A 127189-nucleotide genomic window follows, 5' to 3' on the forward strand; every position below is an offset into this window, starting at 1 on the left:
CTGCAATACCATTTTAAAGTTTGTTGCTTAAGTCATTCGTATGTTTTTACGTTCGGCAGAGGTGAATATTTGAGATGGTAAAGAGAATCACTTGTTGATCTCTGCTCTCTCTGTCTCTCCTTATTTGGCTGCCACTTAAAGAGGTCTCAAAATATTGACCACCAAACCAGCTCAGTTGCCATTTATCTGTTGTCGTACGCTGTTACAAATTCACACAAAGTCTTGTGAGCGGATGAAATTAAATCTTTAAGGGGCAGCATTGCGTGCTTGCTTGCCTCTGCATCAGTTCGTATATCTGTGTGTGCGTGTGCTATAGTGTGTGTATGGATTGAAGTGAGCGAAAAAAGATAACACAAAGCAAAGTAAAAGAGGCACAAGTGAAAGATGAAAAGTAGAGAAAAAGTTCGTGTATAGAAGAGAAATAAAAAATTAATTAAATGAAGCTGCTGCAGAAACGACCAAATAGACAACATGATAGGAGCCAAAAGGAATCCAAGTGTATGATAAGCCAAGGTAGAAAACGAGAGAAATAAATATTGCTATGATTCTTCCAAATAAGTGTTGGATAAAACTTAGTATATGTATGTGTACGAGTGTTGAATTATGAACATACTTACGACTCCATAGAGAAGCTTTTGTTTTGTATGGAACTGAGCTCGATCGCGTTCACCTCGAACCAGTTGCAAAAGTTGTCACATTAAAATCACACCTTTGAGCGAAAATATTTATTGGTGTTGTAAACTCGTTAGCTCTCTCTGTCTCTCCTTTGCCCTGTTTCTCTCTCGGTCTCTCTTACAGACACACACATACATTTGTATACTCAGCAAGTAAAACGCCCTCTTCGAATGCAAATTATATGCCATGAAGAGGTGAAGAAAGATATATATACATACCTACATATGTATGTATGTATGTATATACAGACGCAAAGAGAGGATTCCTTTCATGTAGTTACTCTCATGAGCCATTCAAACGAGCAAGAAATGGCCAACGGATATGATTGTGGCCAATTGATTGAATTTTATCGTATATAAAAATCATGGAAAATCATGGACACTATTTCCCTTTTTACTTCGTGTTGTTTTTTCCTAAATCTAAATTTCCTAGCACACATGTTGACCACATGATTCTCATATTTATTCTATTACCTAGGCCAATGTTACCTGGATCTATTACAGCTAATTAACCATTTATTAAAATCACAATTTCTTCGCATGGGATCGTATGGGCTATTATATTGCACTTTCCAAGATGTTTAAAAATGTGTACACAAAAATATCAACATTTGTTTAATTTTCATTGTTTCCTCGGTCTTAACCAATAAAAGTTACATCGCAATAAATTGCGCATAAGGAAGGTTACTAATACAAAATTGACCACATCAGATATCATGCGAGTACCAATTTTTAGTTATTTTTATAGCCTGAACTCACATTGATATATTTTGAATTTAAGATTCGGAAATTCCAACAACTTTTGTTGAGTTGATTTCATTTCATTTAATTACTTGTTACTTAAACTATTCAACTGGTCTTGCAAACAACTTAGCACGCTAAATGGAAACTGCATTTCCAAATGTATCTTTGTTTATTATTTTAATGTATGTGTATATATACTTTATCCATATATACATATAAATATGTACATTGCACATGCACATACATATACAACATGACTCGCAAAGAGAGTTTGTTTTTGCAGTCTCTCACGCCACGAGCGACAGTTTTATATTAGAAGAAACGGCAACATGTGGCTGCAGCTAGTTACGGGCTTAACGTTGAAAGAGAGGATAGATGGTTTGGGGGAGCTGAAAGGTGGGCCAAAAGGAATGTTGTTGCAGCTAGTTGGCAATGTTGGCAAGAGACTGACATAGTTGTAGTCAGTGGTTATTGCTGTGCTTGTCGTGGCTTTTACAGGGCAAATGCAGACTGAACTTTTTAAAAATAAAATTAGTTAAGCAACTTATTAAATGAAAAAGAAAAAACCAAGAAAAATGAGTTGAATGTCATTTTCTGAATTCTTAAGGTTGTTGTTACCTATGCGGGCGTCGTTTTAAGTAAATGCGGGTTAGGAGATAACCTGTTGTTAGTCCATCTTTTTCTCTTTTCTTTCTTTCTCTGCCTTCTGTGACAAAGACAAATCGGTGCCTTACATTCATTTGCAAGTTGCTTTCTTATCATTGACGATGTTACATAGAGGGAATAGTTATAAGTACGCTAAGATCGTACATTGAAAAGCAAATTGTTGACTTCTTGTTTGCTACTTATCAACTCCCTTTCCCTGCCTAACTGTTTTTTTTTAAATACGAATTTTAAATACGTCGTCTTGATAAAAATTCTTCATTTTTTTTAGTCTCTCTTTCGATCTAACTATGATTCCTTCTCTGTTTGCCGCAAAAGCATTTTGGATAAATTAACTCTGACATTTTGTCCATCAAGCTGGGGTCTTTTTCTCTTCTTTTTCTTTTTGCATTCAGTTGGCAGTTTTATTGGGCCTAGACATGGCCTGGTTTAAAGCCATCATTCACGTTCTCAATTGTAGCATGAACCTGTGTAATTTAAAAAAAAGCAAATGCAACTCGATTGTTGTTGCTGATAAGTGGAGTATAAAACATTTCAGTATTTTGATTAAAAGTTTAAAAAATTGGGCATAGTTATTAATAGTTATATCAAACTGACATTTATTAACTTCTATGGCAATCGCGTCAAAAGTAACGAAGTTACTGATAATGTCACGCTATCCGACCGATCCACCCGATCTTGAACAATAATAGAAAACAACAAAGTTATTGAGAAAAATCACAGTTTGTTATTTTGCCATTTGTATGGAAACTATATGATATAGTGATCCTATTCGGCTGAATACGAGATATTCAACCCCCGCAGTATATAAAGAATCTCATGCAAAGTTTTGTCAAAAAATTGAAGTTATTAAAACAAATTTTGTAATATAACAAAACTGAGGGCCTATTGAAAAAGACTCTGAAATCGATTAATACTAATACATTTACATATTGAAAAAGAATTGAATGAAGAAATAATAGCAGTTAGAATATTGTTTCACTGTTATTGTTTTTAATTAATATTTTATTTAATGTGTAAATAAATAAATTTCAACACACGTTACACATGTACAATTTAATTAGTTATATGAGGTTGTTTAACTTTTGCTTAAATTGACATTAATTTAATGGACACTTCGAAATCCTCTTAATTAAAAGGGTCTTTATTTGATAAACTGAGAAACAGCTGAATATATATATATGTATATACATATATAATTAGGTATAAAAAGCATGAGTACCATATATTTAAGTTATATTCACGATCGTCGTCTACGAAATGTCAAGAAAGTGCTCCTTTCTTATTGCTCTAGTCATTGTCATACACTTTTGTCAATGCAAAACATTTTCCCGTGAGTGAAATCAATATTTAAAAAGAATTTTAATAAAAGACTTTATTTTTAAGCAGATCGTTCTTTATGCCTGCTGCCAAAAAAAAATGGGTTTGGACGACAGTATATCACAAAATGGTATTACAAGCTATCAAGCAACCGATGTGAGAAATTCAGATACAGAGGCCAAGGCGGCAATAGAAATAAATTTGAAACTTTAGCACAGTGCACAAAAACTTGCATTTCGAAATGAAATGTTAAAATCAATATATTTTAGTTAACTTCATTTTATGGGAAATTTTTTTGGAAATCACATGTTGAAGCTGCAACCAGACATATTTCTGGTTTTCTGTGAGCCACCCACTTTCTATGTCCAGGGGCGAAGAAGTAGCTGTGGGGCTTGTATGCAACCAGCAACCACAAGAAACAGCCAAAGCAACTTTTGCTAAATTTAAATTGACACTATGCAAAAAGCCAACCCACGGACAATTTACTTGGAAAACGGTAGCTGTATGGCTACTCTCACACGCGCAAATGGATGTTTGTCTGCGTGTATTCGTTCATAGTTAATACTCCAGGCCCGACTTGGGGCCAGGCCAACTGCTCAGCATGCCATGAAGACGAAGGCCAAGAGGTGCCTCAAGTGTGGGTCTGTGTTTCTTTTATTGTTAGGCGCGTTGCTGGTGTGGCGCCAAGCGTTAGGTCTCGAGCATGTGCATACACTAAACACCACACATACGAATACAACTACAAATTGCACTGCAGTCGAAGGCTTGAAAAAGTCTCTATGACCATTAGTTGAAATGAATTTATATCAAAAATTTGATAAACTTAAATCAATCCTTGATCGCTTTGGCATTTTTGTGATTTTGTTCTAGTTTCTTGTTCCCTATTCGGCCTTTTGATCTTGCTTTTGTCGTCAAAACTAAAATGTCATTGCAAATTCAATATAGTGTAAGTAGATTTCTAAAGTTAATTTCCCATATGACAAAGGTCTATATTGATATGCAATAAACTAATAATAATTTTTAACTGAGTTCCATTTGCTTAGATAGTATATGTAAATTCCGCACACAATAGACCGTTTGACACTTTTGTCCATTCACCATGGTTTGTTCAGCTCTTTGTGTGTTGCTTTACAGGTGTGTGTGTGTGTGTGCGTATTTATTATTATTTATTTATTGTCTAACTTTCGTAAATTATACCAACGTTAAGCGTTTAAGTGGCCCAAGCTCTCCAAGCTGGCTCGAAGCATTTTCCTTTTCTCTGGCTTTTTTTTTTTTTTTTTGTTTTTGGCTAAGAACCAGTTGAACGACATTCCATGTGAGGCGCGACAGCAGTGGAGGAGATGCCTAAGATTAATCAGCTGCCATGAGCCAAATGACAAGTCATATTTATACCTTAAGTCAACAGAGTATATATGTATGTACATAAGATCAAATAAACATAATAATAATTGCGTGAATGGTTTTGTCCCTCTAATTTATTTATTCTATTGGAAATTCGGTTTTTTGATATATACGCCATTCAGTGTAACTGACAGTCAACTTGTTGTTTTCCTCGTAACTTTGGATGGATGGATCTCCATCTCTATCTGATTTCGAAGTGTAGGTGTGGTGACCAAGGCCAAGCCTAACCCGAATTCCATTGGTAACAACAAATATTCTAAAGATGATTTTACCAAAAATCAAAGTTATATTTTCATGCTTTGAGGAAGACAATCTCTGGAAAAATGTAGTTTGCTTACCTCTGACTTTATGTTTTCGGGCTATTCCGACATTGCAAATGAATAAGCTAGTTAAAATAAGTAAAACACAAGAAATAAAATCACCTACGTCTTTTACCCTAAAAAAAAAAAATTAAATAAAACCGGTTCCTCTAACACGATCTACCATCAGAGAAGTTGAATGGAAATGACAGCATACGTGTGCCGAAAATACGAAGCATTAAGTCAAACTGAAAACAAATATGAAATCGAAATAATTTAGCCTATGAGTGGGCGATCCAACATATTATTTTAAAATATGGAGGAAAAATTGGTTAGGCGCCGCAGCAAATTTTACAGCTGAAGCGGTTTTCAAAGGTTAACTCTTTTTTGAAAGATGTGGCCGATCCATCTGCAATGTATCTTTGTATGTAGCTACACTCAACAAGTAGATCAGCTAGAGTAGTATAAAGTAAATCATTTTTAAAACCAAAATCTTATTAACAATTGTTGATAATCGTCTCTCCCCGTCCTTGCAGACCTCAGCGCCATTGATAAAAATTACCAGATGTAAAAGTAGATATAACGTTAAAATTCACACACATCATGTCGCACAAAACGCAGCAGCGGCGCAGCACCACAACGGATTTGGAGTGCCCACTGGCATCACTTGGTCGCAACAGCAATGCGGTGCGAGATCAGCTGGCGACGGCTCATTATCATCCCCATCCACTAAGCTCTAGCCCTTTAGATCCACAGGCTTATAAAATGTCACGAAAATCGCCATCCATAGAACCCTTGCCATCGCGGAGTTCTACTCCGCAACCAAGTGAAACTGCTAATGGCATTTGCCATTTGGTGCAGCAGAAGGCAGCTACATTTGAGCTACGTGGCCGAGGGCACACTCGCTCTGAGCAAAGCACAATATATGGAGCAACACATTCCACAGCCTCGGTGGGTAGGCAGGCGAAGCACAAATCCATGGACAATGCTCCGGCTCCAGCACCAGCCATTAGAAGCACAGTTCCTGTGCCTCAACCTCGAAATTTCCTCACACTTGAACATGTGCTACAGTATGGAGCTCAGCGTTCCTCATGGTTACATGGGAATAACGCCGACACAGAGGATTCTAGCGATAACAATACGGGGGTACCAAGTGGAAGTGGGACTGCTGCGGGCAGGCGTCGGCCTCAAGGTGGACGTTGCAGTGTTCCCGCTGTGCTCACTAATAGCAGGACAGCTAGTAATGACTATCTATTGGATAAGAAAATGGAATCTTTGTTTTTGGGAAACGCGTTGCGGACTTTACCGCTGGGAGCCGAGGCGAGTCAGTACCAAAACGAATGTTACTATCTGGAGGACTACAGCAGTGGAGGAAGTGGCAATGAGAGATTGGCTGGTAAGGAATTTCTACCATTACCTTTTTACATATAATAGAGATTAATTACTTTTACCTAAACTTTTAGAGCGACTACACCATCCACGCACTTCCAGTCCCAGCGAGACAAGCGGATCAGATCGTTACCTTTTAAATCGTAGTACCAATTCCCCAGCTAATGGCTTCCAGTTGGATCATTCCCCACACAAAAGTTGGGCATGGCCTGTGCAATTTAAGCTTGGATCAGGGTTACGCCACGTTAGTATCACCCTCTCCCCATTCGAGCAGTGGAGGAGGTGGCGGCAGTGCCGGTAACGGTACTTGCATAGGCGTCACAAACATGACAAAAACGCAAAATACTGACCCACACAGAGCAACAACTGGCACAACTGTGGCAAGCGGAGACATTGGTCCGCCTCCGTGGAATCGCAAGGGACCATTTCGAAGTGGTCCCTACTTCGAACGACTGCCAGACGAGGCAGTTGTACGTATTTTTAGTTGGTTAGACAGCTGTGAACTATGTAATGTGGCTCGTGTCTGCCGAAGATTCGAACAACTAGCCTGGCGTCCCATCCTCTGGAAATGCATTTCCCTGAGGGGAGAACACCTTAATGGGGATAAAGCATTAAAGATGATTTTTCGACAATTGTGCGGACAAAGTTGTAACGGTTCTTGCCCGGAGGTGGAACGGGTGATGCTCGCTGACGGTTGTCGCATCTCGGATAAAGGCTTGCAAATGTTAGCGCGACGGTGTCCAGAGCTTACACACCTTCAGCTGCAAACATGTGTATCAGTGACCAATCAAGTCCTAGCTGAGGTCCTAAACAAATGCACTAATCTGCAGCATTTGGATGTAACGGGTAAGTAGAATACTGCGAGGTAAAATTAATGTTGAAACTTACTTTTTTTTTGTTATACTAGGATGCAGTCAAGTGAGTAGTATCAGTAGTCCCCATGTGGAACCACCGCGACGTCTGCTACTGCAGTATCTGGATTTAACGGATTGTATGGAAATCGATGACATAGGCCTTAAAATTGTTGTCAAAAATTGTCCCCAACTTGTCTATCTCTACTTAAGACGCTGCATACAAATTACGGGTAAGAATATTTATTTTTATTTGAGAATATATTTATTTTTTTCTTTTGACTCTCTTGTCTTTTCAGATGCTGGTCTTAAATTTGTCCCCAGTTTTTGCGTTTCGCTAAAAGAGTTAAGTGTTTCGGATTGTCTAAATATTACTGATTTTGGATTGTACGAATTGGCGAAATTGGGGGCCGCATTACGGTATCTGTCAGTAGCCAAATGCGAACGGGTGTCAGATGCAGGATTGAAGGTCATAGCTAGGCGTTGCTATAAGCTACGTTATTTGAATTCTCGTGGCTGCGAGGCAGTAAGCGATGATTCCATAACAGTTTTGGCTAGATCCTGCCCACGGCTCCGAGCCTTAGACATCGGTAAATGCGATGTGAGCGACGCCGGACTGCGAGCTCTTGCCGAAAGCTGTCCGAATTTGAAGAAACTGAGCTTAAGAAATTGTGATATGATCACGGATCGTGGAGTCCAGTGCATAGCATATTATTGTCGGGGACTACAGCAGCTTAACATACAAGATTGCCAGATATCCATTGAGGGCTATAGAGCAGTGAAAAAATACTGCAAGCGTTGCATTATCGAGCACACAAATCCAGGATTCTGTTGAGAGTAGAAGATGCGCATAAAAGCTAAGAGGCAGGCCATATGCAACAAAGATTGTTGGTTATTTGTAAACTGTATTGTATGTATATATGACTGTAAGGAAGCGGTGGAGCTGGACAGGATTAGACTTAGGCTTAGGTAGACTAATTCTGGCTTAATAAATTATTATTCAAATTCTTTAACTTATTTCCCTTTCCGGCTTGTTAAGGTAATGATACCTATCTGGCATTAGTTCAGGTATGTTCTTAAGTATAAATGGTGGTCGAACATCAAGAATTTCCCTACTAACGATGTTTTTGTTCTTTCTTTTTGTTTTCTGGAAACAGTCCAATGCGATGGTGGCACTGATATTCTTGGCTTCCGATTTCGCTGTCATTTCTAGCCAATTGGTTCGATCAATGTACAGATTTATCTTTAATTTGCTGCACTGCAGTTGTCGAATATCATTCATGGCCACAAAAGTTCTGTGGTTGATCCTTACTAATGCCTTTCTGTCAGCTTCTATTCTGGCTAAACGTTTTCCAACTACCGGCTTTATCTTTACCTGGGCCAATTTTTTAATTTTTTCGCGCTTAGTTCGCGATAATTTTCTTTTTTTGCGTTCCACATAGTTGTCTAATTCGGTAAGCAAACTGTTATTGCCGTAATTGGAACTTTATTAACTTTTACATCATAATATTAACCTACTATTATGCATTCAGTTAACGATTTCCATTCGAAAATCACAAAATCTATAGAAATTTTTCTATATTTGTATGGCAATTCCATTGACAAGTCAAATTTTTTTTTTAAAACAACAAAAAAATAATAGTTCAAATTAAATTAAGAAGTAGCACAAAATTAATAAATTATTATCCAGCATAATTTGAAAAGGGGAAACCAAAATTCGGATTCCAATAAAGATTCCTGCCTTAAAACAAATTCACATAGTCAGTACATAAAGCTCTCTCCAAAATCTTGAACAAAGTCAAAGAGGTTTTCAAATTACGTTTTAAATGTTATCTATTCTATATGAATTAAGTTTTCTAAAATGGTCTTTCGATTCGATGGCTTAGCCGCCGGTGGTGCCAGCCAAATATAAGTCCAAATGTGGTCCAGTTAACTGGATCTGTCGTCGCTTTGGAATAGGCTGAATGTGAGGTAATCTGGTTCCATTAACAGCGTTTAAACTCAATAAAGGTTCGTCGTCGTCCGTGTCAGTGACACTAGATTGGCTCATTAATTCAGCTACAGTAGGAGGCGGACGTTGTTGTTGTTGCTGCTGGCCAGCAGCTTTTAATGATGCCAAAGCCAAGGCTGCTGCACTTGTTGAGGCTGTATGTCCCCTGGGATCTATTGTCGTAGTAGTTGTGCTCGAGGGCTCCTCATCCACACGACGCTTTCGCATATTCACATTGCTCTCAGGCCCTGGGGGGCGCATAAGGGATTGACTCTGAGACGTTTCCGAAGATGTCCCTGCCTTTTGACTGGAGCTAACATCTGAGATACTATTGCCGCTTGTTTTTTTCCGCTGTTCAAGATGGCGGATGGCGTTTCGGACTTTTGTTTTGTACACTTTCTTCAATGCTTCCAAACAGTTGCTGCAGATTAAAGTGCTGGGCCGCATTTCCACATTGAACCGTTTGGCAAATTTTAACGTTGAGCTATCCTCTATCGTTGTGTATGGCGCAGTAAGTTCATGATTGCCCAGGCCACAATACCTTTTAGCTTGCACTGGTTGGTCCATCTTTTTAGGAAATTGTTTTGTATCGTTAAATTTAAATTTAACTCCAATAAACTGGCGGCGTTGTCTCTCCCGCCTAATAATTTTAGATATTCGATAAAAAGACGCGACTCAACAGCTGGTCTAGTGAGAGATACGTTCATACTGATAGTCATAAACCTCATTGTCGATATTCTGCTGAATGTGCTTGTTTTTTTTTTCAAAGCGCTGAAGCTCATGCTGCAAGCGCTGAATTTTAACTTTGTTCTTAAAATAGTCTCGTACCAGACGTTTCCAAGTTCGATTCCAATTACCGTTCATTTTATAAATTTTGATTTAAAAAAAAATGTGGGTTTGATGAATCGTTTCAAATTCGATAACGATATAAATGGTGTTGGCAAACCTTTCGATATTTCGATTATTTTTTAACAGCTGATTGACGTTGCCAGAATGAGAAAATACAATGAATGTCATCTCTACACAAAACGTGTTGTATAATTGTAGTTTTTTTTTTTTTTTTAAGATTTGTCAATTGTTTAAAACAGCAATATATGTACAAAAACTAAAGCGGTTGTCGAACGAAATTCATAACAAGGACATGGCTAAATATATTGCACAGATAATCGTCATGGGCGGCCAGGCCATTGGACGAGCTTTTACAAAAGCTTTAAAACAAGAAATTGCGGCTTCGCAAGAAGCGGCTAAACGTGCAGGAGGTGGACGACAAGGAGATAAAAGCGCCGAGTCGAATTTGCGAACAGGTATAGTTGAATTGTGTACAGTATCCCACAAAGTTTGTTAACCTCCCTCATCTAGGAATGACTTTAGAAGAGGCCAAACAAATTCTCAACATTGATGATTTGAAGAATGTTGACACAATCGTCAAGAACTACGAGCACCTGTTCAGTGTTAACGATCGATCTAAGGGCGGCTCCTTCTATCTGCAATCAAAGGTTTTCCGAGCCAAAGAACGTCTTGATCACGAAATAAAAAGCCACCAAGAACAATCCAAGCCTGCCGAAGAGGAGCCTCAGAGTAGGACGCGGCAGCGTCGTTGACTTCCAGGTCTAGTTCGGTGCAAAGAACTAATTAGCTAATTACTCATATAAAGCAAAAGAAAAATTATGTGTTAGGTATCAATAATGCTGGTGTAAATAGACTGTTACGAACTTAATAGCAGCTTTAAGAGCAGTGTCATATATTGGAATGATGAAATTAAATTTGGTTTTTTGTGGGTGAGCTAGAATTCTGATTTAGTTTGAGTATGACCCATGTTGACGAAAACCTATTGTATTCTAGCACTAAATTTAATTGGAACTAGATGGGGTTACATTTATTTAGAAGATCAAGTTCGAAATTTTCTTTAATTTAAACCTATCGCCAATTTTATCTTTGTGTCTTTTTTTCTGGTATTTTTTCTACTTTTAGTATTTTGCGTCTCGGTATGTTCGCTTGGTGTTCTTTTTCTACGTTCTCAACACTAAGTGTTTTTGCTTTTAAAGTTTAAGAATTCGAAGGTTTGTTTGTTTTTAACAGTGAAATAAATTGTTGTGCATAAGTTTCCAATTTGTAAGATGACAGCTACAAATTTGTAATTGCGAACTATCGAGGTTTCTAAAGCATACATCTAAAAGCCAAATGTTCTGCAGAAGCAGAAGGCATTACAGTATTGCTGGTTTAGATTAATAAAAGACGTGTCAAGTTTACGTATGTTACGTTTATTTTGATTATCAAAAGTCTAGCCACATATTAAAAAGAGAAAGAAATTTGTTGGTGCGCAAAATCAGAAAATAGACATTCCAGCACACAAAGGGAACATTGTCATAGTGACTTTTCCAGACAGCCCACTGCGAGAGATTTCCAGTCAAACGAAAAGAAAAGGAGGGACGCGGAGCACGAAAGCGTACGCCAACGCCATGTAAGGATGTGCAATTTTCAATTTTCAGAGGACCTTCGCATAGACAAGACGAAAATCGCTTCGATTTCTTATAGAAGAAACACTTTGGAAATACTGTAAAATATTGTTAACAAATATTATATAGTGATAATTTTTAAAGGCCATTTAAACTCAAGTGCTATAAATTTGCGTGTATAAGTTACAAATCAATGAAAATAAAATTGTGTAAAAGAAAGGAAAAGAAAAGCGAAACAAATCTCAGAATCATTACACAATTTATAAATTTGTTTTTTATTGATTTTTCCTAGTGCACAATTATTTACTGTTTTCCTCCTTACAGCGTGACAAATTAAACAAATTAAAGAAAAATAATTTTACATAACACGACGGCCTTCCCAAAAAAAGTGAAAAAAATTTTAAAAACGTATTATACAAACTCTGAAAGTTTAAGAAACCCTTCTCAGGGAAGAAAGAGAAGGCAAGAAACAAAAGCCAGAGAGGCAACTGGAACTGAACTGGAACTAAAACTAAACTAAAACCCTTCGAGCTTCAGCAATCCAAATGTTTTCAGGACTAACAAATCAATTCACCTCATTGGTGGGTGCTGTCAAGGGCGGAGCAGGCGACGAAGATGTACCAGCTCCAACTGGAGATGCTGCCACATCTGCTGCCGCCTCTACATCAGCCGAGACTGCACCAACGGCAATAGAACAGGACTCAGCTACAGTTGCAGCTGGTGGTGAAGGTCTAGAGGGCGAAGAAGCTGGCAAGAGGTGAGTCCTATTTAATTAAAATGCAAAAAAAATAAGGATTTTACAAAAATACCGAATTTATAAACATGCACTTATTTTCAGAATTTGTCTCTACAAGTCAAATAAGTTGAATGTTTTTTGATCTCTGCTTTGTAAAAAACCCTTTTCTTCAATTTAAAAATTAGGAATCCATTTTTAAATGTCATCTAAAAAAATTTGTTACACTCTTGACGTTTTTCGATCGCCCATAGCGTGACGATTTGTCCTTGTTCCGTCACTGTTTAAAGTTATTTCTTTTAGATCCGTAGACTTTTCTGGCCATTTCTCATTGCATTTCACACGCGCTCTCGTGACTAAACATAATTGCTGTGAAATTGAAGGCAAACAGAAATACATGGGCAATTCTTAACAAAATGTTGAAGTGTGCCAAGAAACTGATCTTTTGCCATTAACAATAATAAATAGCATATGAATTTTATATATGTATATTTAATGATGACAAGGTCGGCACTATATCTAAATTCACATAGTCTCTGATTCCTTTACTTCATACTTATAAAGCCCTAGCATTTTTTATTATTTTTAAAACAATATTTGATAAATGATTTCTATTTGTGTTGTTAAACTTTAATCTAAAAATAATGTATGTTCATAACCACTGGCCTCTTGATGCCTCAACTTGTTGCCATTAGACAAGAAAGGAAAACTGGCACCATGACATTTTTTCCCGAACTGAAATGTCACTTTTCCCTTAATATTCCTGTATTCATATTTAACTGCCCTTCGTTTTCTCCTTTCACACTGTTTCCGGTAATTCTGCTCTTGGGCTGTTAAGGAGAACTTTTCATTCTGTATTTGAAGCTCTCCACTATTGCTTTCACATCTAATATTTTTCCTGATCGTTTACCATTAAGTGTAATCGACAAGTTTTGTACGTAAGCTGGAACGTTGCCTTTAAACTAATAAACCAACTATTTTGCACGTGGCTAATGCATAACCACAAAATGTTGAGTCATGCCACGAAACGAATCCTCCTCATGCCGTATATCCCCAGTTTCGCATGCTTTGCTTTTTGCTAAAACAACTTTTTGAACAGCTTTTTTCATTCTTGTCACCCAATGTCACGGGGAGAGACAGAGAAAAAGAGCGAAAGAGGCCGAGAAAAAGTCGGAGTGCTCTTGGGTGGTTTCTTTCCAGTTTCCAATTGACTTTTGCCCATGGATCGATATGGCAGAGAGAATATGTGAGAAAGAAGGAGAACAGACGAAAACATTTGCTCTCTTTACACATGTGATTTGCACTCAGTATATATAGCTAAAAAGGACCTTTTTTTCCTTCACTCTTGTTGTGATTTTACATTTAATCATTGTGCATTCAGAAAACGTGGCGAATCACACTGGAGCTGCGAAGACGTTGATAAATTCGACCAAAAGTCAACGTGGAAGTGCCCATAACTTTTCATTCAATTATTATATTGGATTTTGCGTTACCATGGATAATGTGAAGCTCAATATGGTGATTGAGAATGTCAATTAGAAAACTTTTAAAAGCATATGGTAGTGGGGATAAACCTTCAAGCGGGCTAGTCTGTTGTATCAGCTATTTAAACTTAAATATAGTTTCATGTTATTAGGTGTCTGACAGACAGATGGCCGAAAATGTTCAAGATTTTTGCAAAAAAAAAACTCAACTCTCACTTTTATCTCCAAATAACTTTTCATTTTTGCAATCGAGGTTTGTTTTACATCTCTTTGACATTTTTTCTAACCTGGCTGTGTGTTTTTGCAACGTCATGGCCAATATTGTTGTTAGTACTTTCAAGGACATCGTCACTATTTGCAGTATTTTCTCACTCTCTCTCCCATACTTTCACTTTTCAACCATTTTCTCTCCCTCTCTGTCTCCCTCCGCCTCTATTTTGCTTTCTATGTCACGCACATAGCTTTGCGTATGCCTAAATGATGCACCAAGAAAGAATGAGAAAAAAGGAAATGCGGCGTGAAAATGTTTTTTCCACTCGTAAATTGCTTGGCAAATAAGGTGGACAAACGAGTTTGTATTTTTAATGCCACTTGACACAATTGCAATTTCTCTGAAACTATGAAGTCAGAAAAATTAAGTAGAAATTATATAAAATGGACATTGATTTTACCCTAGGATCAGGATATATTTAAAATCTTATTTTCAAGTCGCCATATTATTTGAAAGTTGTAAAAAAGCTTTAAAGGAAGTGCCGTGTTCTTTTGAATGTATCTTGGACAGCATTAGGTATAGAAACACAAAGGATAAGTTGACACTCTTTCTATCCAACCTAAAATAACGAAAAGTTGATCAAAATATGCCCAACTATTTTTATAAATACAAAAAAAGTTGTTTCGTCTGCAGAAAGATATTTAATGGATGTCCTGACAATTTTGGATTTACTTTGATATATTTTGAGCATACCTTCAAAACACCTTAGGTGTTTTGGAAATTGTAATTAGTTTGTTTCTAGTCTCTTGTTTAGTTTCCGTGGCATACAAAAATAGGCACAAATAATGAAACTTACATTAAAGAATGATTGTAATTTGAAACACCATTCAATCAGGGCCAATAACCTTGGAAGTGTAATGAGTCAACTTGTAGGATCTTACTTAAATGAATCGTACCTGTTTTTGCCTTAGTTAAGGACCAGGTCTGACCGACATACCTACAAATGTATGTATCTGTAAACGTGTGTTTTTGCCAATAATTGAAACTGAAAGCACTAGCTCATGCTTGCCCTTTACCCGGTGATGACAGTTGGCCTGTTATGCGGTTGCTTTTTAATTGAGAAATGTAATATGTGAGGTCAAATACGTTTCAATATGCACAAGGGTCACAGGAACAAAGAAACACATTGTTGCATATTGTATGCATACCAATCAAGATAATAAATCGACTGCAAAACTTTGATGAAAGTGTTAGAGGTAACGTTGCCGTTTGACGGCGCAAGCCTTTGATAGTTGGTCCTTGTTCATTGGTTCATTATGTTTAATGGTGCCACTAAGCTAATAAAAGAATTGACTATCTATAATACCTAAACAGAAAATGCTAACTGTTTAGTTATGTATATGTACATGCATTATAAGATTAATTTACTATAACCTTTTCAACCGTAAAAATCAAAACAAATTGTTTTTCTGTTCTATATTTTGTTTTGTAGGTAACTGTAATTGTAAAATATAAGGTGGACAAAATTCAAGTAAATGGAATCGATACATATTGGAAATTTTATTTTTTGTTGACAATTGTTGCCCGTTTTTTAATTATGCTCGTACTTTTATTTATTGTTTTCATTTTCTTTTTCTTTTTTTTTTTTATTTGGGCTTAGAATTCCAAAATCATCATCGCTGGTAGATTCATTAGTAAGTGAAGCCAAGTAAGTTTTTATTTTGAATTTGTTTTTATTTTAAACATTTATTTATGTAAGTTTCTTTGTATCATTAAAAATGAATGGGGCTCTTATATCGTTCACTGCTGTATGCGTATATTTAACATAATAATAATTAACCAAAGGATAAAACAAAAAACGAACTTAACATTTGCAGAATAATTTGTTTTGGTATGCAAGTAATTGATTTTTCTTAGGCCTAAGAAAAAAATACAATCTTAACTCCTGATCGACGTTGGCGCTAAAAAATACAAATTTTAATTAGTTATTGCTGTATCAATTAAAGCCGTCATGAGAGTCATCATCCTTACAATATAGTATTCCAGTGGAGCACGGCACAGCGGACACACCTTGAATAAAATTTAAGTTTTAGTTCTTGGTTTTTTAAGATTTTTATGGAACCCATTACTATATTTTTACTACTTAAGATTTTAAAATGTTTGGAAAAGCCGTTTTCAATATTTTTACTACTTAAGATTTACAGCGAACCCAATTCTAAGATTTTAACTATTCAATTAGGATTTGTAGGGAACCGAGAAAAATGTATCCCGATTTCAATTTCATTAAATTTCAATACATATACATACTCTGGCTGGACACACATTGTAGACCTCCTTGATGCACTGTTTACAAAACGAATGTCGACAAGCTGTGCTCACTCTATGCCGCTGCAGAGACAGGCATACAGCGCAATATTCTCGATTTTCATTCATTTTCTTAATATGGGAACAATAAATTCAATTTTTCTTTCTATTGACACATGCCTGATTTGTATGGAGAGAAGGGGAAAAGCCACCTACATATATCCCAATTGAAAAATTTTAGTTGTGTTTGTTGATATTAGTGACAAATTGAAACAAAAATGAATTATCATTTTCTATATAATGCAAACGTTTCTATAAAAAATCTTCATTTTTGTTTCCTTTTTTCCACAGTGGTTGGTTGGGCAGTGCTAAGGGCTGGCTAGGAAATGCCTCAATTCCTTCAATGCCAGCAATGCCGGCCATGCCATCAATGCCCTCAATGCCAGCAATGCCATCGATTCCATCAATACCTGGTCTGCGCAAAACTGGAGCTGCTGAGGGAGCCGTTGAAGGAGCTGAAGGAACTGGTGAAAGTTTAGCCGCCGGAGGCGGAGCTGTGAGTGGTGGCGAGGATGATGACAAATCGAGGTATATTAGGTATGGGTGCCAGCTTAAGAATGACGGAATTTTTTATACTAAAACTTATCGAAGTTATAGCTGATCATTATGATTGAGTGCGCGTTTGGTATTTATGTTTAATTTCTTTAGTTTTTGTTTGTCTAAACTTTAAAGAAAGGCTCAGCAGACCTGTTTACTTTTAAAAACGGAGTTGACACTTTGGCTGACTTTTGTTTTTCAAGTTTTTTGTTTACTAGGATTGTTGATATTATTGTCACATAAAATTTTCAAAAAAATGTTATGGTTAAAATACCCGTAAATAAGTCGGTTAAAGCAAAGAATGTGAAATACATACATTCTAAAGTGATCATTTTTGTATTTAAGACAACGACCGATTTAATCTGATTAATCAGTATATTCATAACTATCAGCAATCCACTAAGCACAAATAATACTTTTGTAACGTTAGTTCAACTTTCTTCACACAATATTAATATAAAGTTGTTACCTATATACTCACACACATTTTTCCTATCTATACAAATTTTTGCTCTTCTTATTGAAAAACAATTAACTATTATTTGTTAACACAAAATTAATGATTTGATTTTATTAACACATAACTCTTCTTTCGAATTGAAGTTACATTTAATTACTAATACTACTGAATACTTTTTTTTTATTTTTTGTTGTACGAGCTCCATGAACGCTTTTTTATGTTTCAATTGAAATGATCATGCTTCAAAGAATTGGCTTAGCAAATCTAACACAAAATTTTGTCCATTTGCCAACTTAAATTAAAAAAAAAAAAAACACAGGTGGCAAAAAATTCGAGACATGAATTGATTGTCGTTTGATTCTGATCTTATGCCTTTTTTAAATAACAATTTGAATGTGTTAATTTATAGCTTTACCTTCACATTCTATTGAATCTATCAAATAAATTAGTGGCGTTAAATGAAGTCAAGTCAAAGGACCCGAAAGTTCAAACAATCATTTAGTTGAGGTCTTAAAATGAAAAGTTGTGTATACAGTTATAAAAATTGTAAAAATCATGTCTCCCCTTTTTTGCTGCCACTGTACACTGTAATGTTTTGGTCAGAAAGTTGCTTTCTATCGTGCTTAGTTGGAGACTTGAAATACATACATACATATATTACATAGTAGTTAGTTGGAGTCAAAATAGTTCCACCTATCATTTTTTGTCTGCTGTCCGCATTAACTATGGAAACCATGTAACTTAACAGTCTACTATCAAGCACAGTTGTGCCGTTAAGCATCAGCATAACTTTTTCATTCGCATTAAAAACATAAACAATGCCAATGAAAAATTTTTGATTAGAATAATAAATATTAATTCTAATGAAATCTGTTTTCATTAGCATTAAAAATAAAAAGTAATGAAAAATTATTCTTTGGCGTTTAATAAGGCAAATGAAAACACAATTTTATTAGTACTTTAAAGTCAAGAAAAATTAATTTTGTTTTAATAGACAAAATTACGATAAATTAACATCAAATTAAAAAACATAAAAAATTTCTTAAATTTTTATAATATTCTAAATTTTTTCCTAATTTTTGTTAATTTTTTTTGCTAATTTTTGTTAATTTTTTAAATTGTTCTAAATTTTTTGTTAATTTTTTGCTAATTTTTGTTAATTTTTTGCTAATTTTTTTTTAAATTTTCTAATTTATTCTAAATTTTTTAAAGTTTTTCTAAATTTTTGTTAATTTTTTTAATTATTCCTAATTTTTGTTAATTTGTTCCAAATTTTTTGCTTATTTTTTTAATTATTTTAAATTTTTTCCTAATTTTTTAAGAAATTTTCATAATTTTAAAAAAATGTTCCTAATTTTTGTTAATTTTTTTTAATTGTTCCAATTTTTTCCTAATTTTTAAAAGTTTTTCTAAATTTTTGTTAATTTTTTGCTTATTTTTTTAATTATTCTAAATTTTTTGAAATTTTTCCCTAATTTTTAAAAATTTTTCCTAATTTTTTAAAAACTTTCCTAATTTTTGTTAATTTTTTTTAATTATTCTTAATTTTTTGGATTTTTCCTAACTTTTGTTAATTTTTCGAATTTTTTTAAAGTTTTCTTAATTTTTTCCATCTTTTAAAAAATTATAATCACTCACTTGATGACCTCACTGAGCAATGCAGCTCCAACAACTGAGGCGCACCCCTCAATTGCAGATTCTTATATAGGCCTAGCGATTGCAAAGAGCGAGAAAAGTGGTCTCCCACAGAACTGCACTGTCACTCCCAGACTAGTTGCTGATCGGGAGAACTGCTCTCGCTCACTTTTCTCGCTCTTTGCAATCGCTAGGCCTATATAAGAATCTGCAATTGAGGGGTGCGCCTCAGTTGTTGGAGCTGCATTGCTCAGTGAGGTCATCAAGTGAGTGATTATAATTTTTTAAAAGATGGAAAAAATTAAGAAAACTTTAAAAAAATTCGAAAAATTAACAAAAATTAGGAAAAAATCCAAAAAATTAAGAATAATTAAAAAAATTAACAAAAATTAGGAAAGTTTTTAAAAATTAGGAAAAAATTTTAAAAATTAGGGAAAAATTTTAGAATAATTTAAAAAATTAACAAAAATTAACAAAAATTAGGAAAAATTTACAATAATTAAAAGATTAAGCAAAAATGGGAGTAATATAAAAAAAATTCGTAATTTTGTGTTAAATTTTCTTAAATTGTTGTTAATTTTGTAAAATTTAATTTCATTTTATGTAAATTTATCGTAATTTTGGCTATTAAAATAAATTAACTTTTCTTGATTTAAAAGTTAATTATAATACTAACAAAATTGTAATTGTAAAGTAATTTTTCATTACTTCTTATTTTCAATCCTAATGAAAACAGATTTCATTAGAATTGATTTTTTTTATGCTAATGAAAAATTTTTCATTGGCATTGTTTTTGTTTTAAATGCCAATGAAAAAGTTATGCTGATGCTTAACGGCACAACTCTGATATCTAGCACAATGTTCATAGAACTCATAAAATTTAACTCAAATTTGACATCCGAAAATGTGTCGTTAAGATTTAAGTCAAAAACGTTCGACAAAAACGTAAGGTAAGTGTTGCAAAGGGACACAATTTTGAGTACAAATTTACAAAATTAACAAAAGTAGCTCCCATGTCAACGCATATCATAAAAAATCATTTGCTATTACACATTTATACATTGTTATTATTTTAATTTGTATCATTTCATTTCGATTAAGTTTACCGTATTTAATTTGATGGTTCGTAACGCGTAACTAAAATCATTTACTGACCCAAAGTATCAGAGATTCCATCATTATTTGGCGGCCCATCACAAACCAAAACCGAATAATAAATAGTAATCGGAGGATTAAAGTTATCTGGAAGAAAAGTCAAAAAAATAATTCAGTAGCTACAAAAAAAAAACCTTTTAATTAAGGTTCTATTCTAATTGTTGGTAGTTGTTTATTTTTCTTTTCGCAATGTTGTCTAGCTTTTTTTATTTTTCCTATATATGGTTTTCATTTATCTGTGTGTAGCAGCCGTTTGGGTTTGGTCAGCTGGCCAATCACTTTCTCTGTCCTTTGTTCCCCTTTGTCTTTATCTTTCCTTTTCAAGTGATGTGTCTTAAAGTCAAAAATGACACAATGTAGTCTCACAGCATGTGCCCTGTCTTAATCTGCTCTAGAGTCCTGGCCGTAACATTATCCTTCTCTTTTGTTTTATCGTGCTAATTTTTATGATTTCTTCACACGTACGAATTTGGTATTTGTCAATCATTTCACACATATACATTACTCACATACATACATATATCAACAAATGCAGTTATTTAATAATAGCAAATTAACACACAAAACTACGTGTAAATATTTACGAATACCTTGCAAAATGTTAATTTTTATTACTAGTTACATCCAATCCCCCCGTTATTTACAAGTATTAATAAAAATATCGAGTAGAAAATTGATTTTTAATTAAATTTCTCAAATCATGTAGTTAGATCAAATTTATTTAGTAGAATGCATTAATCTGTATATGTATATCATTTTTAAGAACGTGAAATGCGGTATGAATCTTGTACTGAAATCTGTATATAACAGTTAAATAAGCATGGCGACATCTGCATGACTAAAAGCGAACTCAAATCATCTTCCCAGACAACTGAAAGTCTTAAATTCAATTTTTGTTTTTCTCTTTCTGCTTTCCCTTTACATATAATTTCATTTTTGTTTATTGCGTGCACCGTGGATCTCAAATGTGCTTATTACAGTGCTACAGAGGGCGCTGATTCGCATCCAGCATCGGGCGGCGGTACACCCACCGGCGAGGAGGGTCAAATCGGACATGGTAAGGGCGATAAAACGTAAAGAACGTTTTTCTGCTTAAATCAGTAAAATCAACGGAAAAAATTTTCAAATTTTTTCACAATTCACCAAAATCTAAATCGTCGTTTTGCCTTTGCTCTTTTTTTTTACATTTAACAAACGTATTAAAAATGGATTAGACTGAGTGACAAAATTACCAAAATTCTTCTAGCTTAAAACTAAAAAAAAAACAGCATGAATGAAATTTTGATAGTTTTTCTTAGTCCCAAAGATTGTCCATATAACTTTTCACAAACCCACACTGACAGTTCTGCTTTAAATAGAGCAGTCTAAGTTAACTGCAATCGTTAATCTACATATTTATAATAAATATTACCTGGAATCTTCACAGTTACAACCAAAGTAACACAACAGGCCAAGCATTTTGGTTCGTTCTTGTCATCGGCTATTAGCAAAGCTGGCACTAAAATCAAGGAAACAGTTAAGGACAATGTGAGTAATAAACTATTGTTGAACCCGATAAACAAATTAATATTTTAACCCACGCTTTCCTTTGCAACTCTTACAGACCATACTGGATTCGTTCAATAAGGAGCAAGAAGCATTTATTAAAGGTCAAGGTGGTGCTGGCAATGGTGCAGCTCCATGGATAGGCCATGCCAATGAATCCAAAATTAAGGAAGAGATTTTGGGCTTATCGCAAGATCGCCGTAATTTTGTTCGTGCACCGCCAGCTGGCGTGGACTTTGAGTTTAGTTATGATTCTGCTTACCCAACAGCCATAGCTATTATGGCCGAGGACAAGGCGCTTGAAACAATGCGTTTCGAGTTAGTGCCCAAAATGTAAGTAAATCAGAAATAAAAAAGCCAAATAGTGTTTATTTTAACAATAAATATTTTTCAAGTATTACTGAGGAGAACTTTTGGCGAAACTATTTCTATCGCGTCTCACTGATCATTCAGGCTGCCGAGTTGGGCACTCTAGGAGCTGATGGAGTTGGCCAGGCCTCCAGTGGTGAAGATGGTAAGTCTTAAGTGACTAGAAGAGGTTGATCCGGCAAATGAAGTCCACACATTTTCTCTTTAAAACCGGTGCCCGCGTCTATCGAAACAACCAACCAACTAACCTCGACCACATGAAACACACACTCGTTACTCGCGCGTTTTTCTCTCTCGGCTTCAACTTATCGCTATCTTGCTATCACCTACCTATCTCTGTCTATTTCTATCTTTAAGTCAAGATTCTGTTGTCATTTTTATTTTTAAACACACGCGCCAGTTTTCCTTTTTTGTTTTTAGCTCCTTTTTTTCCCTTTCTCTGTTTTTTTTTTTGTTGTGTCTCGCTGTATTTACTACACCGCCAAAAAGTATGCTCAACTCGTTATTTTTATTCATGGTTTTGTGAAAACATCGATTTCCAACTTAAATTTAACCTAAAAATATGTCACAAAGGTGGTGAGGGGGGTCAAATTTACCGATAATTGCCGTCACGTGATGGATGGCCCCTAATGACTTTTTTTATTGCCTATTAAATTATTTTAATTTCGTTTAATTTTATTTCTTTTTAATTTCAAATTTTTATTTCTTTTTAAAAATGGTTCCAAAAAATTTAATTGAATCTAAAAAATACTCAACTAAAACCCAGAAACGAAAAATCAAAATTCCGAAAGTCCAGATATGAAGAAAAATTCGGCGGGCTTATCTCCGGTTGATCATGTCGATCCGTTAAAATCAGACTTAACAGCAGCAGTAGCAGTTATAAAAGACGGTGATTCTGCCGATCAGGCAAAAACAGAAAATAAATCAAAAGATCTCAGTGCAAAAATCTCAGAGTCTGAATTTGTTTCGGATGAGTTTCAGTCCACCAATGAAACCGATTTGGCCGAAATTAAAGATGGCATGCGTAAACTGGGCATAGACAGCATGATTCAGCCTCAAGTAGTCCCTATGTCGAATGATGGTAAGCTAATTTTAACCCTTTATTATTATTTTTAAATTTCTGAAAGTTATTTTTAAGTTTGATTTACCATTTCTAATTGTTTTATTTATTGTTTTATTAATACAATACAATTACTAATGCCCTTAAATCACATTAAGATTATAATCTTCCGAAGACTTTTGCCTAACAGATACTCTTTCTTAATTAAATTCTATCAGACCTTTTGATTACTATAACATACATACATATGTGTAGGCATCCCAATAAAATATGAGATTAGTTGAAAACTAACAATTTGCTAAGGCATTGAATAACAGATACCACAAGTAATGAATCAGTAAAGAAACCTACAGTGACACAGCATCCGATCAATAAAAAAGGACAATACATAGTTGAAAATTTTAATATTTTAGATTTTATGTGTGATTTTTGGGTTAAAGTCCAGTTTCTCGATTTCCTACAAACATTATTCCCATGCATTTCTTATGAACTCATAAGAGTAACATTTAAAGCTGGTTCATTTAAACAAGCACACATTGTATAGCTTCATACACATCTGTATACATTAACCTTCATATACCGAATTTCCATGCTTTTTTTTTGCGGTGCATTTATAAAACAGAAAAATAGACTAGATCTAGACCGATATCTATCTGAAGCAGAATCAAGAACACTTTCTACAATATCAAATATGCACTCAATCAGCACAATTAACAATTGCTCATCGGCATGTGTCTTTTGCCTATAAATTAGCCACAAACCAATTGCTACCAGTTTTGGGTCATCAAATAGACGATATTATTCGAGTGTTCTTTAATAATTTCAATAACAAGAAATATTAAGAGAAAACAAAAATTCTGTACAAATTCAAACAAACAATTCTCTTTTTCTCCTCTGCTCTCTGTTTCTTTCTTTTTATGTAAATTATATTACTTTATTACTTATCATCAAATTAATATACCTACAGCTCTGGCATTTAATTATTAAATAAATAATATTTATACCAATAATAATTGATGAATCAAACCAATAAACGATTATAGAAACCGAAAGGTAACTAATGAAACTAAATAACAAAAGTATTATTGCATCAAAATACAAAAATTACACTCTAGGATGAAGCTGAACTCTAGTCTAATGTTTCGTAGCCTATTAACAAAGAAAAAAATAAACAAGTAAACCAAGCAAACAAACAATTTAATCAATTAAAAATTTCAATTAAAACATTGTTATCTACTACAAATTCTCGAAAAAGTTGAGTATAACCAAATCAATCTCCAAGAAACATTTTTATTTACTAATTACATGCATATATACTTATATATTGATAATCCTTCTATTTTCAACTTTGAATACTTCTTCAATACTTATTAGATTAATTTTTTAAATAATTCGTCAATTAATCATTTATTTATTTGTTAACTTAGTTTGGTTTCCAAAACATTCCCCTTCCGAAACTGAACACTCAAAATTCGATTTGATCGCGAAACACACACTATAAATCTTTTTCCCAATCTTACACGTTAATTAAATAGAGTCAACGGTCACCTGAAATATTTGTTGTTAACAAAATCATTTCTGTTTTTCATGTATGTATTTCTTTTTTTGGTTTTTTTCAAATCATCTTGCAGAAGATTGAATGGATTAAAAATGCTAAACAAAGTCTAAATTCAAAATGCAACAACCAAAAACAAACCAAAATAAAACCAACTAACATCCCACAAGAAGAAGAAAACAACAAAAAATGCATATATATATATATAGATATATATATTTATATATATATATATAGTATGAAAACAAACTTATATATATGACAACAAAGTATTCACGCATTATTTAAATAAAAACCGAAGACAAAAAGAAAAAAGAACAAAAACCCCTCTAAAATGTTACAAAAACTGAAACCAAATTTTGTGTGGTAAGTTAGAAATTGTTGGTTAAACAAAAAACAAAACAAAAATATTAAAAATATGTAACATTTCTTTATAAACATCTTGCAAAATTTTCAGTTAAGTTTCGTTTTTGATTTTCAATTGCATTTGAATATCGATCTATTGATTAGATGCAAAAAAATGTTTTCAATCATTTCCCAATCGATGTTGTTTGTTGCCGTTGTCTCGATTTTCACTGCCTTTCTTTGTCTTAGTTCCTGTTTCAATTTCAATATTTATATTGTCTGTGTGTGTGTGTCTGTTGATAATTTTCCTTTTTTACTGTATAATTGTACAGTGTATTCGAGCATTTAAATGCCAAAATATTTTAAAAATAGTTGTCAATAATCGATGTTGTGCATTACCACTATTGTTAAGAAAAAACTGTCTGTTTGAGCCTATATTGAAATTTAAGCCGGGATCCGAAAAACAGCTTTAGATTTAGCCAAAATTTCGGATTTGCGGATTCTTTAGTTAATATTGTGTAGAGTTTTTCTTCTCATCCGTTTTGTTTTAACTTCTTAATCAGGCTTTAAAAAAATTTACCATTTACAACCAACTCATCACACAAAATCGAAATATTGAAATAACCCACCTCGGTAGCATACAATTTCGCAGTCCAGAATAGGGAACCTTTGCCGATCCCTACCTATTTCTAATCGTCTCACGTCTGCCTCTGGCTTTCTGATTGACCCCGACATCTTATTAAGTTTTAGAATAATTATTTAAATAAATATTCTGTATTACGCTAGCTTTTTTATATTTGACTTGCTTTTTTCCATGGTATACTAGAATTGTTGCTTGCATTTTTGTTATTTAGAAAAATGCTGTAAATACACATGATTATTTATTTACATTTGAAAATATACATATATAATTTGATATATTTAGGAATATGTATGTATGTATGTACAGGAATACAAAACTATTGGTTGTGGACTGCAAGCAAGTCTATTTTCATTTTGGTGACTAGTTAAGGTTTCGAATTGATGAATCGTATTTTTTTTTTTTCACATATTTTGGGTACATACTTGAAAGCACCGTTATCACTGCGAAAGAGCAGACAAAAACAAAAGAAGCAACGCTGGGGTCGAAAGGGTTAAGGAAACTTAAAGAAACGATTACATTGATATCACCTGTATTCGATTGAAATAAAATTGTTCCAACTTCTTGTAGACGATTACTTCACAGTTGCTGTGCGCATACCCAAACGTATTACAGTATGTGAAACTCTGTGTCTTGGTTATATGCCAACAGATTAGGCCAAGTAAAAGGTAAAATTGAGTCCCATAGACTTGCTTGGGAAGGTCACTAAAATCACATACTATGTAATCAGCAGATTCACTTCAATGTATAATATCTAATAGTTGTAATTGCTTGCTCTGTGACACTTACGATACTAATAAATACAATTAACAATATGTATGGCTCCAACTATATAACTATACACTCAAAATATAAAGGAATATATCAAATATATTATATCTGGATACATGTAAGCCACGCATTTACTAATTTCTTGTATATTTCGGAACAAATTATCTACAGAAGAACAATGGGAAAAGGATTTGGAAGCTGAACTCAAAGACTATGAAGTGGTCGACGAAGGAGGAACTGACGGTGGCCGCAGAAAACGAGAAGGTAAAGATGATGCGGATGTTGATGAGGATGAACCGACAATATCAAATTTGCGCACACGTTCGACTAACAACGATTGGGAGGAATATGCCGATTTAATTGAGGATACCGATGATTTAAAGTAATTAAGAGCTTATATCGTAGTTTCTTCTAAGTTGGCCTCTAAGTTTTTATAACAATCTTTACTTTATTCTTTCTTTTCCATTCCTTTCTAATCTCTATGTTTATCCCCATTTACTTAACAATGTATTAATATTTGTTTGAAACAACAAAACTGAACCCTCAACATTAAAAGAACTTTAAAATGCCTTAAGCGCACCATGTTGGGCTATCCATGAGAAAATCGGCCTAGTTTAAAATGTGTTGAAGGGGTGTTATATTTAGTTACCTTAAAACATGATATAAGACACTAAAGCAAAATCCTTACCTGAATTTTATACCGCAATCGGAGAAATCTGAAGAATATCGTTAACCTTGTCCTTTTCTAGTTTGTTATTGTGGGTAGTCGGGATTACTCGCCAATTGTTCAGCACACGAAATTAACATACAATATATATATTTGGCAGTCAGTGAAGTCTACAACAAAAAAAAATGTATTAAGAATAACATGACATAGCTTGAAAGGGATACATTTTGTTATTTATATATATATATATATACATATAAATTAATGCATTTATATATATATATATATATATATATATATATATATATAATGCATAAATATATATATATATATATATATATATATATATATATATATATATATATTGTGCATAAAAATAAATCTTAAAAACAACGTAAATAAAAGTTAATCATTTTGATTTATAAATAACAAAAATAAACATAATATCTCTGTTAATGGTTTAAAAAAAAAAAAAAAAAGAAAACAAAAACTAGGAAACTAGGACATAACAAGTATTATTTGCCCAATTTTTTAAATTAGTGCTTAAATAAAATACAAATTTATGTTTATCCAACAACAGTCTAAATTTCCCCACAATTGCAACTTCCTTAAAAAAATGCCAAAAAATGAAAAAACTAACACAATAATATTGGTTAAAATGCAATTAAATAAATAAAAACCACAAAATGCAATTATAAACAATAAGCAGTTCAAATGACAAACAAAAAGAAATTTCTTAAGATAACAAATATATATAAATATATATATTTCACTAGACAAATTTTTATGCATTACAAACAAAAATTCTATATTATCCATGTTTTTGCTCTAAATGTCTAACTAATTGTTATATGAGAAAAGCGAAATACAAAGTTCAAGAAGGGTCAAACATTATTTTCTACAGTTGAGAAGGAAAAAAGGCTATAAATGTGTAAAGCAAAGATTATAAATTATTATACTTATAAACGTAAACATTAAACTGTATATTAAACATACAAAAATATTTTAAATTTCAATTTGCTTTACGCGTTTTTAAATCAGTTGGCAACGTAAACTAAACAGACTAACTAAAAAAACGTTGGTGCGAAAATACAAATATTTATTAAATATAATGTTGAAATTTATTATGTATTTTACAAAAATATCAAACCAAAAGCCGACAACCCACAAACCCCTCCTACACAAGCATGATCACGTTTTACTACGGTAAAAACAACAAAAATGAAAAGTTTATTGAGCAAAGTTCGTTGACACATGCAAATTCCATGATGAGTCTAATATAATAATATATATGTACATGTACTAATTAGTATATCACTTAAAAATATATGTATATTTTAGTTGTTTAATCATTAAAACCAGCAAAAAAAAAAAAAAGAAACGAAATTGACAGCTACAAGGCGAAAAATTTGGAAAGAGATTTTCAAATTCCACAAAAAAATCTTCAAATGAAAGTATCCACAAATCAATAAAAAGACAACTGTTCATTTGTGTAAAGTTTAGCGACACAGACAACACATATAAGAATATATATATATGAAACAAAATTTAATGAGAAAATAACATCAACTAAAATAATAAAGGGAAAAGTGTATAACTATTAAAACTAAACCAACAGTAAGGATAGTGTTTTTTTCCTGAATTTTTATATATTTTAGACGTCGTCGTTACTTCACTCGTCTACAAATCTATTTAATATTTTTAAATTCACTTGCCTATTTATATATCTGATATACGGCACTGAGCGCTGGTAACACTGTCGCTGAGATATGGTGTTTTCACGCTTTCAAAATCTGGCCACACTACTGTTTTTCAGTGTTGTTTTCATTTCTAAAGTGAGGGGTTCTTGCCCAGCACTGAAAGCTGGTAACACTGTAGCTGAGATATGGTGTTTTCACTCTTTCAAAATCTTGTCACACTACTATTTTTCAGTGTTGTTTTCATTTTTAAAGTGAGTGGTTGTGCCGCGGTTATTCTGTTGTTAAATACGCTTTTTAAATAGGCAAGTGCTCATTAAAAATATTAAATAAATTATTAGCCAAGTGAAATAACGACGACGACCAAATTGAAACGTGAAGTGGTTGCTGACTAGCAACAATTTGGTGGAGATTTAAATTGTAAATAATTTTTCGCCTTGTCTGTTTTTTGTTAACAGTTATAGTCCGACAAAGCCAGAACGGGGTGCAATTGCGAAAATGTGTAACAAATCAAAATAAACATCAAATTTGTAAAAAATCATTGAAAAATTGAACGAAACACGAAATAGCTATAAACAAAGCTGAGCAAAAGAGACAACTACAGCAACCACCACAACTACATCGACACCTGTTTGATTACATTCCTCTTTTCCTCGCTTTTCTTTTGCTTTGCTGGAGTTTTTTTTTAGTGTTTAAAGTTTCGACCAACTTCAACAAATTTAAACATTGGTTTTTGGTGAAACAGTTTACTTTTCGAAGGCCTTAAAAACGCAAACAAACAAACATCGAATGGGGTTCAGATGAAAACCTGTTGAAACGAATTCGAAAATAAACCATAGCCTCTAAGAAGAGCAAACAAGGCAAACGAATGAAAACAAGAAAGAGTGAATCTCAAAAAGATTGTGTGCTTTTTTAAGTTTAATGTAAACTAGGCTAATCAAATTCAAAACTGCACAAGCAATTTGCCGACGCTTTGAGGACCTTCTTATCAAAACATCTCGAGGTAAGTCAACTTTAAATTCAAACAATTTTGGGTTTTTTTTTTTTTTTTGTTAAGAGAACCAAATAAAATCGTAAAAACTAGGTAGATAAGAAAGATAAGGTCGTTTTCCTCCTCCTCCTATATGGCACATTCCTTAGTCCCTTGGTTCATTGACAGAAGCATCTGTAATTTGCAACTTTCACTGAGAGTTGGTTTGTTAAAAATTTATATAAATCAAAGACCATACTGGGAACCCAATTTTTTATTTTTTGCTTTGTCTTTTATGTAATTTTGGTTCAAATTTGGCTTCCAAGCTTCATTAAAGATTAAAGAAGCTGATTATGAGATAATCACACAAATTGCTTAACAAAACGAACAACGAATGAGTTGTGAAGTCATAAAAGTTGGAGCTAATGCAACTCAAATAAAGTTGATTTAATTAATTAAACGGGGAGTAAAAAAACAAACAAAGGTATTAAAAACAAAACTTGTTGCTCATACTGGATTGTTAGACATCTTGTTAAGACCTTAAAATTAACAATTATTTGTCTTATCGTTATATTCGATGATTCCATAAGTTTGCCTTGTTCTTTTCTTCGTTTGTTGCATTTGCAGTTTTTTATATGGTACGATATGCGATTGACCATTTTCGAGCTCTATGTTCTGCTCTAGTTAACATCTCCGTTCACTATCCACTGTTCCTATCGCACAATTGGCCCACTCCACTCAATTCCTTTTGTTAGTGACTCTATGAGTCATGCCCCATACTTTTCCATTTTCCAGTTATTCGTCCTGTCCTGCTCTTTACCAAAGCCGTAACCAAAAAATTCCAACCCAAATGCCAAATATTCCCGCCACATACAAAAATATGCAGAAATCAACCAAAAACCACTTTATACTATGCATGGAAATCCAAAAACAAGAAAATACCAAAACAAGCTGCGCTCACAAAACTATTATATAAAAACACGTTCAAACAAGCCAGAAAGAGATGCAGCCATGTGAACAAGGGTAAGCGGTGTGAAGGGGGGAGCCATGTGTGCTCACTCTAAGCTACGCTTCAATTGCTGCGGCGTAGACAGAGACAGACGCTGACGCTGAGATACAACGCTACCAGTCCCTGTGGTTGTTGTTGTTATTATAGTAATTGTAAATTCTACAGGTTTTTTTAAATGTGTATGTGCAGGTTTCTGTGTGTATGTATAAGTTGCTCTGATCGAAGAAAAGGCAGAAGGACGGAGTGGTGTGGTGTGGGTCACAGTTTTTTATAACTCATGGAATAATGTACATATAATTTCATAAAGTTCGATTAATTCAAATATGTATGTAACTCTTATACGGCTGACATTGCACTGCTGGGGGTACCCCAGATACCAATATTGAAGTACCGACATACACATGTAAATACAAAATGAGTTCCTACAGTTCCAAGTTGCCAGTTAATCAGCTAACCAAAAGAATGCTCAAAATTAATGTTATATGTAGTTTTGTTGCCCAGTTATTGGTCGTTTTTCTTTATTTGAATTTTGTCATAAATTTAACCACTGTGCAATTGGAAATCCTAAGGTGCTTTGCCTATACTTCGACCGGGCCGGCCATTCGGCGGTCTCCTGGTTTTGTTTTTTTCTGTATTCGTAATTGTTTCATAAAACGCAAAAACTGCCCCCCGTCCAACAACACAAAAAAGAAACAAAAATACAGGTGCGCGAGCAATTTTCTGGTTTCGATTTCTGACTTCGACTTTACCTTATTTCTTGGTGAACAATTTTGATTTTAATTGTGGCTAAAACAGCAATCGTTGTATCTCCTTTTATTGAAAGTGTATTTTAAAATGCTGCACAAGGTTGTTGAATTGCTAAGCCAGCAATCGTAGATAGGTAGTAAATAATGGAAAGGAGACTGAGTGGCCGGTTCGCTTAGTCTTGGAATTTATGTATCAGAGTGGATTAGTACTCTGGTGTGTAGAACTATAACTAATGCGGAACGTAACTTTTTATAAGGGCGTTTAAATAAAAAAACAAAAGATTGCGAATTTAAACATTTATCATAGTCGTCTGCCTTACTGCAGTTGTGATATTCTCTCCAGAAAGACTTTTAACTCAGAATGAGTTACGCGTTTGTTGGTAACACCTGTCTAGCGTATCGAACTAATACGTGTCTTTTCCGCAGACTACTTAGGGCAATTTATAGTTGCAACTGCATTTAGTCCATCTAATTTCGCGAATTCATGTGTGCTACGCCATGCAATGTGAGTACACACTTCATTTATCTTAGGCCCTAAATCAGCTTTGGGCAGCCGTTGCCAGTTAATGAAGGCTCGAAAGTAATTATTAATGCTTAATAAGGTCAAATTAGCAATTAAAAGCAAAATGCCTTCAATCAGCAGAATTCCAAGTCACGAGCTGAATAAAGTAAAAGAATAAACAATAATAAAAATTCAACGTTATTTGTTTTTGGTTTATGCAAATGAAGCGCCAAAATGTTGTCGCACAACAAGTTAAGTAACAAAATTTATTAAATATTAACAAAGCCAAAACATTTGCTTGTATGTATGTACCCGTTCCCCCCAACTTGCTTTGGTATCTGATTCTCTTAGTTTCTGTGTAGACAGAGGTGTATTTCCAAATCTTCAAGATCTTCAAGACTCATACATACGTAAAGTTTGATGATAAATGATAAAATGGCTATTAGAAATCTGCACAGAGAAATATATAGTATAAGAAAATTAAAGGGATTTATCCGATATATGTATTACGACAAATCAAACTTATAAATAATTAGCAAAATGTAAATATATTAAATTGTTGATCTATTTAATGAAATCTTTATCCACATAGTTCATTGCCTTTTAATTGTGGCTAATAATGGTTCGATAATACCGATCAAGTTCCCTCTCCACAACGCCAATGAAAATATTTATACTTGTTTGAAGCAATATCAACCGCACAATGACTTTTTGTTATTGCTGTTAGTGTATTAGATTTCCTTTTTCAATTAAATGGCAAACTAACTGCCATGTTAGGTATTTTATTGACAAACGCACTGATTTTATCTTCGTGAAGTTGGGATGCGAGTCTTTAACCTTTTGAGCAGGCACAGGAAATTGTAATGTTAAAACTTGAATTGATCTTCGCTCTACTTTTAATATCGCTACTAGTCTTTTGGTGTTGAAACCCAGTTAAATTCGTTGTACTTGCCCAGTGCCCACTTTTCACTTCTCTTCTGATACACGATGATAAAAATTCCAAAATATTTTACTATCTTACAAAAGATTCTTTTGAAAATAAAAACAAGGCAAGAAAGAGGCAGAAACCCAAACTGGATCCAACTTGATGCGGGGGACTCAACTTCACGCGTAAACTTTATTTGAATCCTTTATTATCCATTGTGGTACAAGTCTACAAAGCCTGCTCTTGTTGCCATCCCCTTATTTTACGACCATGTAAACAGACGCAATTGCTAACCAGTTCGAGACGTTCAACTTTCTGTGCTCACCACGTGCCTGTGTGTGTGTATCAGGTGCCAATTGCCTCTTTACAGCCTAGCTTAGCTGATTATATAATCGAAATAATTATATTTCGAATTTAACCATTAAATCTAATCATGCAACTCTATAAACAATCACTGACGTTTCTGTAGTAGAGCAGCTTTTACAATTTCAATCAACCGGTCTTTGCTTCTTTTCCCTCCCAAATATTCAGATATAACGAAACAAACGTTGTTCCTTGATTACTTTGTGTATCTCTTTGGGCAGAAGAGAAGTATCCAATACATGCCAGATACAATACAAAGTCATGTAAAATTAAATAAAACCATTCAATCAACATTCAAACTATAGATACATACGTACTGCAGGGAAAATATTTATACCATGGAAGAGGAAAAACAATGACTGCTTTGTCATTCATTTTCTTTATAATCGTATAGAGTCAACTTCCTCACCTCTTGCATTTGTGTGGTGGGAAGACTGAAGATTTAAAAAAATATTCATCCACCCTAAAAAGGTACATACATATTCTTTTATCGTATATCATAGATCAAGTTTGTGACATATTGTTCACTCTATCTCTCTACATGTTTACATGGTTAGGAGTTCGTCTGGCTTTGTAGAGGAAGTTTATTAGTAATTAAAATTAGTTATTTTGATTACCTATATATTTAAGAGTATCCCAAAGTCGACGCTCCGTCCTGGTCTGTTTTATAAACATCGATTTTGCTTTCTGGTGTTCTCTTTATGTGGGTTAGTATGGGAACCTTGAAAATATGTGTTTCGCAGTGAGTTGGGTTGAATTTTTTGCACTTACAAATTAATGTTTTAATTTATTTGTTGTGTTTTTCTGTCGGTTTTGTTTTTATTAAGAAAGAAATCTTGCTTAAAAGGTGTTAAAAGAGGATGAATTTCGTTACTATGTACACACACACTGAAAAAATATGAGATATAATTACCTAAAATATTGGCATTAAGCCAAAAAAAAAAAACTTGTGGCTTAATATTAAGTTTGGTTCAATCCGCCATTGCTGTAGACAGGTGTAAGCGATAAACTCCATAAAGAAGACTATAATTGAAAGAATTCAGATGTGTTATGAGTTGAAAAACGAGTGGACCAGAGATATTTTGAAGACTCAGACGATTTAAGGTGCGTCTCCTCATTGATTTAGAAGACCAAATATTGAATGTCGTTTTAGCAATTTTGTCTATTGTTTTTTGTGGACAACCGCCATGATTGCGCTGATTACGTGACGCTGTCAATCGGTTTGTGTGCAAAATACACAAAAAACGAAAAAAACATTAAGACATTTGCCTGGCCATATGAATGAAATGTGGCCCAAAAGCAACAGCAGAAACCACAATTGATGGGTACTTTTGATTTAGTCGTGGCTAATTTTTCATGAAGGTTTCTCGGTTGCTGTTGCCGGCCAAAGGCCTCAATTTGTTTTTTGTTTTGTGATAGGTATGTATGTGTTTGGAATTTTTAATTTTTCATGTTGCTTTTTATCGTTGCTTTGTGTTTTTTGTTTTGACAAAGTAGCCATGTTGAAAATTGTTTTTGCTTTCTGAATTACATTTGGATTTCATTAGCTCATTTATTTCAATCGAATAAACAACAACATAAAAAAGTAAAGTTCGAATAAAGGAATTTTTAAGAGTTATTATTGTTAAACTATCACTAACATTGCGATCCAGTAAGTGAAGCATGCTCCTTTAAGAGAGCTTTCCCTATATACAGTGTGTTTCTCTTTGTCAATATGTCACACCTATCTAGATAGTCCGGCTCTTTATATTATATCATCAGCTTCATGTGACATGTGGCATTTTTAAAACAGAAAAAAAAAAAACTTGAAACTGGTAGAAATGGACAACAAAATATTTTGTATCTATTAGAATTTATTATAAATGTTATTGAATGATAAATTACCAATTTACCAGCCAAACGGATTTCCATATTTTAAGTACTTTCCGAGCTAGGCATCTGCTGTATTTATAATTACTTTAAAAACCACGTTATTTTTCATACATATTCATCTCTTCACATATTCAAGCCATTCGTCCCCATATAGAACCAATATTAGTATCACGTAAACGTCAAATGATAAGATACCTACATATGTATGTACCTATGTACTTATTTAGATTTCACTTCAAACATGTGAAACGGACCGGACAATTAGAGAGTTTTATTTTTAGTAACTACGAAATCATGCATCGTCACTTACATGCATATGTGTGTTAGTGTGAGTATATATTTTTGGACCCATCTTAAGTGGACAATAAAACGTCACGACAGTCATCCAAAAGGGGGCGGTGGGTGGTACAAGCTTCCGCACAAAAGCAGTTGGATCTGGCCTCAAGCAATTATTTGCAATTTTAATTAACACCCACCCGTACGGGGTCTTCAATTTTAATTGTCACTTGCTCTCTGACGGTCGAGGTTCGCTGGGTCTTAACCTTATCCACAGCGTCACCCCGTCTTCCATTGCCTGAGCACCAAGCAGCACAAAATATTGTATGTCAATCAATGGCATATACTTATGTACACACATATGTAATTTATTGATTATGTTTACCGCTTGTTAGTAATACCTATTCCAATAGGTATAATGATCAATTTTTTAAAGGAAAATTTTCTATTTCAAAATACCAGCTCATGAGAGTTTCTCTTAAAATTAACTGAAGCAATGCATTTTTATAAGTGTGTCGCCAGCACGGCAGACCTCCAATACACTCTTGCAGTGTCCTCTCTGCTTAAGCAGAACAAGTTTTAGATCAGTTTGAATACACATCCATCGTCTATAACAAAGTCAGCAATTTTGTAAGATCTCGCAGATCTCGTGGATGTCATCACGGGCAGTTGTGCCCGTGACCTTTATTTGCCTTTTAGTGTTGCTTATTGCTGCTGTTTTTTGCTTGTTTGTATTTAGTAAAGCGCCACCCACGAGCAATCCGATCTGTGAAGTTAACAATTGGAGTCTTTTACCGATTTTAGTTTCATGTTTATTTTCATCTGGACGTGCATATGTTTTCGTTTAATTCTTTTTAAATACTTGTATGTTTATTTTTGTTTCTAATAAGTAACGACATTACTCATTAAGAATGACTGTTGGTATTAGTTAATCAAAAAACTTGGCATAAATCATACAAGCAAAAAGTCATAGGGCGTGTCCACACTTGTTTGTCTCTCCAATATGAAATATAGATTCACACATATGTATGTATGTATATATCAATGTTTTCACATATGCATATGTACATACATACATATAAATTTAATACTAAGTGGAAAAGATTTAAAAAATTTTGTGATTCCACCAACTATTGGAAGTGAGAACATTTTTTCTTTGTTTAGGTTTTAAAAATTAACATAACACATGGAATTTTTCTACCACTTTAATATACAAAAAATAATAAATTATAAGTTTTCCAACTAAAATTCTTTAGTCTAGACTCTAGACAAAAAGGTTCCTTAAACCAGTTTTCGTTTTCGATTCATTTTATTAGATTCAATCTTTATAGTTTTTTTTGTGTTTCCAAAATTAACACCAGGAGAGGCAAGGGAAAAAAATTGAATGGGAGATGGTGAGGTCAGAAAGAATGGTATTTTTTTAAATGGAAAACTAAACCTTATTCGGTTTTTCATTTCGGTCTTTTTGACCTTTGATGTCTACTGGAATGAGCTACAAAAACTGATTCGTTTCTTCTTGTTTCAAGTTTTCTTATAATAGAATTCATGGAATTTTTGTAGTCTATGGGAGAGGCTTTTGATTTTAATTTTGTTGAATGATCAAGTGCAGTTGTTGGCAGATGAATACTGAATGCGTATAACTTGACTTAAACACACACACAGCGAGGCAACCAAAACGGGTTTAATTGATTCAAATGAAGATGACGATGTTGCTGCCGATGACGTTTGTTTGTCTCTAAGCTTTTGTCTACTTTTTTGTTATTGTTGTCGAGATAAATATTTCGTGATCCATTGTAACATAACTGCAGTGACTATTTATTCGCATGCAGTTGCTGTTTCCATTTTTGTTTGTTTGTGTATATAATTGTTGGATGCCCCACCCTTAAAATTCGTTGCCCACTTACTGCAAGTCAGTCATGGGCGAGCGTGCACTGAACTTTACAACTTTGTAAACAGATTTTGTTCTTATTTTATTTGCGGTCAAAGTTGAATGACAGTTAATACAGGTGTAGTGATTCACAAATAGTTGACAATTATAATTGTAAATGCCAATAAAACATAGATCTGATCATGGAAATGTTTAAAAAATGTTAAATAGAAGTTATCAACGCATAAAATAGAAAAAAAAAACATTAAAATGCCTTTCAAGAGAAATGCCATTCCCACCAAGGACACGGTCAGTCTAGCAGGTAGAAAATACTCTCAAATAAAATCATTAAAAGTAATGAACATTTCCGCTCAAGTTACGGGAAAACCGTGGTAAGGGGATGTATGTAGCTCGTCTTAGAACTTAACACACCATTAAAACCATGCGGAACATGGAAAAGGGAATACCAGCGGGCCCAACGTTTATCCCCGTTTCGTTGTTCAAATCGAAATGCTGTTGTTATTCGTGAGGTGATCAAGCAATTGCAATTACACATGTAAGATTGTTAGTTCTTGTAAGGCCAAAAATGAGAAGATGTGGGCAATGCCAACGAACGGAAATAAAGCCAGCTGCCAACCAAGACCCAGCCTTAATATCCCCTACACTTCCATCGAGGTTTCCCCCGTCTCCCTCGTTGTTGAAATGCGCGTAGAAACAAAAGAAAAACAACTGCTAACTTGATTGTGGGGGCTGGACGATACATATAAATTATGAACGAGACTGCCCGTGCACCTCAGCCACCCCTTATGCCAGTGAAAAGATATCGTTGTTACTCAGGTCTTTCAGTAGTTATGCCCAGACATAGAGATATCACATGGAGAATAGGTAGGTGCAGCTGGTGTAGCCCACAATCCCAAACGTATCTAGAATTAAACATTGTATTAATTATTATATTTAACACAAAGTTCCAAGGCAACCAATCCACTGTATATAACATGATTAACCCTGCTTTGTGGTCAGCTAACTTCAAAGAATTAAATTATTAAAAACCTACCACAAAACACTTTCGACTACCGAATTTGTTCATCTGCACAGAAAGTGCCAAATTTCGAAATCATATTCACGATATTTTATTAATGTTGCAGTGGTAAAGTCTTGTAAAGGCTGCGGGCCTTATTAGTCACATTTCGGTAATGACTCTAGGCGCCAGAAGGGAAACAAGGTCAGGCCCAGAATTAGCTTTCCAACAGAAAAAGAAACAGAGAAAAAGTGATACAGACAAACTTGAGAGCTTAAGATGGAGAACAAACATTTAGTCAGGTTTTTTTCGGTGCTATGACATTCTTTATTTTATGTTTTTGTATTTCTTGCTGGTCTGGGAGGGGGAGGGGATAACCCGTTTTCCAAGTCAATTACCTACCAAGCCCATCTTAGTAAGAACAACAACAACAACATCAGCAGCATGAATCCGAGTATCTGAATTTACAGAGCGCCAAGAGAATCGTGCGAGGCAATAAACGCTTAAACACAATTGCTTGAATCATGGCAAAAAGAAGACACATGAAAGAAAACATCAACCTACATAAATCTGTATGTACATATGTAAGTGTAAAAGAGTTTGTTTGTACATTTGTATCTCCCATATTTTGCGTTTTTCTCTTAACTCTTATCAGTGACGCACCTATGTAGTGGCAGCTTTAGTCCAAGTCTCAGCGGCTTGTTCGTTGCTTTTGATTTATTATTATTATTTTTTTCATACCAAAGAAAATATTTCACCATTTTTTAATTCTTTACTTTTAATTGTGAAAGTTGCCGCCTAAAAGGCAAGTAAAATTAATTTCACTTAATTTTGTATTTATATTTAATGTAAATATCAAAAAGACGCAAGCCTCAAGGAAATAATTATCAAAAATATTAGAAATACTACGAGTAAATAAAACCATATATTGTCGTTAAAATAAAAAATAATGTTTAAATGGTACAAAACGTTAGGAATACTCTCTTAAATGCATGTCTGGCATGAGTCTTACACGAGGGTCAGTTGCCTCTGTCAGCAGCAAAAAATGTGTTATATTTTCTTGCATATGTAACTGTGGAAGTCCAGGTCCAGGCCTAATGATGATCGAGATTTAGGTTCCGTCTAAGCGTGCTCGGGCATAGTTTTAATTGCGAAATGGCTATAATTCTAGCGGCATCTAAATGCTGATTTCCCCTGATACTTACTTCAACGCGTTGCTTAATTGCACTCTCCCAGGCAGATCCGTTACATTTTGACAAACTAAATGTTTTAACCCTTTTAGCTGGTTTTTCTGTATCGATGACTTGGCGGAAAGCGCAAAAAAAATTAAGGTCGCGACCCAAGCGAATAAAGGCAAGCAGTCGAGTTGATTCGTTTTTATGCAAATGTTTATCATTAACCTGTCTCTCCGATAAATGAATAATTTTCTTAATATTTATAAAGTTCGTTCAATAACTTTTGAAATACAATATTGAGATCCTAATTGTTTCAATCATTAGCACAGTTAGTGAAATGGAAATCATACCACTATGTTTAAAAATGTGCCTAAAGGTATGTATTATCTACATACATACCAGTCTGTGATATGTGTCTTACAACAAGTTTTCGTTATCGAAATTTTACCGGTTAAAAGTTTAAAGTTTTTTTTTTAAATAGTTGAAACATACAGAAAGTGCAAGTTTTTCTGTTATTCTTTTCTTTAATGCAACAAAATGGTATAATAATCACTTAGACGGATTGGTTAAGAAAATTATCATTAAACTGGTTCTGAGGATTAACTTTGATAATTTTGCTAGAGTTGACAACTGATGACATGTGTTACAGACTCAATGCGGAAATAATTAGATAACATTACAATTGACAAGCTTTGCGTGTGCTTCTGCTGTATCTACATTGCCAATAAATACCTCTCTGATTGCGGTCCGCAGTATTCAAAATGCAATCTAATGCAAAATAATCCAGTCCGATCCTACAAAAACCGAACTGGCAAATTGCCAGTCATGTTAGACCTTTTATTCTGTTTAATGTTTGGAACGACAAAATGTTAAAAAGTTATGCCACTTTTGTTATATGACAATTCACTGCATCTGTTCAGGAATCAAAAGTTAGATATTTTATTTAGTCTTATCGCTGGAGCGTGTGGCTAATTTATGTGCTTTAGCTTTGTATTTATACACTCGACAAAAATTGTGTCTAGTTGTGTTGTGTCATTTTTTATTTTACTTAGTTGTTATCTCAACCCATTTACTTATCGCTCTTGAAGTGATATTAGCTTAACATACTGAGACTTATTTTTCCAAGTGTAAGAAATAGTTCTCAAGATGTACTTAAAAAACGAATTGCCCGTTTTTGTTTAGAATGTTACTTTGATTGTCAATGTGGCCAATTGCCACGCTTTATTGCCTGGGTCATGCATGATACATATTTGTGTATTATAAAGTAACCTTAGCCTTTTTTTTCGTACTGGATAACATGACTCCACATTGGAGTCATCTAGTTCTCAATCATACGTACATACATGTAATTCTAATTGAAGTAAAAGTTATAACTTTATGGCTATGATGATTTCACTTGAACTAAATTTCACTTTTACAAATGTTAAAGAATCGTAGATGGACAGCCCCGCACGTACCACAAAATGATCGTTTGACATGGCACTGGCACAAGCTACAGTGAGACAGTGAGAGTAAAGCGAAAATTCTCAAAGTAAAAGTGTTCACCAGCCACAGCACAATATAAACCCGAATAAAATCAGCTCAAGTTTAGGCCAACCTAACACTCCAAAATTATGAAGGAGCTAAATTACCTTGGCACATGCCAACAGTACAACAAATGAAGACCAACAAGACAGCTGGCTAATTTCGAGCTATTGTTAGACCTGTCTATCTGCAAAACCAAAACAAACTTTGACAATAAAATGAGAATAAATGAAAAAAAAAATATTTCAAAAAAAATAATTAAAAGTCAGCTGCTGCTTTTGCGATAGTCAAAAGCGTTTTTTTCTAAATTAAGTTACTTACTTCAGGTTCACCTAAATCTAATGGTGTATGCATAGAGTATCTGTATGTCGGCAAAACAATGGTCAAACTTTAGCTTGATTGGACGCGTGCGTCTTTTTTGTATTAGCTCTGTGTTAATTTATAAAATTAATTTAAATGTGCCATAGAAGTTTATGAATTATTTATAATTTGCGTTAGAAAGGTTGCTTGTACAAATTCAAATCAATATCTAATAATGAATATTATATTTCGTTGATATCATTGACGAGGTAGAAGAGATTATAAAAATGTATGCTGTGTTTCGGATTATTTGCAGCTTATACTAAGTGTTTGCCTTGTTGTAATTATAAACTATATTCTAAGGTGGTTTATTCCCCAATTGAATCTAAATATTATTTGGTCAATCTGCTAATATGGATCTCATGCTTGCTTTATGTATTTGTCTTTGAACTTTATGAATTAAACGAAATGCGGCTCACACGTTTTTGCTACAAACAAAGCAAACAATTAGCATCGTTACACTGAAAAATTAAACCGTTTAATTATATTTTCTGTGTGGCTTTCTTTTAAATTTGGTTTATTTGGTAATTTGGGCGCCTACATACATATGTATCAAATATATCATATCAAATCACGTCGATTTGATTACATACTCTTTTTTTTAATTCAGTTGAGAGGAGCCCTCGCAGTGCGAAAAGTTTACCTGTCGCGGTATAAAGCGGCACAGCAATAGTAACACTAAGCAAAATAAATCAACAGTTGAGAGATGCATACAAATAATAAAAATAAATATTAATGGAAAAACAATTTAAGACAATAAACTATAAATAGTTTAATTTATTGTTTGAAAACATTGCAAATGATATATACACCCAGCGACAAAAAAAAAGCCGCACAAGGCCGTTTGGCAAATTGGTGCGTTCTTTGCTCAGAGATTCATCTAAATTTCAATGCATTGATTAATTTAAAATTTTTTTGGATTAATCAATCAATTCCACATACATTTTTAAAAATTTAATTTTTATACGTCTTTTATCCAATGAAAAAAAACAATTTTTCTGAAATCACACAAATTAATTGATTTTTCACTAAGTTGGTCCTCTTAAGTAAAAAAATTATTAAGTAAAAAAACAAAGAATTTTCAACAAAAACAAAATTTTTTCATATTAATTAAACTATTTGCTGTTAATATAAATTATAATATAGTCCAAAATATTTCGTTCTGAATTTTTAAATTAAATTATAAAGTTATCAATATTTGGTAGTGCCACCTTTGGCCTTTATAACACATTTGACCCTATTCGGCATGGACTCGTACAAAGTCTCCAGATACTCCGCCGTTATATCCTCGAACCACACTTTTTCAATCGTTTTCATTAATTCCTGTAATGATTTTGGCTTTTCCTTTCGTATTTTGGCACTCATAAGGGCCCAGACATTTTCAATAGGATTGAGGTCAGGACTGTTCCCTGGCCAATCTAAGGACTCAATACCAAGTTCTGACTTCAAAATTGATATCTGTGGTTAGCGGATAGTTAAAGTTTATTAAAAAATGATCGGAATGACTAATTCTTGAAAATCCACTTACAGAGCGCGCCCGATGACAAGGTGCAGAATCGTCCTGGAATATGGGCTCTTTTTCTCTTTCAGTAATCGACTCAATGCTAGGCACAAGTCCACTGAGAATGATTTCTTTGTACTTCTCTGCATTCACCATCCCTTGAAGCATAATAAGTGATTCTGTTTTGTATTTGGAAATGCATCCCCATATCATAACATAAGGCGAATGCTTAACAGTGGCAACACAGCAGTTTTCCGAATATCGCTCTCCGTTTCTGCGCCGAACTTTCAAGCAGCCATCGGGTCCAATAAGATTAAATTTGGACTCATCAGAAAATATGATCCGTGACCATTCAAATTGACCCCAATTTTGCTTATTTTTCGCCCAGTTTAAGCGAGCTGTCTTCATTTTCTGGTTGAGAAGAGGTTTTTTGGCTGGTGTCCTTGCTATCAAACCCATCTCCTTGAGCCGACGTTGAATAGTCCGAGCCGAAATTTCTTTCGTAAATCGTTGCTGCACTTCAGATGCAATTTCGACGGCATTTTTGAAGCGATTCTGGAGGCTCGTTCTCATAATAACGCGATTCTCCCGTTCATTTGTGCACTTTTTTTCTGCCTGATCCTTTCGTCCTCCCCAATTCCTCCGTCTCACGATATTTTTTCAAAAAGCGTCGAACTGAACTTTCATTAAAATTAGTTTTATTAGCTATTTCACGATTCGACACGTTTTGCTGAGCCAAAGCAATAATTTTGGCCTTTTCAGTGAGGGTCATCTGTTTTCCTTTAACCATAATGTTTAATGTTCACCAAATTGAATCTCCGCAAAATGAAATTTTATCAACCGACAAGTCGAAAATTTAGCAAAAAGTGAAGAAAACAATCGAGGGGATTCCCCAAAATAAAAGTTAAGCGACTAGAATACAATTTGGGGAAACCCCGAGCTAGAGAAGGCAAAAGTTGCAATAACCTTAAAGTGCGGCTTTTTTTTTGTCGCTGGGTGTACGTATGTATAAGGCATAATACTAAAATAAAAATGGCAATTAAAAGATTGCTGCCTTTGTGGCCCACGAAATCTCAGCACAGTGGCTACAAAAAAACTAGCTTCAAACTGCAGTAACAACGTTTGCAAATTTTTCAGCATATAGCCAAGCAAAACAGAAGTTTTTGGATTTTTAACAAAAATTTTCTCACGTAACAAGTACACACACTCAAACAGGGCAGCGGGCAATAGAGACGGAGCCACCGTACAAGCAGGCTAGGTAATTTACTTACTTGTTTGTTGGCTAACTGAAACTTCATAAGAGGGCATTAAAAATGGCTGCTGTCGCTGCTGCTGCTGGCTCGATTCTAAATATCAAGCGCGAATACCTTGGCTAATGGCCAACTGGCATGTCCAAAGATAGGGAAATAGCTTGCTTGGCTCGACCTGACTTAGGTTGGCTGAAGTTTGGTCAAAGTGTGTCTTATTGTTAGTCCTGCTTATCTTGCACACGAATTTGATTCTTGATCTCACCACCGAAGTGAGTAAATTCAATAGTGGAATATTTTCAAACAAAAAGTCAACAAATAAGCGTTAATTGGTTGACTAAATATAAAGAATGTGGCGAAAATTCAAATACAAACAAAGTAAAGGTAAACCAGAGGGCCAACTCAACTTCGTCAGTGCCGAAGTTTGATTACCCTTGCAAGTTAGTGTTTTATTTTCCATCAACCTACCCTACCCCAAAATCAATTTTAAACAACTTAAGCAATTGCAATGCAGTTAGGCAAAACACCAGGCAAAAAGCCATATGCCAAATGGTTAGCAAATACTCTATCCGAATACAGTGGGCTTATTTCGTTTAAATTAAAATTGCCTAATGGCTAGAATTTAACAAAAACGTTATGATCGAAACAACAATTTTTATTGGAACCAAGTTCTTTATATTATAATTTCGACATATTGTTGTATTAAATACCTTGTGGCGCATTGTTAACTTAAAAGCTGGAGTGTTTGGCCGTAAAAATTGCAAAACTTTTTTGATTGTTGTAGCTGTTGTTGTGCAAAGACGCATACAAAGCACACTTAATGCATGTTTTGCATTTTTCGCTTTGTTTTGTTATTGCTCAATTAACCCGTTTAGTGGCAGCATTTTTCTCCCTTTTAAACCTTTTGTGTACATCGCTAATAAATTTTATCAGCTTGTGAATGTCAAAGAGGGGCATGGGACTCTAGAGGGACCCTTAGGCACTCAGGCTGATGACAAACTATTTGACCGAATGTGTTGTTGCGGTGAAATCCATGATTTGTCATGCCCGGTGTAAGTAACTTGCTTGTTAGTTTTCATGTATAGCAACTTACAAATACCCCATCCATTATAGCTTTAATGGACAATCCTGTCTTGTAGTTCACTTCAAAAGAGGAACGCCGGAGTTGACACATACGTGTCTGTACATTCATGTTGTATGTCCTTAATACGTAATACAATAATGATTAGACGCTTGTCTATAATATAGACAACATTTCTAATTGTGGGAAGCACTTCTAATCTCACAAATAACAATTAATTTTGTTTTATCTTTTACAAAAACGTACCGACCGTATTGAGATAAACAAAGACAACAAATGCTGCTTATAATTAGCCAAATGCAAAATGGCAAAATGGCAAACATTTAGGGTTTAACTTTCTCTTAACAAAACTAATAATTGCTTGATTATAGCATGTGGAATTTTTTGTTGCTAGATTTTGGATTTGTCTATTTGTTGAGTCTTTTCTTAAATCACTTTAATTAAATCATTATTATGTATAAATATTTATTTTTGATAGGTTGCCAAACTCAATGTTAATGAAATACAAATTCCGAAAACAAAACAAAACATTTCTATATCAAACAAAGGGACCTAGATTGCAAAGCTCATTCGCTTCCAGAATACAAGCATTTACTGCATAACAGCAATAAAAACAAATTACGCCTATTAACCCGAGGCACTCCAAGAAAGTTATTATAAAGAACCAAAAACAATCAAGAGTTGAACCTTTTCTGGATTTGTAATTGCCACGACAAACGAGATTGTGAACTTGACTGTATCAAGATTAAGAGTAGGTAATTACAAAAACATTTGTTGCCCTTTGCCCAATTGACACTCAATTTTCATATGTTTTTATTATCCTCTACCTGCGTAAATGGATAAACCAAACCTTTGAACCCTCTCTCAACCCAAATTCATTGTCGTATTATATTTACACATATATATGTATATAGCCATCAGACAAGAAAATTCATACGTCCCTAAGTGATTGCCACGGGGATTATTAATATGTTTCTTTCCTTTTGGGTAAATTATATATGCATTTATAATATGCATTGCTAATGTATGTAAAGGTTTAAAAAAAAATCACAATAAAAGTTGAAGTCGTCACCAATAATAGAAAACGAATGAAAAGTGAAATATGAATACTGAGACAAAATCACTCTTAACTAGAAATAAAGTACTTTTATCTTACACCTGTATCCCAAAAACTATAGCTCAGTCTGTTGAAAATTAAAAATCATTCAATCAACACATTCCGATGCGTTCACGCGTTCCAAAGGTGGATACTTCCTTACCTTTTTTCTCTCTGACTCGGACCATAATATGATCGCCTGCATTGTCAATTCTCGTTTTGTCGCCTGACACACATGCCCAAAATGAAATACAATAAACTAGCAACAAAAAATAACAGATTGAGTTGCGAAACTGATTAAATTAGTTATTTGTGATATTTCCTCTTCCTTCCTCTTTTCCCTTCTCTTTCTGGCATTCTTGATGCTCAGGGGTATGGACAAATAGCATACAGCATTTATTAAACCTGACGCAGGTTTCAAGTCTCAAAACCACACGCAGATCCAAATTGAATTAGCCTATGCCAATGTAAACTTTTTATGTTTCATACAATAAATACTCAAGTACATACATACATACATATGTATATACATACATATATACACATACGTACACATTTCTTAAATCAACTTTTCAATTTACTGTTGACACAGTTTTCAGGTGTCTCCAGCAGAAAATACTGCACCTGAGCATAGAAAAAAAATACATGCGGGTCTTTATAAATTGCATTCGCTTTCGGCCCATTGAGAAGACTCGAGTGTTTAAACAAATTTGTGTCTGTGGTTTCTGAATCTTAAGCAGCCTGGGAACTAACTAACTAACTCTCTTTAGACAGCTTCCTGAGCACTGTTCAGCGGTAAATTTAGCTGTTTCAAGTGTTGATTCGAGTGCATATTTCGATGCAAGTGTGCATGCAAACATACCTGGATATTTTGGTGCACATTTTTCTTAAAATTGATTATTATTGAACAAGTAACAAGCAATGTTAGGAAAATACCCATAAAAAGCAATGAATAACAAAATACACAATATTATTACGTAGTTCGTCTAACTGAGGTAAATGTATGTATATATTCAACGTATGAATATACATATGTATGAATATATTATTTTATGATGAAGTATCATGGTTGTTGTGTCATGATTCAGTCTCGAACTTTTTAAAAAATTATAATAAAAATAAATGTCCCTTAGATAAAATAGAGATTGATACGCTCCTGTTTGCCTTTTCCATTTAAATTGATTTCCTACATTAAAAAATTAAAATTTTGCACAGCACAAGCTGTTGGCAATTTCCTTCACTTCCTCGTTACGTTTTTTGAATTTGATTTATTTTTTGTCATACAATTTATATCACTAAGTAAAGTATTTTTTTTTTTATTTTTAATTGGGCTTTTTGTTTAAAATGCGTAGTCAGGCACCGAAGGCACAAAAGCAACAAAAATAAATTGCAGATTGGCAATTATGGGCAAAAAGGAAATACATTTAACAAATGGGGAAGATAATCATAATGGTAAGGAAACAAGAGAGGTTGAAAGAGAGGGGCGTGTAACAAAAAGCATAACAAAATAATTAGTTATGTATGTTTTTCGTATTTCTATTTTGTTTATCTTTTGCTTTTGCACTTTCTTCGTCTATACCTACTTTTATATGCCATGATTATCATCATCCTCATAATGATAATAGTGTTTGTGGAGAAAACGCGAATGTCAATGCCCTAGGGGAGGTATTGGTGAAGGATGAGTTCAACTTCGATGACTACTGGGCTTTCTCATACATAATACCAACAAAGAGATTCGAATGAATGGGACGTGCCGCCCGCATGGGTGAATGCTTCAAATAGCTGACACCGGAAAAGTGAAAGCCCTAACCTGAAAAAACCAATAAAAAGTCTATTTTGATACGATCATAAGAAAATTCAACAAAGAAATCTTTAAAACACCTGCAAGGTCATTGGAATGGGCACATTTGAGTATGTGAATTTCAAACTTCCTTTGTCTGGGCCACATCTACAACTCATATACATACATACATACATATGTATAAACGTATCACATGTACAACTTCCTCTCGATTACTCCGTAATTGATTTTAAAACCATAAATTAACATAAATTCCATTAAAAGCAAGAACAGCAATAGCTGAATCACGAGTTCTCGATTAGAGTCAGGTAATACTTGCTACTTTATAGTCGAGGCCCCATAAAAATCAAAGTAAGAAGTCTACATTAGATTAGATTGTACAGTTTTAGGTGGCCTGACTATCAGTTAGATTAGCAAAAGACGTAGTCATTCAACCAGATTCTTAAATTAAATTCGTAAATACTTACTCCATACTTACCATAGCGCTAGTTGCAATACATATCCTTAGTTGTGGTTCGAACCAGGATTGTTTGATAAGGGACAAGCCCACTTTTAATAACCAACAATATAATTTTGGACTTATTTATTTAATCTTTGTTATTCAGTAGTTTAAGTGTATAAAGTTGACTCATAAGAGACACACTACTACTCTTGCATTAACGCGATCTGTGTGGATGGAAGAGTGGTGTATCCTTGTTGAGATCAAACAGGTTTAACGACTAAATTCCATTTCACAATACTAATGATATATCATTTTCTCTAGTTGAAAACATGTTTGGAACAAAAGGACTTTGATCTGTCACAATAACAACAAAAACAACCCGAAAATGGCCAGCAACAATTACAATAACAAAGATAATTTAAAAATGGACCTAAAAATATTAGACAGCTGCGATGAAGTGGATTTTGTACGTGTTACACACAACAACAATAACGATTATGAAGAATTGAGTAGCACCCAAGTTGCAGAGGTTACCGACAGCAACATCAAAGCTACAACATCACCGACAACTACAACACCAGCAGCAATTGCCGAACCAAGTAGCACCAACACATTTAAAAAGTCAAAGGAACGTCGCACCCTGTTCAATTTTGGCAGCACCAAAAAATTTGCACAACAACCATACCAGGAACAGCAAGTGGATGTTGCCGCGACCAGCGACTCTTTTGAAGTGACGCCCGCACCGACAGTGCCAATTGGTACACCACCTCGCCAACACAAATTTGTCAAGAGTCACAGTTTAGCTCGGCTTCTGGGCAACACTTACAATGCCAAGAAATTTGAAAAAGAAGAGCAAAAACGTAAAGCCAATGAGGTAGGCAACTGGAGTGGAAATTGTAAATTTAACACCTTTAGTGGGCGACGTGGTAGGGCTGGTCCTTATCTAGAACGTTTTACACGGGTTTCTAAAGAGGATGGCGATATTACCTACGACGATTCGAAAGTGACAAATATCATGACACTCACCACAGATTCGCGTGACTTGCTTTATGGATCAAGACAAGAGCATAGGGGAGAGCAGGAGTGTCAGTCACGCGAAGAGTCTTATGTCCCCCATCATCACCAGCGGCAACAGGATCATCAACACAATTTAAGCTCCAGGACAATGAAAACACTGACACGCAGTTTAGGCAAACTCTGGTGGAAGCGTACACACAGTGTGGAGATAAGCACACCAGATCCTGAATTTAAAGTTTCATATCTAGGCAATGTCCTAACTGGATGGGCCAAGGGTAAGTTTAACAAAGAACAGAAAGCCCGAATCGCGGGCCCAACTTCGGCTGGTCCGAAGTTTGTATACCCTTGAAGTTTTTTTTTTTATTACTTATATCTTTACCTAACGCGGCGCATGTATCGGGCATGCTTTTTTATCGTATGTGTATACATATATAACAGCACTATAATAAAGCTTTCCGACTTTGATTAAATTTGACTCAGTTGTTAATAGATATATCAAACATTAACTTCTATTACGATAGCTTAATAAGTAGCAAAGTTATTGACAAAAGTCACAGCTTTCCACCTTTCTTTTCTATGGGAGATACATATATGATATTGTAATCCGATGTCAATTAAATTTGGCACAGTCATTTATACACAGCGACAACTCAGAAGATATCGACGTTATAAAGAATAGTCACTGTTTGTGACTTGCCGCTTGTATGGGGGCTGTATGAACTAATGACCCGATCCTGTTGAATCCGAGATATACAAACCATACAGTAAATAGATAGAACTCGTCGTATTTTAACTCGTCTCGTCGTGCCGATCAATAATATATGTATATACTTTATATGCGTGAAGATGCACTTCTTCTGACTAAAATGAATATACCCTTATTACATTGTGAATGTGAAAATGCCTGTATTTAATATGGTATCCATTTTCTGATGTCATTCTTTTGTGTTTTATTTTTAATAGCTGGAGAGGGTTGTGTGGAGAAACAATTGAACACACTGTGGCGCAATTATACACAGCACTCCAAGCCCGACGTTATTATGCGTATTAAGGTCTGTGCCTCAGGATTGAAAGCAACTACCAGACAACACGGACTAACCGAATACTGGAGTAACCGAATAACATATTGCTGCGCCCCCAAAAATTATCCAAGGGTTTTTTGCTGGATTTATCGTCATGAGGGTAGAAAGTTGAAGCATGAACTACGTTGCCATGCAGTTCTGTGCAGTAAGGAGAAAATTGCCCAGGATATATGCGAGACTTTGAAAGTAAGTAATCGTCCGTTTGTTCTTCTATATTTCCCGTCTTTATGACTATGTTTGAAGGCAATCTTAGTTTTAAAAAAAATTTATAAAATTTAATCTAAAAATCTCTTTTTTTTTTAGGAGAATCTTGAAAGTGCTTTGCGTGAATTTAAACGTGAGAAAATTCTAAAACAAAACGCTCGTCTCAGTTTAGCCAACGCGGTATACGATAATCCAAGTTTACCACGTCGCAAGATTATGTTGAGCGTCGGCGGCAACAATTATCGCCCACCTTTGGAACGCTCTAAGTCAGCACCAAAGCTAATGGCCATCGAAGAGGCTATTGGCGAGGAGGAGGGTGATGAAATCGAAGATACAAACGAACCAGAAATGAAGCCATGCTGTCAGAAGGATTCCCTCTATCCAGCAATGACTTTGGGACGCCGTCGTTGTCGCCGAGGACACTCGATAAGGCGCACAGGAAAGATAAAAATTTCAGCAACATGCTGTTCCACACATGAGCAGGAGCCAAAGGTGCAGATGGAGACGAAGCAGGAGAACAAAGCTAGAGATATTCAAAGCAACGATAGCTCCGACTCCGATGACTTTGAAAAGCTCTTGAAATTTGACACTACTTTAAGTAACGAATTATTGCCTTATTTTGATATGCAACTTAATAAGAGTAGCAGCCGAAGCATGACTAGTTTGATTGAATATCAAGACGCGGAGGCACCAGGAGTCGGCGACAAGAATGTCCTTGAAGAGGAACCACTTAGTCTGCTACCTGTCATCAATAGTGATCCAAGTGCCGATCCTGAAGCAGACTATCAAACTAAAAGTACCCCAAGACTGGGTAGTGATGGCGATGATGATGTGGAAATCGTTGGGGTAGAAGAGGAGGATTATATAGATGATGCTGATGACCATTATTTCCGTCAAGCGGCTATGTTAACCATGCTCCATCGCAGTTCCATGCGTAAGATTCGAGCCAGTCACGAAGCGCCTAGCCTTCAATTTCGACATCAGGCTCAATCTTCTATTTCGTCGAATGCCTCTAGCTCTACAACAGCCAGCTCCACGGCCGCTCGGGCCAGCTGCGGATCATCTTCTCAACGGGGTCTTTTACAAAGTCCAGACAGTGATGAAGGTTCCATTTCAAGTGGCTGTGAAACAGCCAGCACAGTTACAAATGTGAATCCTGAACATGAACAGGAGCAAGTACTGGAGCAAATGATGATGTACCAAAGATTGGAGCCGCAGTTGAGATTCAGCGATACAAGCACCACCTATAGCAGCTCTAGTAGCATTACGCTCAAAATGAGTGAAGAGGATGCACCTGACCAGCCAGATGATGGCTCTGATAGTGATGAAAGCGGCTATGTTGAGTTTCAAGAAAAGGATAAGGGTAATGTTGTTGGTGCTGTAACTAATGACCGTTCTGCTCGTGTAAAGCCCCAGTTGCCACCAAAGCCGGCGCCAAGGCGCTCGATCAGTCAAGTTGCTGTTGGTGCTGCAGAAAGTATGCTTTAAATTTTGTTATTTCTACGCAAGGGAAATTGAATTCTTAATTGTAGCAATTAATTAACTAGTAGTAAACATGCATTATTTGTTGTTGGTTCATCATTCTTAACAAAATATATATTAAATAAATATGATATTATACCTCTATTCCTTCCTCTTGTTAATGGAAATAAATTTTATGAATATATATAATATTAATACGATTTGTAAATATACTAAGCAGTCTTAAGAATACCACTTACCCGCATATACAAAATTGTATCAATTTAAATTATTAATTAAAACGGTAAAAACTTAAAGACAGTTTTAAAGGAAATACATCCTGATAATGAGAAAGTAAAGGACATTTGCTAAGTCAACAAAATGTTATTCCCCTAATATTTTAATCGATTCTTACTCTACATTTCGTCTAAAAAACAAAAATAATGCTTTGGAAGATGAACTTTGTAATTTTTGACTATGTGTACATATCCTTTTTTTTTTATTTTACTGTGTTTTTTCAATAAATTGTGTGGCAGTTAGTTGTATATACATCGTTGTCCGAAGTAGTTCGAGTTTCCGGAGATAACCCAGTTTCCATAAAGTAGTCTCACTGGCACACACTTTCATCCGCGGCCAGCAGATTTAGTTGGCGTAACATATAGCAAACAGTAGCACGGAAGTTCCGGAGTGAATGTTCCTGCAGTTGCGCATTAAATACCTGAATCGAAAATAAAAATAACTAAAGTCAAATGGGAAACCAGTTTTGGTGGGATACTTACGCCATTATACACGATTGTTGGAATAAACGTCGGCTGGTATAATTTGGTCACTAGCTCCGCCTGCAATTGGAGTTTATTGCCTGTTTCTGAGTTGACACAATCGTCTACATCGGTTAAGATATTCGCCTCGCGTGCACACTGCAGGTTGTTTTTAAGTGTTAATTCTCTTAACAAATTTAGTCTCTAAGTAGCAACTTTCACCTGATCCACACTGGAGTAGTCAAGGGCCAGCATTTGGCATATTACGAATTTCACTTTAGCTGCTTGATTGTTGGTAGAGTTGAGCACGCAGCTTTGCAGACGATTGCCCTGACACTCAGGGGGGACCATGTTGGCAACGGAATGTTATTTCATTTGAGTTCTGGTCTACCCTTGATTCGCTCTTGCCAAATGGTACCAAATCAATATTTAGAAACTGATGGAGCTCTTCATAAACCGGTCCCAATTGGTGCATAAAATTTCGACTGTCAGGACACAGTGACTCATACAGCAAGGTTATATGAAGCTGAAGGTGTAACGTTAAAAAAGATAATTTAAATATCTGTGGTAGAAAAATAACATTAAGAGTTTTTCTTATTTACCTTGTTGGCCTGACGTTTTTCGCGAAGCATTTTCTCTGATTTGGTCAGACAAAAACTCAGACCTATCAGCAGAAAGCTGAGAGTCGTAAGAAACTTAAACATAATTCTAGCAAAATCGGCGTTTTTTCATTTGTTCTTTTTTCAGCCTTTTACTAAATCAATCGACCTTCGATTGAGTTTTCGGAATGCCAATACAAAAGTTAACACGAACTGTTGAATTCGATTTTAGCTCAGCAACTGAACGTTTTTGGTATCTTAATTCACAATGGGACCCCCAAAGCGCAATGTGCTATATCAGAGAGCACAAAAATGCCTCTCTTATAAGCCGGTTTTATTTCGGGTAATTTTTTCATTTCTGTCTCTTTTCGCCTTTCTGTCTTTCGCACCTCTACGTGAATTATAAATACCGACGTTAATAGTGTTTCGGGTTTAACAAAAGATAATGTTTGTATGAATATTGCTTGTCGAATAAGAGGAAGTTATATCAGCTAAAGCCGATATTTCGAAAAGTCCATCAAATTAATTCGAGTCAACTTTCAGAAAAACTAATTTTTAATAATAATATATGTACATACATGTATGTGTATATACATGTAAAACAAGACAATTCAAGCTCCTGATCGTTACTACCATGAAAACCGACAAAATCTTATTTTAGAGATATGTGTAAGCGCTGTAGTTATCGAATCTTTTTTAAAACAGAATTAATTTGGTAAAGCAATTTCGAATCAATATTTGAACGATATTTTTAAATTGACCAACTCCATCTCAACAGCAAAATGAAGTATTCAAAACTTGATTTATTGCGCCACCCAAAAATACCAAAAATCGAAAAGTATCCAGCACTAAAAATATATCCAGTGTTGCTAAACTACTGCATGCGTTGTTTTTGTTTTATACGCTTAGAAAAATTTGGTAATAAATAAACATATTAATTCTTTTAAGCAGAAGCTCCTTGACCACCGGAAGTGGATTCGATAGGAACTAACGAACGTTTTTATTTAGTAACTGTTTTTAATGGCTCCATTTAAATAAGAATCACAGCATGTTAACTTTGTATTATGCGAGCGCCACTTTTTTGCAATCGTTCAGGATTCAAAAAGTTTGTAATAAAATTGCTGAGCACTTAGCCCAGCCGTCGAGCATTTCGTTTTATACATTACAACCGGGCAGCGACGATGGTTTCGGTAAGTCCGCCAAACCAGTTTATAAAGACCTGCATGTACTCCATGTACTCTAATAGATCCCACCTACGCCAGCTCAGAGCTGTGCGGCAATCGAAATGAGGCCAAGGTCACGGATATACTATGGCTAATGCGTAATCAACGGGGTTGCTGCTTACGCCCCATTCAAACTTTGGAAATCACTCCCTGGATTAGTTTCCCAGCAGCCCCAAGTTGGCTGCCATTTGATTACGCTGCCGATACTCTAACACCAGGTATTTCAAAATAAAAGGCGACGACCCATTTTTAAATGTGATAATGTTATATGATAATGTCAACTTTCTTTGCAATAAATTAGTGGCCAGTCCAACTGCGGAGTCGACGACACCAGTAAGGCCGAGAATTCTATTGTCTCAGGACAAATCTAAGCACATTCAATTGCTATTAGAGGCCAAAGTACAACAAACAATAAGCGAGGAAGATCCAAGCGCCACTGAAGCGTTGCCCGTTCGTGTAAGTTTTGTATTTAAATAAAACAAGAATATAATTAGGATCACATTAGAATAAGTTTCCATTATGAGTAAGTTTATATGTCAGTTCACCCCGCATTTCCTGTTTAATGAATATTGATTTATTGCAAGAGATTTGTCGAATTCATAATTCTATTGCCCCGCACATGTTCTGTTTCTACTTGCATGTCTGTTCTCCATTCCAATGTGGAATCTAATGTTAGTTGGAAGACTTTGGTAAGCTAATTGCATGGAAAATAGATTCTCACCTGGCGGTGCTCATTGAGACTGATCTGGAGCACTTTACGCAGTTGTTGATTACAACATTTTTAAAAAATAACTTGTGCATTAATGATCAACTGCCACTGATGAGGATTGAATGTAAGCTGAATCCTAATTAAACAATTAGAAAAACAAATTGTTAACAACACTTCTTTTCATTTGTGGCTTTGCAGCGGTCCAATTAAAGGGGCAACCTCAACCTTTTGAATTGTTGGCGAATCATCTCAAACGGCAATCCCGTAATTCAGCCAAACTCACTGAAGACAAATGGAAGAAGCATCTAGAGGATTTACGAGGCCTTAGTGTGCTGGCCCATCAGGCTACCGAATTTGAACAACAAAAAAACCGCACGGAAACCAAGCCAAAGGAAACCAAACCAGACTTGCTAGCCCATGAAGACCAAAATCAGACTCAGACCGAGGAAAACATCGAGTCACAGGACAAATGTACTGATGTGGTTAAAGCTGCAAAGACTGTTCAATCAATTTCACCTGTAGGTGGACAGGAAAAACTAGTCTTCAAATCTTTAACACCAAAGTCATCCGAATCGGCTGTACCTTTAATTGAAGTTTCCGCCAACGCAGCTGCTAAAAGTTTTTTGTCTTTTAAGCCGCAATCGCCACCTGCAGCGGCTCCAATTGCCACTTACTCTAGATCTACCTTAAAACGCCAAAAGCAGAGTCTTAGAAAAAGTAAGCCTCTTAATATTCTAGTCTACTCTGACAGTACTACTGGCCGGGAATCCACCTTGAACACACTGCAACAGCTTTTAGAGCGAAATGTATACACCATTTATCCCCTACTGCAGCAGCAGGCGTACCAAAAACATTGGCTCGACCAAACTGCCCTTCTAGTGGTATGCGGTTCTGTGACACCGGCTATTGGCCAAATTTTCGTTGACTATTTTCTACAAGGAGGGAAGGTCTTGAGCCTTTGTTCAGATATTTTACACATTGTTTTGCCCAATTATCGCACAGCTGAGGTGAGTTTTGACTGCGTCAACTGAATTTATTTAATTACGTTAATACAATTTCGCAAATAAGGTTCGCGAACATGAATTAGTTCAATTCTCCTATGACAAATGGCAAAGGGTTAAGATGATGCATCACATATTCTGCTATCAACCATCGCCTGTAAAAAAACACTTCTCCACCGATAGCGAAGAATCATCAAAATCGTCCTCAAATTCACGAAAACCGTAAGTCTGTTAATGAAAAGAAGGCTATTTTAAGAATGCTTTTTTTATTTGCATGTTACTGAAAAAAAGTATTTATTAAATGTAAGCACAGAGTGCATATATCATTCTTCATGTTATTTCGAAGTTAAAATTATCGGTCTAAAATATTTCTTTCTATCGACAATATTGAGCAATTAATTTTTTCCTCTTTATAAACTTACTGCTTTCCCTTTCGAATTTTCTAAAATCTTCTTGAATACAATTGAATACTTCTATGATTCTTCTTACTGGCTGATTTGTCCAATATGTATCGTCTCTGTGCCTGCCATTTTTTTACCTTTTATCTGTATGTACGTGTGCAACCTGTTACCTCTGTTATTTTCCACAACTATTACAAAACAAACCCCCAAACACAATACCAAAAATCGAACCGCCGCTTAGAGCTCTAGTATGTCCAAGGTCCACGGAACTCAAAGATCTGTCCGGCTATGAACACAGACTGGATGTCCAAGTGCTTGGATTTGAGGAGACATGGAACACACCAAGTCTTTTATTGGCGAATAGTTTGCAAAGTGGCGGAACTGCGGTCTTCTCACAGGTAGACATAATTTTATAGTTCATTTAATTCTTCATGCATTAGTATTTTATTGTGTTGACATTTGTAGGTTCATTTAGAGACAAATCCCATTGAATTTGAATCAGATGAACTGAAATTTGAAATACTAAAACAAAGTGATCGCACACGTCTGGAGATCTTTGCGGACATTTTGCAGAAGCATTTGGATGTACAGGTAGCAAAGGCGGTATCGGAACTGGATATAAAGTCCGGGAATCAACTCCGGAATTATCGCGGTGAAATCTATCAGCGGGCTTTTTTCCTAGGACGACACGAGGTTCGCTTTCAAATAGCTGTGTTATCTTGAATTTACATTAGTATTCTGATTTTAGTCGAAATTCGAGCTACTAGAAAAGCTAAGATTGCGTTGCTCTGGCGCGGATAATGTCATTGCTACGCCAAAATTGGCACTTAAGTTTTGCGGAAAAGATGAGACAGCCCCAATGCCAAACAACACGAACGTTTTGCCCATACTTATACATTCCTGTCCAGATGATTTCTCCACAGTGGATTACTTTGATGTGAGACACATATCGTAACTCTCAGTTGTACGCATTTATTTTTGTTTATACTTTTCCTGATGTGCAGCATCTGACAACGGAACATATTGGTCGTCTGGTAATCTATGCGCCTATCATCAGCAGTTCAATGCACGTTATTAACAATCTTGAACTAATCCATGGACTCGCTGTATTACCCCTGCGACAAACCGCAGGTGTGGGCCGTAGCCAGAATCAGGTAGAATTGCTATACGAAAGGAATAAAGTTGCATCATTTAGAGTTTTACTTTCAGTGGCTTAGTCCTTTAGGATGTGCCATGTTCTCGTTGCAACTCCATCTATCTATGGATTCATCTTTGGGTTCCCGTTTGCCACTGATACAGCATGTTATTGGGGCTGCCGTTGTGAATTCCTTGCGTAGTCATAAACTTTATAGGGTAAGTGATTCCGTCGAATGAAAGATAAGAAACGATGTATTACCAAAAGTAACGTGATATGCATAAAACTAATAGCCTCTGCGAAGTCATCCTTCTTCAATAGCCATTTTTAAAGTTAACTTAACTTTCGAGTGGGGCAAAAACAAAATAGAATTTGCATCATAAAGTAGCTTTCTTTTTTTTTGGTTTGTAGGAATAAGTTTTATTTGACATTTTGCTTAAATTGTTTAAGTTTTACTGCAAAATTCAACGCACTTTGCTATATATTGGATAATACATGACGCCAAATGTATATATGAATATATATGTACATATATGTACATCTTAAAATAGATGGCGCTTAAACTTAATTAACAATTTTTGAAATTGCTCACCTGATTTGAGTTTACATTTAAGAGTTTCTTTTTTGTCTTTTTGAAAGTTAACCTTTTTTGTTTAAGCATATTTATTATATGTCTATATATATATATATATATATATATATATATATGCAGTTTAAAATTTGTTTGGCTATAATTTGATTTTTCATGCTTTTAATTATTTACAATTTGTGACAAATTTTACACAACAACAATGAATTTATATTTTTTTATATTCTATAACATGGTAATTTTACTAGACTTTATATCTATATATGTATTTATATATATATGGTTGAAAAGAACTCAGATCTAGAATACCGACTCCGCGGATCGTGATAGATTTACCGGATGCGAGGGACTTCGTGCCAAACGTTTCTTGGGCAAAAGCTCAAGCAATGAAAGCAAGCGAGCAAATTCGGGCCGATGTTCCTTTTCATAGGTCCAACATAGCATCAAAAGATCCTTAACGTCTCTTCCCGACTGAAGATTAGCCAGAGATTGTTTCATGCCACGACCCACTTGCCAGATAATGGATTCAGGCGGCTGATCCTTAAATGTGAATTCACCGCATATCAATTCATACCACACTGTGCCAAAGGAATAGACATCCGAATAGGGTGTAAACTCTAAACACTCTCCAGCTGTAGGCTTACGGGCAGGTAAAGCCCGTATTAATTCCGGGGCCAAATAACACAACCAGTTATGTGGCACACCCAGCCCCATATCACAGTATAATAGTTTTGTAGAGCTAAAGAGACCAAAATCCGTGATGATCACTTTGCCATTTTCGATAAAAATGTTTTTTGTGCGTAGATCCTTGTGAATAATGTCGCGAGCATGGAGATATCCCATTCCTTGCGCAATCTGTTGGGCAATTAACAAAATGCGATTCATAGGAAACTTCTCTTTCCTTTGATGTATGTACGTGTACAAAGTATTGCCCTTGCAAAGAGAGGTGACAATGGCCAAATTTGGTGGATTCATGCAGGCACCCATAAAAAGAACCAAGTTTTCGTGTCGCGTCTTTTTAAAATTGGCCACCTCCATGCGAAATGTTTCAAGCATTTGCTCATCCTGCAAGTAGTCCTCATTAAGTAATTTGACAGCCACATCCCCATGCCACAACGCACGGTGAACAGTGCCAAAGCGACCTTGACCAATTTGTTCAAGGACGCGCAAGTCCCCATAGGGTATGTCCCATTCCTTTAAAGATATGGAATTTTGGCGCCATTGACCGGAATCTCCGTCCTCAGTGGAGTCAACCCTTACGGGAGTGCGATCTGAATCTGTACTAGTGCTGGCACTTCCTGAAAGCGACACTGTAGTGGTCTTATCGCTATCATTTGACTTGTGCGTGTCCGTGTATTCCGAAGTGAAAGGCAATCGCTTGTCCACACCAGCAGTGCTCAATTTCCGCGGAAAAAAACTGGTAATGGTCGACGATGAGGACGTAGTGGATGCATTGGAAGCTTGACTATTGATTAGAGTCTGGCTATTGTGGAGAAGATGTTGGTGACCGTTCGTCGAATTATTATTGTTATGGTTATTGCTTTGCTGCTGAGGGTTGTTGTTGCCATTGGAGTAGGAGGTGGTGCAAGAGATGGATGGGGGAAAATTCGTACCAGCTGTACTGATGGAGCTTTCAGACGTGAGATCCTCGCTGTTTGTTAACAAAGTTTCCACTTGATTACTACTCGTAATGGTAACATTGGGAAAATAAAATTGACTTTTAGTCTGATTATGGGTCAAAGGGGTCGATCCGCTTTGATCACGTTCCCTCTCACGTTGGCGTTCTTGATCCCTCTCCCGCTGCTGAAACAATGCTGGACTGCTGGGAGTGGAGCTGGTGCAGCTCGAGCTTGGTGAACTGCTATCACCACAAATCTGCTGCTGCTGTTTATTCACCATTGGTGATCCTTTACTATGGACATGTGGCAATGTTGCAGAATAACCAACTTGTTCTTTACGTTGACGAAATTCATCCACATATCCCTTCGGCAGTCCACACGATGGAGGAACGTGCGGTCCACACCGAAAGTGACAAATGTATTTGCAGTCGGTGCACTTTAGATAAGGGGGAAACAATTGCTTCTGGCACAATGTACAGTGACCCAATAATCCAAAACCTTTGCTAAAGCGATGCTTAATGGCATGACCCATCCCTACATGTCCAACACCGGCACCTACTCCGACACCAGGCGAAGAGCAAGGTACTTGCAGAACATTGGAGGAACTCGAAGAGCTTGTTGCATCCGCACAGATGTCCGTACTGCTTGCTGAGCTATGGCTGTCGGGACTAGGATCGGTGTGTAGACGAGTTCGTGGCAGCAAATCATCTGCAAAACCTGCTGTACCAGTTTCTAGCAAAGTTGTCTGATGCTTTTTAGCAGGGGGCGGGGTTTTCCGACTTCTCTGTGGAGTACCATTTAAGCTGCCACCGCCTCCTCCAGTTATACCGCTTAAACTAGGCGTAAAGGGCGAGTTAGGTGGAGAGGGCGTTAGAATTAATGTCAATTGAGAGCCTTGTCGGCTGCTGGAACTTAGCTCTTCAGGAGCTGCTTGTATTGTAGAGGTAGTAGATGTAGAGGTACTTCCCCCGCCACCACTTTTTGCGCCTTTGTTTCTATGATGAAGTCGCGGCGAGGCTGTAACCAGACCCAAACCTGAGACAGGCCCTATGCTTCCACGGTGATGTGTTTGTAGTCTGTCCCAAGAGTCCCAATGCCATTGTTCGGGATCACCGATACCCGCCGCTGAAGCAGCTGACCCGTCTTCAAGAGTCTCCATGCATTTTCGTAGATTCTGCATGGCCCTGGTCAGTCGACGTATCTCTTCCTCCCGTTGCTGATTTTCAGAATGCTCGTCCAAAATTTCCTTTAACTCTTCATCACTCATTTTTAACGTTTCCTCTAGGGACTTCACCTTGCTCAATATTATATTGAGAGTCTCCTGGCATAAACCAACCACACGCAGCCATTGCCTTAATTCGTTTCCAGTGGCATCGTGGTGGGGCAACAAACCATTAGCTGGTATTCGCTCGTTCAAACGAATCTTGGTTATTAGCAGTTCAGAGAAGAAACGCACCAGCTTCGACTCCAAACAGCGAATCTCCTGCTGTGTCAACATGGAACTAGTGGCACACTGCGTTCGCAGACCTTCCAAATGGTTGGCGGAGAGATCAATCATATCCTGAATAATATCCAGATTCCTGTCCGTCGTGTCAACTCCTGTATCCTGAGTAATGCTGCTACTGCAGCTGCTCATTTTGTCGATTCTGTTGTCTCGCTTCGAATTGATTTTTTCCACGCACTCACAGCAGGCCAGCGAAGCCGCACCGCATTATCTCTTTTTCGGTCTCGTTTACTAGGACCACCTTTAAACGACCGCAGAAACAGGAATTGCAGCCACTTTTTGGCAGTGCAAATTTTCCCAACTATTCTTTTATGAACTATTTATTTTGTTGGCTGCTGTTGTTGCTTTAGTTTCAATGATTTTTCTCTACACCTCTGTTGTGTTGTTGTTAGAGCTGGTAAGCAATCGGTAAGACAATCGATTACATCGATGTTTTTCGTATCTGCGGAAACAGCATCGATGACTTTAATTATTTGAACTGTTTATTTATTATTTCTAGGTTCTTGACGTAGCTTTAAAATGGCCAAACGATGTTTATGCCAATGGAGATACTAAAATAGGTGGGCTTATTGTAAATACAACTCTTTTGGGCTCACAAGCAATTGTGAACATAGGCTGTGGAATCAATTTGAACAACTCAAATCCAACAGTCTGTATTAACGACATGATTAAAGAATTTAATGAGCGATCGGTGGAAAAACTGCCTTTACTAAAATACGAAGAGTTTATTGCCTTGATCTTTAATGAAATCGAGCGGCTTTTGGCAGATGTTCAAAACGGTGACTTTGAGAGTTTTTATACCCTCTATTACTCTCTGTGGCTGCATAGGTAAGCAGAATAATTTAAATAAACATAAGCTAAGCTTACAATGTTTCTTTTCAGTGACCAAATTGTTAAGATTTGCTTGATTACGAACGAAAAAGAAATAGAGGCCCAAATTATTGGCATTGATGCATTTGGCTTCTTAAGAGTTAAATTACCTAACGGCAAAGAGGAAACTGTACAACCAGATGGGAATAGCTTTGATATGTTAAAGGGATTGATAGTACCCAAATACAAATAGTTAGTGCAAAAAAGGAATGCCAAATTTTCGCCGCATGGCTCACGCGTTCGTTCCAACTGAAGTTAAATATAACTTGAGTATCTAGCAAAATTATTGAGCTAATCGGTTTGACAAACTAATACACTGCCTAATTATTGATTTTCATGTTGCTTAAGAATAATGTTTGCTATATAACCAAAAATGTTTTATATAAAGTGTTTTACGTAAGCCATATTTGATTATATTTTAACTAATCCATCTCTACTATCCATCTCTGCTATTATTATTAATATTCAAATAAAAGACACCTCAATAACGATTGCGGGGGTATTTTCTCGGTGCGATACACTATATCGATAACCACTCTGTTGTCAAATTTTCGACCACTCCATGCAGATAGAAATTTGTATAAGATTTTTTATTGAATTCTACCGTCAAAATTTCACGACGTCGCTGGAAAAATATTTGCAGGATGACATTGGTGGGACTGGCTGCGCGAAAGCTAGCACAAAAACAAAGGTAAACCTATTTTTTGAAATCGACGAGAAAAACCGAAATGCTGACCCCCTTCTTTACAGGACAGAAAAATTGGCGGCCGCCTTTCCTAATGGGATACGTTGTCAAAAGTGTCTACAAAAAGGACATTGGAGCTACGAATGTCGCGAAAAACGGAAATATGTTCATCGTAGTTCACGCACCAAACAGTTAAAAAAACATCTGACCCAAAAAGAGGCAAATAAGATTGAAGCGACAACGGCAGACGAGACCCAGGATGGGATCAGTTGTCAGAATAAAAAGGTCAAACGGCGACGCAAACGCCAGACTTCCTCTTCGTCATCATCATCTTCCTCTTCAGCCTCATCAAGTTCATCAAAAAGCAGCTCTGGCAGTAGTTCTAGTTCTGGCTCTACAGATACGGATTCCAGCGATTCTACCTCGGACTCACAAGATGATAGCTCATCCGAAGAAGACGGGTCGGCTGGGGACTCATCCAGCGGTGGCTCAAGCAGCGATACTGACAGCGATGATGCCCACAAGAAAACAAAGAAACGTCGTGAGAGTTCAAATGAATCAGAGGACATAGGCGCTGCAGATTAAAGTGTTTTATTCACGACGATACAATATTATCATACATTTGCATAGTTTTAGTTTAGTTTAATTTTGTCTTAATTTAAAAATGACAAGGACGTATTTTGAATTACATTTTTGTTCTAATTAGTAAGCCAAGTTTGTTCACAAACTTGCGTGTCTAATCTGAGTCCTGTTCAACATCGTAATCTTGTAATCTATTAACAAACATTTCAAGATCAATTTCTTGTCGATTGATATCTGCTTGCTTAGATACTGGCGGATTGACTTTGGCCTTGGGTTGATCATATAAAGTAATATCCAAAGAATTATTAGTTGGAAATTGAGAATTGGTTTCGTGTTTACATTGAAGAGAATGTTGCAAAGACAACGATTTCAGATGGAGCTCTTCCACCTAAACAAAGAGACAAACTTTTTTTTATTAAGCATCAGCAATACATGTATGTATGTGTGTGTATTTTTTTTACCTTTAAAGAGTTCAGAGCTTCCTGTATTACTGGCAAGACCTTCACTAGTTTCTTTTCAACTGCGTATAGTTCAGTTTGCTCTTTTGCCAATGCACGGTTTGTTTGTAACATTTTTTTTTTTTTTACACTAATATGCCAGATGACGTCTGTGATGCCAACATATCGGAAATTGATAGAAAAGTTGGCTTTTTTTTAAATAAAAACTGGAAGACAACTCTGCAAATGGTATCAAGCAAAATCATCTCTAATAGCTCACAACAGCTGTGATAAAAAATAAATCAAAATAAATCAAAAAGCGAAAAGTAATACGAAGAGGCGGAAATAGCATCCTTAAGCACAATAAGTTAATCAACACCGATGTCGGGACGCTGATTAAGTTACAGTGAAGCACAGAAAGTCATAAACACACACATTAAATAACATTCATTGGCCAACCCACTTGAGATTTTTGCATATCTAATGGATGAAGAGATTGTCAGAGGAACGTCACGGACACGCTTTATGACTCCGGAAGAGTTGTCCATGCAAGCAGTTTGCAAACAGCTGTATCGTAATCACATTTTTCGCGGATTTTATGTGGAACGTTGCTTTGTGCAGCAAATTGGAGACTATAGAGATGTTATAGCCCTGGAGCGTGGGGAGCGCGAGCTGGAAAAGTTGCTATCAAAAAGCGCTGCTCAGTTGCAAATCTTTTATCAACGAATTGTACCCAGAATGTGGATTGGCATTAGTTGCATAACAAATAGGCAGCAACAAAGCCAACTGGAAACCTGTATCTTGACCGAGCTAACTGACCTGGCCTTTGGCGAATATTGGTTTTGCATACGAACATTGCGCTTTCGAGATGAGGAAGTTCAATTTAAAATCAAAATGGTGAGACCTGTGGACTTCCAAGAATCAACACGTTCTCGGAATTCGCTGCCCTCTATCAGTGGCAGGATACTTACAGACAGAACAGAGCATATGGCTAAGAAGAACGAACAGGTTGATAACGTCCCAGCTAACAAATCAGAAAGTTATTCTGAAATTGGTCTCTCCGACTTCGCTGCCCTGCTGAGAAATTGGGGGGGAATCCGTTAAGGTCACCCTCTATGATTTTATGGCCAACGATGTAAACAAACACAACTTTGTCTGTGTTATTCGATTTCTAGTACTGGCTTTAGTTGGTTTCGTGGGCGGGTTAGCCATGGGGCTTCGTTTTATCGGCATTTTCGCGGTTCGTTTCCTATATGAGCTGAGCCGCCTCACTCACACAGCAACACCCATTGTATTTAAATTAATAGAGTTCATGAACAAGTTAGTAGGAGGATTTTTTATTTTATTAACTATGGTTTGGAAGGATTTGGTGGTGAATCGTGGTAAAAAGCCTCCACTTGACGAGAATCAGCATCTTCCAAGACTGACCTATGAACCTTCAAGGTTCGAGCCTCGTCATCAGCGTAGTCCTCATTACAATTCAATTAGCAATTTTCAATAAAGTTGTTACGGTGATTTATTTGTATATTTAAAATTGTAGGTAAAACATAAACTTCAGTAAAATGAAATGTATTTATTATTCTTTGGGGTGGTTAATTTATTGTATGTAATATTTTCGCTAATAAATGAAACGAAAGAAAAGTTTTGGTGAGGAATACGTCTGATATAAATAAAAATTCTTGTACTTTTACTTGCAATTTTCATTGTTTCTATGTTAATTGCTAATATTTTCAAAATGAGAGATAATTTCATAAATGTCCGTAAAAGTCGTAAAGGATTAGAGATTACCAAAATTAAATGCTGTTTATGGCGCAATTAGAGTTTTATTTTTAACACTCGTTAAAGGCTAAAACTAGCCTTAAAAAGCTAATATGCCAGTACTAACTGAGTCAGTGCTGCGCTAGATTTCAGTAAAGCGAATAATAACAAAAATAATGTTAAAATTGAGTTAAAATTGTCAAACAAACATTTTAGTCGCAACAAAATTACGCTGCACATGTACAAATATAAAAAACCGGCAGCCACCCACGAAACCCAGGGCCACCAAAACAAATAGACAGACGAAAAAAAAACAATTTTGCATCTTAACATCAAGTCTTGTTAATCCAACTCTAAATGGTGGGAATACTGGTGCAGGTTTTCAAATGGGACAAACGGTGGCAACTATTGCATAAATGTGATTTGATCTTTAAGAGGAATATTAAGAAGCAAGTGGTCTATCCTACGAAGTAAGTTGCTGCTGCCTTCTCCATGTTTGAGGGTGGGTTTTGTTTACAACTTGCATAACATTTCTCAATGATATTGTTAGACTTGCAGAGGTTGGGCGGCTGGTGGATGCCAAAGAAGGTAAATATGAGACCGGACAATTGTTCCTGCATCGGATCTTTGGCTATCGTGGCGTCATATTGTTTCCCTGGACGGCTCGCGTCTATGACAGGGACTTCCACAGTCCGGGCAAGATAGCATCGGTGGCGGTTAATACTTCACAGCCTCAGGACCAGCAGCGTTCTAAAGAAGCAACTGTTAGAATAAAGCCACCAGTGGGTGGTAATGATTCGATGAACCCTATACCCACGGCGCAGTTAACAAGCAGCGATTTATCTTCGGAGACTACGAACCTAGGAGTTTCATCGGCATCTAGTTCCACCTCCTCAAACCAAGTAGATGCCAAAGATATAAAGGGCAAAGTGCACACGTTTTATCAAGTCCTCATAGATACCCGAGATTGTCCGCATATTGTGAGTAAAATAAACATTCGACATTCTTTTCGCTAATGTCTGTCTTGTCAGCGCGCCCAAACCGAGGCAGTGACATTTCTGGGTAATCAGGATTCCAATCGAAGTCTATATGCCATACCTGGCTTAGATTATGTAGCCCATGATGATATTATGCCCTATAATTCAACTGAAAAACATCCGCTGCAGCACGAGCTTTTTGACAAGTTCCTTACCTACACGCCAGACCAAGATCCCCCATTTGTGAGTCAAGATACATTAAAGGCCTGGCAAGAGAAAAATCATCCCTGGCTGGATATGAGCGATGTCCACAAAGAGACAACTGAAAATGTTAGGGTCACTGTGATACCCTTTTATATGGGATGCCGGGAGACGCCAGCTAGCTCGGTGTACTGGGTATGTAAACTCACAACTATTATACAATTTTGACTAATTGCTATTCGGTTTTATTTTAAGTGGCGTTATTGCATTCGCCTAGAGAATCTCGGTGATTTGAGTGTCCAGCTGAGAGAACGCCATTGGCGCATTTTCTCTCTTTCAGGTACCCTGGAAACGGTGCGCGGTCGCGGTGTAGTGGGCCAGGAGCCCATTTTAAGTCCTAGATTGCCTGCTTTTCAATACAGCAGTCATGTCAGCTTGCAAGCGCCCAGTGGCCATATGTGGGGTACATTTCGCTTGGAGAGGGAAGATGGCTATTCATTTGATTGCAAAATTCCTCCCTTCTCGTTGGAAAGCAAACCAGATGATATGCCACCACCATCAGCAACAACTCCTGCAGGATCAGGTGATGACGATAAAAAACGTGGCGAGGATAGTGACTAACGTTACAGATGGAGAATGCAATAAGGACGAGGCTTGTTGTTTACAGCATAGATAAATGATTTTACCAGACAAACCAAACAAATATTTCTCCTCAATGAAAGAAATTGTACATGTGTTTAGTGCAAATTATAATTAAAATAATTAACAAAACGATTAGGACAGGGAAACAATTTTATAAATCCCTATCCCAGCCTCACATTTTTCGTCTCTACATGAAGACTAAAATCGAACGTCCGGCGATTGTCGTGTAAATCAAAAAGTGTTTGCAATGCGTCAATCGCAGCCATTTCCTTAGCCGTTTGCACAGTTTCACCAAATCCTTTGCCTAACATTTGCCGATTGGAATATATGCCCACTTGGTAAGCGGCCAGAACTGTGTTTTTTCCACAATCTCCTTGTAGACGAGGCTCGGGTTCACTCCATTGTCGCTGCTGACAAGCGTCCTTAAGTAATTTAAAGGGCTCCACTGGTGTCCATATCTCCAGTAAATCCTTTTGATTTAGTTGCGTGCATATAAAGTCCCTTATAAAAACAAATGCACGTTCAACACCACTGGAATCGGAGAGTGCTCCAATCACTGCCTTTAAAGAGTTTGCCAAAATCTCATCGCTAGGCGGATATTCTGAGGAATAAATCAGGTCAGTGCTACCTAAATGCCTGGATACATTGGCCAAAGTCTCTGTGCTTAAAAGATAGTTTGCTAGAGCTTCCAGCCCTTCTTCGGGAATCTTAGGTAAAGATTGCTTTAGATAAGCTTCCACATAAGCGGCGACTAAATGGCCCCCTTTTTCAGCTAGGTAAGCATTATGCGCGATTTTCAGATCCTCTTCCTCTATTCCGAATTTCCTTTGACGTTCTTCTTCCTTGTGGGCATATGAGGGATCCGTAAAGGCTTGCTGTAACACTGGCAATTCAAAATTCTCGCTTAATCTCTTGCCGAAAGAATATAATTCCGATCGATAGTTCCATTCCACATATCCAGACCGAGGCTCTGCTATTCGGGGACCCTTTTTCTGTTGTCGGTGGGCTAATTCACGTAACGTTGGAGCAACCCAGCGCTTAATCTGACGGCGTGTTTTTCCTAAAAAAATTCCGTCTTATAAATAAGCTTCTTGAAAGAGACTAAAAGTGTTTACCTGTTTGCGATTGTGCCTGAATCCGACCAGCCAACAAGCCGACCGCTAAACTGCGTAAAAAGGACATTGCAATCTTCAGAAATTATATATCTCCCAGTTAAATAAATTTATACGTAGTGATGCCAGATGCAGCAATAGTGCTGCCAAATTACTATTAAAAATGCCATCTCTAACATATCGTTCAGCACAGACTAGCGATAAAAATCGAAGAGGACGCCATCGCCATCTGTGTTTGTATGCATTAAAAAAGGAATGAAAATTTCGGTTGTATAAAAAGGAATTGGTGTCTTTAAAGCGTTTGAGATCCACCACAGTTATGGCTTTACAAACATATGGCGATAAGCCGGTGGCTTTTCAATTGGAGGAGGGAGGTGAATATTACTATGTTGGATCGGAGGTGGGAAATTATATGCGGCACTTTCGCGGAATACTGTACAAGAAATACCCTGGAATGACACGTATAGTGCTGTCTAATGAAGAACGCAAACGTCTGGCAGATTCGGGCTTAAGTTCACATATCCTAGCTAGCTCTGTTTCTCTTTTAAGAGCAGTTGAAGTGGACGATATTATGGCCGGCAATGATGAAAAGTAGGCTATTGCACATTGTAATTTTTATTTTAAAAATTATTAAAATTGATTCGCCATTCCTCTAGATACCGAGCAGTTTCCGTTAACACATCAGACACTCCAGTTGCCCGGGAAAGCAAATCGAAGAAGCAGCCGCAGTACGTTCCAACTATGCCCAATTCGAGTCATTTGGATGCTGTGCCACAAGCAACCCCAATCAATCGAAATCGGGTGCATACCAAGAAAGTACGTACCTTTCCAATGTGTTTTGATGACACTGATCCTACGGCCAGTTTGGAAAATGCTGCTCAGAAAGAATGTCTGGTTCCAATCCGCCTAGATATGGAATTGGAAGGCCAGAAATTACGGGACACCTTCACTTGGAATAAAAATGAAAGCATGATCACTCCAGAGCAATTCGCCGAAGTCTTGTGTGATGATTTAGACTTGAACCCGCTGCCGTTTGTGCCTGCTATAGCCCAGGCCATAAGGCAGCAGATCGAAGCTTTTCCAAATGATCCGCCTATTCTTGAGGAGAGTTGCGATCAGCGGGTAATAGTCAAACTTAATATACATGTGGGGAACACCTCCCTTGTTGATCAGGTCGAATGGGATATGTCAGAAAAGAACAATAATCCAGAGGAATTTGCTATTAAGCTGTGCTCCGAGTTAGGACTAGGGGGAGAGTTTGTCACGGCCATAGCTTATAGCATTCGCGGTCAATTGTCGTGGCACTGTCGCACTTATGCATTTAGCGAGGCTCCATTGTCTACCATAGACATACCCTTCCGTGTAGCCGATGCAGATGCATGGGCTCCATTCTTAGAGACACTTACAGACGCAGAAATGGAAAAGAAAATTCGAGATCAGGATCGCAACACACGGCGTATGCGACGTCTGGCCAACACGACAACAGGCTGGTGAGCACCAATCTTGAGTAAAACAATATTATAATCCTCCCAATCATCTGAATAATAAACAATATTTGTATGTCTGTCTTTGTCTGGAAACTTTTTAATTTTTTTATAATTATTTTACTTATTTCTAGTCCTAAACTAAAACATTAATAATAACATTTAAACAGAAGCTTATATACTATGTATGTATATTCAATGCAGTAATAATTGGATTCTTTGTGCATTATATATATCTTTTTAGTGAAGAAAAAAAGAGTAATTGTTATACACTCTAAAGCAAGTTTAAACTGTACAAGATACAATTATTCTTAATCTTTTTATCATTAATCTAAGTTTCTGGTGTTACCGCATCGGCTTTATCCTGATCTTGATCCCCATCATAGAATTCATTTTTGTTTTCCACCAATTTATCATCATCTGCCTGGGACATACGCACATCTGGATCCGAATTCTCTTCTTTCTGCACCTGCCTGATTTCTTCCATGTCGACATCGGGTGGAGTCTGTACCATTTGTACACTGGGTGAGTGTTGACACATTTTTAGATTCTCAAACACATGCTTGACAATTAGCTCCAGGTATTGCTTTGAATTAGCATTATCCTGCCGGGAATTAATCTCTGGATGCAAAGTAAAGTCGGGAGCAAAAAAGTCGTAATATTCTGTGGGTGGCAAATCATTGGCAATATCTTGATCAACCAACAGTGAGGTTTCATGTGTCCAACAGCGGGCCACATTCCGCAAGGTGTAGCCGCCACCACCGACTACTAGAGTCGGAACATTGAGTTCCTTTACGAATTTAACACATTCGCCATGACCTCGAGTACTGAGCGAGAAGCAGCCTAGTCGATCGCCGGCTAAGGAATCCGCTCCACATTGCAACACAATAGCTGTTGGTCGATAGAAATCCATTATGGCCGAAATGATGGGCTTAAAAACCTGAAAGTAGCTCTGATCATCGATCCCCTCTTTAAGGGGAACATTCACACTATAATAGCGACCGGATTCGGCACCAAGTTCGTACATATCCCCGGTGCCGGGAAAGAAATAATTCCCATACTTATGAAACGAGGCCGTCATAACCCGATCCGTTAAATAAAACGCCTCCTGCACTCCATCCCCGTGATGCACGTCAATGTCAATGTACAGGACGCGCGGATGGTATTTTAACAGCTCCAGAATGCCAATGACAATATCGTTGACATAGCAAAAGCCAGATGCCTCGAATTTCTTAGCATGATGAAGACCACCAGACCAATTGATGCATATATCACTGTGGTTATGATTTAATTTTTGGGCTCCCTCCAGGGACGCTCCGGTATACATAGCGCAAAAGTCAAAGAGGCCATCAAACACTGGGCAATCCTCGCCCACACTGAAATGGGCCAAATATTTGGTGTACGCCACAGCTGTAGGAAGGCAAGACAATTAGAGTGCAAACAAATGAAACGAAGGGAATACTGCAAACTTACAATTGCATTGGATATTTTGGGGCGTAACCTGCTGTAAATAGGCTATGTACTCATCGCTATGAAAGCGCAGCATGTCCTGGGCACTAGCTCTGGAATTATTATTGTTTTTAAATAAATGCCTCCTCTCGACTCTTCCCCCTACTCACTTGTATGGCCGGTATATCTTCATCTTCTTGTCTAATCCATAGTTCATAACTAAACTGTGGGTTACAGCCAAACGCTGCGGCTTCATCGGATGCCCAGCTCCATAATGAAAATTACCGACATCGGCGTTGTAGAAGTATGAAACTCGCCGGTCGACCGTCATTCTGTAGTTGTACTTTATCCTTGCCGATTCTTACCAACTAAATTTCAATTGTCGTCTAAGGCTACCCCAGGTGGCAATAAATATGTTTTTGCATATAAAACAATTAGCAAAACAACAACAATAAATAACAATCGCCGAGTCGTGTCGAGCTCGCCAAATAGCATGCCTAATTTGTTTAATTTGCCAATTGCTCCACTCTCAGATGTCCCTAAATATACCAAATACTAATAATTGTGTGCGGGGTGTCTCCAAATTCCGTTCTTAAACTTATTTTAAGCAATATTTTCTATTAATTTAATAAGACAATAGAAAATATTTTTGTTAAATGGTTGCGGGGGTGTAAACCAGAGCTGCCAGCTTATTTTATTATTACTTTGTCTACTCCGATCCAAATTCGAACCACCTCACGAAGCAATCGAATAATCGCTTAGCGAAATCGATAATTCTCTAGTTTGTGAATTCGCTCGGCGAAATTGAAAATCGTCGAAGTGTGTTTATTTTTGAATCTCCGCGCATTTAAAACTCACTCAACATTAAAAATAATAAATTCCTCTATCACGAGAATTTTACAACCAGCTACTTAACTCCAATGAAATAAAATATGTAAAATGTAAAATATGTTAAATTTAGGAAAACATTGAATCATCGTTGCTGCACGGCATTACTTCCTAAAGGTTCACTTCTTCTATAGATTGTGATCACTCCTTTGTTCCAAGACATATTTGCAAACCAGCAACAGCTGGCAATTCCAACTGGAATGTTAAAGAAACCAGACGACCTCGACAAAAGTTGTCGCAAGTAAAAGCAAAAACTCAACAAAACGGGCTAACTGCATCTTTGGGAATAAATAATATGCAAACCATCTTAACGGTGAATTGTGAAACGAACGTACGTTCTTTAATTACTTAGTAAAATTAAATATGGATAAAATAATTATGGAGTGAAGACTGTTTTTATTCTTAGTAAATCTTTAATACCATTAAACAAAGATTTTGTGATAAAATGTTGTTTGCCTGGAAAAAAAGCAGCAACGCTAATAACTGCTGGTAAGCAACGACAAGCAACAACCACTTCCAATAAGCAAAACGAAAGACTTCAATTCAGTTTGGCAAAGACAACGAACTCGAAAAGAGCTTCTCGCGGACCAAGACGACGGATACCAAAAGCAGTTAACGCCAACTGAAAACTGGAAAAAGCAGTAACAAAAAAGAAAAAAAACGGTACGTGCGCGCATGCGTGTGAGGTGTTATATGTCTGTGTATCTATAAGTGTGAATACATATGTGTGTGCACCTCTGGCCAACCAAAACAACTATAATATAAGAAAACGAAATCAAAATATAGAGCTAATCGAAATAGTATATTTTACAAGTTTAGTGAGCCACGCAGGCATTTCTTCATTTTAAATTATATGTGTACTTATGTATGTGTAGGTACATGCATACATTCGTACCTATGTGAATGCAGTTTACAAAAACGAGCCGCATTTGTGTATTAAACATTTTTCTACATATGTATGGATGTATTTTCAGAGATAAATACTTCAACCCCATTCACTCTCACTATCTTTAAGATTGAAACCATGCCAATATGAATTTTCTTTGGGTTTTTGTTTTTTCGTTAATGGCTTTATGCTTCTTTATCGTCGGACGCACCAAGACTCTCGAACGGTAAAATTTTATTATGTGAAAGTTATGCTCCACCGCGCCTCCCTCTCCCCTCTTTGTGGAAAGACAACTTTTTCTAATTTCCTTTACTTTGTCTACTCTTAACTGGTTTTGTGTAAGCAACTTTGGCAACACTTTTGCTTTTCTGTGAGATTTAAAATATATCTGACCATTTAGCATTTGTCTTTATTAATAAAAACCCGTTTTATTCTAAAATCTACACACCTTAAAACCAACATGTTCCATAAATTATATAATTAACAATCCAATATATACAATCTATATAAACATACGTAGATGTACATAATTGTGTGTATGTATTGAACCGACAAAGATACAAAATGAGGGTCATACATACATACATACTGGTGACTCAATTGACATAGGGAATTTAAATACCTACTTATGTATGTATATCACATATATATGTGAATGTATATTAATAATGCGTCTATCAAAAATGTGAGTCAAGATTTTAAATGATCATTAAAACTTAAATTTCTTGCAAGTCAATACTTTTTAGTTGGCCACAAAAACAGCAAAGTGAATAATGATCAGAAAATATACATATTTGGTGACTCAGAAAGATAAGGATTTGGGTTTTGGATGTTGTGCCGCTGAACCATAAAAACAAAAAGTTATCAGGATTGTATGGATCTAGAATAAAAGTAACTTGATTGACAAAGAGAATAGCAACAAAATTTCTACATAATTCCCTAAATTGTATATACATTTCTTGTTAATGCTTTTCCTCTTACACACAATGAAAGAAACAGCAACAAAACTGGTTGCTCTCGAGCAAAGCGCCATATACTTGGTATACTTTTACAATTCGGTTCAACTTCCAATGCTAGATTTAACTCAGGTATTCCGCGATCTCGTTTGGGGTAGAGTAAATGTAGCAATCAATTTATCAGCTAGCCAATTACAGCAGCAGAAACAACAAAATAATTCTAACTAAATTTCTAAATAGCTGCCTTTGAGTTTTTTTTTTTTTTTTCAACTAGAGCAGACTTGCGAGGGTTGCACGCCGAATTACTAAACATTGAATTACTAAACATTGAATTACTAAACATTCAAACGGTAACTGACTATATTATTTAAGTAGACAACTTTGCTACTGCTAAAGTCTGATCAATGACGAATACACACTAAGCAGTTTCTAATCTGGTAGTGAGTAAAACATTGTTTTTAAAAATGTTCTCACAAAAGAGTATAGAGCATCAGATAGCCAAATTAATGTAAATTTCCTTTTTAATACATTTTTATTCAACTTTCACTTTAAATTATACTGACTGCTGACTGCCGCGTGGCTTAGCTTTAGTTTGGGTTGCTTTTAATTGTTTCTGCGTGGAGACAAGCTTAAGATCTACAATAGCAATACATTCACTTCGATCGGAATTGTTATATTTCCTTTTTCATCAAAGTCCAATTTTGTCGGAATTGCGGGGCTAATTTGGTTGATGTGATTACAAAAGAAACACTCTTGAATGCCTTGCAGTTTTTTCTTTGTTTAATATATCTACATAATATGTATTTCAAAAACTGTTCACTGTGGTTCGAGGTCTTTAACCAGTTTGTTGCTCTGTCGACTGCCTTTCCCACTTATTCTGCTTCTACCTTAACACAATATTTTATTTTCCTGTATAACCGGTTCAAGTTAATTATCCAAGATCTACCAAATATTCCCTGGATAAACAGTATAAATCCTTTTCAGTTTTATCTCTTTATGTTCTGTTTAATCCAATCCAACTCGTTAATATCGGTTTCAATTTCCTAAACATTGTGCTGGCTAGTCCTAACCATCTGTAAGTAGATAATTAGAGGCCTTCTACGTACTTTACACGAATGCTAGTGCAACTAAATTGCGACTCTCTCTAAATAAAAAAAGGATTCTTCAAAAAAATTTAACCATCCGACCGTGACAGGACTCGAACCTGCAATCTTCGGATTCGAAGTCCGACGCCTTATCCTTTAGGCCACACGGTCCGTTTGCATGGAACAGTTACTTTCTGTTATATAAAGTGCGAAAGAAGCGCCGAAAGCATCCCAGACACTCACTAGCACATGTGTACATACACACAAACAGTTAACTTCCACCCACCGTATAATTTGCCTGCGGACTAGGGGTAAGTCAATGGTGTGATGTCGTACTTCTGCGCAGACTCCTGGAGAATACATATTGGCTACATGCCAACCCCTCTCACCTTCCATCATAGGCACAGCATCCTTTTAGACATGAAATTTTCTAATTTTTTTCCAGCATGACGTTATAGCTATGACCTTAGTCGAGAATGCATTTTTCATGTTGATGGTTAATGAGCATTATCTTTAAATCTATGATCCTTCTCTTTCAATCATTAAGGTTAGTTTCTAAAACGCTCCATAAGGTTTTTAGATTGACGATCACTCATTGTAATTCCTATTGATCTTCGTTTTTCTTTAATTAAATAAAAACCCAAATAACTAAGCAAATTACTTTTAATCTTCGCCGAAAGAAAGTGCGTATAATAAGATGCAAATTCTAGATTAAACCACTTCCAAGGTTTTAGATCTAAACTGGTCGTGTTAAAAAAAGAATACCTGTCCTTCAACTAAGAACGAAGAAGTAATTTGTCAATATTTCACAGGACCAATTTCTGGATTTACAGACATAATTTAGGGAGATGTCTGCAATGCGGCATCGCCCAATGGCCCCACCTGGAGTTGCAACGGCCACGGGTACGGGTGCAGGAGCAGGCGCCGGCGAGCATGGTGATAGTGATGACAACAACTTTACCGATGACGAGAGTTCACCACTTACACATGATATATATGGCGGCAGGTATGTCTAAAAAAGGCCTAGTTGAGTTTAAATAGTGCTCCCGATTGCGGGCAAACCAAGGCTGTGTTCACTGAAATTGACATTATTATGTCAAAGACATACCCTTCTTCATACAGTTTGGACATCCTAATTTGAAACTTTCTTACAGCCAACGCACCATACAGGAAACAAAAGGCTGGGATGTATTTCGGGATCCGCCTATTAAAATTGAAACCGGTTCGACAGCGAATCAGGAATGTTTAGAATTAACTATTAAGATCTTAAAGATCTTCGCCTATGTATTTACGTTTATCATAGTTTTAACTGGTGGCGTTATAGCCAAAGGAACTGTGTTGTTTATGACCTCACAAGTTCGGAAGGATAAAAAAATGGAATATTGCAACAAGGATCTGGTAAGTATTACGGAACTGCTTAAACAAGGTTGTAGGAAAATTATAAAATTTTTATCATTTCTTAGGGGCGTGACAAAAACTTTGTGGTACGTCTGCCTGAGGAAGAACGCATAGCTTGGATTTGGGCATTGCTTATAGCTTATGCATTACCCGAAATCGGCGCTCTGATTAGATCCGTACGCATTTGCTTCTTCAAGACCTTCAAGGTTCCAAGAACAGGTCACTTCCTGTTTGTTTGGCTAATGGAGAGTTTGAGTGCTTTGGGCACTGCATTGCTAATGTTCGTAGTGCTACCACAAATAGACGCGATTCAAGGAGCGATGTTGACCAATTGCCTTTGCGTGATTCCGGGGGTTTTCGGTCTTCTCTCGCGCACTTCAAAGGAGGGCAAACGCTTTGTGAAAGTGATTATCGATCTGGCAGCAATTGCTGCCCAGGTAACTGGTCTCGTAATTTGGCCATTATTGGAGAATCGACGAGAGTTGTGGGTTATTCCGGTAGCCTGTGTTATGATATCCTGCGGCTGGTGGGAAAACTATGTGTCTCCGCAGTCCCCTCTTGGTCTGGTGCGGCTTTTGGGACGCATTAAGGAAGAAATGCGCTACACGCGCTATTTCTGTCACATGTTCCTTTCAATTTGGAAGATTCTTCTATTTTTCTGTGTCACTCTGCTTATTTACTGGGCCCAAGGAGATGAGCCTGGTAATTTGTTCACTATGTACGGCGATGCATTTGGTCCCCACAAGATTATCGTGTATGAGCTACCAGCTGGATTGGGTGGAGTCTTGCCCGACACTTTGGAGGCGGCAAATATTGACACAGTCGATGTTGATGCAGCATACAATACCGTGGTCTATGTTCTACTGCTCCAGATCTTTGGGTCGTATTTGTGTTACATTTTCGGCAAATTTGCTTGCAAAATTCTTATTCAAGGCTTTAGCTATGCCTTTCCCGTTAGCTTGACCGTGCCCATTGCCGTTTCGTTCTTGATAGCAGCATGTGGTATACGAATTGATGATCCCTGCTTTTTCCATGACACCATACCAGATTATTTGTTTTTCACAAGCCCTTCAAACTTTCGTTTTAATAATTTTGTCACCGAACAAATGGCCTGGGCTTGGATATTATGGTTACTAAGTCAAACTTGGATCGCACTTCATATTTGGACACCAAAATGTGAACGATTGGCAACTACGGAGAAGCTTTTTGTACGGCCAATGTATTCTGCTCTACTGATTGATCAGTCTATGGCCCTGAATAGACGTCGCGATGACCAAGCGGATGTCAAAACAGAGGTGAGATTCGAATATTTCGATTATAAAAACAAGCGTTAAATTCTAATTTTCTATCTCCGAACGTTTTTAGGACCTTTCCGAAATTGAAAAAGAAAAGGGTGACGAGTATTACGAAACTATTTCAGTACACACTGATCGTTCGTCTGCTCCGAATAAGCCTTCAATAAAATCATCTGACAATATAACCCGAATCTATTCCTGTGCCACCATGTGGCATGAGACCAAAGACGAAATGATTGAGTTCTTAAAAAGTATTATGCGTATGGATGAAGATCAGTGTGCTCGTCGAGTGGCCCAAAAGTATTTGAGAGTTCTAGATCCCGACTACTACGAGTTTGAAAGTAAGTATTTTAATGCGAAAAAAATTATAATAAATTGCGAATCCAGATAACTTTTTTTGGGTTTTCTGTAGCCCACATATTTTTCGATGATGCTTTTGAGATATCCGATCACAGCGATGATGATATCCAGTGCAATCGTTTTGTAAAGCTTTTAATAGCTACCATGGATGAAGCTGCTTCCGAGATCCACCAGACGACAATTCGATTACGTCCACCGAAAAAATATCCCACTCCCTATGGTGGACGTTTGGTCTGGACGTTGCCAGGAAAAACAAAGTTCATAACTCACTTAAAGGATAAAGATCGAATACGCCATCGTAAGCGTTGGTCCCAAGTCATGTATATGTATTATTTGCTGGGTCATCGATTGATGGAACTGCCCATATCGGTGGATCGTAAAGATGCCATTGCCGAGAATACGTACCTCCTAACACTGGATGGTGACATCGATTTCAAACCAAATGCCGTTACCTTGTTGGTAGATCTAATGAAGAAAAATAAGAATCTGGGTGCTGCCTGTGGCCGTATTCATCCAGTAGGCTCAGGGCCTATGGTATGGTATCAACTGTTCGAGTATGCCATTGGTCATTGGCTGCAGAAGGCCACAGAGCATATGATTGGCTGTGTACTCTGTTCTCCGGGGTGCTTTTCCTTGTTCCGTGGCAAGGCTCTCATGGATGATAATGTGATGAAGAAATATACGACACGGTCAGACGAAGCCCGTCATTATGTGCAATATGATCAGGGTGAGGATCGTTGGCTCTGCACACTATTATTGCAGCGGGGATATCGTGTAGAGTATTCCGCTGCCAGTGATGCCTACACCCATTGCCCGGAGGGTTTCAATGAGTTCTACAATCAGCGACGTCGCTGGGTTCCCTCGACCATAGCCAACATAATGGATCTATTAGCTGACGCTAAGCGTACAATCAAAATCAATGACAACATTTCCCTGCTATACATTTTCTATCAGATGATGTTAATGGGAGGAACAATACTCGGCCCGGGCACTATATTCCTTATGTTGGTGGGAGCTTTTGTGGCCGCCTTTCGCATCGACAATTGGACTTCGTTTCACTACAATATTGTGCCGATATTGGCATTTATGTTTATCTGCTTCACATGCAAATCCAACATCCAGTTGTTCGTGGCCCAAGTTTTATCTACAGCGTATGCGCTAATTATGATGGCGGTGATAGTAGGTACCGCGTTACAATTGGGCGAGGATGGCATTGGCTCGCCATCGGCTATATTCTTGATTTCGATGGTGGGATCGTTCTTTATAGCTGCATGTTTGCATCCACAAGAGTTTTGGTGCATAACGTGCGGCTTGATCTACCTGCTTTCCATCCCATCTATGTATCTGCTTTTAATCCTCTACTCAATTATCAATCTGAACGTTGTGTCCTGGGGCACTCGCGAGGTGGTTGCCAAAAAGACAAAAAAAGAGCTAGAGGCTGAAAAGAAGGCTGCTGAGGAAGCTAAAAAGCGTGTAAAACAGAAGAGCATGTTAAGTTTCCTACAGAGCGGCATCGGTGATAATGGCGATGAGGAAGGGTCTGTGGAATTTTCTTTGGCAGGTCTCTTTCGGTGTATATTTTGTACTCATGGCAAGACTTCGGATGAAAAGCAACAACTAACCACAATTGCTGAGTCCTTGGATACAATTAAACAACGTATGGATACAATCGAGAGTGCTGTGGATCCCCATGGACATCATGCCTCACGCCATGGCAGACGACGAACGGCATCAGGCGGATCAAAAGATCATCATTTGTTGCAGTCAGTGGCCGAAAAATCAGGTGATGAGTCCGATGAGTCAGATTCAGACACTTCAGCAGAACCAAAGCAGGAGCGCGACTTTCTCACAAATCCGTATTGGATTGAGGATCCCGATGTGCGAAAGGGCGAAGTGGACTTTTTATCGAGCTCAGAAATACAGTTTTGGAAAGATCTAATCGATCAGTATCTATATCCCATTGACAATGATCCCGTGGAACAGGTATGATCATCACAATATGCACAATATTCTATGTTTATTTCTTCCGCAGGAATAAAAACAGCTCAAGTTAAATTCTGCGCTGTTTGCATACAACGAATTTAAAGTCTGAATCAAAAAACTTTAAGTAACATTTAATAACTACAAAAACTTTATGGCAAAATCTTTCATATGCCCAAACCATATCCGAATAAAATATTTTTCTAGGCACGCATTGCAAAAGATCTGAAAGAACTTCGTGATTCATCAGTATTTGCCTTTTTTATGATCAATGCCCTGTTTGTGTTGATTGTGTTCCTGCTGCAATTGAATAAGGATAATATTCATGTGAAATGGCCGTTTGGCGTGCGAACCAATATAACCTATGACGAATCTACTCAGGAGGTAATTGCACAATGATTCAAACCGTACTAACCTTTTTGTTTTTTGTGTTTTTTGTTGACGGTCTTGTAGGCCCGCATTGCTGCCGATCTGATTGAGCTGCGAAATAAGTCGGTTTTTGCGTTTTTTATGGCCAACGCATTATTCGTTTTGATTGTCTTCTTATTGCAATTGAACAAGGATAAATTGCATATAATTTGGCCGTTGGGCGTTAAAACGAACATAACGTATATTGAAGAAACATCTGAGGTTTACAAAAATCATATATATATATATACATATATGTACTTATGTACTACCAATCAAACCAATCAATGTGTTCAATGTCTGTCCTAAATCCACCTAACTTCTTTTTTGTGTTTTTTATCCTGTCTCACTCTCTGATTTATGTATACACATTTACATTTACATTTGTATATACATATTCAATGTACAGCAGAACGCACAAATTTATTGTTAAATCACTGCACTTTTTCGGATTCCGATTCTGACCCGATAATTTGAGGATAAAAACTTTTCAATCATTCTCTTTTTGACTCCTTCGATTGCCCGTTTACATGTTTCGATTATATTCCTAGTAGATTTTGTTTAATTTTTGCCAAAAATGTTTCATGATGTCCTAAAGCAAATATTCGGAATATATAACAATTCAATTTAAATAAAATAAGAAGCCACAGATCATTTGACTATTGCAAAAGTCGTGTCCCCACGGATTAGCTAATATTGCGTCGTATTTGAAATCCGAAAAAAAACAGTTTGAGAAATTTGTGGCCACTACTGCTAATACATACATATGTACATACTAGGCATACATACCAGTTAATGGATTTTGTATATCTTTTCCTGTTTATTGTGAACCCCATTCCTCTGGTTCCAGGTATACCATTTGTACAACAACAACAACAAAAAAGCATATCAAATACCTCATAAAATATCATCGCAACAGTCTTCCTAACAGTTTTCCCCCTGAACAACCACATGATCAACTGCCTATCATAAGTATTTACACATTTGGTAAATAGTTTAATTCTTTCTATCAAAATAAATGCGAGATAAATGGCTGGATTAAATTAAACTTCCGACCACAAATAGAAGCATGTTCCATAAATATACAAACATATAACACACCTACTATATTGATACCTCAAATCTGAGTCTCACCGGTACAAATACGTTATCCCCCTTCCTTTACCAAAACTAAATCTAAATGTAACTAACTTTTAGAATTAATCTTTAAATTTAAAAGCTAATAAAACGATCCACAATGCAGGTCCACATATCAAAGGAATATCTTCAACTGGAGCCCATAGGCTTGGTTTTCGTGTTCTTTTTTGCCTTGATTTTGATAATACAATTTACGGCAATGTTATTCCATCGCTTTGGCACTCTATCGCATATATTGGCGTCTACCGAACTAAATTTTTGTAAAAAGAAATCTGAAGATCTAACACAAGATCAACTTATAGACAAGGTATGAATATACTCATAAATGTACCTCTAACATTATGTAATATGTTTTTTTTTTCCCCTTAAGCACGCGGTAGAAATAGTCAAGAATCTTCAGCGCCTTCAAGGTATTGATGGTGATTATGACAACGATTCGGGTTCAGGCCCCGATCGTATTGCTAGGCGGAAGACTATACAAAATTTGGAGAAAGCTCGCCAACCACGACGTCAAATTGGTACTTTGGATGTGGCTTTCAAGAAACGTTTTCTTAAGCTGACAGCCGATGCTGAGAACAATCCAGCAACCCCAATCTTAACACGTCGTTTGACCATGAGGGCTGAAACTATACGTGCGTTAGAGGTGCGGAAAAATTCCGTAATGGCAGAACGAAGGAAATCGGCCATGCAAACTTTAGGAGCGAAGAATGAATATGGAATAACTACGGGTGCACCGGTACGCAACTTTAATTATCCAATGCTTGTCTCAAAAATTTTTAAGTATATTATTTAATTAGGTAAATAATAATGGTGGGGTACCCAATCATCGAAGCGGTAGGGTCTCAAATGCCGGCATTAGCATAAAAGACGTATTTAATGTAAACGGAGGTCCTAGCGAGGTATGAATTAGCTATGAAAATTGGGTTTTAATCCTTCCAGTTGTTTTTTCTTTTACCATAGCAAATCTATGGCTCGAATGGAGGAGGCACCATTAATCAGGGCTACGAGCATGTCATAGACGAAGATAATGATGGTGATGGCAATTCCCTACGGTTAACTACGCGTAATCCTCATGCGCATCCCCAAGTTTCCTGGAGTCAAAACACGAACGGAAATAATTTGGGGCGCTTGTAAAGTGAACTATTTACCAATTTAACCTATGTATGTATAATCACATATACAAATATCTTATACACACATAAGTACTTAGTGCTAGAGATTTCATTCAATCAACTGCCTATATTCTTTAATATTTAGAACTATTGTCGATATGATATTAATATATTAAATAGAGTTAGATCCATTGCAGGACCACAACGAATATGTTGGTTAGCTAATCACACTGCCCATGTTATTGTGAGAGTGGCAAAATCACAACATTCATTCAATGTACTATATACACATTCATTTGTTAGGTTACATTTAAGTGAATATTCTTAAAATCTTGTGAGAACCCTAACAAATGCGTTGAGGCAAATCCAGGTTACCACAATACCAGTGCATGCTGACATTGAATACTCAACAATAAAAACGAGCCGAGTAGAACTTCAAAACGTATACATTTTTGAGAAAATGCCGATTAGTATATGCCTTTGTTTACTGCTTAGTTTAGCGATAAATCTGATTGATTTATTGGCAGATTTTGAAATTATGGTAAAACTGAAACTGTGTAGACAAAAAATTGTTCTAGAGAGATACAGATTTAAGAGATTCTTGTAAATATTGAGAATCATTCATCCGACGTCATATATTTTTATACCATACACCCATAGGGTGAAATGGTATATTAAAGTCGCCAAAATGTATGTAACAGGCAGAAGGAAGCTTAACCGACCCTATAAAGTATATATATTTTTGATCAGGATGAACAGCCGAGTCGATCTAGCCATGTCCGTCTGTCCGTCCGTCCGTCCGTCCGTATGAACACGCAGATCTCTATAAAAGCTAGAGCCACCAAATTTGGTATGTATACTCAAGTATTATGTACTTATATAGAGTTAATTGGAATTTCGGCCACGCCCCCTTACGCCCCCAGGAATCACATAAAACTAGTTTTCTTAAAATGTATTATAGCTAGAGACATCAAATTTGGTATGCAGACTAGTTTAATAGACGCGCAGAAACATGCAAAATATGCGTATGAACGTATTTTACTAAGCGGTCCACAAGGTCAGAATTGGCCGTTGGCTAGTAGCGGCGCTAGAGTGCTCGTGTGTTCGTAGAGTGAGCGAGATAGCACATACTATGAAACATGTAAAAACAATTTAATAGACATACATTTGGTTTTCGAAATTTGAAATATTTGTTTCACCTGGTGTATGGTATACCCAAGTCGACGAGTCGATTTAATTGCTTCATTTGTGTTAGATAGGGCGAATATCAGCCCATTGAAATTCTCTCTTTTTTTTTATCTTCCAAAAGGTGACGAAACTTAGTAGAGTAGAGTTTTGTTCAACTTTTTAATCAAATTGCTGTATTTTTATGCATTTTTATGCATTGCATCGCCGTCAAAAGAATTTTAAGAATTTTTAATGAATAAAATAACTTCAGATCTGATGTAATAATCTTATATAGTTTCAAATAAATTTTTCAAATACTCAAACAATTTTCTCTCACGTACGGATTCGGTATTTTAAACTAAATAATAAACAGGCTTACTGTTTCTTTTTTATTGTGGATCATGCATGTATCCTATATCCTATATCCAGAAAAAGCTTTTAAATTATTAACTACAGCTTTAAAAACTAATATATCACTCTTGGAAATCGACCGAAAATTCAACGTTACGGATTCGCAAAATTAAACGTTTTTGAAGATTATTCACTGAAAAACTGAAATTCACCAGAACACATTTCGTCCTTGATAAAAAAAAGTCTTTTGACAACACGTTTAAGCCCCAAAGAATAAAACACTTTTAGCAACAATAAGGATATAATATTATTAATTTAATGTGGATAACTTTATTTATTTTGTGTTGTAATATTTTTTCTTAGGGGATTTCTGGAAGCTGTTGTGGTAGGCCTCTGTCCACGCGACAGCGTGAAGAAATAACTCTTTTTTTTTAATATGAATATAATATTAATTAGACACTCAACATCGAAAACATTTTTTAGATGATGTAAATGATTTGTTTAATGGAAAAGCATGTTGCCCTTTTTGGCTGCAATGGGCAAGCGATCTCCCTCTAAAAATGGATTTATAATAGCTTCCATCCTTGGATCTGGTATTTCATAAACACCTCCAGCCTTCTTTACCAAATTATTTCCATTTGAATTGACCGCATTTTCGTGACCAAACTGGCGAAGAAATTGCTCAACCAGTTCATCCTCATCTTTGACTGACTCAACTCCATCTTGACTGCAATCAAACATATGTTCACTATCACAGGTGCACTCCTGACCTGCTTGGAACTGCCGACTAAAGATTGCGGTGTTTTCGAAATCAGCAATGCAATTGGCACCTTGTGTCTCTACATCATAGCCCTCCGGACAGGGATTTGGTGGATTGCAGTAAGCGGGTAGACTAGCGTCTGTCTTTACAATTGTGTTATAACGGTTGGGCATCTCACCCATGCCACCTGAAACAAACTGATGACCCCACAGAGAGCTGTGCTGTAAGAATTCCTGGTCCCTCAGAGAAGGATTAGGATTTGGAGCCAACGCTTGTAGCATGCAGTCGGCGTTTCTACTATCACTGCCACACAATCTTGCATATTCCGAGCGAGACACTAAATCCACGTTATCGTTGTCAATACCGGGAGAAGCAATATTGCCATCGTCTACATCATAATAGCCCACTTGTATGTCCTTCGCCATGCGATTTAGCAACTCCGATAGAAAAACATCTGAAAGAGGGTTATCCTTTGTTTCGTAGCAATGCACTTGAACGAAACCACCGCTCAAGAGCAAAAACATTGTAAACAGCACTCTCAACCCAAAAGCTATAAAATGATAATTTAGGAATTAAAGTTAAGTTAAAAAATTAATATTATGAAGTAATGAGAAATGCAACTTACTTTGTGACTGGGCCAACATATTGCAGAGTTCAAAACGAAGAATTTATTGATTTTTCGTCAGCAGCTGCTTCGAACTGTTTTGCGTATGTATATTAATGTTGTAACTACCAGTTGAATACGGTTGTACTTTTTTTTTTTTTTTTTTGCTGATAAGAGGTCGATAATACAGGGTTTACTGGTTTATAGTGCGCAAATGCAGTACAAAAAGCTCTTTTTATTTGGAACAGAAATTTAAATCAAAAACAACAGTACTACATTTCCCAATTTTTATTATTTCTTTCTTAAATCCTATTAATAATCAATCTTTTAAAAGAATCGGCACAATTTTTAAATTTCGGATGATGCGAACTGCAGAAATTGAGATCACTGTAAATCTTCTGTAAATCTGTTTTCGACGCATTACGGCTAAAACTGAACTCGGCTTCTCATTTCCGCGACTCTATGGGCCCTAGATACCACGACTCTGTGGGACCTACTTTTTTGTGACTATGCCAATGCAGTCGTATCGGAAACTCCCGTCCACATGGGATGCATCTAAAAAGAGCAGTAAATTATTGTCTGAAACTTTACTTTTAGAACCTTAGGACCTGTAGGGCGGTGAGTCGTGGGAAGCCGAGTGGAGTTTCAGTTGCTTAACGCTGCGGAAAACCATTTCACATTCTAGACATGGATATGGTCGTTCATTGGCATGAGTTCTAATAAAGAAGAGGGACACTTTAAATAGATTTGATTGCTTATTTTGTAATACTTACTTTTGATGTCTCTGCCTGTCTCCATAGGCAGCAAATGTCTCCCCGCAGGTTGAACACTTAAAAATACGCAAGCTGCTATGCGACTGCAGTCGATGATTCTCTAATTTGGCTTTGGTTGTAAATGTGCGCTTACAGTCGTTGCAGGGATAAAACCGTTTCATCGTTTTACGATCAGCATGAGCCCTTAAATGCTCACTATAGGAGTTAGGATTTACCGACAAGTGACCACATTCATCGCAAATAAAGAATTGTTGCCGACTTTTTGCCGCTCCTCTGCTCTGTTGTTCTTCAAGATCAGCTACATATGCTGCTTCTGCCGCAGCCATTACAGATGCTTCAGGGTCAATTTCGTCTTCTTCCTCATCATCCTCATCTTCCTCTACCAGATCTTCATTAAAACTTTGACCTTCCTCGTCCTCGAAGTTCTGATCCAATTCAATCAACACTCCTTCTTCCTCAAACATCAGCTGTTCATCATCTAATTCAATCATTGGTGCATCAGTCACATCCAATTCTACAAACTCGGTTTCTCCTCTTTCACACTCCTTTTCCAGCATTTCCTTCAGATATCTTTGTGAAAATATGCAACGCTCACGAAATTTGACAGCCAAATCCAGCTCTGATTGACAGCGTTCACATATGAATTTGGGTAAGCCATCGTCCTCCAGTGTTAGCACAACTCCCGTGATTAGCTGAAGCTGATTCAAAAGACGTTTATGAGAAAACACATTCTTTTGTCGTTTTTTATCTCTGATCTGATTGGCGCAAATACGGCAGACTTCGTTCAAATTCATGTTTTTGTCTCAGAAATTTGTAAATTTGTTTTTAGAGATGTGGAAAGTTGACAATTCGGATTTGTTATCGCAAAATAGCGGGAAAAGGGACTTTTCAACACTGAAACAATTTAACGCGGGAGTCGGTCTAGGATTTTGTCATCCTTCTCCTGTTATAGTGTATCCATCTGTTTAGCATCCTACTACATTCTCCTGTTCCATATAACACTGCATTGGCAAGTGCGATTGATTCTGACTGCAGCCGGTGCCGTGTAAATCACTTTAAGATTATACAAAACATACATATATTGCAGGAGAATGTCAAGTGACCCCGCCATATCCTCGAAATGGACCCGACCAGATGATGTGCAAATAATTTAAAACAATAACAATTACTTTTTCATTGATTTAATATTTTTGCAGTTTATAAAGCTTGAACGTCTGAAACAAAAAAAGAAGCAATTGGCAGCACGTGTAAAAAACAATAACAACACAAAAAAGTACTTGGAATTAGATGAGAATGATAAAAGCAAATTGTGGGAAACAAAATTGGCTCAAAAACGAAAAAATCCGTTTGCAAAGTTAGTGACTTGATGTGAGTGGAGGCAGGGTGAAAAGAGACACTTATATCGTAAGTTGTTTATTTTCAGGGCTACAGATGCAGCCAAGAAAATTAAGGTCAATGCAGAGGATGAAGAAAGCGGAACGCCTAAGGCTAATTCGGCCACCACCGCCTCCTCTTCCTCTTTGTTATGCTTTGTGGAAGAGACTCCCACGCGTCCACCGCCTGCCAAACTAGCGCTACAGAAGTTTGATCCCATCGCCTTTGCTAAACTGCTGAAGCAGTCTAATGCCTTGGCCGAAGAAGAAGATGATATGGCTTTGGCCGCACAACAGAAGCATACAAAGCACCTGCCTATGGACTGGTGCTTGAAGACGCGTGTTCGTTTTTTTTGCCCTACCGAATTGCCATCTATTCAATTGAAAACATCTCAAATGGCCAGTGGATTAACAAGCTTTGTTCGTTGTATAGATACTCAGCAAACAGAGGAGACTACACTGGACATTTCTGATGCCACCAGGTTTAATCAGTGTACTTACTACTGGCAACATCCACACATGCCTTGGGTTACACTATATCCACGTAATGCCAAAGAAAATGTGACTCAAAAGTTAGGTGAGAGAGAACGCAAAGCCTTGTCTGAGGAATGGAATTTCAGTTTTCGCGGACTATTTCAATTGTTAAGGGCCCGACAGTGTCCTTATTTTTATCTGTGTGCCAATACCTTTACTGTACTCTTCCGTGCTGCTGGTATAGGCGGTAGAGCAGAGAGTCATGCCCTAGTTACACCCTCAACACGAGGCATGAGATTGGCACTGAGCCAAGAGGGCATAGAATATTCTTTACCTTTAAAATTGAATGTGGACGCTGATGAGGAAGAGCACAGAGAAAAGGCTGAAGTGGATGTTGAAAAGAAACACTTCGATAATGATGACGATGAGGAATGGTTGGAGAACTTGGGTGTAGATGAGCATGAGCTACGCCGTATACAATCGTCGCATGCTCGGAAGGTACAGGCAACTGAAATGCGTGATGATTTTAGTGATAGTTCTATAATTTTTATAGAAGGCGTGGAATGCCAGGGTTTCTTTAGTTATCTTTTGAATTCCAAGAGTCTGATCTCCCAAGTGGGACGTTTAGCTGGAATACCACCTACTCTTTTATCACCGATAGCCTTTCCTAAGGCGACTATGCAGCATTTAGTTCCCTGCTCCAAAAAAGTGCGGCTGGATGGTGTAGATTATTTCAGTATTGATATTAAGGGTCTTCTACTTCCCACATTCCTGCCAAGCGTGTTTGACATACTGAGGGAGACGCGAGAAATGTTTAGTTGCACTTTGGCCAGTTCCAACAATACTTTTGCTTTTACCAAAGCCACGCAGAAGTTAATGGAATCGTCATCGCCACCAGAAAAATCACATCAAATGGATAAGTCAAATGGAGAAGCCGTCTTTAATCAGCAAAATCTTTCCGAATGCGGGCTATTACCGGCAGTGGTCAAATCCATTTGCCGCTCTGGTTCCCAAGCAGTAGGACTGTTAGAACGTGTTTGCTACCAACGGGATCAAGGATTTGCCTGGAGCTAATACCTGAACCATTAAGGAGAACATAATTTTGGGTACCTTATTTGTAATTTTAATAAAAAATGAATTTAAATAGCTAAGTTCTTGGGTTTACATTCTCTCCTAGTTGTCCACCATAATCAGTTCATCTATGCTCCAATCCTCATACGAGTGATCTGGCAAAAATCTACGTATAATTATTGGAATTTTCTTCTGCTTTAGTTCTTTCATGGCAATTTGCAAGGGATCTGTTTCACCATCCAATTCTACCATTATGGGTGCACACATCGCGATTTGTAGAGCCCTTGTACCGAGAACGCGGGCTCGCTCATACTTTGTCATGTATTTCGTCGTAATACGCTTGGATTTAGGTACCCCTCCGCCTGGCGCAGTTCCTCCGGGTGTTATGATTTCGATGTTGTCCACCTCCTCCTCCTGATTGATGTCCTCATCCACGTCTTCATCAACATCATCAAAATCATCACCGCCCACGCTGTATATTAGAAATAATAGTAAGTAGGTTGGGTTTGGGAATTTCGTTATTTGCAACTTACTCATCATTGTCAAAGTCAGCTTCATCCATTGCAAATGTTATTAATTTTTACTTTAGATATTTAACAAAAAAAGGTTTTCGAAATTTTGCAGCGTTTAACCACGCTTTGTTTTCTTCTTTTTGGTTTTGCAGGGTTGTAATACTTGACTTATCGAAATGGACAATCGATACTTTTTGTAATTTTTGAATTGCTGTAACTGTAACAGCAATCGAGCAATGCGTACTAAACTAAATCAGCGATTAGGGATAGATCTTTCTATTCGGATCCACACTACTGCATAACTACTGATTGTTTTTATAGTAATTGTGTGGTCGAGTGTAACGGTTTAGCCTAGGCCAAAAATGCGCCAAAAGTCTTCACATCAAAGCACTGTTAATTTTGTGATGAAGTGGCTTTTTACTTGCCAATCATAAACGGTTTATTGCCTTTATCCAAAAAAGAATGTTTCGGATTTGAAGAATAAGTTTACACAAACTGTAAATTTAGATGTCTAAGAGATTATAATAGATAAGTAATTCCCAAGTATCTATATATAGATGCCCACTGCGTCGTTTAATTGCCGCCATTCATAATCATTGTATAGAGCACTTCTTACGTTTTCGCTGCGAGCGACAGTGTCCACATTGGCTGGCGTTGGTGCGTCGGACATAAGGTGGAGGTCCTTGTGGGTTTGTCGCTTGCCCACACGTCACATTTGCATGAGTAGGCTGTGATTCATACCGATTAGGTGGGGCCACTGTAGGGGCTATTGGTGGTGCACATTGACACTCCAATTTGTTCGGCTTTTCATGGCAATTACACCGCGTCTCCGTTGGGGTCGGTGCTTCTACACGCTGAGGCCGTGAACAAGTGTAGTTATCGGCTAAAGGCGCCTGTATTGCTGTTACGCGATTCCGTTGCCGATTTTGAGTGCAAGCGCAGTCCACATTGGGTCTTTGTGTTGGTTGATATGGCTGAGTCGGTGGCGGTGGTTGATAGACATTTACCTGACATCCACCACCAGAGGGCACCTGCGGCTGTGGAGCCTGGGAACGGTTAGTCGATGGTCCCACTCTAAGATCACAATGATCGGGATTCGAACATGCAGGTGGTTGCTGTTGCTGCTGCTGTGGTTCTGGCGGCGGTGGCGGTGGCGGTGCTGTTCCGTTAGTACCAGAAGAACCATTAGTTCCACAAGGGCATATATTGCACTTGCCACATGGCGAACCTTGGAGAAGATTGTATATTATGACTTACGATTCAAGAAAATTTTAATATGAGTATACTTACTCATTTTGTATGCGGCAAATGTACACACAAAAACTTTTTAGACAAAGACTAAGGCGGATCGAAGTTAGAAGAGTAATGAACAGAATTTCGACAGTTGTGAAAATGTAGTGGGATGTTTTTTTTTTTTTTTTTTTTTTGATTTTGACAATTCTTACAATACTGAGCACTTTTAATTTTTATGGTATGGTGTTTTCATTGGACGTTAAAAGTGATAGGGTAACAGTAAGTTCACTTTGCTGGCTCCTCGCATTAAGTTTTTGGGATTGAGTGCAGCAACAGAAATTAGAATTGCCACAAGACCATATATGTTTTATGTTTTAGCCATTCATTAATCAGGATGTGCTAAAAACTAAGTTTAAATAAATTTACTTTATTTATAAAACTGGTTTTCAAATTCAGAGTGACATTAAAATCCTTCTAACCGTTAGATTAAACCATTGGGCCTGCAGCAATTAGACAACACTGTCAAGCAAAATGGTCACACTGTCTATTTTCGTTGTCTATCTTGTTTCTTTTTTTTTTGTGTAAAACTTAATAGTTCAATTGGCTCAAGCAAAGAACAATAATAATGAAGCTGCCGATTGTCTGTCGCACCTGCGACAGTGCTAAACTCACGGACAAGCTGTATAATCTAGACACGCCTAGCAAAGAGTATCCGGAAAAGTTGCTTTCCGAAATCCTCGGTGAATTAATAAATATTGATGTAAATATTGTTACGATCATAGCAAATTTTGTTACATGTAATCATTTTCGACTTATTCTAAAATAGCTAAAACTGCCTATGTCCAGTGACCAGAAGTTGCCGCAATCGTTGTGTCAATCTTGTTTAAAGAGATTAACGACTTCCTATGACTATATGAAACAAGCTTTGGCCGCTAACTTTTTGCTGATGCGGCAGCTTCAAGATTGCTTGCAGGAGTCGCCAATGGAGCTATGTGCCGAGCAACATGTGGAGGTTAAAATGGAAACTGAAGGGGATGAGAGTGATAGGGAAAACGGAGAGACTGGGAAGATAACATGCACAGAATTGCCCAATCTAGAAGAGTCTGATGCTATTGCTGATGATGGTGAGGGGGATACTAAAAGACTAATTGATCCCTTGACGATGTTAGATCCGACGGCAGTAAAAAAGGAAAATGACATACAACATACTAACATAGAAGAGGAGGAGGATAAATTGGTTAATGCTAATTTTAACGATGATGGGTTCGACGATTCCGACGACGATGAGGATGAAGAGTTAGTTTTTCAATTCCCATATTAAGATATAGATATGTACAATGTAATACCTTTCCAGCTCCCTTGACAATATTCCTCTGCAACAACGAGTTTTAAAATGGAAAAAAAACCGAAATACTCTCAAGTTGACAAGACGGCGACCTTTTGAATGTAGTGAATGTCCGAAAAGTTTCATCCGAGGCGAATCCTTAAAGAAGCATAAGTCTAGAATCCATCAATCATCTGGCCTCTTTTCTTGCTCTCTTTGCATTCGCAAATTTAACCGGCAAGAAAATCTGGAGTCTCATCTTAAGGTTCATAGTGAATCAAAGAGGTCATCTCATCTAAGCGAGCACAAGAAGGCCAAATCGATTGATGTTAATCTTTGCAAACCCCATGGTTACAAACTTATCGAATGCATGCTCTGTCAGAGTCAATATAACAAAATATTAGACTTACGCCGCCACTTAGAGAATCATCCAGAAATTACCACGCTGGCCAAACGGCCCAATGTAGAGTCTCTAGCCGATTTCTTTTATCCGGACTCAAAAAATATAGGGGAAGAGCAGCTAAAGCAACTCATACGTCAGGACTTAATGGCTGGCCATTTTCAGCGCTTCTATTCAATAACCAATCAATCTGGTTATGAAATCGATCTGGACAGTTCAGAAACCGACAGCGAAGGTGAGGCAGAGCAATCATCACAATTTCTGGAATACACTTGTGAGCTGTGCCCGCAGAGATATGCCCGAAAGTATCAGCTTTACGATCACCAGCGTCAAATTCATCCTTGGTTGGAGGCTCCCCATGTCTGTGGACGTTGTCAGGCCAGATTTGTCAGTCTTCAACTACTGCGACACCATAATGAGTCGCAGTGCCGTAATGCCCAGAAACGATTTTTGTGTTACAAATGTCCGTTGCGATTTCGATGGAAACATAATTTCAGGAGTCACATACGAGAGCATCGAATTACGGTAATTACCATAGTTAAAGCTTTATTGTTGTATACATTCATATTATCTCAATTTTAGAATCAAACTTTTGAGTGCCCCGACTGTAAGCGTGTATTTGATAAAAAAAAAGTCTCTCACAGTCCATTTGCTCAGCGTCCATGCCGATGAATCAAAGTTGCTGCCCTGTCAGTGGTGTAGTCGCAAATTTTACCGTCGTGATTACCTAGTAAAGCACTTAAAACGACATGGATTTAAAGAGCAAGACATACCATTAGCAGAGACGTTAATACAAGCAACTTCAAAGCCCAACGGCATTAAACGGATTAGCTGTAAGATATGTAACTCTCAGTTTAAACGTGTACATGAACTACGGGCCCACATCCAACTGGAACTGGGGCTGAAGCTAACAATGTCGTCGTCGGCATCAGATCAGCCAAATATCAATTCACCGCTTAACTATTCCATAACCAATGAATCAGGATTCGAGCTGCAGTTAAGTGATTCGGAAACAGAGGACGATATGTTTATTCCGTCAGTAGGTGGTGGACATCATGTTGGCTATATGTGTGAGCTGTGTAGTATACAATGTCGACGCAAATACGAAATGATTCAGCATCAACGGGCCATGCATCGTTTCGACAAGATGCCTTATGAGTGCGAAATGTGCATCTTTAAGTGTGTTTCCAAGGTGAAACAGTATTAATTATTCGTTAATAAAATGCCTAATCCTTTCCTTATCTCTCTTCTAGAGCATTATGGATCATCATCGATTGAGGCAGTGCGGTAGCCTAGATAAAAAATTATCATGTAGACAGTGCAGTTATAAATTTATGTGGCCAGAGAATCTTGAGCAGCATCTCCGTTTGCAACATGGTCAGACTTCATCTACGGCTGAGCAGCAACTTTTAATCAGCAATGACATCCTCCCAGCGAAAACAATTGCCAAGGATAAACAACCGCAGACCCAAATAGATGTCCAGCTACTGCAATGTCCACACTGTGATAGAACCTATCAAATGAAGTCTCGTCTAAACAATCACATCCGTGATGTGCATGTAAATGGCGATCGGAAGCGAAAGGAGGCGGAAAAAAGATTTCTTTGCTCATTGTGCGGACGTGAGACAAAAACAGCCGCCTGTCTAGTTACTCATATGCGACGACATACCGGCGAGAAACCCTTTAAATGCGATTTTTGTGAAATGGCCTTCCCAAGACACTCTGAAATGACAGCACATCGGCGAATGCATACAGGTGAAAAGCCATATCATTGCACTGTATGTGGCAAGGACTTCGCTCGCTCGGACAAATTAAAGAGGCACATGCTAACACACAGTGGATTAAAACCGCATGCCTGTACCTATTGTGAAAAAAGTTATCGGCAGGCGAAGGATCTAAAGTTGCATCTCCAACAGCATACTGGGGAGTGTCCCTTTATTTGCGGCACATGCGGAGAGAGGTTCATTCAAAGCAGCACACTGGAAAAACATCGAATGATGCGACGGCATTTTGATGAGGTTGAGGGAGCGTCGCTGTCATTGACACGAAATTAATTTCAATAAAATATACGATAAACGTTTTCGTAATTGAATTTTCCAGAAACCCTAAAACAATTACTTTACATTTCTTGTCACTTCAAAAAGCGTTTTAACAACTTTGGGAGTACAGAAATGTTTGCATGTTCGCTGTAAACTCATTTCAGGATTTGTACTGTATCTTAATTTTTATTTACAACATAATATTTTGATCTACCTTAGGGTTTAATTTGATGCTGATTTTCTTGACTAGTATAACATCTCTGTGGGGTTGGTCTGATGGGATCTTACTGTTTGCTGGTGCGTCATGGTCCCAACATGCTGTTCCAGCTGATGTTTCCGGGAAAAGGTTTTATTGCACGGTATACATCTACACACAATAAAAAAATAACATTGAATTTAAACATAATACAAATACAGCCGTACAACAATATAAAATAATTAAAGAATTCATTGACAAAGTTTAAGAGATTTCATGGTCCGATTTCCCTCAACGTTTTATGAAAATTAATTTTTACATTCAAATTTACTTTAACTGAAAATTACTTTTGTACATACGAGAAAGGTTTTTCTCCTGTGTGGGTCAGCATATGATTCTTGAGGACGTTTGAGTACGAAAATGATTTGCCGCAGGTGGAGCACGTGAAAGGTCTCTCATTTGTGTGAGTTCTGCAAGAACAAGTATTCGTGGAAGTTTAAAGATTTGAAGGATAGAGTCTAATTAAAGTGGTCTACCTCTCATGACGTATATTGGAGCTGCGATCAGCAAAGGATCGGGAACAGTATTTACAGGTAAATGGCTTTTCGCCTGTATGAACGCGGATGTGACGATTTAGCTCCGAAGGTCCAGCAAATGTTTTGCTACAAATTTCGCACTCAAATGGCTTCTCGGCCATATGCCGACGCATATGAATATTTAAAGCAGCCCGCCTGGAGTAAATATTACCACATATTTCGCACATTATGTTCGTAGAGGTTTCTTCAGGGACCTTGCCAGCAACAGTACTACCAGTGTGTGACGTCTTTTCAATAGGGGCGTGACAACTGCGAGGTCTGCCTCGCCCCCTTTTAGAAATAAGACGTTTGGGTCTGCGTACTCGTAACCTAGACTTGCGTAAATTCTCGACGGGATCATAGTCACTGTCACTGCCATGGGCCATAACAAGCAACTCATCATCATGATGAGCTAGACCTTCATCTTCGGCCAGAGCGTCGCCAATAATATGCTCAATTTCTGATCCCTCTCCTGTAGCTGTAGGTCGTCCCTCTGTGCCCTCCACCTCATCCAAAGGCTCTTCAAGAAATTCAATGTCTCCATCAGTTTCAATAAATTCATTCGTTGTCTCGTAGATGTATTCAATTTGATGGTGATGACCGATGTTATTCTCATCTGTGGGCTCCAGTTTCATTTCAGACTTTACAACGTTGCTGGCAAAGGTCCGTTCGCTAGCCTGACAAAGTTCCCGAAACTTAAAAGCATGGGTCAGTCGGTCCACACAGCTGTAACATAGCATACTGGGTATATCCAATGGAGCCAACTGCAGACAGTGATTGTAGAGATTAGAACTCATTTCAATTTGCATTTTCTACTTACTTACCTTTATGCTGCTGACTTCCTCAATTTTACGGCGAAGCTCACAACACTGCCCATCGTCCTGATCATCAAAAAGCGGAGTCATTGTATCCGAGTTGATATCTTCTGTTAGGCAAATTCTGCACAGCACATATTCTGGCATTTTTCATTAATATATGTAAACAAAACAAAGTCAGCGTCTAACTAATTTTTCCCTTTTTTGCCCCAGCACTATCAGGGTTGCCTTTTGGATACTTGTTAGATTTATCGATAATTGTACGACACAACTCTAAATTTTAGTATTGGAAACGAACGATTGCGAATCCAGCCCTATTAAATACAACGTCCGGTTGCTACGAATATTTATTGTTTCTGAGATTTGTTAATAGAAGTGATGGTTATAAATATTAAATAGAAAGAAAAAAGCAAAGCGTTGCAAAGCAAACGATCTGGTTATTACCATACAGTTTCTGAAGAAGTGCAGTTATTGAAATTTGAAAGCAGACAAAAGAAGCCGCAAACCGGTGCCGGATATAATTGACAACAATAAAGTCATTGTGCAAACGTAACAGAATGTTTGCCACACGCAAAGAGGTGGACGAGCAGGTCCATAAGTTGTTGGGAAAATTGCCGCCGGGGCCAGAGGTAATGTATTCGTCTATGCTTACACATATAAGAAATTTTCATGATTGCGAAATCTTGGCGCCGTTGTCTCCGCCAAATGCATGTGTGTGCGTAGGCACGCAAACATGTGTGCGTGTGTCTGAGGCGGCGTCAGTTTAAAGAAAATGCGCGCTTTTTTGCTAAGTGCCGAGTGCACAAAAATCTATAAGCTACATGAAAATTACTTATGTATGGGCATACATACATATGTACATCGTATATATGTACATGTACGTGCATATGTGTGATTACATGGAGAACATATGCAAATACAATTATGAAGCTACTAAATTCTTTTTTACATATTGCGTAGAACAATATTTGACATTATTGATTTGGTATGAAAGGTTAGGGTCGAAACGCTGCTAAGTTGAATAAAGTAAAAAACTTTTAGAAGTAATGTAATGTAACCCGTCGATGTACAAGAAATCAAAATCTTTCTGCCTAATTTCAGCGCGACATCAAGTGTCTGGCGGTTGCCCGTTTATATATTAAAATACAAGAGTATTCTAAGGCCGCAGAATATTTAACATGCTATCTGAAGGTTAAGGATGAATTGGTGGCCCACCGTTTGATTGCCCAATGCTTTAAACACCTCAAGCAGCCGGATAATCTTCGAGCGTTGCATCATTTGCAACGTTGCATACAGTTAAATCCACGCCAAGGAGATGTGATACGTGAGGCATGTCAGCTAATACTTGATGATTCCAATCTTTATACCGCGGAGCGTGCCAAATATTGGTTGGGTTTGGCAACAGAAGATAGAGACGAGCCCCAGGAAAGTGACTTAATATTTTCTTTGCGCCTGAAGTTAAACCAACAAGGTAGAGACAAAAATGGTGGTGCAGGAGGAGGTGGTGATGCTGATCATGATGATGAAACCCTGGAAATTCTTATGCACAAGGAGCTTCAGGAACGACCACAAGATGTCAGTGTGCGAGTGCGTCTATTGCTTAGCTATGTGGAAAAAAACAAAATTGAAAAAGCCTTTTATTACGCCTATAATGTGGAGTTGGAACTGGATGAAAAGTTTTTGTCACCCAACGGCGATAATACTGGAGCAGCTGTTGGTTCTCCTTTTAGTCAATCAATTGAGTGGTATAAGAGTATATGGCTGGTTCTCACCAAATATGAGCAATCAAAAGATCTAAAAAAATCGTGGTCCTATTGGCATCTTACTTTAATGACGCTAGATCGTTTAATGTCATTAAGCTTGGACTCCAACAATGCCCTGGCCGATGGGACTAGCCAACTGTTTCGCTTGGATCAGTATTTACACAGGTTTAACAATGAGTTAGACAAGATTCAAGCAGAGAATCAGAATCAAATCCAAAGGGATTTTCTGAAATCGGCCCAAGGACATTTTAGTGGTCAGTTAATGCTCCATGCTGTTTCTTTATTATTTAAACGTGAGCTAACGGGCAATAAAAACAAATGGATGGGTACCTTAAGAGATTCCTTGCCCTTGCTGCTGTTGGGCTATCAAATAAATCCTTTTCAAAATACGCAACCGAATTGGCTGAAACATTGCGATAAGGCCCAAAGAAAGTTGTTTCATATATGGCGTACACAGACCGCATTTAGGTGCGCTCAAATGGGCCGTACATTGTTGGGTTGTCTGAGGCAGGATGAATCCCAGGATGATGAAGAATGTAAGGAGGGAATTAACAACGACATAAATTCACCTCGTCAATCAGAAAATCAGGGGTTTCCGTCTTTGTGGTTGAGTTCGGATGATTTATTGTCTGAAGCTCGGCAGTTATGCGCGGACAAGCAGTGGCGACGTCAAATCTATCAGATACTGTTTACACATGGCGACCACAAACTAAAAGAGCAAACATCTCACTTGGTGAAGAACGCAAGCTTGCAGCAGCCACTTTACGATTGGCCAAATGTTTCGGATATAGAATCATACGAACAAGATGCATTGCTATTGTCCCCCCAGTCACTGAGTCAGCATGTTTATTTGGCTTTGTGCACGAAACCAGAAAGGTTGGGAGATCATCAGCGGGTCCGCTTCTATGGGAACCTTCGCAAGGATATCAAATCGAATCAAAATCTAAGTTACTGCAGTCCCGACTCTCTAACACAAATCGATATTGATATATTCCTCTATGCTGTCGTCATGCAAACCCAAAGAAAACTTTCTTTACAAAGAGAGAACTACAATAGCTCCAACGTTGGTAATCGATCAGCATGTTCCCGACCTCACATGTTGCCCTATATAAATATATTTCAACAACTAACCACCCCAGAACAGTCAAAGTGGTGGCAATTGGTCCAAATTTGGAACAGCAATCATCACTTCAACGATGGCAATCGGACCGAGCAAAGAGCTCAATTACAAGTTGGACTAGAGGCTGTACGTGCTACCAATGGCCCTCGCATGGATCTAATTATTCTTTTTCAATTGGGTCACATCCTTAATTCTCGCCAGGATCGGCTTAGTTTACAGACACGCATTAATCTCATATTCAAACAAGGCTTTCAAATGCTGCGTCGTCAATCACAACAAGAGTTAGAGCCATTTTCGCGTTATTTTAAGTACACTTCGTCATCCTCGACTGCGTCCTTGAAACTAATGCACAGTTTGGCCGAGAAAGCTGTAACCTACTTGAGTAAAAAAGCGTTCAAGGAGAACCAGTTTGAAGAGTTCATTGAAGAAATGCGGGGCCTAAATTTACCAATAGCCAGTTATTTACAGGCTGAAGCCTATCGAATGCTAGGGGATTGTAATCGCACGACAAAATCCTCTCGTGCGCGTTATTTGGAGCAACGCCAGAACTGCCTTCAACAAACGCAACAGCTTCTAAAGTCCCAGCCAGAACATGCACTAGCACCCATTATAGGCAGGGACATAAAACGCTGCCAACAGGAGGCCGGACACCTACATCAGCAGCGAAGCCCTGACTTGCATAACAATTCGTCTACATATGAGGATGCTGAAGACGCTGATACTGAACCTGACTACTATGCGGGTGTTACCAATTCCAAAGTAAATGAGAGCATAAATCGCTCTCGTGGCCGCGATGCTGATGTTCCTTTGTTGGATGTGGATCGAATGTTTAAAAAAATTACCACCGATTTTTGCCAATTTAAAGAAGAAGTCAACGATAACTTTGAGGCTTTGCGTCAGGATGTCAAGATATTAACCAACACCCTGGATGATATGTTAAAGAAGCTTAAGCTCGGCACATCCAATCACAACCAAGAGGTAGACCCGGCAGCTGCTTTGGGTTTAGACGATTTATTCATTATGGAGGACTTGGCAGTGCCACCACCGCCACAGCAGCATGGAACACAACCTCCGCAACAACACTCACAACAGCAACAGCAGAGCCAAATTCAAACACAGCATTATCAGAGCCAGCAACAGCCGCCGCAAATGTTGCCCCCTAATAATCACCCCGGTACTGGAGCATTCGGTGCTGGTCCACCTAGTGGTTTTTATAACAATGGCTTGCCCCCCGTTGGCAGCAGCTAATCCTGCCCAAGCCGCATATTCCAACCAATGGATGTTTGATTATTATAATTTATGCAATCTTTATGGTAAGTTTTCTTAAGAATGGCCACACTTGGCCATCTCTATGCGTTGCTCGATTTATAAAATCTAATAACATTCGTTACAGGACCACGCAATTCAAATTTTAATTTACCACCAAATGCAATGTATGGTGGTAATTCAGCTGCAGGAGGAGCCCCTTATTTAGATGCGTTAGGCCACTACGGCCAATCACCATTGGCTCCACCACCTGGACCATCAGTGCCAGGCTCTGGTCCACTTAATCTGGCTGACCCCACCACACCCGTAGGCGGAATTGGAAGTTTGGCTAATCCTACAACTACAAGTTTTTTTAATACTCCGCCAACCCCCATTACAACACTCGGTGTACCACAGCAGCTTTCAGGGACGCAATCACAATCATTAACACAACCACCACCACAGCCGGCTGTACCGCACTTACAACCGCAGAAATCTTCGAAGACTAATCCGATGAATGTTCCTGCTGCCTTGTTCAATCGCGCTCTAAACAATCAACCTGTAGAAAAGGAACCCCCTGCTAATGTCGTCATAACCAATTCGGATCCGTTACCTAAGGCAGATGCCTTAACTAGTGCTGCTGGCCAAGTGCAGCTCAGTGTGACCATACCAGCTCAGCATATCAAGCCAAGTATAACTCCTGTTCCAGCGACGGCATCTTCAAATCCTCTGTTGGGAACTGGCGTAACAGTACCTCCTGCCGTAACACCTGGTGGAGCGTTTAACTTTAATGTAGGAACACAGGGAAGCTTTAACTTTAATGTAGGAACACAGGGAAGCAATATAGTTGGTGCTACTGGAGGCGGTAGCGGTGGTACTGGTGGTGAAATGACTTTCTCCTTTAAACCACAGGTTGCACAAGCTGCTGCCGAGAAGGAAAAAGAGAAGGAAAAGGAACAGCAGAAGGAGGAGAAGCCGGCTGCAGAAGAAGTAGATACCAGTTTTGATGGTTCCGCTGAATTGGACTATGATCCTCGTCCAGACTTGCAGGGCATTATTCCGCTGCCAGATGAAGTTGAGGTTCGTACAGGCGAAGAGGACGAGGAAATTAAATTCAGCTTCAGAGCCAAATTGTTCCGGCATGTTGACAAAGAATGGAAGGAGCGAGGCATTGGGCTCATAAAAATATTGAGAAATAATTCGAATGGAATTTATCGCGTGCTCATGCGTCGCGATCAGACCCATAAGATTTGTGCAAATCATAAGATAACCAAAGATATGGAGTTGACTCAACCGACCCAGGACTCAGAAAAAAAATCGTTTATTTGGGCAGCTAATGATTTCGCAGATGAACATCTTCAGTTGGAAACGTTTTTGGTTAGATTCAAGCTACCCGAAACTGCTCTTCAGTTTCAACAAGCTTTTAAAGCTGCACAAAATGACATAGTAAAGCTGAAAGATAAACAGGAGATACATCAGCCGAAACCAATTAAGCAAGATAATTTTGTGACAAGCACCCCAGCCAATCCATTACTAAGCAAGCCTTTGGAGTTGGTTAAGGCCCAGACAGCAGCAGTTGAGGCTTCTAGTGGACCTGCGGCAGCCAATTTCGTGGCCAAGTCCTTATTTGGAGCAACGGCGCCTCTTACTTCTACAACAACAACTTCGCCATTTGCAAACTTCAGTTTTTCCAATATGTCTGGTTCAAAAGTAAATTCGTCACCCTTTGGCAACCTTTCTTTTGGAAGCGTGTCGGCGTTATCCACTGCTCACAGCATTACGTCTACCAACAATACTACACTCTTCACCACCGCCCTAATTAAAGATTCGACAGTTTTGAACGCTAATTCAACTCCCACTCCTGTCGGGGCTATTACTTCTGCTACTGAGGCTGAAACGGATATATTGGAAGAGTATGTGCCGACTGCCCAGTTTACACCAGTTATTCCTCTGCCTGAACTCGTCGAAGTTGTCACAGGTGAGGAGAACGAATCAATTTTGTTTGAGCACAGAGCTAAATTGTTACGATATGATCGAGAGTCCAATGAATGGAAGGAGCGTGGCCTTGGCAACATAAAACTCTTGCAATCAAAATTGAACCCTCAGCAAATACGTTTAGTTATGCGTCGCGAACAGATTCATAAACTGTGCTGCAATCAGAGACTTTCAGCGGAGACTAAATTTAATTATCTAAAAAACTCTCAAACAGCCCTGACATGGGCTGCCAAAGACTATTCCGAGGGAGAGATGACCTCCGAGCTGCTGTGTATTAGATTTAAAACAGCAGACACATGTAAGGCATTCCTCGACGAGATTATCAAGGCTCAAAAATTGTTGACGCCACAAAAAATTCAAGTATCGGAGCAAAAAGCTAATGAAAAAAAGCACCAAAAGAATAAGGAAGAAGCGGATAAGAAGCCTGTTGTTGGCTTCGGTGATGCCTTCAAGCCTGTGTCAGGCAGTTGGAGTTGTGAGAGCTGCTATACTAACAATGGAGCAGGACAACTTCATTGCTTGGCATGCGAAGCACCCAAAGATAATTCAGTGCCGCCAAAACCAGTTAACGCTGGAGGTTTAGATGGCGGAAGTGCTGTGAATTTATCAATCAGCACTGCTGGCAAATTTAATTTTGGATTTGGGACTTCCGTCACCACGGCAGCAACCACCACGGCAGTGACTCCGGCTGCCAGTTTTGAATTCGGTGGCTCCAATAAGACCAAGGAAAAATCAAGGCTGCCACTCGTTGCCAATGCTGCCCCTGTCGCTGTGACAACATCAGAGCCTTCCGCTTTGGGTTTTGGTCCGACTAAAAATCAATCATCAGGATTTGGTGATTGTTTTAAATTAAAGCCAGGTAGTTGGACATGCTCAGGATGCTATGTGACCAACGAGGCGGAAATTGTGAGCTGCAAGGCCTGTGAAACTCCCAAAGATGGCGCTGAAGATAAAAAAAACAATAAACTCGGCGGTAGCAGCAATTTAAATTGGCCTTCCGCTACACAATTTAAGTTCGGATTTAATTCTGCTACTCCAGCCATTGAGACGCCGTTTGGTTCAGCTAATTTTAACTTTACCCCGAAGGCCAGCGGCATCATTAGTACTACAAGCACTTCCACTTCCAGCGTGCCTACTAGTATTGGCGGCACCATTTTAGGGTCGAATAAGTTTAGCTTTTCTATGCCCAAGTCGTCAGCTACAGAGCCCAAGAGTCCCCAAGCTGATGAATCCGCAAATGATAACGATTATCATGTTGAAGAAGAAAATAATGCGTATTTCGCTCCAGTGATACCCCTGCCAGACAAGGTAAGATTCTCACTACTATCTGCACAGGTATATTATATAATTTTTTTTTTTTAGATTGAAGTCAAAACCGGGGAGGAAGATGAGAAGCAACTTTATGAACACCGAGCAAAATTGTACCGCCTCAGTCAGGAAGGCGAATGGAAGGAACGAGGTCTAGGAAATGTAAAAATCTTGCAGCACAAGCAAACACATAAATTGCGCGTTGTTATGAGACGTGAGCAGGTCTTAAAAATTTGTCTCAACCATATTTTGGACCTAAACGTGATCTACAAACCGAAGGATGAGAAATCATGGATGTTTGCTGTAAACGATTATAGTGAAGGTGAAAATATTCTTGAGAGATTGGCCTTGCGCTTTAAAACCCCCGAAATAGCCCAAGGTTTCCATCAAGCGGTGCAGAAAGCATTGAATATATCCGCTGAAGATGAAAACGAGCACCATGTGCTTGCTCCTGATTCTGCAGCATCCAAGGAGATTCAAAACTTAGCTGAGAAGTTAAAACTAAATGAGGAGTTTTTACTTAGCGATAAAAAGTGCATCGGCTGTCGAGGATGTGACGTAGACTCGTTTGAATTCGGATCCACATCGGTAGATAAGAACGGGGCAGATTCGACAGAGCCATCTTTACCACTTTACTTACCGGCACTTAAACTACAGCACAAAATCCAATCGGCAACATCAATTCCAGCTAGTAATACAATCCAGCCACTGGCAACTAATCGCAGCTCTATATTCAAGGCCAGTTCATTAAGTGCTGCAGCTAGTGGAGGATTTGGTAGCTTCGGTGGATTTGGGCAAACCATATCAGCAAATTCAACCATCTCTGCCAAAACAAATCAGGGAGAGGAATCAAAACCCTTTGCTACTTCTAATAATAGCTTTGCTTTTGGCAGTGCCAAAACTGGTAAGTTTAATAATTGGTTTAAAACAATATACCTTGTTCATTTCTTGTTTAATCTCCACAGAGAATCCACTAGGCTTCGTTTTCAGTGCATCGAACAATCAAAGCCTCCAACAGAGTGTCGAAAGGACAGTGCCCAAATCAATTTTTGGGCAAACTCTTAGCAAAAGTGAGGATGGCGAAAAAACGAAATCCATATTTGGCGGTACTTCCTCGAACTTGTTTGATGGCAGTGGTTCAGGTAGTGGGACTGCCGGAGGATCTGCAGGCTTTGTATTCGGTTCATCTTTGGCAACTATATCAAACATATCCTTCGCTGATATAGGCAAGGAGAAAAATCAACCGGAAAAGGAAAAGACACTTAGTGGTGACAACAGTCAGCAAGATTCAAAAACACCTGTTTTTGGAACTTTTACTTTTGGCTCTAATCTTACAAATAAAGAGATCAATAGTGCCACAACCAAAGTATTTCCCGATTTGGCTGCCAAGGCTGGTGATGATTTTGCCAGTTTGGTGGCCAAAGGACAGAATATCAATGCGTTTCAAAAGTCCACTAGTGGTGGCTTCTACAATTTAACTCATCAAAATGATTTTAAGAATTTCCAAGCCGCCAAAGTTGCCGATGGGGACACAGAAAAGATTACAGCATCAGTTGAGGATGAAGATGCTGATACAACTACTGATGATAACTATGATCCTTACTATGCGCCTATTGTCGAGCTACCCGATGAGATTGTGGTCAATACTGGAGAGGAGAATGAGACGAAATTATACGGCGAGAGGACAAAACTCTATCGCTTTGATCCCGATACAAAGCAGTGGAAGGAACGAGGTAACTTTTCAATTTTGTATAACAACACATCCACCTTCTGTTAATAAATTATCATCATTTATTCTTTGTACATTTTAGGTGTGGGTGAAATTAAAGTCTTAGAGCATCCAGAATTAAAAACCTTCCGAATGGTCATGCGTCAGGAGCAGATCCATAAACTGGTGCTTAACATGAAAATTGGCTCGGCTTTTAAAATAGAGTTTATGACTGAACAAGGTAAAAGTTTTCTATGGGCTAACTATAATTATGCGGTAGATTCAGAAGGTAAGGTCGGCACTGAAGGTGTTTTGGAACGCTTGGCCTGCCGTTTTAAGAAACAGGAACCTGCCGATGAATTTTATAAAGTTGTCAACTCCTGCATTGACCGGGCTAGGACTATTGAATTGGAGGCAGGAAATATACATGAAAACGATGAAGAAGCCGAGGATCCACTAAATGATAGTGCTACTAGAGCACACGATGAGGAAACGGAGACTGAACGTAGTCCGAAATGTGTCACCGAGAAATCGGAATGAAACAGTAAGGTGGAGCGTAAAGATGCCCTGCGTGATAATGCTGCTAACAGAGAAATAAATCGGATTTAAATCTAAGAATACAGTGAATGCTGATTTTGTTGTATTTCTGAAAATATAATAAAAATAATAAAACAACAAATTTTTTAAGTAAAAGTTCAAAAAACTAAAATAATTAAGCAAAAAGTATAGTATAGTATATAGTAGATCCTTTTTTCGTTTCTTGGCTCTAGAATCCACAAATCCTGGCACAGGACGAAAGGATATGGATTCGTAGAAAGTCCTTGATGATCTCTATCGTTTGGCATCAAAAAAAGTTAGGGTCATCTAAGGATGCAGTACATGAAATTTTCTGCAAAGGTCCTTTTTTCCACCTATTTGAAGGACATTCCAGGACATGGTAACATCAGTCGACGCGCATGAACAAGGACTTCCATCTGGACCAAGGACATCCCGCTCATCCTTAAAACTGCCGAGTTATTAGCGCTTTCCTGTTTTTTGACTTGTAATTTTTACCAAGTCCCAAATTTAATGCAATTTTTTCTAAGTCCCGAATTCAAGCAAAAGATCAAAAAATCTGGGAAAAACTACAAAATCCTTAATATCTCAGCTCTCCGAAGGACTATCGGGATATCCTTTGCACCAACAATAGTCCTCAATGATTGGAATGTTTGGGCACAACTTTCGTCCTGATCCTTCAAAGGACTCGCGAGATATTCGCCATTTTGTCATAAGCAAAAAAGTCCTTTTATCTCAGCTCCCAAAAGGACATTCCAGGATCTGATAGTGTCAGTCGATGCGGATCATCAAGGACTACAATCTGACCAAAGGACATCCTGATCGTCCTTTAATTGACCGAGTTATAAGGACATTTGTAGTTTTTTTTGTCACTTTTTTGCCATTTTTCTGACCTCCCCCCCTTACAACAATTCGAGCAATATTTTTGGAAGGATATTGAAAATCCTTGAATGCAGATCGATAGTCCTGATCCTGGAGGCTCCAAAAAAGGATGTCCTGGCGAAATCGATCAATGTCCTGGCGAGATATGGCCTCGAGAAAATTATCCTTTTTTCGTTTTTAAGCTCTAGAATCCACAAATCCTGGCGCAGGACGAAAGGACATGATTTCCTGGAAAGTCCTTGATGATCTCTATCGATTGGCATCAAAAAAAGTTAGGGTCATCTAAGGATGCAGGACATGAAATTTTCTGCAAAGGTCCTTTTTTCCACCTATTTGAAGGACATTCCAGGACATGGTAATGTCAGTCGACGCGCATGAGCAAGGACTTCCATCTGGCCCAAGGACATCCCGCTCATCCTTAAAACTGTCGAGTTATTAGCACTTTCCTGTTTTTTGACTTTTAATTTTTACCAAGTCCCAAATTTAATGCAATTTTTTCTAAGTCCCGAATTCAAGCAAAAGATCAAAAAATCTGGAGAAAACTACAAAATCCTTAATATCTCAGCTCTCCAAAGGACTATCGGGATGTCCTTTGCACCAACAATAGTCCTCAATGATTGGAATGTTTTCCCACCACTTTCGTCCTGATCCTTCAAATGACTCGCGAGATATTTGCCATTTTGTCATAAGCAAAAAAGTCCTTTTATCTCAGCTCCCAAAAGGACATTCCAGGATCTGATAGTGTCAGTCGATGCGGATCAACAAGGACTACAATCTGACCAAAGGACATCCTGATCGTCCTTTAATTGACCGAGTTATAAGGACATTTGTAGTTTTTTTTGTCACTTTTTTGCCATTTTTCTGACCTCCCCCTTTACAACAATTCGAGCAATATTTTTGGAAGGATATTGAAAATCCTTGAATGCAGATCGATAGTCCTTATCCTGGAGGCTCCAAAAAAGGATGTCCTGGCGAAATCGATCAATGTCCTGCCGAGATATGGCCTCGAGAAAATTATCCTTTTTTCGTTTTTAAGCTCTAGAATCCACAAATCCTGGCGCAGGACGAAAGGACATGATTTCCTGGAAAGTCCTTGATGATCTCTATCGATTGGCATCAAAAAAAGTTAGGGTCATCTAAGGATGCAGGACATGAAATTTTCTGCAAAGGTCCTTTTTTTCCACCTATTTGAAGGACATTCCAGGACATGGTAATGTCAGTCGACGCGCATGAGCAAGGACTTCCATCTGGCCCAAGGACATCCCGCTCATCCTTAAAACTGTCGAGTTATTAGCACTTTCCTGTTTTTTGACTTGTAATTTTTACCAAGTCCCAAATTTAATGCAATTTTTTCTAAGTCCCGAATTCAAGCAAAAGATCAAAAAATCTGGGAAAAACTACAAAATCCTTAATATCTCAGCTCTCCGAAGGACTATCGGGATATCCTTTGCACCAACAATAGTCCTCAATGATTGGAATGTTTGGGCACAACTTTCGTCCTGATCCTTCAAAGGACTCGCGAGATATTCGCCATTTTGTCATAAGCAAAAAAGTCCTTTTATCTCAGCTCCCAAAAGGACATTCCAGGATCTGATAGTGTCAGTCGATGCGGATCAACAAGGACTACAATCTGACCAAAGGACATCCTGATCGTCCTTGAAATGACCGAGTTATAAGGACATTTGTAGTTTTTTTGTCACTTTTTTGCCATTTTTCTGACCTCCCCCCTTACAAAAATTCGAGCAATATATTTGGAAGGATATTGAAAATCCTTGAATGCAGATCGTTAGTCCTGATCCTGGAGGCTCCAGAAAAGGATGTCCTGGCGAAATCGATCAATGTCCTGGCGAGATATGGCCTCGAGAAAATTATCCTTTTTACGTTTTTTAGCTCTAGAATCCACAAATCCTGGCGCAGGACGAAAGGACATGATTTCCTGGAAAGTCCTTGATGATCTCTATCGATTGGCATCAAAAAAAGTTAGGGTCATCTAAGGATGCAGAACATGCAATTTTCTGAAAAGGACCTTTTTTTGCAGATATTTAAAGGACATTCCAGGACATGGTAATGTCAGTCGACGCGCATGAGCAAGGACTTCCATCTGGCCCAAGGACATCCCGCTCATCCTTAAAACTGTCGAGTTATTAGCACTTTCCTGTTTTTTGACTTGTAATTTTTACCAAGTCCCAAATTTAATGCAATTTTTTCTAAGTCCCGAATTCAAGCAAAAGATCAAAAAATCTGGAGAAAACTACAAAATCCTTAATATCTCAGCTCTCCAAAGGACTATCGGGATGTCCTTTGCACCAACAATAGTCCTTAATGATTGGATTGTTTTCCCACCACTTTCGTCCTGATCCTTCAAATGACTCGCGAGATATTTGCCATTTTGTCATAAGCAAAAAAGTCCTTTTATCTCAGCTCCCAAAAGGACATTCCAGGATCTGATAGTGTCAGTCGATGCGGATCAACAAGGACTACAATCTGACCAAAGGACATCCTGATCGTCCTTGAAATGACCGAGTTATAAGGACATTTGTAGTTTTTTTGTCACTTTTTTGCCATTTTTCTGACCTCCCCCCTTACAACAATTCGAGCAATATTTTTGGAAGGATATTGAAAATCCTTGAATGCAGATCGATAGTCCTGATCCTGGAGGCTCCAAAAAAGGATGTCCTGGCGAAATCGATCAATGTCCTGCCGAGATATGGCCTCGAGAAAATTATCCTTTTTTCGTTTTTAAGCTCTAGAATCCACAAATCCTGGCGCAGGACGAAAGGACATGATTTCCTGGAAAGTCCTTGATGATCTCTATCGATTGGCATCAAAAAAAGTTAGGGTCATCTAAGGATGCAGAACATGCAATTTTCTGAAAAGGGCCTTTTTTTGCAGATATTTAAAGGACATTCCAGGACATGGTAATGTCAGTCGACGCGCATGAGCAAGGACTTCCATCTGGCCCAAGGACATCCCGCTCATCCTTAAAACTGTCGAGTTATTAGCACTTTCCTGTTTTTTGACTTGTAATTTTTACCAAGTCCCAAATTTAATGCAATTTTTTCTAAGTCCCGAATTCAAGCAAAAGATCAAAAAATCTGGAGAAAACTACAAAATCCTTAATATCTCAGCTCTCCGAAGGACTATCGGGATGTCCTTTGCACCAACAATAGTCCTCAATGATTGGAATGTTTGGGCACAACTTTCGTCCTGATCCTTCAAAGGACTCGCGAGATATTCGCCATTTTGTCATAAGCAAAAAAGTCCTTTTATCTCAGCTCCCAAAAGGACATTCCAGGATCTGATAGTGTCATTCGATGCGGATCATCAATGACTACAATCTGACCAAAGGACATCCTGATCGTCCTTGAAATGACCGAGTTATAAGGACATTTGTAGTTTTTTTGTCACTTTTTTGCCATTTTTCTGACCTCCCCCTTACAAAAATTCGAGCAATATATTTGGAAGGATATTGAAAATCCTTGAATGCAGATCGATAGTCCTGATCCTGGAGGCTCCAGAAAAGGATGTCCTGGCGAAATCGATCAATGTCCTGGCGAGATATGGCCTCGAGAAAATTATCCTTTTTACGTTTTTTAGCTCTAGAATCCACAAATCCTGGCGCAGGACGAAAGAACATGATTTCCTGGAAAGTCCTTGATGATCTCTATCGATTGGCATCAAAAAAAGTTAGGGTCATCTAAGGATGCAGAACATGCAATTTTCTGAAAAGGACCTTTTTTTGCAGATATTTAAAGGACATTCCAGGACATGGTAATGTCAGTCGACGCGCATGAGCAAGGACTTCCATCTGGCCCAAGGACATCCCGCTCATCCTTAAAACTGTCGAGTTATTAGCACTTTCCTGTTTTTTGACTTGTAATTTTTACCAAGTCCCAAATTTAATGCAATTTTTTCTAAGTCCCGAATTCAAGCAAAAGATCAAAAAATCTGGAGAAAACTACAAAATCCTTAATATCTCAGCTCTCCGAAGGACTATCGGGATGTCCTTTGAACCAACAATAGTCCTCAATGATTGGAATGTTTGGGCACAACTTTCGTCCTGATCCTTCAAAGGACTCGCGAGATATTCGCCATTTTGTCATAAGCAAAAAAGTCCTTTTATCTCAGCTCCCAAAAGGACATTCCAGGATCTGATAGTGTCATTCGATGCGGATCATCAATGACTACAATCTGACCAAAGGACATCCTGATCGTCCTTGAAATGACCGAGTTATAAGGACATTTGTAGTTTTTTTGTCACTTTTTTGCCATTTTTCTGACCTCCCCCCTTACAAAAATTCGAGCAATATATTTGGAAGGATATTGAAAATCCTTGAATGCAGATCGATAGTCCTGATCCTGGAGGCTCCAGAAAAGGATGTCCTGGCGAAATCGATCAATGTCCTGGCGAGATATGGCCTCGAGAAAATTATCCTTTTTACGTTTTTTAGCTCTAGAATCCACAAATCCTGGCGCAGGACGAAAGGACATGATTTCCTGGAAAGTCCTTGATGATCTCTATCGATTGGCATCAAAAAAAGTTAGGGTCATCTAAGGATGCAGAACATGCAATTTTCTGAAAAGGACCTTTTTTTGCAGATATTTAAAGGACATTCCAGGACATGGTAATGTCAGTCGACGCGCATGAGCAAGGACTTCCATCTGGCCCAAGGACATCCCGCTCATCCTTAAAACTGTCGAGTTATTAGCACTTTCCTGTTTTTTGACTTGTAATTTTTACCAAGTCCCAAATTTAATGCAATTTTTTCTAAGTCCCGAATTCAAGCAAAAGATCAAAAAATCTGGAGAAAACTACAAAATCCTTAATATCTCAGCTCTCCGAAGGACTATCGGGATGTCCTTTGAACCAACAATAGTCCTCAATGATTGGAATGTTTGGGCACAACTTTCGTCCTGATCCTTCAAAGGACTCGCGAGATATTCGCCATTTTGTCATAAGCAAAAAAGTCCTTTTATCTCAGCTCCCAAAAGGACATTCCAGGATCTGATAGTGTCATTCGATGCGGATCATCAATGACTACAATCTGACCAAAGGACATCCTGATCGTCCTTGAAATGACCGAGTTATAAGGACATTTGTAGTTTTTTTGTCACTTTTTTGCCATTTTTCTGACCTCCCCCCTTACAACAATTCGAGCAATATTTTTGGAAGGATATTGAAAATCCTTGAATGCAGATCGATAGTCCTGATCCTGGAGGCTCCAAAAAAGGATGTCCTGGCGAAATCGATCAATGTCCTGCCGAGATATGGCCTCGAGAAAATTATCCTTTTTTCGTTTTTAAGCTCTAGAATCCACAAATCCTGGCGCAGGACGAAAGGACATGATTTCCTGGAAAGTCCTTGATGATCTCTATCGATTGGCATCAAAAAAAGTTAGGGTCATCTAAGGATGCAGAACATGCAATTTTCTGAAAAGGACCTTTTTTTGCAGATATTTAAAGGACATTCCAGGACATGGTAATGTCAGTCGACGCGCATGAGCAAGGACTTCCATCTGGCCCAAGGACATCCCGCTCATCCTTAAAACTGTCGAGTTATTAGCACTTTCCTGTTTTTTGACTTGTAATTTTTACCAAGTCCCAAATTTAATGCAATTTTTTCTAAGTCCCGAATTCAAGCAAAAGATCAAAAAATCTGGAGAAAACTACAAAATCCTTAATATCTCAGCTCTCCAAAGGACTATCGGGATGTCCTTTGCACCAACAATAGTCCTCAATGATTGGAATGTTTTCCCACCACTTTCGTCCTGATCCTTCAAATGACTCGCGAGATATTTGCCATTTTGTCATAAGCAAAAAAGTCCTTTTATCTCAGCTCCCAAAAGGACATTCCAGGATCTGATAGTGTCAGTCGATGCGGATCAACAAGGACTACAATCTGACCAAAGGACATCCTGATCGTCCTTGAAATGACCGAGTTATAAGGACATTTGTAGTTTTTTTTGTCACTTTTTTGCCATTTTTCTGACCTCCCCCCTTACAACAATTCGAGCAATATTTTTGGAAGGATATTGAAAATCCTTGAATGCAGATCGATAGTCCTGATCCTGGAGGCTCCAAAAAAGGATGTCCTGGCGAAATCGATCAATGTCCTGCCGAGATATGGCCTCGAGAAAATTATCCTTTTTTCGTTTTTAAGCTCTAGAATCCACAAATCCTGGCGCAGGACGAAAGGACATGATTTCCTGGAAAGTCCTTGATGATCTCTATCGATTGGCATCAAAAAAAGTTAGGGTCATCTAAGGATGCAGAACATGCAATTTTCTGAAAAGGGCCTTTTTTTGCAGATATTTAAAGGACATTCCAGGACATGGTAATGTCAGTCGACGCGCATGAGCAAGGACTTCCATCTGGCCCAAGGACATCCCGCTCATCCTTAAAACTGTCGAGTTATTAGCACTTTCCTGTTTTTTGACTTGTAATTTTTACCAAGTCCCAAATTTAATGCAATTTTTTCTAAGTCCCGAATTCAAGCAAAAGATCAAAAAATCTGGAGAAAACTACAAAATCCTTAATATCTCAGCTCTCCAAAGGACTATCGGGATGTCCTTTGCACCAACAATAGTCCTCAATGATTGGAATGTTTTCCCACCACTTTCGTCCTGATCCTTCAAATGACTCGCGAGATATTTGCCATTTTGTCATAAGCAAAAAAGTCCTTTTATCTCAGCTCCCAAAAGGACATTCCAGGATCTGATAGTGTCAGTCGATGCGGATCAACAAGGACTACAATCTGACCAAAGGACATCCTGATCGTCCTTTAATTGACCGAGTTATAAGGACATTTGTAGTTTTTTTGTCACTTTTTTTTGCCATTTTTCTGACCTCCCCCCTTACAACAATTCGAGCAATATTTTTGGAAGGATATTGAAAATCCTTGAATGCAGATCGATAGTCCTTATCCTGGAGGCTCCAAAAAAGGATGTCCTGGCGAAATCGATCAATGTCCTGCCGAGATATGGCCTCGAGAAAATTATCCTTTTTTCGTTTTTAAGCTCTAGAATCCACAAATCCTGGCGCAGGACGAAAGGACATGATTTCCTGGAAAGTCCTTGATGATCTCTATCGATTGGCATCAAAAAAAGTTAGGGTCATCTAAGGATGCAGGACATGAAATTTTCTGCAAAGGTCCTTTTTTCCACCTATTTGAAGGACATTCCAGGACATGGTAATGTCAGTCGACGCGCATGAGCAAGGACTTCCATCTGGCCCAAGGACATCCCGCTCATCCTTAAAACTGTCGAGTTATTAGCACTTTCCTGTTTTTTGACTTGTAATTTTTACCAAGTCCCAAATTTAATGCAATTTTTTCTAAGTCCCGAATTCAAGCAAAAGATCAAAAAATCTGGAGAAAACTACAAAATCCTTAATATCTCAGCTCTCCAAAGGACTATCGGGATGTCCTTTGCACCAACAATAGTCCTCAATGATTGGATTGTTTTCCCACCACTTTCGTCCTGATCCTTCAAATGACTCGCGAGATATTTGCCATTTTGTCATAAGCAAAAAAGTCCTTTTATCTCAGCTCCCAAAAGGACATTCCAGGATCTGATAGTGTCAGTCGATGCGGATCAACAAGGACTACAATCTGACCAAAGGACATCCTGATCGTCCTTGAAATGACCGAGTTATAAGGACATTTGTAGTTTTTTTGTCACTTTTTTGCCATTTTTCTGACCTCCCCCCTTACAAAAATTCGAGCAATATATTTGGAAGGATATTGAAAATCCTTGAATGCAGATCGATAGTCCTGATCCTGGAGGCTCCAGAAAAGGATGTCCTGGCGAAATCGATCAATGTCCTGGCGAGATATGGCCTCGAGAAAATTATCCTTTTTACGTTTTTTAGCTCTAGAATCCACAAATCCTGGCGCAGGACGAAAGGACATGATTTCCTGGAAAGTCCTTGATGATCTCTATCGATTGGCATCAAAAAAAGTTAGGGTCATCTAAGGATGCAGAACATGCAATTTTCTGAAAAGGACCTTTTTTTGCAGATATTTAAAGGACATTCCAGGACATGGTAATGTCAGTCGACGCGCATGAGCAAGGACTTCCATCTGGCCCAAGGACATCCCGCTCATCCTTAAAACTGTCGAGTTATTAGCACTTTCCTGTTTTTTGACTTGTAATTTTTACCAAGTCCCAAATTTAATGCAATTTTTTCTAAGTCCCGAATTCAAGCAAAAGATCAAAAAATCTGGAGAAAACTACAAAATCCTTAATATCTCAGCTCTCCGAAGGACTATAGGGATGTCCTTTGAACCAACAATAGTCCTCAATGATTGGAATGTTTGGGCACAACTTTCGTCCTGATCCTTCAAAGGACTCGCGAGATATTCGCCATTTTGTCATAAGCAAAAAAGTCCTTTTATCTCAGCTCCCAAAAGGACATTCCAGGATCTGATAGTGTCATTCGATGCGGATCATCAATGACTACAATCTGACCAAAGGACATCCTGATCGTCCTTGAAATGACCGAGTTATAAGGACATTTGTAGTTTTTTTGTCACTTTTTTGCCATTTTTCTGACCTCCCCCCTTACAAAAATTCGAGCAATATATTTGGAAGGATATTGAAAATCCTTGAATGCAAATCGATAGTCCTGATCCTGGAGGCTCCAAAAAAGGATGTCCTGGCGAAATCGATCAATGTCCTGGCGAGATATGGCCTCGAGAAAATTATCCTTTTTACGTTTTTTAGCTCTAGAATCCACAAATCCTGGCGCAGGACGAAAGGACATGATTTCCTGGAAAGTCCTTGATGATCTCTATCGATTGGCATCAAAAAAAGTTAGGGTCATCTAAGGATGCAGAACATGCAATTTTCTGAAAAGGACCTTTTTTTGCAGATATTTAAAGGACATTCCAGGACATGGTAATGTCAGTCGACGCGCATGAGCAAGGACTTCCATCTGGCCCAAGGACATCCCGCTCATCCTTAAAACTGTCGAGTTATTAGCACTTTCCTGTTTTTTGACTTGTAATTTTTACCAAGTCCCAAATTTAATGCAATTTTTTCTAAGTCCCGAATTCAAGCAAAAGATCAAAAAATCTGGAGAAAACTACAAAATCCTTAATATCTCAGCTCTCCAAAGGACTATCGGGATGTCCTTTGCACCAACAATAGTCCTCAATGATTGGAATGTTTTCCCACCACTTTCGTCCTGATCCTTCAAATGACTCGCGAGATATTTGCCATTTTGTCATAAGCAAAAAAGTCCTTTTATCTCAGCTCCCAAAAGGACATTCCAGGATCTGATAGTGTCAGTCGATGCGGATCAACAAGGACTACAATCTGACCAAAGGACATCCTGATCGTCCTTTAATTGACCGAGTTATAAGGACATTTGTAGTTTTTTTGTCACTTTTTTGCCATTTTTCTGACCTCCCCCCTTACAACAATTCGAGCAATATTTTTGGAAGGATATTGAAAATCCTTGAATGCAGATCGATAGTCCTGATCCTGGAGGCTCCAGAAAAGGATGTCCTGGCGAAATCGATCAATGTCCTGGCGAGATATGGCCTCGAGAAAATTATCCTTTTTACGTTTTTTAGCTCTAGAATCCACAAATCCTGGCGCAGGACGAAAGGACATGATTTCCTGGAAAGTCCTTGATGATCTCTATCGATTGGCATCAAAAAAGTTAGGGTCATCTAAGGATGCAGAACATGCAATTTTCTGAAAAGGACCTTTTTTTGCAGATATTTAAAGGACATTCCAGGACATGGTAATGTCAGTCGACGCGCATGAGCAAGGACTTCCATCTGGCCCAAGGACATCCCGCTCATCCTTAAAACTGTCGAGTTATTAGCACTTTCCTGTTTTTTGACTTGTAATTTTTACCAAGTCCCAAATTTAATGCAATTTTTTCTAAGTCCCGAATTCAAGCAAAAGATCAAAAAATCTGGAGAAAACTACAAAATCCTTAATATCTCAGCTCTCCGAAGGACTATCGGGATGTCCTTTGAACCAACAATAGTCCTCAATGATTGGAATGTTTGGGCACAACTTTCGTCCTGATCCTTCAAAGGACTCGCGAGATATTCGCCATTTTGTCATAAGCAAAAAAGTCCTTTTATCTCAGCTCCCAAAAGGACATTCCAGGATCTGATAGTGTCATTCGATGCGGATCATCAATGACTACAATCTGACCAAAGGACATCCTGATCGTCCTTGAAATGACCGAGTTATAAGGACATTTGTAGTTTTTTTTGTCACTTTTTTGCCATTTTTCTGACCTCCCCCCTTACAACAATTCGAGCAATATTTTTGGAAGGATATTGAAAATCCTTGAATGCAGATCGATAGTCCTGATCCTGGAGGCTCCAAAAAAGGATGTCCTGGCGAAATCGATCAATGTCCTGGCGAGATATGGCCTCGAGAAAATTATCCTTTTTACGTTTTTTAGCTCTAGAATCCACAAATCCTGGCGCAGGACGAAAGGACATGATTTCCTGGAAAGTCCTTGATGATCTCTATCGATTGGCATCAAAAAAAGTTAGGGTCATCTAAGGATGCAGAACATGCAATTTTCTGAAAAGGACCTTTTTTTGCAGATATTTAAAGGACATTCCAGGACATGGTAATGTCAGTCGACGCGCATGAGCAAGGACTTCCATCTGGCCCAAGGACATCCCGCTCATCCTTAAAACTGTCGAGTTATTAGCACTTTCCTGTTTTTTGACTTGTAATTTTTACCAAGTCCCAAATTTAATGCAATTTTTTCTAAGTCCCGAATTCAAGCAAAAGATCAAAAAATCTGGAGAAAACTACAAAATCCTTAATATCTCAGCTCTCCAAAGGACTATCGGGATGTCCTTTGCACCAACAATAGTCCTCAATGATTGGAATGTTTTCCCACCACTTTCGTCCTGATCCTTCAAATGACTCGCGAGATATTTGCCATTTTGTCATAAGCAAAAAAGTCCTTTTATCTCAGCTCCCAAAAGGACATTCCAGGATCTGATAGTGTCAGTCGATGCGGATCAACAAGGACTACAATCTGACCAAAGGACATCCTGATCGTCCTTTAATTGACCGAGTTATAAGGACATTTGTAGTTTTTTTGTCACTTTTTTGCCATTTTTCTGACCTCCCCCCTTACAACAATTCGAGCAATATTTTTGGAAGGATATTGAAAATCCTTGAATGCAGATCGATAGTCCTTATCCTGGAGGCTCCAAAAAAGGATGTCCTGGCGAAATCGATCAATGTCCTGCCGAGATATGGCCTCGAGAAAATTATCCTATTTTCGTTTTTAAGCTCTAGAATCCACAAATCCTGGCGCAGGACGAAAGGACATGATTTCCTGGAAAGTCCTTGATGATCTCTATCGATTGCCATCAAAAAAAGTTAGGGTCATCTAAGGATGCAGAACATGCAATTTTCTGAAAAGGACCTTTTTTTGCAGATATTTAAAGGACATTCCAGGACATGGTAATGTCAGTCGACGCGCATGAGCAAGGACTTCCATCTGGCCCAAGGACATCCCGCTCATCCTTAAAACTGTCGAGTTATTAGCACTTTCCTGTTTTTTGACTTGTAATTTTTACCAAGTCCCAAATTTAATGCAATTTTTTCTAAGTCCCGAATTCAAGCAAAAGATCAAAAAATCTGGAGAAAACTACAAAATCCTTAATATCTCAGCTCTCCGAAGGACTATCGGGATGTCCTTTGCACCAACAATAGTCCTCAATGATTGGAACTGGCCATATCTCGCCAGGACATTGATCGATTTCGCCAGGACATCCTTTTCTGGAGCCTCCAGGATCAGGACTATCAGGATTTTCAATATCCTTCCAAAAATATTGCTCGAATTTTTGTAAGGGGGGAGGTCAGAAAAATGGCAAAAAAGTGACAAAAAAACTACAAATGTCCTTATAACTCGGTCATTTAAAGGACGATCAGGATGTCCTTTGGTCAGATTGTAGTCCTTGATGATCCGCATCGACTGACACTATCAGATCCTGGAATGTCCTTTTGGGAGCTGAGATAAAAGGACTTTTTTGCTTATGACAAAATGGCGAATATCTCGCGAGTCCTCTGAAGGATCAGGACGAAAGTTGTGCCCAAACATTCCAATCATTGAGGACTATTGTTGGTGCAAAGGACATCCCGATAGTCCTTCGGAGAGCTGAGATATTAAGGATTTTGTAGTTTTCTCCAGATTTTTTTATCTTTTGCTTGAATTCGGGACTTAGAAAAAATTGCATTAAATTTGGGACTTGGTAAAAATTACAAGTCAAAAAACAGGAAAGCGCTAATAACTCGGCAGTTTTAAGGATGAGCGGGATGTCCTTGGTCCAGATGGAAGTCCTTGTTCATGCGCGTCGACTGACATTACCATGTCCTGGAATGTCCTTTAAATAGCTCCAAAAAGGTCCTTTTCAGAAAATTGCATGTTCTGCATCCTTAGACGACCCCAAGTTTTTTTTGATGCCAATCGATAGAGATCATCAAGCACTTTCTAGGAAACCATGTCCTTTCGTCCTGCGCCAGGATTTGTGGATTCTAGAGCTAAAAAACGTAAAAAGGATAATTTTCTCGAGGCCATATCTCGCCAGGACATTGATCGATTTCGCCAGGACATCCTTTTCTGGAGCCTCCAGGATCAGGACTATCGATCTGCATTCGAGGATTTTCAATATCCTTCCAAATATATTGCTCGAATTTTTGTAAGGGGGGAGGTCAGAAAAATGCCAAAAAAGTGATAAAAAACTACAAATGTCCTTATAACTCGGTCATTTAAAGGACGATCAAGATGTCCTTTGGTCAGATTGTAGTCATTGATGATCCGCATCGAATGACACTATCAGATCCTGGAATGTCCTTTTGGGAGCTGAGATAAAAGGACTTTTTTGCTTATGACAAAATGGCGAATATCTCGCGAGTCCTTTGAAGGATCAGGACGAAAGTTGTGCCCAAACATTCCAATCATTGAGGACTATTGTTGGTGCAAAGGACATCCCGATAGTCCTTCGGAGAGCTGAGATATTAAGGATTTTGTAGTTTTCTCCAGATTTTTTGATCTTTTGCTTGAATTCGGGACTTAGAAAAAATTGCATTAAATTTGGGACTTGGTAAAAATTACAAGTCAAAAAACAGGAAAGTGCTAATAACTCGACAGTTTTAAGGATGAGCGGGATGTCCTTGGGCCAGATGGAAGTCCTTGTTCATGCGCGTCGACTGACATTACCATGTCCTGGAATGTCCTTTAAATATCTGCAAAAAAAGGTCCTTTTCAGAAAATTGCATGTTCTGCATCCTTAGACGACCCCAAGTTTTTTTTGATGCCAATCGATAGAGATCATCAAGCACTTTCTAGGAAACCATGTCCTTTCGTCCTGCGCCAGGATTTGTGGATTCTAGAGCTAAAAAACGTAAAAAGGATAATTTTCTCGAGGCCATATCTCGCCAGGACATTGATCGATTTCGCCAGGACATCCTTTTCTGGAGCCTCCAGGATCAGGACTATCGATCTGCATTCAAGGATTTTCAATATCCTTCCAAAAATATTGCTCGAATTTTTGTAAGGGGGGAGGTCAGAAAAATGGCAAAAAAGTGACAAAAAAACTACAAATGTCCTTATAACTCGGTCATTTAAAGGACGATCAGGATGTCCTTTGGTCAGATTGTAGTCCTTGATGATCCGCATCGACTGACACTATCAGATCCTGGAATGTCCTTTTGGGAGCTGAGATAAAAGGACTTTTTGCTTATGACAAAATGGCGAATATCTCGCGAGTCCTTTGAAGGATCAGGACGAAAGTTGTGCCCAAACATTCCAATCATTGAGGACTATTGTTGGTGCAAAGGACATCCCGATAGTCCTTCGGAGAGCTGAGATATTAAGGATTTTGTAGTTTTCTCCAGATTTTTTTGATCTTTTGCTTGAATTCGGGACTTAGAAAAAATTGCATTAAATTTGGGACTTGGTAAAAATTACAAGTCAAATAAACAGAAAAGTGCTCAAAACTCGGTAGTTTTAAGGATGAGCGGGATGTCCTTGGGCCAGATGAAAGTCCTTGCTCATGCGCGTCGACTGATGTTACCATGTCCTGGAATGTCCTTCAAATAGGTGGAAAAAAGGACCTTTGCAGAAAATTTCATGTCCTGCATCCTTAGATGACCCTAACTTTTTTTGATGCCAATCGATAGAGATCATCAAGGACTTTCCAGGAAATCATGTCCTTTTTTTTGACCTCCCCCCATTTTTCTGACCTCCCCCCTTACAAAAATTCGAGCAATATTTTTGGAAGGATATTGAAAATCCTGATAGTCCTGATCCTGGAGGCTCCAGAAAAGGATGTCCTGGCGAAATCGATCAATGTCCTGGCGAGATATGGCCAGTTCCAATCATTGAGGACTATTGTTGGTGCAAAGGACATCCCGATAGTCCTTCGGAGAGCTGAGATATTAAGGATTTTGTAGTTTTCTCCAGATTTTTTTATCTTTTGCTTGAATTCGGGACTTAGAAAAAATTGCATTAAATTTGGGACTTGGTAAAAATTACAAGTCAAAAAACAGGAAAGCGCTAATAACTCGGCAGTTTTAAGGATGAGCGGGATGTCCTTGGTCCAGATGGAAGTCCTTGTTCATGCGCGTCGACTGACATTACCATGTCCTGGAATGTCCTTTAAATAGCTCCAAAAAGGTCCTTTTCAGAAAATTGCATGTTCTGCATCCTTAGACGACCCCAAGTTTTTTTGATGCCAATCGATAGAGATCATCAAGCACTTTCTAGGAAACCATGTCCTTTCGTCCTGCGCCAGGATTTGTGGATTCTAGAGCTAAAAAACGTAAAAAGGATAATTTTCTCGAGGCCATATCTCGCCAGGACATTGATCGATTTCGCCAGGACATCCTTTTCTGGAGCCTCCAGGATCAGGACTATCGATCTGCATTCGAGGATTTTCAATATCCTTCCAAATATATTGCTCGAATTTTTGTAAGGGGGGAGGTCAGAAAAATGCCAAAAAAGTGATAAAAAACTACAAATGTCCTTATAACTCGGTCATTTAAAGGACGATCAAGATGTCCTTTGGTCAGATTGTAGTCATTGATGATCCGCATCGAATGACACTATCAGATCCTGGAATGTCCTTTTGGGAGCTGAGATAAAAGGACTTTTTTGCTTATGACAAAATGGCGAATATCTCGCGAGTCCTTTGAAGGATCAGGACGAAAGTTGTGCCCAAACATTCCAATCATTGAGGACTATTGTTGGTGCAAAGGACATCCCGATAGTCCTTCGGAGAGCTGAGATATTAAGGATTTTGTAGTTTTCTCCAGATTTTTTGATCTTTTGCTTGAATTCGGGACTTAGAAAAAATTGCATTAAATTTGGGACTTGGTAAAAATTACAAGTCAAAAAACAGGAAAGTGCTAATAACTCGACAGTTTTAAGGATGAGCGGGATGTCCTTGGGCCAGATGGAAGTCCTTGTTCATGCGCGTCGACTGACATTACCATGTCCTGGAATGTCCTTTAAATATCTGCAAAAAAAGGTCCTTTTCAGAAAATTGCATGTTCTGCATCCTTAGACGACCCCAAGTTTTTTTTGATGCCAATCGATAGAGATCATCAAGCACTTTCTAGGAAACCATGTCCTTTCGTCCTGCGCCAGGATTTGTGGATTCTAGAGCTAAAAAACGTAAAAAGGATAATTTTCTCGAGGCCATATCTCGCCAGGACATTGATCGATTTCGCCAGGACATCCTTTTCTGGAGCCTCCAGGATCAGGACTATCGATCTGCATTCAAGGATTTTTCAATATCCTTCCAAAAATATTGCTCGAATTTTTGTAAGGGGGGAGGTCAGAAAAATGGCAAAAAAGTGACAAAAAAACTACAAATGTCCTTATAACTCGGTCATTTAAAGGACGATCAGGATGTCCTTTGGTCAGATTGTAGTCCTTGATGATCCGCATCGACTGACACTATCAGATCCTGGAATGTCCTTTTGGGAGCTGAGATAAAAGGACTTTTTTGCTTATGACAAAATGGCGAATATCTCGCGAGTCCTTTGAAGGATCAGGACGAAAGTTGTGCCCAAACATTCCAATCATTGAGGACTATTGTTGGTGCAAAGGACATCCCGATAGTCCTTCGGAGAGCTGAGATATTAAGGATTTTGTAGTTTTCTCCAGATTTTTTGATCTTTTGCTTGAATTCGGGACTTAGAAAAAATTGCATTAAATTTGGGACTTGGTAAAAATTACAAGTCAAATAAACAGAAAAGTGCTCAAAACTCGGTAGTTTTAAGGATGAGCGGGATGTCCTTGGGCCAGATGAAAGTCCTTGCTCATGCGCGTCGACTGATGTTACCATGTCCTGGAATGTCCTTCAAATAGGTGGAAAAAAGGACCTTTGCAGAAAATTTCATGTCCTGCATCCTTAGATGACCCTAACTTTTTTTGATGCCAATCGATAGAGATCATCAAGGACTTTCCAGGAAATCATGTCCTTTCGTCCTGCGCCAGGATTTGTGGATTCTAGAGCTAAGAAACGAAAAAAGGATCTTTTTGTCGAGGCCATATATCGCTAGGACATTGGTCGAATTCGACATCTTTTTATGGATTTTCCAGGGGCAAAGGACATCTCGATAGTTCTGCGGAGAGCCGAGTTATCAAGGATTTTGTAATTTTCTTCAGTTTTTTTGCCACTTGGTTCCATTTGGGATTTGGGAAAAAATGACAAGTCCAGTGCTAATAGCTCGGCCATTATAAGAACGATTTTGGTGTGCTTTGGCTGAGTGGATGTCCTTGTCCAAATTGTTGTGTCGTGCATTCTTAGACGACCCCAACTTGTTTTGACGCCAATACGTAGAGATCGTTAAGGACATCCCAGGAAGTCATTGCATACATACATATAATGTATAAATGCGCCTATTTGATGTCAGGTGGATTTGCGGAAATTGTACTTACCAAGATGCAATTTAGGATAGTCTCGTCTCGTTCTTCTTACTTTTTTTTTTTTTTTTTTTTGATTTTCATTTTGTTCGTTTTTTTTTTAGCTATTCTGTTGCTTTATCAGCGAAATTGTCTAAAAGGTTTTTTTTTCTTTATTTTGTCCATTATCATTATTCGATTGCACAATTATTGGGATTTTTCTCAATTGGATTTTTATTAATAATAAGCATATATAATTATAATGATAATAACTAGGTAAAAACGAAAAAAAAAAAAATTTATACATATATATATACATATATATATATATATTGTAATTCGGGAACATCCGGAATGAATACAAAATGTTTTGCATCTCTTTAATTGCGGAAACGTTTGCTTTCCTTAAGGTTCAGTTCAATATAGCGCATTTTTTTAGTTTTCGTTGTTTTTCATTTTCAGTTATAGATAGATAAAGACTCCTCAAATTGAAGCCGAACCAAAGATAGCAAATGTTTTTGCAGCTCTATTGCTACTTCTTTGCTTTGCTCTCTTCTTGGTTGTCTTTTCTAGCGCAGCTTGAGATAATAATAATAATAATAATAGAACAATAATACAATAATTAGGTTTTTTCTTTTCATCTTTTCGCCTTACATTTTGTTTTTTTTGTTTTCTTTTGCCTCGGTTTCTCTACTACTTAGGCCTAGATAGAATCTCTTACAATATGTTGCTCACCCTTCCACCAGGGGAACTCAAAAACTATCAGCTTTGTTAAATGAGATTTTGAACAATGGAATCATTCCGGATGAAGTCAAAAAATTTTGACTCTTACTTAATCCCAAATAATAGGCCAATTTGCTTGTTGTAGTGTTTAAATGTCTAGAAGGTCTTATCAAAGGTAAAATATTAATAAATTCAATTTATTACCAAAAAGATCGTACGCATTTTGGCGTAAACACTCGACAGCTAACTGTATCAATGACGTTATCAATAACATTGCCAACCTGAAGGCCCAATGATTTCAAGGTACAGCGGCTGTTTTAGATATTAGTAAGGCCTTTGACTCTGTGAACGTTCCAATTTTAGGTAAAGTACTGATAGACTGTGGTTTTAACCATTTATATATTAACTTTATAACTAACTTTCTTTCAAATAGAAGACTTCAAATGGGAAACACTTCAGTCAATGTGAAGAAAGGTGTTAGCCAAGGCAGCTGCCTTAGTCCAATATTATTTAATCTATGCACAGCTGACCTACACACTATCAATGACAATAATAGTATTTTATTTCAATAAGCTGATGATTTCTTTCTAAAAACCTTTCATAGAGACTTCTTGACGGCTAGAAACGCACTAGAACAAAAAATTAAAGATTTTCTATCACTTAACGCCAGGAAATCTTCAGTTATGCACTTCAACGGAAGACGTAAAAATCTCAACATAATATCAGGAAATACCTTAATCAGAGACGTTGATCAAGTTAACTATCTAGGTTAACAAACAATTCCCCTGTAAATCATATCAAATCACGATTATCCAACTCTAATAAGTCTAATATTTTTCTACAGATGTTGAGCGGTTGTAGGTTCGGAGTTCATCCATCCAAAGCCCTTAATTTCTTCAAAGCTTTTGTCAGACCTAAATACGAATATGCATGCTCATCATTTGCATCTTTGTCCAAAGCAGCAATTAATAGCATAAAAACCCATGCTAACGTCCACTTGAGAAAATGTTTGGGCCTTATTAGATCTACACCTATAAACATTATATATCATCTAGCTGCGGAATTGTTACCTGAATACAGAATGAAATTTACAACAGCAAAAGAAATTGCCAAAATTTTTGCTTTTGGGCTTCCAGCAGTCAATTTATTATCTAACAATTTCATGACTAAAAACACTAGCTATTGAAAAGTATATATTGAGTATAAAGAGATATTCGACCCTCATCACATAAATTTACATTTGGCCCTAACTTCTTCAAAGGAACCTGCCATAATAAAAAAATCTGCCAATAAAGAAACTATTTCTGCTCTACTCGGAGATAAACTTAACACACTCCGTGAGGGAGGATATGAAATTTTTTTTTACAGATGGCTCAGTGTCAGAGGACTTTACACACAAAAATACAAATACAGGGTCCAAGAGATCATCGTTCACCGCAGAACTTATTGCTATAGGAAAAGCAATAGACTTTGCAATTGAAAATCATTTTCAAAAAATTGCTATTCTAGCTAGGGGTC

At 37.7% G+C, this 127189-nt stretch overlaps 25 protein-coding genes, 1 long non-coding RNA gene and 1 other non-coding gene across 44 annotated transcripts; 13 read left to right on the forward strand and 14 right to left on the reverse strand.

The window, feature by feature from the left end:
* The first annotated feature begins 209 nt into the window (after nucleotides 1-209).
* Nucleotides 210-8288, forward strand: Fbxl7 (F-box and leucine-rich repeat protein 7). Its single transcript, XM_068301452.1, has 6 exons — nucleotides 210-513; nucleotides 5638-6497; nucleotides 6565-6657; nucleotides 6689-7336; nucleotides 7398-7574; nucleotides 7641-8288. The coding sequence occupies exons 2-6, from the start codon at nucleotides 5705-5707 to the stop codon at nucleotides 8174-8176; spliced, it is 2247 nt and encodes a 748-aa protein (XP_068157553.1). The 5' UTR covers nucleotides 210-513; nucleotides 5638-5704; the 3' UTR covers nucleotides 8177-8288.
* A 935-nt stretch (nucleotides 8289-9223) lies between these two features.
* On the reverse strand, nucleotides 9224-9898 carry LOC137583940 (uncharacterized). Its single transcript, XM_068299135.1, has one exon. It carries the CDS (start codon nucleotides 9896-9898, stop codon nucleotides 9224-9226), a length of 675 nt encoding a protein of 224 aa, XP_068155236.1.
* A 444-nt stretch (nucleotides 9899-10342) lies between these two features.
* On the forward strand, nucleotides 10343-11048 carry blp (mitochondrial import inner membrane translocase subunit Tim16). The gene is made up of 2 exons (XM_068301435.1): nucleotides 10343-10635; nucleotides 10691-11048. Exons 1-2 carry the CDS (start codon nucleotides 10473-10475, stop codon nucleotides 10930-10932), a joined length of 405 nt encoding a protein of 134 aa, XP_068157536.1. The 5' UTR covers nucleotides 10343-10472; the 3' UTR covers nucleotides 10933-11048.
* Nucleotides 11049-11331: 283 nt separating this feature from the next.
* Nucleotides 11332-27255, forward strand: Sap47 (Synapse-associated protein 47kD). Of its 14 annotated transcripts, XR_011033599.1 has the most exons (12): nucleotides 11506-11887; nucleotides 12112-12544; nucleotides 15876-15923; nucleotides 16871-17116; nucleotides 21347-21423; nucleotides 21793-21893; nucleotides 21970-22244; nucleotides 22307-22425; nucleotides 24308-24393; nucleotides 24456-24594; nucleotides 24972-25261; nucleotides 26823-26914. XR_011033599.1 is itself a non-coding variant. In XM_068301410.1 (11 exons), the coding sequence occupies exons 2-11, from the start codon at nucleotides 12333-12335 to the stop codon at nucleotides 27248-27250; spliced, it is 1647 nt and encodes a 548-aa protein (XP_068157511.1). In that variant the 5' UTR covers nucleotides 11332-11391; nucleotides 12112-12332; the 3' UTR covers nucleotides 27251-27255. The 14 variants fall into 14 exon arrangements, 8 of the variants coding, with proteins under 8 accessions (XP_068157511.1, XP_068157513.1, XP_068157516.1 ...); XM_068301410.1 differs by lacking the exons at nucleotides 11506-11887; nucleotides 24308-24393; nucleotides 24456-24594; nucleotides 24972-25261 and adding exons at nucleotides 11332-11391; nucleotides 23047-23361; nucleotides 27208-27255 and having other exon boundaries at nucleotides 26823-27033; XM_068301412.1 differs by lacking the exons at nucleotides 24308-24393; nucleotides 24456-24594; nucleotides 24972-25261 and adding exons at nucleotides 23047-23361; nucleotides 27208-27255 and having other exon boundaries at nucleotides 11497-11887; nucleotides 16871-17107; nucleotides 26823-27033.
* LOC137585616 (E3 ubiquitin ligase TRIM40) lies at nucleotides 16007-16722 on the reverse strand. Its single transcript, XM_068301451.1, has 3 exons — nucleotides 16523-16722; nucleotides 16247-16285; nucleotides 16007-16176 (listed from the first exon to the last, which is right to left on the reverse strand). Exons 1-3 carry the CDS (start codon nucleotides 16646-16648, stop codon nucleotides 16135-16137), a joined length of 207 nt encoding a protein of 68 aa, XP_068157552.1. The 5' UTR covers nucleotides 16649-16722; the 3' UTR covers nucleotides 16007-16134.
* Nucleotides 27256-29257: 2002 nt separating the features above from the next.
* On the forward strand, nucleotides 29258-53099 carry LOC137585578 (uncharacterized). 2 transcript variants are annotated; one of them, XM_068301399.1, is made up of 5 exons: nucleotides 29306-29320; nucleotides 29474-30018; nucleotides 49112-50082; nucleotides 50771-51075; nucleotides 51193-53099. In XM_068301399.1, the coding sequence occupies exons 3-5, from the start codon at nucleotides 49176-49178 to the stop codon at nucleotides 52579-52581; spliced, it is 2601 nt and encodes an 866-aa protein (XP_068157500.1). In that variant the 5' UTR covers nucleotides 29306-29320; nucleotides 29474-30018; nucleotides 49112-49175; the 3' UTR covers nucleotides 52582-53099. The 2 variants fall into 2 exon arrangements, with proteins under 2 accessions (XP_068157499.1, XP_068157500.1); XM_068301398.1 differs by having other exon boundaries at nucleotides 29258-30018.
* Nucleotides 42701-43733, reverse strand: LOC137585620 (uncharacterized). Its single transcript, XR_011033607.1, has 2 exons — nucleotides 43151-43733; nucleotides 42701-43080 (listed from the first exon to the last, which is right to left on the reverse strand). It is a non-coding gene; the product is annotated as an uncharacterized lncRNA (long non-coding RNA).
* LOC137585599 (gamma-interferon-inducible lysosomal thiol reductase) lies at nucleotides 53016-54137 on the reverse strand. The gene is given in 5 exon segments (XM_068301432.1): nucleotides 53016-53272; nucleotides 53334-53471; nucleotides 53535-53657; nucleotides 53659-53838; nucleotides 53915-54137. Coding segments are annotated over 5 exon segments (654 nt in total). The 5' UTR covers nucleotides 54017-54137; the 3' UTR covers nucleotides 53016-53161.
* Nucleotides 54138-54785: 648 nt separating this feature from the next.
* Nucleotides 54786-63450, forward strand: Hcs (holocarboxylase synthetase-like protein). Of its 3 annotated transcripts, none has more exons than XM_068301390.1 (13): nucleotides 54786-55101; nucleotides 55158-55352; nucleotides 55436-55590; nucleotides 55811-55967; nucleotides 56042-56850; nucleotides 56912-57066; nucleotides 57487-57643; nucleotides 57711-57938; nucleotides 57994-58182; nucleotides 58250-58399; nucleotides 58455-58598; nucleotides 62592-62920; nucleotides 62975-63450. In XM_068301390.1, exons 1-13 carry the CDS (start codon nucleotides 54960-54962, stop codon nucleotides 63153-63155), a joined length of 2991 nt encoding a protein of 996 aa, XP_068157491.1. In that variant the 5' UTR covers nucleotides 54786-54959; the 3' UTR covers nucleotides 63156-63450. The 3 variants fall into 3 exon arrangements, with proteins under 3 accessions (XP_068157491.1, XP_068157493.1, XP_068157492.1); XM_068301392.1 differs by having other exon boundaries at nucleotides 58545-58598; XM_068301391.1 differs by having other exon boundaries at nucleotides 57505-57643.
* Nucleotides 59115-62484, reverse strand: ksr (kinase suppressor of ras). Its single transcript, XM_068301393.1, has one exon. It carries the CDS (start codon nucleotides 62222-62224, stop codon nucleotides 59270-59272), a length of 2955 nt encoding a protein of 984 aa, XP_068157494.1. The 5' UTR covers nucleotides 62225-62484; the 3' UTR covers nucleotides 59115-59269.
* Nucleotides 63451-63493: 43 nt separating the features above from the next.
* On the forward strand, nucleotides 63494-64552 carry LOC137585600 (zinc finger CCHC domain-containing protein 10). The gene is made up of 2 exons (XM_068301433.1): nucleotides 63494-63653; nucleotides 63713-64552. Exons 1-2 carry the CDS (start codon nucleotides 63607-63609, stop codon nucleotides 64230-64232), a joined length of 567 nt encoding a protein of 188 aa, XP_068157534.1. The 5' UTR covers nucleotides 63494-63606; the 3' UTR covers nucleotides 64233-64552.
* LOC137585612 (uncharacterized) lies at nucleotides 64223-64843 on the reverse strand. The gene is made up of 2 exons (XM_068301448.1): nucleotides 64691-64843; nucleotides 64223-64617 (listed from the first exon to the last, which is right to left on the reverse strand). The coding sequence occupies exons 1-2, from the start codon at nucleotides 64799-64801 to the stop codon at nucleotides 64384-64386; spliced, it is 345 nt and encodes a 114-aa protein (XP_068157549.1). The 5' UTR covers nucleotides 64802-64843; the 3' UTR covers nucleotides 64223-64383.
* Nucleotides 64844-64893: 50 nt separating this feature from the next.
* On the forward strand, nucleotides 64894-66402 carry LOC137585594 (uncharacterized). The gene is given in 2 exon segments (XM_068301426.1): nucleotides 64894-65755; nucleotides 65757-66402. Coding segments are annotated over 2 exon segments (1017 nt in total). The 5' UTR covers nucleotides 64894-65149; the 3' UTR covers nucleotides 66168-66402.
* Nucleotides 66403-66541: 139 nt separating this feature from the next.
* POLDIP2 (DNA polymerase delta interacting protein 2) lies at nucleotides 66542-68376 on the forward strand. Its single transcript, XM_068301419.1, has 4 exons — nucleotides 66542-66894; nucleotides 66975-67404; nucleotides 67456-67797; nucleotides 67858-68376. The coding sequence occupies exons 1-4, from the start codon at nucleotides 66782-66784 to the stop codon at nucleotides 68221-68223; spliced, it is 1251 nt and encodes a 416-aa protein (XP_068157520.1). The 5' UTR covers nucleotides 66542-66781; the 3' UTR covers nucleotides 68224-68376.
* mRpL44 (mitochondrial ribosomal protein L44) lies at nucleotides 68335-69504 on the reverse strand. Its single transcript, XM_068301429.1, has 2 exons — nucleotides 69360-69504; nucleotides 68335-69304 (listed from the first exon to the last, which is right to left on the reverse strand). The coding sequence occupies exons 1-2, from the start codon at nucleotides 69424-69426 to the stop codon at nucleotides 68406-68408; spliced, it is 966 nt and encodes a 321-aa protein (XP_068157530.1). The 5' UTR covers nucleotides 69427-69504; the 3' UTR covers nucleotides 68335-68405.
* A 55-nt stretch (nucleotides 69505-69559) lies between these two features.
* On the forward strand, nucleotides 69560-70936 carry Snr1 (SWI/SNF related, matrix associated, actin dependent regulator of chromatin, subfamily b, member 1). Its single transcript, XM_068301420.1, has 2 exons — nucleotides 69560-69947; nucleotides 70013-70936. Exons 1-2 carry the CDS (start codon nucleotides 69676-69678, stop codon nucleotides 70848-70850), a joined length of 1110 nt encoding a protein of 369 aa, XP_068157521.1. The 5' UTR covers nucleotides 69560-69675; the 3' UTR covers nucleotides 70851-70936.
* HDAC3 (histone deacetylase 3) lies at nucleotides 70911-72997 on the reverse strand. Its single transcript, XM_068301417.1, has 3 exons — nucleotides 72460-72997; nucleotides 72314-72402; nucleotides 70911-72250 (listed from the first exon to the last, which is right to left on the reverse strand). The coding sequence occupies exons 1-3, from the start codon at nucleotides 72618-72620 to the stop codon at nucleotides 71172-71174; spliced, it is 1329 nt and encodes a 442-aa protein (XP_068157518.1). The 5' UTR covers nucleotides 72621-72997; the 3' UTR covers nucleotides 70911-71171.
* A 301-nt stretch (nucleotides 72998-73298) lies between these two features.
* Nucleotides 73299-83999, forward strand: kkv (hyaluronan synthase-like protein kkv). The gene is made up of 11 exons (XM_068301368.1): nucleotides 73299-73840; nucleotides 76917-77110; nucleotides 77259-77502; nucleotides 77568-78797; nucleotides 78868-79138; nucleotides 79210-81140; nucleotides 81345-81521; nucleotides 82789-82989; nucleotides 83053-83418; nucleotides 83480-83581; nucleotides 83643-83999. The coding sequence occupies exons 2-11, from the start codon at nucleotides 76953-76955 to the stop codon at nucleotides 83814-83816; spliced, it is 4854 nt and encodes a 1617-aa protein (XP_068157469.1). The 5' UTR covers nucleotides 73299-73840; nucleotides 76917-76952; the 3' UTR covers nucleotides 83817-83999.
* TRNAR-UCG (transfer RNA arginine (anticodon UCG)) lies at nucleotides 76203-76275 on the reverse strand. Its single transcript has one exon. It is a non-coding gene; the product is annotated as a tRNA-Arg (tRNA).
* Nucleotides 84000-85606: 1607 nt separating the features above from the next.
* 7B2 (Secretogranin_V domain-containing protein 7B2) lies at nucleotides 85607-86834 on the reverse strand. Its single transcript, XM_068299651.1, has 2 exons — nucleotides 86698-86834; nucleotides 85607-86622 (listed from the first exon to the last, which is right to left on the reverse strand). The coding sequence occupies exons 1-2, from the start codon at nucleotides 86714-86716 to the stop codon at nucleotides 85814-85816; spliced, it is 828 nt and encodes a 275-aa protein (XP_068155752.1). The 5' UTR covers nucleotides 86717-86834; the 3' UTR covers nucleotides 85607-85813.
* A 115-nt stretch (nucleotides 86835-86949) lies between these two features.
* On the reverse strand, nucleotides 86950-88299 carry LOC137584314 (transcription factor Ouib). Its single transcript, XM_068299650.1, has 3 exons — nucleotides 87450-88299; nucleotides 87285-87392; nucleotides 86950-87231 (listed from the first exon to the last, which is right to left on the reverse strand). The coding sequence occupies exons 1-3, from the start codon at nucleotides 88241-88243 to the stop codon at nucleotides 87123-87125; spliced, it is 1011 nt and encodes a 336-aa protein (XP_068155751.1). The 5' UTR covers nucleotides 88244-88299; the 3' UTR covers nucleotides 86950-87122.
* Nucleotides 88300-88357: 58 nt separating this feature from the next.
* On the forward strand, nucleotides 88358-90447 carry hd (humpty dumpty). Of its 2 annotated transcripts, XM_068299647.1 has the most exons (4): nucleotides 88358-88458; nucleotides 88537-88588; nucleotides 88646-88803; nucleotides 88873-90447. In XM_068299647.1, exons 2-4 carry the CDS (start codon nucleotides 88541-88543, stop codon nucleotides 90368-90370), a joined length of 1704 nt encoding a protein of 567 aa, XP_068155748.1. In that variant the 5' UTR covers nucleotides 88358-88458; nucleotides 88537-88540; the 3' UTR covers nucleotides 90371-90447. The 2 variants fall into 2 exon arrangements, with proteins under 2 accessions (XP_068155748.1, XP_068155749.1); XM_068299648.1 differs by lacking the exons at nucleotides 88358-88458; nucleotides 88537-88588 and having other exon boundaries at nucleotides 88681-88817.
* Nucleotides 90397-91062, reverse strand: Polr2F (RNA polymerase II subunit RpII18). The gene is made up of 2 exons (XM_068299652.1): nucleotides 90901-91062; nucleotides 90397-90839 (listed from the first exon to the last, which is right to left on the reverse strand). The coding sequence occupies exons 1-2, from the start codon at nucleotides 90927-90929 to the stop codon at nucleotides 90470-90472; spliced, it is 399 nt and encodes a 132-aa protein (XP_068155753.1). The 5' UTR covers nucleotides 90930-91062; the 3' UTR covers nucleotides 90397-90469.
* A 410-nt stretch (nucleotides 91063-91472) lies between these two features.
* On the reverse strand, nucleotides 91473-92173 carry LOC137583947 (uncharacterized). Its single transcript, XM_068299141.1, has 2 exons — nucleotides 92170-92173; nucleotides 91473-92107 (listed from the first exon to the last, which is right to left on the reverse strand). The coding sequence occupies exons 1-2, from the start codon at nucleotides 92171-92173 to the stop codon at nucleotides 91473-91475; spliced, it is 639 nt and encodes a 212-aa protein (XP_068155242.1).
* A 464-nt stretch (nucleotides 92174-92637) lies between these two features.
* LOC137584026 (zinc finger protein 11) lies at nucleotides 92638-95950 on the forward strand. Its single transcript, XM_068299253.1, is given in 6 exon segments — nucleotides 92638-92872; nucleotides 92939-93408; nucleotides 93467-94361; nucleotides 94419-94460; nucleotides 94462-95028; nucleotides 95090-95950. Coding segments are annotated over 6 exon segments (2910 nt in total). The 5' UTR covers nucleotides 92638-92737; the 3' UTR covers nucleotides 95891-95950.
* Nucleotides 95951-96041: 91 nt separating this feature from the next.
* On the reverse strand, nucleotides 96042-97685 carry LOC137584063 (transcription factor Ouib). Its single transcript, XM_068299302.1, has 4 exons — nucleotides 97471-97685; nucleotides 96608-97410; nucleotides 96431-96541; nucleotides 96042-96242 (listed from the first exon to the last, which is right to left on the reverse strand). The coding sequence occupies exons 1-4, from the start codon at nucleotides 97606-97608 to the stop codon at nucleotides 96122-96124; spliced, it is 1173 nt and encodes a 390-aa protein (XP_068155403.1). The 5' UTR covers nucleotides 97609-97685; the 3' UTR covers nucleotides 96042-96121.
* Nucleotides 97686-97765: 80 nt separating this feature from the next.
* On the forward strand, nucleotides 97766-107293 carry Nup358 (Nucleoporin 358kD). The gene is made up of 6 exons (XM_068299144.1): nucleotides 97766-98090; nucleotides 98563-101587; nucleotides 101738-104892; nucleotides 104947-105796; nucleotides 105858-106625; nucleotides 106704-107293. Exons 1-6 carry the CDS (start codon nucleotides 98019-98021, stop codon nucleotides 107138-107140), a joined length of 8307 nt encoding a protein of 2768 aa, XP_068155245.1. The 5' UTR covers nucleotides 97766-98018; the 3' UTR covers nucleotides 107141-107293.
* Nucleotides 107294-127189: the final 19896 nt, after the last annotated feature.

Source organism: Drosophila tropicalis, unplaced genomic scaffold, assembly GCF_018151085.1.
Source record: "Drosophila tropicalis isolate 14030-0801.00 unplaced genomic scaffold, ASM1815108v1 contig_878, whole genome shotgun sequence".
Classification (NCBI taxonomy): domain Eukaryota; kingdom Metazoa; phylum Arthropoda; class Insecta; order Diptera; family Drosophilidae; genus Drosophila; species Drosophila tropicalis.

Excerpts from the sequence above, each read along its gene's own strand:
- Fbxl7 (XM_068301452.1), top strand. The coding sequence starts at position 5,705 with ATGTCGCACAAAACGCAGCAGCGGCGCAGCACCACAACGGATTTGGAG. Across the intron at positions 7,337-7,397 it reads GCAGCATTTGGATGTAACGG|GATGCAGTCAAGTGAGTAGT; the intron begins GTAAGTAGAATA and ends TTGTTATACTAG. Across the intron at positions 7,575-7,640 it reads ACGCTGCATACAAATTACGG|ATGCTGGTCTTAAATTTGTC; the intron begins GTAAGAATATTT and ends TTGTCTTTTCAG.
- LOC137583940 (XM_068299135.1), bottom strand. The coding sequence starts at position 9,898 with ATGGACCAACCAGTGCAAGCTAAAAGGTATTGTGGCCTGGGCAATCAT.
- blp (XM_068301435.1), top strand. The coding sequence starts at position 10,473 with ATGGCTAAATATATTGCACAGATAATCGTCATGGGCGGCCAGGCCATT. Across the intron at positions 10,636-10,690 it reads CGAGTCGAATTTGCGAACAG|GAATGACTTTAGAAGAGGCC; the intron begins GTATAGTTGAAT and ends TCCCTCATCTAG.
- Sap47 (XM_068301410.1), top strand. The coding sequence starts at position 12,333 with ATGTTTTCAGGACTAACAAATCAATTCACCTCATTGGTGGGTGCTGTC. Across the intron at positions 15,924-16,870 it reads TCATTAGTAAGTGAAGCCAA|TGGTTGGTTGGGCAGTGCTA; the intron begins GTAAGTTTTTAT and ends TTTTTTCCACAG. Across the intron at positions 21,424-21,792 it reads GGAGGGTCAAATCGGACATG|TTACAACCAAAGTAACACAA; the intron begins GTAAGGGCGATA and ends GAATCTTCACAG.
- LOC137585616 (XM_068301451.1), bottom strand. The coding sequence starts at position 16,648 with ATGAATGAAAATCGAGAATATTGCGCTGTATGCCTGTCTCTGCAGCGG. Across the intron at positions 16,286-16,522 it reads ACAATGTGTGTCCAGCCAGA|GTGTGTCCGCTGTGCCGTGC; the intron begins GTATGTATATGT and ends ATTTTATTCAAG. Across the intron at positions 16,177-16,246 it reads CTCCACTGGAATACTATATT|CGCCAACGTCGATCAGGAGT; the intron begins GTAAGGATGATG and ends TGTATTTTTTAG.
- LOC137585578 (XM_068301398.1), top strand. The coding sequence starts at position 49,176 with ATGGCCAGCAACAATTACAATAACAAAGATAATTTAAAAATGGACCTA. Across the intron at positions 50,083-50,770 it reads CCTAACTGGATGGGCCAAGG|CTGGAGAGGGTTGTGTGGAG; the intron begins GTAAGTTTAACA and ends TATTTTTAATAG. Across the intron at positions 51,076-51,192 it reads ATATATGCGAGACTTTGAAA|GAGAATCTTGAAAGTGCTTT; the intron begins GTAAGTAATCGT and ends TTTTTTTTTTAG.
- Hcs (XM_068301390.1), top strand. The coding sequence starts at position 54,960 with ATGTTAACTTTGTATTATGCGAGCGCCACTTTTTTGCAATCGTTCAGG. Across the intron at positions 57,067-57,486 it reads TCCTCAAATTCACGAAAACC|AGCTCTAGTATGTCCAAGGT; the intron begins GTAAGTCTGTTA and ends ACCGCCGCTTAG. Across the intron at positions 57,939-57,993 it reads TTTTCCTAGGACGACACGAG|TCGAAATTCGAGCTACTAGA; the intron begins GTTCGCTTTCAA and ends TTCTGATTTTAG.
- ksr (XM_068301393.1), bottom strand. The coding sequence starts at position 62,224 with ATGAGCAGCTGCAGTAGCAGCATTACTCAGGATACAGGAGTTGACACG.
- LOC137585600 (XM_068301433.1), top strand. The coding sequence starts at position 63,607 with ATGACATTGGTGGGACTGGCTGCGCGAAAGCTAGCACAAAAACAAAG. Across the intron at positions 63,654-63,712 it reads AAGCTAGCACAAAAACAAAG|GACAGAAAAATTGGCGGCCG; the intron begins GTAAACCTATTT and ends CCTTCTTTACAG.
- LOC137585612 (XM_068301448.1), bottom strand. The coding sequence starts at position 64,801 with ATGTTACAAACAAACCGTGCATTGGCAAAAGAGCAAACTGAACTATAC. Across the intron at positions 64,618-64,690 it reads AAGCTCTGAACTCTTTAAAG|GTGGAAGAGCTCCATCTGAA; the intron begins GTAAAAAAAATA and ends CTCTTTGTTTAG.
- POLDIP2 (XM_068301419.1), top strand. The coding sequence starts at position 66,782 with ATGGTGGGAATACTGGTGCAGGTTTTCAAATGGGACAAACGGTGGCAA. Across the intron at positions 67,405-67,455 it reads CCCGAGATTGTCCGCATATT|CGCGCCCAAACCGAGGCAGT; the intron begins GTGAGTAAAATA and ends CTGTCTTGTCAG. Across the intron at positions 67,798-67,857 it reads CAGCTAGCTCGGTGTACTGG|TGGCGTTATTGCATTCGCCT; the intron begins GTATGTAAACTC and ends TTTTATTTTAAG.
- mRpL44 (XM_068301429.1), bottom strand. The coding sequence starts at position 69,426 with ATGTCCTTTTTACGCAGTTTAGCGGTCGGCTTGTTGGCTGGTCGGATT. Across the intron at positions 69,305-69,359 it reads TCAGGCACAATCGCAAACAG|GAAAAACACGCCGTCAGATT; the intron begins GTAAACACTTTT and ends GAATTTTTTTAG.
- Snr1 (XM_068301420.1), top strand. The coding sequence starts at position 69,676 with ATGGCTTTACAAACATATGGCGATAAGCCGGTGGCTTTTCAATTGGAG. Across the intron at positions 69,948-70,012 it reads ATGGCCGGCAATGATGAAAA|ATACCGAGCAGTTTCCGTTA; the intron begins GTAGGCTATTGC and ends CCATTCCTCTAG.
- HDAC3 (XM_068301417.1), bottom strand. The coding sequence starts at position 72,620 with ATGACGGTCGACCGGCGAGTTTCATACTTCTACAACGCCGATGTCGGT. Across the intron at positions 72,403-72,459 it reads AAGATATACCGGCCATACAA|AGCTAGTGCCCAGGACATGC; the intron begins GTGAGTAGGGGG and ends TAATAATTCCAG. Across the intron at positions 72,251-72,313 it reads CCAAAATATCCAATGCAATT|CTGTGGCGTACACCAAATAT; the intron begins GTAAGTTTGCAG and ends GCCTTCCTACAG.
- kkv (XM_068301368.1), top strand. The coding sequence starts at position 76,953 with ATGTCTGCAATGCGGCATCGCCCAATGGCCCCACCTGGAGTTGCAACG. Across the intron at positions 77,503-77,567 it reads AATATTGCAACAAGGATCTG|GGGCGTGACAAAAACTTTGT; the intron begins GTAAGTATTACG and ends ATCATTTCTTAG. Across the intron at positions 78,798-78,867 it reads AAGCGGATGTCAAAACAGAG|GACCTTTCCGAAATTGAAAA; the intron begins GTGAGATTCGAA and ends GAACGTTTTTAG.
- LOC137584314 (XM_068299650.1), bottom strand. The coding sequence starts at position 88,243 with ATGAATTTGAACGAAGTCTGCCGTATTTGCGCCAATCAGATCAGAGAT. Across the intron at positions 87,393-87,449 it reads GACAGGCAGAGACATCAAAA|AACTCATGCCAATGAACGAC; the intron begins GTAAGTATTACA and ends CTTCTTTATTAG. Across the intron at positions 87,232-87,284 it reads CACGACTCACCGCCCTACAG|ATGCATCCCATGTGGACGGG; the intron begins GTCCTAAGGTTC and ends TGCTCTTTTTAG.
- hd (XM_068299647.1), top strand. The coding sequence starts at position 88,541 with ATGTCAAGTGACCCCGCCATATCCTCGAAATGGACCCGACCAGATGAT. Across the intron at positions 88,589-88,645 it reads AATGGACCCGACCAGATGAT|TTTATAAAGCTTGAACGTCT; the intron begins GTGCAAATAATT and ends ATATTTTTGCAG. Across the intron at positions 88,804-88,872 it reads CGAAAAAATCCGTTTGCAAA|GGCTACAGATGCAGCCAAGA; the intron begins GTTAGTGACTTG and ends GTTTATTTTCAG.
- Polr2F (XM_068299652.1), bottom strand. The coding sequence starts at position 90,929 with ATGGATGAAGCTGACTTTGACAATGATGA. Across the intron at positions 90,840-90,900 it reads GCTGACTTTGACAATGATGA|CGTGGGCGGTGATGATTTTG; the intron begins GTAAGTTGCAAA and ends TCTAATATACAG.
- LOC137584063 (XM_068299302.1), bottom strand. The coding sequence starts at position 97,608 with ATGCCAGAATATGTGCTGTGCAGAATTTGCCTAACAGAAGATATCAAC. Across the intron at positions 97,411-97,470 it reads AGGAAGTCAGCAGCATAAAG|TTGGCTCCATTGGATATACC; the intron begins GTAAGTAAGTAG and ends CACTGTCTGCAG. Across the intron at positions 96,542-96,607 it reads TCCAATATACGTCATGAGAG|AACTCACACAAATGAGAGAC; the intron begins GTAGACCACTTT and ends TTGTTCTTGCAG.
- Nup358 (XM_068299144.1), top strand. The coding sequence starts at position 98,019 with ATGTTTGCCACACGCAAAGAGGTGGACGAGCAGGTCCATAAGTTGTTG. Across the intron at positions 101,588-101,737 it reads CTTGCCCCCCGTTGGCAGCA|GACCACGCAATTCAAATTTT; the intron begins GCTAATCCTGCC and ends CATTCGTTACAG. Across the intron at positions 104,893-104,946 it reads TGATACCCCTGCCAGACAAG|ATTGAAGTCAAAACCGGGGA; the intron begins GTAAGATTCTCA and ends TTTTTTTTTTAG.